Source organism: Marmota monax, unplaced genomic scaffold, assembly GCF_021218885.2.
Source record: "Marmota monax isolate L192 unplaced genomic scaffold, Marmota_monax_Labrador192_F-V1.1 WCK01_AAM20220418_F8-fsc00022, whole genome shotgun sequence".
NCBI classification, from domain to species: domain Eukaryota; kingdom Metazoa; phylum Chordata; class Mammalia; order Rodentia; family Sciuridae; genus Marmota; species Marmota monax.
The window spans coordinates 377728-500903 of record NW_026695215.1 but is presented as its reverse complement, the minus strand read 5'-3'; the positions used below and the strand labels follow the sequence as shown (position 1 = coordinate 500903).

At 45.7% G+C, this 123176-nt stretch overlaps 2 protein-coding genes across 4 annotated transcripts; one reads left to right on the top strand and one right to left on the bottom strand.

Annotated features, from left to right (window-relative positions):
* The first annotated feature begins 22264 nt into the window (after positions 1-22264).
* Erich6 (glutamate rich 6) lies at positions 22265-54829 on the top strand. The gene is made up of 12 exons (XM_058574915.1): positions 22265-22972; positions 31829-32147; positions 37245-37300; positions 37392-37508; positions 39804-39902; positions 41005-41162; positions 41527-41600; positions 42706-42851; positions 47824-47909; positions 50036-50191; positions 52001-52229; positions 54566-54829. The coding sequence occupies exons 1-12, from the start codon at positions 22265-22267 to the stop codon at positions 54827-54829; spliced, it is 2412 nt and encodes an 803-aa protein (XP_058430898.1).
* On the bottom strand, positions 46729-116039 carry Selenot (selenoprotein T). Of its 3 annotated transcripts, none has more exons than XM_046431325.2 (6): positions 115816-116039; positions 101555-101665; positions 100823-100949; positions 98710-98797; positions 96902-97055; positions 46729-52181 (listed from the first exon to the last, which is right to left on the bottom strand). In XM_046431325.2, exons 1-5 carry the CDS (start codon positions 115950-115952, stop codon positions 96931-96933), a joined length of 588 nt encoding a protein of 195 aa, XP_046287281.1. In that variant the 5' UTR covers positions 115953-116039; the 3' UTR covers positions 46729-52181; positions 96902-96930. The 3 variants fall into 3 exon arrangements, with proteins under 3 accessions (XP_046287281.1, XP_046287280.1, XP_046287279.1); XM_046431324.2 differs by lacking the exon at positions 46729-52181 and adding an exon at positions 69787-70421; XM_046431323.2 differs by lacking the exon at positions 46729-52181 and adding an exon at positions 94237-96407.
* Between the last annotated feature and the right edge of the window lie 7137 nt (positions 116040-123176).

Here is a 123176-nt window from a genome sequence, read left to right as displayed (position 1 = left end):
GTTTGAGTCTATTTTCTTATGGCCAGAGCACAGCGTTTCTTAATCTCTTCTATTATCTAAGTTTTCAAAAGAAGGAAGAGATAGGCCAAGCTATGTCACATTGCGTGTAGGAATACCAAGCAACAAACCAGAGTGATCTTAATGCCCCCAAAATACGGGATATAAAAGGAGGAAGGGGGATAATATGAAGAAACTGCATGAGGCCACTCTCAGGCACCCTCGTTGCCAACCTACACCGACACCTGCAGGTGGCTGTCTTGAAGTGCCGGGACCATGTCACCTCACCTGCACACATGTTAGTGCAGAATGTTTAGAGCACACACACAACCGCACTCTAACACCCTCTCCATCCATCAGTCCTGACGCCTCAGTGCAAGCAAACCCCGATAGCACTCACAGCCCTGCAAATGACACAGTCGGTTTGAACTGGGATCCCCTGAAGGTCCTTTGGGACCACTGGTGACAGGCAGGTCACTCTGAATCCACACACTCGCCCTCCATCTCCTTCCTTTTTGGAAACCACTGTGGAGGAACCCAGGTCTGCGATGGCTAGAGATCGCACGGCCCGGCTGCACACCAGTGTCACCTGGGATCCAGCTGCTTCTGTGGGTCACAGAGGACGGGAGTCGTCACAGAGGATGGGAGTCTTCCATCTCACTGGAGTGAGTGGCCATGCGTGCTCCCAACAAGGGACACGTGCCTCTCCGTCTCCCAGCTTCCCTCTCTCGGGGTGTCATCAGCCACTGACATCATCTACCAGGGCTGCAGAGAGATGTCTGCACGCTCTATTATCCGGAAACTTCCACAGTGAGAAACTTCCCCTTTCAGTTACTGAGTCACCCCAAGGGACGTCTCACGGGGGAAAGGTGCGATAGACACTTCCTTATTTCCCTTTTTGGTTTTCAAAATAATGAGGACCCAGCAAAGTAACCAGTAAGGTAGCATTTGTTAAAATATCATTATGAGTCTGGTGCAGGGGTGCACGCCTGTAATCCCAGTGGCTGAGCTGTAATCCCAGTGACTGAGGAGGCTGAGGCAGGAGGATTCTGAGTTCAAGGCCAGCCAGGGCAATTTAGCAAGAGCCTAAGCAACCTGGCAAGACCCTGACTCAAAATAAAAAATCAAAAGGGCTGGGGATGTGGCTCAGTGGTAAAGTGCCCCTGGGTTCAGTTTCTGGTACAAAAAAAAAAAAAAACCAACCACAGTGTAGGTTTTGGGGTTCCCCTTATGCCCACCTGATCCAGTTGATTGGACTTTCCACCATCTAGTAATAGACTTTGACTAGAATTTTTGATGATTCTACCAAAATATATCAACAAGGAAGAAAATCTAACCACACAAATCTGATTTAAAATCCCCTCCCCCCCAAAAAAAAATCCACCCCCTTTTTTAGACAAGGGTTTCAACCAAGACAATTCAATAAGGAAAAAAAATTTGATTTTAAACAAATAGTGCTGGGGGAAAAAAATGGATACTTATATGCAAAAGAGTGAAGGTTGATCCCAACCTCACACCATGCATGAAGTTTTAAAAAGGGTCAAAGACAAATGTAAGAGGTAAAACTTAAACTCTTAAAAAGAAAACGTAGACATAAATCTTTGTGACCTTAGGTTAGGTACTTATTTCTGAGATATAACAACAAAAGCACAAACAGCAAAGAAAAAAATGAAGTAAATGTGGCCACATTGAAATCAAAAGCTTGTGTGCTTCAAAGGACACCATTAAGAAAGAAAGGATTCAGGAATGAGAAAAAAAAAAGAAAGAAAGAAAGGGAAAACATTCTCAAAACGTTTTTGCAGGGGCTGAGGCTGGGGCTCAGGGGTAGAGCGCTCGCCTAGCATGCATGGGGCACTGGGTTCAATCATCAGCACCACATAAAAATGAAATAAAGATACTGTGTCCACCTACAACTAAAAAATAAATATTAAAAAAAAAACTAGTACAATCATCCTTTGAATGCCTAGAATAAACTTTGTATAAAAAAACAACACATTTTTATAAACAAAATATCTTATACGGGTCTAGTTTCAGAATATATACAGAACTCTTCAATGCAACAAAGACTCACAAACCCAAACTTAAAAATTGGCAAAAGGTCTAAGAGATATTACTCCAAAGAAGAAATGCATGTGCCAATAAGCACTCGGAAGACGTCCATCATGAGTCCTCAGAGAAACACAAACCAATTCACAGGGAGAGAAGGCTCACTGCATGCCCACCGGTGCTGCACCAGAGGGCAGATACCAATAGGACTGGCTAGAGGTGGGGAGGCCTGGCCTCGGGCTTCTCTTTTGGGGAACCGCCAGACTGTTCTCAGAAGCAGCTGCACCAGTTCATATCCCACCACAAGCCTAACCCTAACCCTAAGGTCACAAAGATTTATGCCTACATTTTCTTTTTAAGAATATACGTTTTACCTCTTACATTTGTCTTTGACCCTCTTTAAAACTTCACGCATAGTGAAGGTTGATCCCAGCCATTGTGCACCAAGGGAGAGACTGAGGCACACAAAACCCGTATGTCATGTTCTTATCAGCATTATTCACAATGGTCAAAAGTAGCAATAGCCCAGATTTTCACCAGTTGAGGAACCAATAACACGTGCTATGTCCTTATAATGGAATCTCATTACCATTAAATGAGATTCCATTATAATGGAATGGAACAGGCTGCCACAGAGACGAACCTTGAAACGGTTATGTTAGTTGAAGGAAGCCAGGTGGGGACTGCTGGCTCTTCTACGGCTACATTCCCATGAGCTTTGGGGAATAAGCAAGTCTCCGGGGCAGGAAGGGAGTTAAGGAGCCCCTAGAGCAGCCAGACTGCAGGGCTGGAGTAACGCTGTGGGCACAGGGTTCTTTTGAGTGGTACAAATGATTTTAGTGATGACGGCACAATTCTGAATATTCCAGAAACCACGGAGACATACACTTCAAAGTGATGAGTTCCATGTATATGAATTATATCTTATGTATAGGTCAAAGGAAATCTCACCAAAGTAACCCGGTGCCTCCAGCACTTGAGGCAAAATTTCACTCATCCGTTGGTTCATTCAACACACACGCATTAGGCTTCTGCTATTTCATCTTTCAGTTTATTCAACACTGTGTCCTGACTACCTGTGGTGTGCCAGGCACTTTCTATACCTCGAAGGTCCAGCAAAACAGATCCCAAAATGTAAGCTTTGTGTTGCTTACAGTCTCAGAAGGGAGACAGGTAATAAAAAAATAATCAAAAGTATTCTACACAGGGTAGTATACACTGAGGATAATCAACACTATGGAGAAAAATAAAACAGGGAAGAGGGATGGTCAGTGGGGGAACAGAGGAGAAGAGGGTAGCAGCTATGAGTAGGGTGGTTGGGAAGGCCTCACAAGAAGGTGCCATTGGAGCAAAGACCTAAAGAAGGTGAGGCATCAGCCATGTAGGGAAATCGCATGTTCAAAGGCCCTGAGGTGACATGTGTGGTGTGTTCAAGGAGTATGTAGGGAGCAGAGTTAGCAAGAAGGAAAGGAGGAGAGGAGGAGGGGAAGAGGGCACAGCCTAAGAGAGATAAGCTGTCTCTGTTTTAGTGAAGCACAGCAGAGTGGAGCACGCACATCTCGGGGTAGCAGACATGATTCTGCATATGGCACAAGCAGCTTGCCTGGTCTCAGATAAGGGCTGTAATCAGTGGTATCCCAACCTGCAAGAACCACATTCACAGGAACCTGATAGCCGGCTGTAAACACCGCTGGTATTGGCTAGTATTGAAAAAGGAATTATATAGATTTATAACTTAGTGGCCGTGTGCAACAAGGGCTCCGTGGCAGCTGGCACCAGCCGGGGACATGGCAACTGAGGCTTGGCTTCTGTTTTATTTTTGTTTTTTTGGTGGTGTCTAGACTTCACAAAGACCAGGAGAAACTGTTAATAGTAGAGCTTTAACTTAAAAGTGTGTCAGACTTTGAATCAATCATTGCAAATAGAGGGGGGAAAACTGAGGAAATATTTTTCCAGTAGTCAAAAGTATCACCCAATTCAGAAGAAAAGAAAAAGCCACTCACATCATTGATGGCATCAATGACGTAGTGAAATTCTTTTTTTTTTTTTTAATTTTTCTTAGTTCTACATGGACACAATTTCTTTATTTTGTTTATTTATTTTATGTGGTGCTGAGGATGGAACCCAGTGCCTCACACGTGCCAGGCAAGCGCTCTGCCATTGAGCCCCAGACCAGCCCCAGGTAGTGAGCGTCTGACAAACTCCTCCAGGTTGAAGTTGCCTCACTTTAATTTTCCTGGAGAAGTCAACATTCAGGACCTGGAGACTCCTGCTTGTCAATTCAGCCTCAGGCTGGCTGGCAACACCAGGTTCAGTAAAAAGCCCTGAAAACATTCTGCAGGAACTACGTGGCTACATAGACCTTACAACAAATAATAGCACTTATCTTACTATTACTTGTAATCATGTGCCACTGTTCCTTTATAGCCATATAATTTTTCTAGAAATTTTATGTGTGTGCATGCATGTGTGTGTGCACGTGTGTGTGTGCACATGTGTGTGTAGAGGGAGAAAATACACCTATTCGTGTTTGGAAGAGCTGATAGCAAAGTGGTCACCAGCACCCCTCTAACTGTGTCCCATTTCAAATCCAACTCTCCAGACCTGAAGCCCAGATGACAGAAGGCAAGCAGTTCAGGGCTGGAGTTATTCAGTACCATCCTGCTCTAGGGTCCAGAGCCAGCTGCAGCCAGGGACTTCCTTTTATTTGTATCGATGGCACCTCTATCTGCAATAGGTGAATCTAGGTATCATGTGTGGTGGAAAGAGCTTCCTTTTCAAGTAGAATTGTGTAAAATACAAAAGGGCAATTTCAAGAAAAATATCAGGTAAATAATAAGTCAGGAAGTAACAGAAGGGACACAAATTCTAATGGTGGCCGGGAAGACGAAAATGCCAACTCAGGTAAGATCTCAGGCTCTGGAACCTGCACCTGGGCTCAAACCCAGATGCTGCCAGTGACTTGTGCAGACTTAGTGGCCTGCTCTGGGGGTTGCCACAAGAGCCAAGGAGACTCAGGGAAGCCCAAAGCTTGGCTTAAATGGGGACTAAGGAAAGAGGGGCTCTGGGCCAGGCATCTCCTGACCCAAAACACAATGCCCTCTGCTCCCGGCTGCCAACAAGTGACACGCAGTTTGCCCTGTGACCACTCAGAGCCCAGCACCTCTCAAGGCAGCAGTTCTCCAAGGTCCCAGTGCAGCTCCACTCTTGTATGCTGCAGGAGCTGGCTCTCCTAGGCGCTGGCACCCCTCAGGGGTTCCTCCAGCTACAGACCCAAGGAGCCCTAGTTGGCAAGGCCCTGGTCCTGCTGGGCACTCAGCATGCACAGAAGCCCCTGTCGTGGCCTGTAAGGAGCCTTCGCAGCCGCAGGAATAGCTGCAAGCAATGCAGCTCCCCGGGGTTACCTGATAGGCCACCTAGGTGACCCCCTTGTTCTTCTCTGTGCTGGGCTGTTTTGTTTGCAAGGAATGAGACTCAGTCAAGGGCTAAAATGACAGTTCTTGTCATAGAACCATGACCTCAGTACCGAGGGTCATCTGTGTTGGACAAGCCTCGCTGGCTCCCCGCCTCGGCCTTGCTCTGCCACCTCTCCATGCCCTGCAGACTGCTTGGTCTCCACCTAATCGCCTTGCCCTTTGGCCTCTGGTTGGATTGACCTCAGGGGGACATGGGCAAGAGTTAGGAGCCTGAAAGGGAGGGGGCTTAAGGGTAGCTGCCCAGTCCACCCCTTCCCGTGGGGCCAGCCTAACCCAGCTGCACTTCTGAGCCCTGCACTTCTGGCCTGCCACCCTCTCCTGGGTGCTGGGCATCCAGCAACTGCTCTCTTCCCCAGGCCATGGGGCTAGGACGGCCGACCAGGGTCCCACCATCTGTTGCTAGTGCATGGTCAGCTCCCACCCATGTAGATCCCTCCGTGGCCATCCTCCATCTCCATGGTTGAGCATCACCTGGACTCCCCCTACCTACCTGCCCCAGCCACAGCACCAGGCCTCCTCCCATTCTATACACTTTCCTCATTCGGGCATCCAGACAGCCCATGAAGGAGGCCCAGGACCAGCCTGGTGTACAAACAGGGAAACGGAGGCACAGTGAGACAATGCCCTGCCCGATCCATGCAGCAATGGGTGATGCCCTGCCCTGAGGGTCTGCAGCAAGGGGCAATGCCCTGACCGCCTGGCGATGCCCTGGCCGCCTGGCGCCTCTCAGGGGTTCCTCCAGCTATAGCCCCAAGGAGCCCTCGATGGCAAGGCCCTGGTCCTGCTGGGCACTCAGCATGCACAGAAGCCCCTGTGGTGGCCTTCACAGCCACAGGAACAGCTGCAAGCAGTCCAGTTATTATATATGCCCTGCCGGTCCACACAGCAGGAGCAATGCCTTGCCCTGAGGGTCCGCACAGCGGGTCGATGTCCGCAATGCCCTGCCCAGGTCCTCGCGGCGACAGTCAACAGTCGGGTCATGAAGCTGCCCCTGACCCCACCCCCAGGCAAGTGTGCATGGGCCTGGGGAAGGGTGCGCCCATTTTCGCCTCCAGAAAGTACAACCCCAAGCCCTCTGGACGGTCTGGAAGGGTCTGGAAGGTGGTCAGAAACGAAGGGCCTTCAAGCCTGGCCACGTGGAGCCCACCGTCCATGCTGCAACCCTGCCTGTGACCCAGCCACATTCCCTGCTTCCCCAGCCGCCGCAGCACCAGCTTCTCTCACCTCTCCTCTCCTGGCCACTGCAGCCTGGTCCTCTGAGTGACCTTTAATTTTAAACCTTCACCAATGGCTGGGGATGTAAGTCCCCCGAGGAAGAGCCGCACAGTCGCCCAACACGGGGGTCGGTGGAGGGACAGACCCACTACAGGGTGCTTCCTGCAAAGAGCCAGGTGAGTGCCAGCAGGAGAGGCACCTGCTCGCAGGCCTGGAGGGCACCCTCCTGTGGGTGACATGCCCCCCAGGCCACCAAACTAATCTGTTTTTTTTTTTTTTAAGAAGAAAAAGAAAGAAATAGGAGCTTGGAAAGCTTTAAGACAACTGTGGAGAGGGCCCTCATGTCATAACCCCCAACGGGTCTTCAGATGTTCAACTCTAATTTCCAAAAAGGCTTAGAAAAATAGGCAGGAGGAAAAGAGAAGTCCCTTCAAATCATGAAAGAATCACGAGCAGAACCCTGAGAGTCCAGGGGACTAGGGTGTCACATTTTACACATTCTATCAGGACACAAGCAACTGGAGCTGACCCTCAGGTCACCTGATGCTTCTTGCTGTATCCCTGTTCCAAACAGAACAGTGCTTCTCTCCTACCTCCAGAGAAGCGGCATCTTTATATGAATATTCTCCATGTTGCTTTCTTCACCTTTTAGTGGTAAGTGAGATTTCTCTGAGCAAAGATCAAAGACACTATGTGAGATTAAGGTTTATTTTCTTGGTGAGTCATAGCCTGGATCACCAAACACAGAGTTCACCAAATGTTTTGAGCTGGGATGACAGTACAGAGACAAAATTATAGAGCTCTGGTGTGATGTTTAATTAAAACTTATCATCTGATCAAGGGCACTGTCACTGTTAGTGACAAAGTAAATTACCCATCACCCAGAAGTTCTGCGATTTATCCTAAGGCACTCTTACTGAGTGTGGGCTAAGACCTAGCTACAAGGGTTTTCACCAGACTGTTTTTTAAAAGAGAAAAAAAAAAAAATAGAAATAGGGCTGGGGTTGTGGCTCAGTGGTAAAGAGCTTGCCTACCATGTGTGAAGCACTGGATTCTATCCTCAGCACCACAGAAAAAAACTAATTAATTAATTAAAGATACTGTGTCCATCTACAACTAAAAATATTTTTTTAAAAAATTTAGAAATAGGGTCTGGGATTGTGGCTCAGTGGTAGCACACTTGCCTGGCATGTGTGAGGTACTGGGTTCCATTCTCAGCACTGCATATAAATAAATAAAATAAAATAAATCTATCAACAACTAAAAATTTTTTTTTAAAAAAAACATCCAGACTTTAACCATTTTTCTTTTTTAAAAAATATTTATTTATTTTTTAGTTTTCAGCGCACACAACATCTTTGTTTGTATGTGGTGCTGAGGATCGAACACGGGCCATACGCATGCCAGGCGAGCACGCTACCACTTGAGCCACATCCCCAGCCCCTAAAAAAATTCATTAAAAATTTAGAAATAGGGGGCTGGGTTGTGGCTCAAGTGGTAGAGCGTTCACCTAGCACACATGAGACACACATGAGTTCCATCCTCAGCACCACATAAAAATATTGTGTCCACCTAAAACTAAAAAAAAAAACTTAGAAATAGCCTAAATTCACAAAAGAGGGAGATTAGCTACATAAAGATAGTATCATCGTATACTGGAATACTGTGCCCCATGTTGCCATAAAGGTAAACACACAATGACATATTTGGTATTCCCCTAGTTAATATTGGATAGGTGGGATTATAAGTATTTTAAGTATTCTGGACTTTTATATATTTCTACTTTTTTTTTATAAATACAAGTAAAAGTGGAATGTCTATAAAAAGTGAAAAGGGATATGGAAGGTAATTTTTTAAACTTTTTTTTATTGGTTGTTCAAAACATTACAAAGCTCATGACATATCATCTTTCATGCATTTGATTCAAGTGGGTTATGAACTCCCATTTTTACCCCAAATACAAGTTGCAGAATCACATCGGTTAGTGTAGAAAAATAATAAGGACAATCCACTAGGAGGTCCTGATTGTGAAGCCCCGTCCCAGTTCTCAGGCTTCAGCTTAGCCCAGCACAGGCCAGTCCACTTCACCAGGGCGCGCCCAGGGACTGCAGGGGCGCAGGGGATGTGGGGTGGTCTCTGCCCTTGCGCTCCGCCGGCGGACACTAGAGCTCCTCGGGCCACTCTAGGCTCCCAGGGCCGCTACCTGTGAAAACGCAGGTGCGGAGGAAGGCTTGTAAACACCTCCCATCAGGGCTGTCGCCGCAGAAACTCACGCAGCAGCTACGTGTCCCCCAGGGAACCGGCATGCAGCGCGAGCAGCGCAGAGAGACGGCCCTGCGGGCTCCTTTCTGCGGTGCGTGCGGGGAGAAGCCCAGGACGCTGCAGCCGTGCTTGCAGAAGCAACGCCCTCTCAGCTCGCTTCCTACAGGAGAGTGCCCGAGACCCCGCGCTAAGGGAAGGCGACCCAAGGTCTCACGCTCACGCCTTCTGGCCTGGATTTCCAATGTGCTGGGTTTTCTCTCTTGCAATTCCGTGCTGCCCCCTAGTGTTGACCTACATTGTCACACTCTGTTGTGCAGGGTGGAGTGGAGGGAGGTCCCAGTCCACAAAGGGAAAGGAAAGGGATTGGACATGTGGTGGAACTGTCAAAAGTAGTAGCGACTTACATAACAAAAATAGTCCATAGCTCTTATTGTTTTCCTGAAACAAACAAATAAAAAAAGATAGTTGATTTTTGGTCAGGACAGTTGCTAACACTTCCTTACCATGCGCCAGGCACGATGCTAAGTGCATTACATGGGCTAAATCCCTTAATCCTCCCAGCAGTCCTGAGCCGGGAACTGTCAGTTCCAGCTCGTGCATGCCTGACCATTCAAGGAGGGGCAGAAGTTAAAAAAAAAAAAAAAGGTCACATCAGAACAAAGCAAATTCAAGGGGCACTGTGCTCTACAGAGAAGATCATTGAAAGCAAGAACACCTGCTGAGGAGGGTCCGAGCAGCCTGTTAGTTGTCAGGATTGCCTCGTGGTCTGTCTTCGGTGTGCCCTCACAAGTAAACCACTGCCTGTTTTAAAAACAGCTTTATTGATGTATAATTCATACCATGGAGTCCTCTGGGACTGGCCGCCTCCGTGTGGCTCGATGCTTTCAAGTTTCCGCATGATGCAGCATGTGTGAGAGCTTACTTTTTATTGCCAAATGACATCCCACTGAATGACATGCCCCATTCCGGGTAGCCATCAGTCGGTGGAGGACAGCTGAGTCGTGGTACATTCTCACCATCACGATGGACGCTGGTGGATGCTCACGCACAGGTTTTGTGTGGACCTGCATCTTCATTTTTCTCGGGTAGGACTGCAGTGGCATTGCTGGGTCCCGTGGTGACTCGGTCTTTAATACAGAGGGACCGCCACCATGATCCAAAGCCACCGCAGTGCTCTTTCCTGGCTCCTCGCCTGTCTTTTTTCCCCGCAGCCATCTTAACATGAAGGAGCCTTTCCCAGTGTTTATGTTCAGTGCCTCCTTGGCAGTTACTGACACTAAGAACCTCATGGTGTAAGATCACTTCTTTCTGATGCTGGTGACACAGAGCCACGCAGGCCACATTAGCATCAACAACTCTAAAACTACTCTCCTTTTATTAGCATTCTGAATGCCTCAGATGAAATCAGAGGGAGGCAAATCAGAAGAGATGGCATTGGAGGTTTTGAGGGACAGCAGGACATTAGTTCTTTCACTCAAGCATCTGTTAGAGCCAAGAGACTGCTCATGCTGGGACAGGCAGAGCCACATAGGGGCAGTCTCCGTCCTCAGGAGACTAAGCTTCTGTCCGTAGAATGACTTTAAGCAACTGTTGACATAGTTGAATAGTAGAATCATGTGAAGGAGCCGCAACACAGGCTCTGAGACAAACAGTCCTGGCTTTGCCGGGGGGGGGGGGGGGGGGGGCTCAGGAAGTCTTTTCAGGGGAAGCAAAGTCCAAGGGGAGAGGGACAGGCTGTGTCCATGGTCAGGGGGTGGGGTGCCATAGGCGCTGGTGTGTAGGGATCAGGTGACATAGGAAGCTGGGCAGGTGCGAGGGACAGTCAGCTGGCCAGTGTGGCTGCAGCGTGTAGACCAGGGAAGGGAGGCTGGAGGAGCAGGAGCAGGCCAGAGGGTGCAGGGACCACAACCTGGACCGCCCAGGGCAGGACAATGGCACTGTTCGGGTCTTGGGTCAGGAGGTGAAATGGCAGGGGTCAGATTGGCGCTGTCTTCTTTTGCTTATTTTGCAATGCTGCAGAAACCTGGTCCAGGGAGGTGGTGCCCCTGAGTTCCAGCACCTCAGCCTCTCCCCCACTGAGTGGCCACAGACAGGAGTGTGGCCTCAAGAGAAGACTGGCAAGCATCTTGCTGCCACAGTCAGCCAGGCCACTCCAGTAGTTCTGTCGAAAGTACAGATGGTAAATGGGTGGCAGTGAGCTTACTTAGGGAAAAGGTATGGAATCAGGAGAGAAGGGACCTGGAGAGAGGAGGATCAGCCAGCAGACAGTGGAGAGGCAGGAGGAGAGAGGGAGCAGTCTCCAAGCCAGAGGAGGAATTCCTAGCAGGTGTGAGCCCCACTACTGGAAGTGCCAAGAGGTCATCTGTGACATGTTGGCTAAGAAATGCCCATGCGGTTAAGCAACAGAGGCGTCAGGGGACCTTAGTCAGAGAGGACGTGCTGAGGAGTGGGCTGCAGTCAGACTGCAGTGAGAGCGCACTGGGTGGGGTGGGGGAGTGAGGAACAGCGGTGGAGCGAGCATCCCTGCAACAGCGGCAGGGGGCGTGGCTGGGGGCGGTCATGCGCAAGGTGAGGCCTTCCACGTGGGCGTGGGCAGGAAGGGGCCACTCTCAGGCAGGACCTTCGAGAGAAGGAGTTCGGCTTCCGGGTGGGAACACTTGGATTCAATCCGGCTCCTCCTCCTGCTGGTGAGCGGTTTCAGGGCATTGGCCTCCCTAGGCCTCCGTTTCTTGGTCTGTAAAATGGAGAAAAATGGAACTCCTGCCAGAGGGTGAAGTGAAAGGGTGCAGGAGGGGCGGAGGCTGAGGCCACTTGGCTGGCGGCATTCCAGAGCCTCATGGGTGGTGGCTGCTGCCCACCTGAGCTTGCCCTTGACACACAGCTTTGTATTTACTTTTCAATTCCTTACAGCAGCAAACAGTTCCTAACTCAAAGGGGACTGCCATGGGCTGGATGTCTGTGTCTCCTCCCCAAATGCGTGTGTTAAAACTCTGACCCTCCATGTGATACTAGGAGGCCAGGCCTTTGGGAGACAGGTCACAGGGTCAAGTCCTGGTGAATAGAATCAGTGCCCTTATAAAAGGGAGCCCAGAGAGCTCTCTTGGCCTCTTCTTTCCATGTGAGATACAAAAAGACTATGGTCTGCAACCCGGAGGAGGGTCCTTGCCAGAACCAGACCATGCTGGCACCTAATCTCAGACTTGAGCCTCCAGAACAGTGAGAAATTAAATTTCCGTGGTTTGTAAGCGGCCCTGCCTGTGGCACTTTGCTATAGCAGCCCAAAGGGACTGAGGTGGGGCATTCAATTATTTCTATAACTAAAAATAACATACAACAGAGTGCATGATGTGGTCACCAAAGGTCATGCCCTGGGAGGCTTCACAAGGGCATGACTCAGAAAAGCCCCAAATTTAAAGCCACCTTAATGCCCATGAGAAAAGAAGGGGTCCCTGGGGGCAGAGCCAGGATGAGTGCCTCAGCAGCAAGAGAGCCCAATCCACAGCCAACACAGCAGTCAGGAAGTGCCTGTTTTCTGACTCAGTTCCTATGAAAGATAAAGCCAGACAAACTGATAAACTCAGTCTAAGTCCATCTTAAGATTGGGAGCCGAAGTCATGAAGTCATGAAAAGTTAATTTCTGTTTTGCTATAAATTACTGCGATTTCTAAACTTGTTTGGAATTCCTGCCCAAGCCTTGAACTCACCCATGCCTGGCTCCCCCTAACCAGATAACAATCCTCTCTGAAACCTCAGCAGTGCCTCATAAATTCTGTTGTTGGGATCTGAATTTACTTCCTACTTTGAAATGTTAAGCCATGTAGGTCACTGACCTACTATCTGCCTTTGTATTGTGCTTGTCAAAATCTGTTGGCTGTAAGTTCACAAGATACCCCCCCCCACTTTGCAACTTTTGTGCTATGAAACCTTGTTCCTAAGGACTGGGGGGTGGTCTCTAGCACATGTTGGGAGAGACAGCCACTGATCAGCTATCTTTGTGTACACAAATACAAGTTTGCTTTAATTTGATTTCAAATTGAAGTTAGTGGTCTTTTCTTGGGGACACCTGGGTGTCAGGGACAGTCACTCTGCTGGCCCATACAGGGCTCCCACTTGCTTGAAACAGCATCTTCCTGCTGGGAAGCCGCCCTCAGCCTGTCTAAACATGTCCACCCAGAAAAGGATAGGACCCTGGACAGCAGTGACTTCTCTTCTGAGAGCTAATTCCCTGTGGGTTTCAAGGACAACGCTGGTGCTGGCCACTGTCATACCTGTCCTCCTGCCTGGGTACCGTGAATTATTTTTTCATCTGGTTTCTTTGCCTGAACCTTCGACAGAATGACCAGAGTGGCCTGGCTCTGATTGTGGCAGCAAGATGCTTGCCAGTCTTCTCTTGAAGCCACACCTCTGGGTTGTGACCACTCAGTGGCATTCCCTGTGATGGGGGAGAGGCTGAGACACGCTGGACTCAGGGGCACCACCTCCCTGGACCGGCTTCTGCTCTGGTGCCCACATGTCCTGCCCTAGCTTGGCTTGGGCTCCTTCCTGTTTCCCAGTTATTCCCCAGTCACTCCACTGGGGCCCAAACTCCACATTAGGGTTAAGATCTTCCCTGCGGCTGCTACACCAACTTGGTATTGGAAATAAAAGAGGGGACCGCTGTTAAATTGCAGATGCTGATAATTAAAAATGTAGCCTGTAAATAGACTCCACCCAGCAATTTCCTCAGGAAACGTGATTATTCCCAAATTGATCTGCCTTGTTTTCCATTCCATTCTATAACTAATATACAAGAATTCAGTTACCTTACTTAGTACATTCAATATCTTTCCTAAAATTAGAAAAAAGGAAGAAACTAAATAAACCCTCCTCCATCTTGTTCTAAAGAACCAAGACTTGAATTCATAAAATTCTCACTAAATTTATGACTAAAAACCAATGAAAATAATATGACACTGGGGCTGGGGCTAGGGCTGGGGCTGGGGCTCAGAGGCAGAGTGCTTGCCTAGCGTGTGTGAGGCACTGGGTTCAATTCTCAGCCCCACATGTAAATTAATAAAGTAAAGGCCTATTGACAACTAAAGAATATTTTTTTTAAAGTGATGCTCCACACATCTTGGTGAAGCAAACACAGTGAGGTCTGCTTATGAGAAATGTAGTAAGTGAAGATTACTTACAGTAGGCCCTGAATGGGTCCCCACCCCAGCGCTCATGTAGACCCAACCCCAGTCTCTCCAGAATTGGCGAAGGAGAGAGAAACTGGGCGCGAGAACCCTGCAGCAAGTGGTGTTGCTCGTCTACGGAGGACACTGGCCTGCCCGGATGGTGAGAGCCCCTGCTCATCAGCCTGCAGGGCTGGCCATCTGTGGCTGCGAATGGGACGATGACCTCCCCATTATCCCACACACCCCTTACCATCAGCTCTTAGAAGCAAAACCAACACAGGCTGATACTCCTTCGGCCAAAGAAAATCCCTGACTAGACCTGATTCAGGGAGTGGAGAGTGGATCCATCTCCTGATGGAACAGGTGGCAAAGCTCCAATGCAGAGGAGAAGTCTGTGGCCATGTATCCAACCCACTAGACTCCTGAGAGCACATGCCGGGCACCTGGGCATCCTCAGGGGTGTCTCTCTGAGAAGCCCTATCACCTATTCAGGGGACCACGCAGCTCTGACATCTAGGAGAAAAGCATACCCCTCCTTCAGGCCCTTTGTGCCCTGAGTGTCTAGGGGGACACCTACCTGCCTCAACTGCCAGCCCCCAAGGGCAGGGGACAGTGTTCTGGGGCTGTGAGGTGGTGGGTGCCTCCAGGACTGATCCAGCCAGCTGAGCAGCTTGCAGTGGAAACAGAAGAGGCCAGCGGCTGCAGTGAGGGCCACCTGCAAGCCCTCGGCAGGCTCAGCCTCTGACAGTCTCAGAGTAGCAGCCTGTGTGGGTGAGTCTGCACCAACCAGCGGCTGAGGGTGGTGGTGACTGGGGAAAAGACAGCAATGGTGACCCTGTCGTCAGTCACACAAGTCTATGTGAACTACACATATTTTAGCAAGAAGATGGCAAGGGGGAGGCCAGCCTGGGCAATTTAGTGAGACTCTGTATCAAAATTAAAAATCAAAAGGGCTGGGGAAGTGGCTCAGCGGTGGGCTGTTCACCTAGCATGTGCGGGCTCTAGGTTCAACCCCAGCACTGAAGAAAAATTATCCTAATGTGTTTATTTTATGAAATTTGCCAAGCTGCCCACTCATTATCGGTGTGCTTCTCTGCAGTACAGTTTACTAAACAGCTTTCATCAAAAAACAAACAAACAAAAAAAAAAACTGCTCCAGCTGAACATAGCAGGGCCGGGCACACGGAGCCCTTGCGGTGTGGTGACAACCTCGGGAACCAGGTACTTCAGTCCTGTCTTTCTGCCGCCACTAACTAGTTTCTCGGGCTGAGACAGGCTGTCAAGCCCCTGGGCCATGTCACCTGTGGCACACAGGGTTATATTAAGTCATGCCTAAAGCCATTTGCTTTTGATGTGATCCATCTCATCCTGTGAAGTACCAACTGGGCCCTGGAGACATGAGGGGGACAAGACTCACATTTCCTGTCCTCGCAGGACTTCCAACATAATCAGTATCCATGGACAACAGAACTGTGATCTGTGCTCGCAGGAGTGGCAGGGGGACAATGGCAGTGTCCTGACAGATGGAGGGAGGATCCGAAGGTGCCCCCCACAGGCTGGAGCTCCGAAGAATGACAGAGCTGAGTCACAGCCGCTGCCTGGCTGGCCCGTTCCCAGTTGCGAACCAGGGAGGAGTGGAGGTGCCACACTCCTGAAACCCTTGGCTCGCTACACCTACACCAGGATGGGCACAACATGGCAGGCTACTCCAGGGTGTCCTGAGCATTAGCAGCACTCGGATCAAAGGATGAAAATCAAGACGACTGGAGTAATTATACTCCAGAAAACAAGGTCAAAAGAACACCTGTGCCCTTAGCACTACTCACAGGTAGGGCTAAACTTTTCCTAAATTTCCCCTAAAATTTTCCTGCCCATAACATTCATAAAGGGCCAGTTGCCATTTATGACTTTGCTCAGTGGCTAAAGACTGCAGGGACAGTAACGCACTAACGGGGTGGAGAAGGAGCTTCCTTCTCAGCTGCGAGCACACTTGAGATCCGTGCCCTATAGCTATTCCGTCCTTTCTTGGCCCTCTTACTTATTTTTCTTACCAATGACAAGTGTCTAATGAGGCACCTATATGGGTGGTCTGCAAGCAGTGTGCTGCGATCTAACGGCAAGACAATTAACTACACATCAATAGTGCAATGTTTAGTAGGTACCAGGTGCTGTTAAGTGGTCACACACACTAACTCATTAAACCCCCATAACCAGCCCAGAAAACCGGTGCGAAGACTAGTAGTGCTCATTTCATGGAAGGTTAAACATGTCTCCCAGGGTACAGACAGGGGAGCCTGGGGATTGTAGCAGCCATGCCTTAGGACAGTCCACGCTGAAGCCAGGCCCTAAGCCCAGGTGGTCTTCCCCTCCATCAGTGCCTCTCAGTAGCACTGGCTGCAGAGTGTTCCAACAGAGTGACAGAGTGTCTGTGAAGGCCGAGAAGACGATGCCCTCATCCTGGGCTGAATCCCGTCATGGTCACCATGAGGCCACGCTTCCCACAGGCAGCTCCAGCCAAGGACAGGCACAGCAGGGACCCCAGGTGTTATGGTTTGGATGTGAGGTGTCCCCAGAAGCTCATGTATGAGACAGTGCAAGGAGGCTCGGAGGAGAGAGGATCGGGTTGAGTGTCCTGACTATCAGAGCATCCACGGTGAGGGTGAGCTGGGTGGTGACTGAAGGCAAGCAGGCGTGGCTGGAGGAGGGGGTCCCAGGGGCGTGCTTCAGGGGTTATATTTCTAGTGCTCTCGGCCTCATGGCTGCTGTGTCCTGAGCAGCTTTCCTCCTCCACATCCTCTGCCCCACCTCTCAGGTCCAGTGCATCTGTGGACTGAGACCTCTGGAACCGTGGGCCCCCACATAAACTTTTCCTCCTGTAAAATTGATCTTTCAGGTCTTCTGGTCGCAGTGATGAAACAGAAGGCTGGTACCCACAGAGCAGGACTCCTCCAAAAGAGATTTGACTTGAAGCTTCCAGGGCTATTCAGCCAACCTCGGGCACCTGCCATGGCGGGGAGAGCAGCCTCCCACCTGTCTCCCTTGCTTCTGTCTCTCCCACAGGGCTCAGCCTGCACTGCATCAGTGATTCCCCCTGCCTCCCCACCTCCACCCTCACAGGTGTGGTTTCTTGGAGGACCCAAAACAACACAAACATCTCAAAGTCAGCTTCCACTGTGTCACTGAAACTGCTCCTGCATCCACAGCCTAGTCACCAAGACCCAACAGCCCTCCCTCAGGCCTCAGCTGTCCCCATTTAGCACAGGGTGCACTTGAAACCCTGACTCCTGTGTCTTGGGCTGAATGCTTTTTAGCCCCTCCAAAACTTTCATATTGAAGCTCCAGCTTCTGGTGTGGCTGTATTATTTCTAAGGAAGGAATTGAGATTCAATGGGATCCTTAGGGCCCTGATCTAAATCCAAATTTGCTGGCTCCTTGACCATGGACTTGTAGCCTCCAGAACTGAGAGGAAATCAATGTTCTTTAAGCCATACAGTCTGTGGCATTTTGTTATAGCAGCCTGAGGTGACTAATACACTCCCTTGACAGTTCCCCTTTCTATGGTCAGAAATCTGAGTCTTCTGAGGCTAAGGTCAGCTTGTCAGCAACACTGATTCCTCTTGGAGCTCTGAAGGGGCATTGGAGAAAAACTGAAAAACTGCAGGTGACGTGGTGGAGAGCTGAAGGCAGCTTCCTAGGAAGAGGTGACGTTTGTGTTGAGCTCCGCCTGAGGAGGAACCCTCCCAGCGGAATCTGCACAGCTCTGAGGTATGGCCAGAGCCCCAGACCTGAGGTGGGGACAGGCTGGGCTCCTGCTACTGCTTTAACACACTGCTACAGTGAAACGTGAGGCCAAACTCAGGGGCTCCAACAGCACCTCCATCGTCGTGAAGACTAACCCCTTCCTGGAGCTCCTTCCAAAATAGAGAAGATAAGCCTTGTTGGCCTCATTCTTGGAATCTCCCCAAGTCTAAAACATGGAAGCAATCATTTGTTGAAGAACTTTTTAACCAAATGAAAAATTAACATAACTTAAGTGAGTCTGTGTTACTGCTTAATGACAGGGACTCTGGGCTGGAAGTGATCTCACCAGGTAATACTGGTAACAGCTAAGTCCTTCCTGGTGTCTTCTGACTCTCCTTTTCTCATTCCCCACCGGCTGTCATATCACCAAGCTCCAGTTCATCTCCTGGTGGTTACTGGTCCTCTCTCCCTTCCCCTCTGCTCCCCAGGGCAGGGGCCTACCTTCTCAGTCTCTGTACTCCCAAGAGCCCTGGGGGCTGCACTTTGGACATGTGTGCCCAGAACCGTCTACCAGGCCCCTCACTGTGAAGCCTTTGCTCCCACCCTCTCCTGAGGGGCTTGCTGCAGGCAGGAGTCTCACAGGCCAGCTGAAGCTGGCAGAGGCCAGCTGAGGGTCACACCAGCCTTCCCCAGGGCTGTCTCAGGAGGAGTCTCAGCCCACTGCACTGAGCACTGCCCCTGGGTCAGCGCAGGCTCCTCTGTCCAAGGACACTCCGCCAGCACTTTGAAGCCAGCTCCCCCTTCCTTCAGGGCTGGCTCTCAAGTTAGCCTCCTAGGGAGGTCTGCAGCGGCCCCCTACAGAACCCCTCTGCCCAGGGCTCTGCACCTTCTCTCACCCTCATCTCTTTCCTCCTTAGCTCTTAGGACCTTCTGACCCCACAAGGCAGGGACCTGGTTTTCTGCTGTCTCCCCGGAGCCAGGAACAGTGCCTGCTGGACAGCACTCGCTCAGGGGTCATCTTTCAGGTGAACAAACTCCATGTGCTGAATCCAATGAATGCAAAGTCCTGGGGGGAGGGTGAAGAGTCCTGCAGTGTGGATCTCCTCCAGAATAAAGGACATCACCTGTGTGACTGCAGAACCATCCAGAGGTGACACACAGGGCTGGGCTTAGAGATGGAAAGGGGTTGGCCAAAGGGGCAAGGGAGAGGCTGTGAAGTCAGGGAGCGGGAGCAGGAAGACCAGGGCCTTGGCCTTGAGGAAGGAGACTGTGCCCCACCACCTTTCCCCACCAACCCTCTGACAGTCTCACAAAAAGTTTTGAGGACGAAGATAAAGTGGATGTCACTGCTAACTAAGAGGCATAAATGGGTTTTGGAAAGCAACCTCTGCAAGGAGCTAGTGAGGAGGGGGTCCTGACTTTAGGAAGATGCCCCCCACAGCTGGCCCAGCCAGGCACAGCCTTAATTAGCGATCATCGAGGCCACGGAGCTCCGCTGATGGTCTTCCGCGGTGCATCAGAGCAAGGCTTAACGAAAGTACTCGGAGGACACACTGTGCTTCCTGCAGGGACAAGCCTCAGGCACCTGCCAGAAAGCTTCCAGAACATCCTGCAAATGTAAGACATTTACACTGAACAAAAATTCACCCTCTTACTTTGCCAAAGCAGTGGGATCGTGGGAACCTTAAGGGAGCATGGTAAACAGCACATGATGCAGTAGAGACCATTACATAATGCTTTATGCTTACAGTAGGAAAACTGTCTTTAAAAAAAAATCCAGCTCTCTCCTTTCCTTCAGGAAATGTCTGAAGCACCCAAGACAATATTTTACAGATTATAGAAGCTGTGTAATGCCAGATTCATGGGACCCCAATAGACCTCCAGGAGCCGAATCCTATGCAGTCACACAAGAGTCTTTATTGCAAGCTCGAGCCTGGACTCACAACTGTTTCCGACGCAGCGGTCCCAAGGAGTGAGTCCCAGTCCTTTGTCCAGTGAGATTTTATAGGTTTGGGGGGGATACTCTATGTGTCACAACATCACACAGCAAATCATTCCATACCCTGAGAAAGTCAAACAAAACTCTTAACATTGATTAGCACATTCACTGGCGGGAACAAGTTGGGTAGGGGTGATTGGTTAGTACAAGAACTGATTGGTTTAGGCCACGAGGGGTGTACGTGCTAAACTACATGGTTTCCCAACATGTTATCAAACCACCATAAACTACTGCGGGGTCATCTGGCATCCCAGGTATTTTCCCTGTCTCATGCTGATTGGTGGTTGCTAGGGGGTTGTAATGGGTCTTCACCTAGCCTAACTGAGTCAGGGACACCTGGCGCCACAGACCTCTCCTTATTTGCAGACAAACAACTCAGCAGGGTGGTTATCTGCCTAGAAAGGCTCTGTGGGGTTTTCCAAGGACAAGGGTCACGCCTCCTTCCTTGGACAGGCTTTGCTCTGAGGTAGAAGCTGGTTTCTCAGCTGATGGTATTTTCTAAACAGAATTAAGTGTTCCTAAAAAATACATGATCAGTTCTCAAAAAGAAACTTAAAATACTAATTAAATTTTATCTCAAAATATCCCTGTGGAATAAATGGAAAGGTGATGACTGATACTTCATTTTACATATCAAGGAGCTGAGATTTAATAATCTCAGTGATATTGGGAGTCAAAGGGTGGGTCTGGCTCTCAAATCCTGGGGGAATACAAAGTGGCCCTGCTTTGCACAGCACTGTCTCAGAAAGGCCAAAACAGGAGAGCACCGCCTCCTATGGGGAAATAAGACAGTTCTTTGTGGATTATGTGGGCCCAAGGGAAAAAGATCCCCTAAGACTTTAAAGATCTGAACAACAGCTCTAAACAAGGAGTACTTGAAAAATTCAATGCACCATGCAATCAAGAAAATGCTGTGGCAGTTACAGGGCCCAGCCAGGGAGGGCAGCTGACACTACCCTCGCTCTCTCCGGGCCCCCTCCCACGCCTGACCCCCAGCCTGCTCTCGGGGCACCCAGGGAACAGAAACACGTGCCTTCTCCTGAGCAAGTCACTTGCTCTGTGTGAAAGGGGTGGCTGCACTTCGTGACCTTGAAGATCTGCCAACACCAGGTGCTGTGGGGGGAGGCAGGTTGGGGGGGGGCAGAGGCAGGCTTTGCCTTTCTGTCTCTCAACTCCCACCTGCCCCCCCTGCACCCTGGGCACCCTGCTCCCTGGGGGTCCCACTCTGCAGTCACCCAGGTTCCCCTCCTTCCCAAACGTCCCAACTGCCCCACTAGCTGAAAGGCCTCTTCTTTCACAAATATTGTGTGTTTTCTCTCTGCCCTTGGAGCACAGGGCAGCTGGTGCCCCTCACCTGCCTCCTGCCCTGCAGCTGATGGCTTTCTGGGCTCCTACCAGATGCTCAGGTGCCCGCCCTTAGTGGGGACAGGGGTGGCTCTCCGGGCCATGCATGCCAAGGACCTGGAGGCCTGGATCAGGGCAGGGCCTGGTAAGGCTTGACATTGCTCAGAGCGCCAGACACCTGACGTCCCTATCCCTCAATAGCTTTCTTAGCGCCCCATCCCCTGGGTGGGAAGGCCCTGGCTGGAAGCCCCACGTGTTGTCACAGCTGGGGCTCAGTGTCATGGCGTCATGGCAGACTGCTGCATTCCGCAAGCAGCCCATTTGTTCTGTGGCACAGGAGCCTGCTCAAGGAGTCACAGCACAGATAAGGCTACCCTTATGCCATGATAAAAGGGAACAAAACACAGACCCTTTGTAGTTTTGCCTACATACAAACTGTGCCCACTAAATGGATGCGCCTGCTTTGGGGCAGAGTCCTGCAGCCTTAGAGGACTCCCAAACCTTCGCACAAAGCCTAAGTCCTCCGCACAAAGCCTAAGTCCTCCCACAGGGTCTCCAGCACCCGCAGGGCTGCACCTGTGTTCCCGGGGCTCGGGCGGAAAGGCTGAAGGTCACAGACCACTCTGCATCCCTTAATAGCCACAGGCATCCTGGGCACATCAGTGTTCCCAGTTTACACCTGGGGACGCAGAGGCCGAGGTGGTGCTGGCTGTCCAGCCGCCTGGGGCCTTCTCCACCGCCAGGATGGATAGGCACCGGCCGTAAGCACGAGAAGTTCTCTGCAAAATATAAGGGACGCCAAAAATCTCACCAATCAACCTAATATTTCAGGCACTATTTTAAAATATCCAATGCGCAAACTGCAGCCCGAGGGCCGGTCCCTGTCTTGTGAGCAGGGTTTCACTGGACTTTCCCCCCTGCATCTGGCTACGGGGCAACCCACGCAGCGGGCGACACCCGGGGCCTCACGCGCGCCCCCGGCGGACGCCACCTCCGCCACCCTCCGCAAAATAAAATGAAGTATGGAGGCCGCCGCGGCGGGCGCGAAGGACCGCGCGGGGTCACCGCCGTGTCACCGCCGCGCCACCACCGCGCTGCGGTCCTGCCACTTCCAGCCGCGGGCTCGCGGACAGCGCGGCCGTTGCCCGGGCGACGCGCACAGCAACGCCACCCGCCCGAGGCGGCCACCGCGGTCCCATCCCCAACGCGACATGGCCGACTTGCGCTCGCGTCGCGGACAGCGAAAGACGAAGAAGGATCCGGGGTCCAAGAGGGCCTCGGCGGAGGAGAAGCAGCCGGAGGAGGAGGAGCAGGGGGAGGAGGAATGGGAGGAGGAGGAGGAGGAGGAGGAGGAGGAGGAGCGGGAGGAGGGGGAGGAGGGGGAAGAGGAGCAGCGGGGAGACAAGGGCAAGTCCTCCGAGTTCTGCGACGAGGACCTCTGGAAGGTCGTGCACCTCCTTGACAGCGATGACGGCTTCCTGGCCTCGCGCCCCCGTCTGGCCAGCGTGGTCAGCCCCAGCCTGGACTCCACGTCCACTCTCACCCAGCAGTCGAGCACCTCTGAGAGCCCGCGGTCCCCCCACACCCCGACGCCGCCCAGCGAGGTCCGGACGCCGAGCCAGATCACGCTCTCCAGTGCCTCCTCCAGGAAAAGTAACGCCCGGGCCGCCCTGCCCTGCCCCTGTCCAGTCCTGCCCCGACCCTGCCCCAAACCCCTGGCCCTGGCCCTGGCCCTGCCCCAGCCCTAGCACTGCCCTGGTCCTGCCCGGACCCTTGGCCCTAACCCTGTCCCAACCCCGGCCCTACCCTGGCCCTGTCCTGGCCCTGCCCAGGCCCTGGACCGCCCCTGCCTCTGTTCCTGGGCCGCCCCTGGCCCTGGCCCTGGCCCTGGCCCTGGCCCTGACCCAGCCCTAGCCCTAGCCCCCGCATTAGCCTGGCCCTGCCCCAGCCTCTGTCCCTAAGCCACCCCTGGCCTTGCCCTGCCCCTGCCTCTGCCCCTAGCCCTGGGCCACTCCTGCACCTGGCCCTAGTCCTGCCCCTGGGTGGTTCCTGCCCTTGGCCCTGGCCCTGTTCCAGCCCCTGCCTCTGTCCCTAGCCTCCCCCTGGTCGGGCCCTTGTCCCTAGCCCTGGGCCTCCCTTGCCCTTGTCCCTGGCTCTGCCACTGCCCCTGGCTCACGGGGGCCTCAGCCTCCTCCCCAACCACTCTGCTTTCAAGTCCAAGCAGCGGTCCACACAGCCAGCCGGCTCACCCTGGGCCACAGACGCAGCGGTGGGGACTGTAGCTCAGGATGAATAGCCCTGGGGCCTCTCTTCCTGAACCCGAGCCCCTCCAGGCATTGCCTTTGACAGAAGCAAAGCAGTTAGAGCAGGGTTTGCAAACCCCAAACTTGGCCTTTGGCCTGGGGTGCTTTGCTGGACCAGTCCAGAGTTCCCGGATGTTCCTGGTCCACCCCTGCCCTTGCTTGGAAGGGCCCAGATACTGCCACCTCCCCACCTCCGAGGGGGAGAGTAAAATTGCCCTTTCAAGAACCACTGATTTAGAGAATGGCTAAATTTTTAAGTGTTTCGTTCAACAGGTTTTCCTAAAATATTTGAAACATTTAAGAAAGAGACGAGTGAAAGAAATATAGATAGGTAAGAAAATGTTTTCAATTTTCATATTTTTTAAGTCAATAATGTTTACCTTTTGGATAAACAGGTTAAGTAGAATAAAATAATCCAAGACACTTACAACTTATTTATTCAAAACTTCTTTCTTTTAATCTGTAATATTAGACACTTTTAAAGAGAGAGAGACAGTCCCCGCCTATCTGCAGCCTATTACCTATCCCTAGAGATGCCATGTTCATTTGCCATTGTCAACAAAGTAAATATGTCATATGTTCAAGAGTAAGTACTTTGAAACTTAGAACATCCATAGATCGATCCCCCCCACCCCTCTCTCTTAGAGGCAAGAGTGACCAGGGACATCTTTGGTGGAAGAAAGTGGAGTTTATGGCCTCGCTTGTTCTCTTTCTCTCTTAGACTCACAGTGATTTAACTATAATAGGAACACAGGGAAACATCTTTGGGACATCTAAATCCTAAATCCATAAAATGCGGCACTGAGGCCAAAGTCTTCAACTACTGCTCACCTGAGCTTCACTTTCATTAAGCAGCCTTGAAATTCTTAAGTGTAAGGAGAATTGTTCTGTCCCACTATGTGTTTTTACTTATCCTTTTAGTTCAGTTTTTAAATGAAAGATAATATGTGCCTGGTTAAGAAATTAAAGCATAAACTGGGTCCCATGGTGTACTTCTGTAATCCCACTGACTCAGAAGGCTGAGGCAGGAGGATCACAAGTTTGAGGCCAGTCTCAGCAACTCTGGAAGGTGCTAAGCAACTTACTGAGATCCTGTCTCAAAATAAAACATTAAAAGGGCTGGGATATGGCTCAGTTGTTAAGCACCTGTGGGTTCAATCCCTAGTACCATACCAAAAAAAAAAGTACACAAAGAAACAAAATTGAGCCTCTCGACACCCTTTCCACCCCAGTTCCACTCCTCAGAGTTAACATACTATTAACAGTTGCAGTTTTGTTTCAGTTACAATTTTGAATAACATTTTTATTCCTTAATTTATCAATTTATTTTTTTGGTGGTGGTGGTGGGGATAACCAGGTATTAAACTCAGGAGCACTTGACCACTGAACGACAGACATCTCCAGCCCTGTTTTGTATTTTATTTAGAGATAGGGTCTTACTGAGTTGCTTAGCACCTCATTTTTACTGAGGCTGGCTTTGAACTTGCAATCCTCATGCCTCAGCCTCCCAAGATGCTGGGATTATAGGTGTGCACCAATGTGCCCAGCTGATTTATCAATTTCTGATATAACTATTGGCTTCCTCCCTCTCCATGTTCAGCACTTATATTATTTTTAGTTTTTTAGCACTTAGGACTTTTAAGTATTTAAATTTCTATTATTTAATCAGTTTCATATCTATTGACTATTATAAAAATTAGATCATTAATGAATTTCTGTTTCCCTCCCATCTCTCACTTCTTTTCTTCTAATTAACAAGTTAAATATTATATAACAGATTATATTAAATTACAAATTTATATAAAATTATATTACTTTGAAATTGTATTGCTTTATTATGTTTTGTTAATTACAATTAACCCTTAGAGTTTTGGGGAACACCTTTATTCAAAAATTGAAAACCAATGAATAACTAGGCTTGGTGGCACACACCTGTAATCCCAGTGACCAGTGATCCCAGGATCACAAGTTTGGGGCTCACCTCAGCAATTTCATGAGATCCTGTCTCAAAAAAAAATAAATAAATAAATAAAGGGCTTGGGATGGAGCTCAACAGTAGAGTACCTCTGGGTTCAATCCCCAGTACCAATAAATAAATAATAAGTGAAAAGAAAAAAAGAAATGAACAATATTCAATTTCATATTTAGAAAGCAAAGTGATTATAACCGTGCACAAGGAAATGTGATCCTATGTCTATGCAACTTGTCTCCTAAAAAGGGAAGATTTCTTTCTCTTTTCTTTGTTAGTGCATTGCAGTAGTACATAATGGTGGAATCTGCTGTGACGTGTTCATGCATGCACACAACATAACAAGATAATCTGGCCAATATCACTCCTTGCACTTGCCCCTCCCTCCTCTCCTCTTACCCCAAAGCGGGGATAGGGGTGTCCTTTCCTCCATTCTACTGATTTCCCTTTATAATAATAAATATTTCATGAAACTTTCCCCACGACCATTTTTCTTTTCCTTTTTCTTCTCTAGCTTCCACATATGAGAGAAAATACACAACCTTGACCCTTTGAGTTTGGCTTTTTCAACATAATGTCTCAAGTTCCATCCATTTTCCTGCAAATGACATAGTTTCATTTTTCTTTATGGCTGAGTAAAACTCCATTGCGTATATACATATTTTCTTCATCCATTCATCCACTGATGGGCACCTGGGCTGGTTTCATGTTTTGGCTGCTGTGCATGTGGGTGTGCGTTGGTGTGCGTGTGTCACTGTAGCACGATGACATTAATCTTTTAGGATAAACTCCAAGGGATGCTATAGCTGAGTCATATGGGGGTTCCATGCTTAGTCTTTGGAGGAACCTCCATGTTGATTTCCACAGTGGTTGTACTAATTTATAATCCCACCAACCAGTGTAAAGGTCTTCCTTTTTCTCCTCATCTTCTGCAGCATTTATTATTATTTATTTTTTAAGTATTATATGATTTTTTATACTTTTATTTTATTTTTTATGTGGTGCTGAGGATCGAACCCAGTGCTTCACGCATGCCAGGCAAGTGCTGTACCATTGAGCCCCAGCCCAGCCCTGTTATTTGTATTCTTGATGACTGCCATTCTGACTGTGGTGAGATGAGCTCTCAGTGTAGTGTTGATCTGTATTTCCCTAATTGTTAACTGATGTTGAACACCTTTTCATATATTTTTTGGCCATCTGTATTTTTTTCTTTTGAGAAGTGTCTGTTTAATTCCTATGTCCATGTGTTAAGTTGGGTTTTTTTAATTCCTTATATATTTCAGATAATAGCCCTCTGTCAGCAGAGTCCCTAGCAAGGCATTCTGCTATTTTGTAAGGCTCTCTCTTCACATCTTTGTTTTCTTTGCTGTGTACCAACTTGAAAAGTGAAATTCTCAACTCAGTTGTTTCCAGTTTATCTTTGTTTTGCTGTTTTCTTTTGGATGCTGTTGATTGAGCCTGAGGGCACTTAACCACTGAGCCATATTCCCAGCCCTTTTTAATTTTTTTATTTAAGATAGGGTCTTGCTAAGTTGCTGAGGCTGGCCTTGAACTTGGGATCCTCCTGCTTCAGCCTCCTAAGGCATGCTCCTGCATGTAATGAAGTTATTTACCTTCAGTTTTTCTGTGTTGGGCTCAACTGCCACCTTTTCTTGATTCCCATCTTACTTTCTTTCTTTTACTCCATTTCCTTTGCTGGAGAGATTTCTCAGGTGACTTTTTTGTGTAGGTCTCCTGGGTAGTCGAATTTCTGAGTTCCTGCCTGCCTGGAAGTGTCTTCATTTTGCCCTTTTACTTTATTTACTAATGATACATCTTAGCAGAAAAGAATCGCTTTAAACTGCTCTCCCTCAGAGCTGAGGATACTGCCTCCTTCCCTCTTGGTACAGAGTTGCTGATTCTCAAACCCTGCTGACCGTCCGTGATCTGCTCCCCGTCTGTCTTCTTCCCCTCAGAGCTCCTGCAGGATGTCGACCATAGCTCCTCCATCTTCCCTGCCTTTCCTTCACATTTTCAAGATTTTTGATGTTTACATGCTACTATATAGCCCTTGTGCAGAATTTTTTAATTTTGTGATTCATATTTTTCATTTCTGAGAACCAGTTGTTCTCTGATTGTTGGCATTCACGATAGTTTTTTTGATCTCTCAAAGGGCGCTATTGCAGTGTAGTAAAGTGCTCCTTTATTCTGTGCATTTCCCCTGTCTTCTCAGGGTCAGTTGTCCTTCACCTCATGGCTAGTCCTTGAATCACTGGCAATCCTGATTATCTGTGTACTGGAATGACTGGGAGGTGGCTGAAAGGACTCCTCCTGCAGCTGGGCGGTTCTGTCCCCTCACAGGAGCCCCTGGGCAGCTGGGTGGAGCACGTCAGAGCCCCATTCAGGGTGGAGTGTCTGGGAAGAAAGCAGTCAGGCTGAGGAGCCCCACCATTGCTAGAGTTAGGACAAGAACGCTCACTTTCTGGTTGAAGTCCTTCTTTCCCTGAGCCTGTGGGGCATGTCCTGCATGACCTTCTCTTCCAGGGCTAACACCTCCCCAGGAGACTGCTCAGTATTTCAGAAAGTTGCTCTTGGGTTCCTCTGAAAATAAGGGCTGCCAGCTGCCCTGCTGCAGAGGGAGGAAGGGGCCTGCCTGGACAGGGGCTCCAGGGTCACTCCTTAGACTGCTCTGATGGCTGCCAGACCCCTCTGCTCTGGTTTGGTTGAGTTGAGCTGGAGGCTTCCTATTGCCTCTGGAAAGACCCTTCATCACTAGTCTTGAGCTGCAGGATTCTCTGTTGTGGTTTCCGTCACTCTGTAGCCACTTACTGCCTTTCTCTTAAGTACTTCTTCCATATTAGTTATCTACCAAAAATACCTTGTTTTTCCAGGGAGGGGGGTTGTTTGAAGTATCTGTTATTTTGGTAAAATCTTGGGAGGGAACGAGAAGTGTGTCCTCAGCTGTCATCTTGACTTGGGAGTCCTGTGACATCATTTCAAGTCCATGAGCATCTCTCTTTCCTAGGTCAGAATTTCAATTTCTCCTCATAAATTGCATGACCTTCTCTTCCAGATGCTTTAAAATATTTTTTCCAGAAGAAATCAAACTATCTCTGTTTGCTGATGACATGATTCTATATCTAGAAGACCAAAAAAAAAAAAAAAAAAAAACTTCACCAGAAGATGCCTAGAGCTTATAAATGAATTCAGCAAAATAGCAGAATATAAGATCAATAGCTTTCTTATACTCTAACAGTGATTCAGCTGAGGAAGAAATCAGAAAAGTCATCCCATTCACAATAACCTAAACAAAACAATTTAATCTAACCAAGGAGGAAAAGTGCTTTACAATGAAGACCTTAGAAGACAAAAAGTCACTCCATGTTCTTGGATAGGCAGAATCAAATATTGTCAAAATGGCCATGCTACCAAAAGCAATATACAGATTCAAAGCAATCCCCATCAAAATACCAATGGCATACTTAACAGAACTGGAATAAAAGCAATTCTTAAATTCATATGGAAAAATAAGAAACCCAGAATAGACAAAGCAATGTTAAGCAAGAAAAGTAAAGCCAGAGGCATCGCAATACCTGATCTGAAATGATACTGCAGACCTGTAGCAACTGAACAGAAGGGTGTTGTTACCAAAACAGACAAGAAGACAAATGGAATGGGATAAAAGACACAGAGACAAACCCACAAACCTATAGCCACCTGACATTTGACAAAGGTGCCAAAAATATATCTTGGAGAAAAGATGGCCTTTTAACAAATGGTTCTGGGAAAACTAGATAGCTATAGGTAGAAAAATAAAACTAGACTCCTATCTCTCACCCTTCATAAAACTCAAATTAAAATAGATCAAAGACAGGAATTAGACCAGAAATTTTGCAACTGCCAGAAGAAAACGTAGGGTCAACACTCCATCACATAGGTGCAGGCACAGACTTCCTTAACAAGACACCCAAAGTGCAAGAAATAAAACCAAGAATCAAGATATGGGATGCCATCAAACTAAAAACTCCTGCACAGCAAAGGAAATAATTAAGAGCATGAAGAGAGAGCCTACAGAATGGGAGACAATCTTAGCCAGTTATTACTCAGGGGATTGATATCCAGAATATATAAAGAACTCAAAACACTGAACACCCAAAAGAAATAACCCAATCAAGAAATGGGCTAAAGAACTAAATAGAAACTTCAGAAAAGAAGAAACAGGAATGGCCAAACAAATATATGAAAAAAATGTCCCACATCCCTAGCAATCAGGGAAATGCAGGTGGACACTACACTGAGATGTCATCTCACTCCAGTCAGAAGGACAGCCTTCAAGAACACAGATAACAGTAAATGCTGGTGAGGTTGGGGGTGGGGACAGCTGCACTTGTACCTGGTTGGTGGGACTGCAGACTAGTGCAACCCGCCTGGGGAAAAACCTGGGGATGGAACCACCATATGACCCAGTTGTCCCTTCCCAAAAGACCTAAAATCAGCATACTACAACAGCCCAGCCACCTCGATGCTTATAGCAGCTCAGCTTACAATAGCTAAATCATGGAATCAACCCAGACGCCTGTCAGCAGAGGAATGGATTAAGAAATTGTGATTATATATATCTTCTACTCAGCCATTAAAAAATAAAAAAATTGCTGGTAAAGGATGAAAGCAGAGAGTATCATGCTACATGAAATAAGCCAAACTCAGAAATTCGAAGGTCGAATGTTTCGTCTCATGTGGAAGGCAGCTAGAGTAAAATAAAGGAGAGGAGGAGGAAGGAGGCGGCATCATAAAGGGAAGGTCCCTGACGGGCCAAGAGAGAGGCTGAGGGTGGATTGGGGAGGCACCAGGAGGCACATGGAGTCTTAAAAATCATGTCATGTGCATCTATAAATACACCACAGGGAACCTCACCCTGTGTACAAGTGAAAAGAACCACTCGGATATAAATAAACAGATGAGAAAGGGAGTGTAGCAGGAGGGAACAGGCATCTTGTGAATGATGTCACGCGCGGGCTTGTCGGGAGGAACCTGCTACTAAGTGGCACCATCAAGCTCTGATTTTAAAATCACATGTTTCCAAAGTATTCTCTGGAGAATTTGATGAGATTATGAGTGTTTTGTTGTTTTTTCTTTTGTTTTTTTAAAGAAACGTATCTTAAAAGAGCAACCTCTGAGGCTCAACCCCTATTTCAGCAGCCCTCTCTCTATTGGGGTTGGAAATGGGGCCACACTCAGGAGGCAGATGCCTGTGGAGAAACAGGTTCTGGGTGAGGGAAGTTCTCTCGCTGCCACGAGCCTCAATGTCCATGTCTCACAAAGCAAGGACAAGCAGCTGCTTGGGTTCTGTGATCGTGAGAATCCTGAGTGGTGCTGCCATCGTCCTCTGTCCCCCATCTTCAGCAGAGCTCCAGGGACAATCTGGGGAGCTGGCTTACTGAAGGGGAAGAGCTCTGGGTGGATGATTGTTGCTGTTGCTGACTGTTGGGCTGGAAGGTGACTGAGACTCCACGCTCACTGCCGTCTGGGGACTCTGTCCACTGCGGCTGTCACGTCCCCGGAGCCTGTTGCTCAGGGAGGCTAGGTAAACAGGATGCCCCCAGAGACTGCGCAGGTGGCCTCCACAGAGGAGGGCTTTGCCTGGCTTTGCACAGTCAGCTCAGAAGTGAACAACAGAACTCCTCTGGATGCCCGTGCCCTGGAGCAAGCCACCAAAAGGAAGCCAGAAACAGACACTTGGCTTGGAAAGGTACACAGGCCACACACCAAACCTGGCTGAGTTATCTGGGAAAATGTTGTCTGAGTACTTACAAAGACCCAGCAAGTTATCTTGTAAAACTGAAAGTCAGAGACCAAGGAACCCAAACGGAGTATTGACAGTAGTCCCCAGTAAGAGTCACTGTAGGGAGCGCAAGGCCTCCCTGCCTCCCTCCCATGGGGCTCAACCGCAGACCCCACTACACGCACACCTGCCTCCCTGCCTCCATCCTGTGGGGCTCAACCTTGGACCCCACTACATGGAAGCAGAGCCTGCTCCTTACAGCTCATGGGTCAACATCAGCCCTGCAAGAGGAGCCTGGGCAGTTTTGAAGCTACTGAAAATGAACACTCTGTGCTCACTTAAATCTGAGTGAGTGTTCCATGCCCACAGCGGCCGCACAGTGACACAGTGCCATGCTCCTGCAGCGCAGTGCTGGTGTCCACGGGGACGAGGCAGCTCTTGAAGCTTGCAGGGTTAGGAAGGAAGACGCTCCAGAGAGTGGGCCCAATGACTCTGCGCCTGGCTCTGTGGAAGAGACTGGGAATGGAGGGAAGTATTTCAAATAAAATGAGAGTCAGGCTCCAGGGATGCGAGGAGGGCCACAGTGGACAGCGTCTCCCAGCGGCTTCCAAGTGACCAGGTAGGTCTGCTTATACCTGACGTCTTATCTGATTTCAGAAGTATCTATAAAGGGTTGTACCCAGGAGTTCCAACGTCGGTACAAACAGAAGAGAGCTGGCTTCAGGACATGTTTGGTGACAAGGACACAGGTGAGCAGCTGGGTCTCTTTGCGACTGCTGGGAGGTGGGACTCAGTGGGAGAAGCTGCAGGTGAGGATGGCCCACAGCTGGCCTTGAATCCCCTCTGCAGCAAGGACTCACACTGCAACATTGGCAAGTGACTCCACCTCAGAGTCTGTTCTTCATCTCTTAGTGACCATAACACCGTCACCCGATTGTTTCCTTGACCAAAGTGAGGTTAGGTATTCAGACACCTTGGCACTTACATTCAGTAAATGGTTGCATCTGTTCACCAAGAGACAGTCTGTCACCATGGTTTGGATGCATGCCTTCATCTTATCATAGAAATGACACACCTATGGGGAAATAGACCATGTAAACCCTGAAGTCCTGACTCGCCTCGGGAGGACCCTGGGGGCTCTCCCTTCACCTTCATGTCCAAATCTCTTGTTGGGTCACTTACTCATCCAAGGCCCCTGAGCAGCTGCCTATGGCTGAGCCCCCACCACAGGGAAATGGCTACGAGCAGGATGACCCAATCCCCGATCCCCAGCTCCTGCCAAAGTGCTGGAGGCGGAGGTGATGCTGAGGTAAAGAATTCACAAACACGCAAGGACACAGCCCACTAGGAAGACCAGGTGGAGAGGGACGGGAGAGGCAGGTGGGAGCCCATGTGCAGGGCACTCAGGGAGCCTCCTGTGGAAATAGGGGCTGAGACATCTGCACAAAAACCTGAAGGAGGTGAAAAGGCCCCGTGTCCCTCTCTGAGGGAAGATGTTCCAGGTGGAAGGAACAACAGGCGCCTCCTTTTGGGAGAGGGAGGCTGCATAGAGAGAGCCAGGAGGACCCCAGGGCGGGAGGCAGGGAGCGTGAGCACACTGTCCCCTTGTCTTACACAGTTAATTCTGATAGGCTTTGAAAGTGAGCTCGTAGGGAAAGCCTCGTTCTTCTAAGTGGTCACAATAGGTGTCATTGGACAATGAAGGAAAAGCCACCCTTGTTAAAAAGTGGAAAGAACTTGCCTGAGCTGGGCTTGTGTCCAAGTGTTCTGTGAAGGTCGAACTCGAGCTCAAGAAATCTCCAAGCCTGGTGCTAAAAGAGCCGCTGGCCTCTTGGGGGGCTTCCATTAAAGGGTGAGAAGGGTGGACGAACGTGGGCAGAATTGTTAACGGGAAAGCAGAATGTAAAATTCAGGAAAATCTCAGCTTATCCATGTTGAGAAAAAAAAAATGAGAAACCTTGTTCAAGAGAGAACGAGGGTGGCCAAATTTGACAGGGGACAGCTTGGCTGGGGCCTCCCACCCAAGCGTGGAGCTTCTCAACAGCAGAGCCCAGACCTGTCCTGAGGCCTTCTGGAGACAGCCCAGAGTGAGTGGGTGCTTGGCCCAGGCTTGCCCTCCACACCCTGCTGCCTGCCCTTCAGCCACCCTGGAGTGTCTTTGGTGGCAGGGGTGGTGCAGGTCCCAGTGGCTGACCTCTGGAGGCATAGGTAGAACCTTCAGTGCTGTCCTCATGAACACCAGCTTGCAGGGCGCAGAGGCAGTGGGGGTGGCTACTCCACCTGGGCCTCAGAGGCCGCAGCTATGGGAACCTCGGCTTCCTGACCCTAGCCAAGAACTGTGGGAGGCAAGGCACTCCCACAGAGAGTCTGGAAGGTGGAAGCTCCGTCTCAGTGGGCCTAGGAGGCACCTGCCCCCCGCAGGGTGGTTTCTTGTGTACTCCATCCAAGGGGACAAGACTCCTGAGACTACGAGCTGAGGCAGAAGGGAGACAACTGGCCCTGGACGGGAAGAGAGCTCTGTTGGGAAGGGGCTGCCTGCAGGGACGGGCTGGATTCTAGGGCTTTCAGTTGGCTCCTGGTCCTCTCTAAAGCGTTCTCTTTGGGTCCAGTGTGGGTGCCTCAACCTCGAGGGAGGGGCCTGGGTCTGGGACCACCTGCCCAGTTCTGCCTGCTGAGAAGGTGAGCAGCTGCCTGTTGAGAGCCCACAGGTGGGCATACACCCTGCAATGGCAGGTCGAGGCCAGACCTGCTGTTTCCCTAACTGTCGTTTGTCGTGAAGAGTCCTGGTGGGGTGTCCCAGCTTTAATAGCTCCCTAGTTTCTGAGGCTGAGAGAGTGAGTGGGTGAGGGGTAGGAAGGCCCCTGTGCTCTCAGTAGCTGACCAGCTTGCATCAAGGCCCCTGGAGTACATGAGGTGGAGAGGGGCTGCCTGTCTCATGTCCAGCCAGAGATGATTGCTCCTAAGCCTGACCCTAGTGTTGGCCCTGGTGGGCATCCATCTTACAGGGGACCTGTCACTCTTTATTCCTTCCCAATTCTCCCTTTTGGACTGGGGACATCCTTCCAATGCCAGCCCACTGTCATGTTTGGAAACATGCATATCTGACTTCCCAGGTGCCCAGCTGGCAAGCAGGCGGCCACTGCAGGGGTTGTATTCAGGTAGCACTCAGGTGAGACTCTGCGCCTAGACTGTGACATCCATGCAGCGGAGTCAAGGCCGGCCAGGCTGTGGGCTGGATTGTCTTTATTCTGCATGTGAGGGCATGAGCATTAGGGTCAGGGGAAGAGGCCGGTTATTATATCCTCCCCAAATCCATATGTGCAAGCCAGTGTGGTGGTGTTTGGAGATCAGGCCTTTGGGAAGCCACTTAGTTCTCCTGAATGGGATTAGTGCTCTTATAGAAGAGGCCCCGAGGGTCGGGGTGTGACTCAGTGAAGCACTTGCTTAACACACGTGGGACCCTGGATTTGATCTCCAGCATGGTTGGGAGGGAAGCCAAAGAGCTTCCTTCCCTCCTGTACCATGTGAGCAGGCAGCTGGGGGGCACCAACCAGCAACCAAGAAACAGGCCCGCAGCAAGCACTGACTCTGCTGGCCCTTGACCTTGGACTTCCCGACCTCCAAAACCAACAGTGACACATTTCTGTGTCATGTGCTTTGCTATGGCAGCCCAGATGGCCTAAGATGGGAGTGCAGCCGGAACACCTCTCCACTTCAGGGCACAGCATTCCTCGAATACTGCTGTTTGTTACTTAGGCGATAAACCTTGTTGCTAGACTTTTCTTTCCTTCCAGTACTGAGGATGGAACCCAGAGGCACTCTACAACTGAGCTGCATCCCCAGTCCTTTTATTTTGAGACAAACTTTTGCTAAATTGCCTCAAATTCATGATCCCCCTGCCTCAGCCTCCAGAGTCACTGGGATTTCAGGCATGTACCACCACACCCAGCAGGTTGCTGGATATTTTAAGGCTGGGTTTTGTTGTTTTATTGTGTGTGTGTGCTTGTTGTTTAGTTCTTCCCTGTGGCAAGCTATGCTCTAGTGGGAATCTCTGTGCATGAATATCTTACACTGTGTGGCGTTTCTGTGGGACAAAGTGCCTCAGAACATAGGTAACCTTGGCTCAGATACTCCCCCTCGCCCCAACCCAGATAGATCAACGCTGAGCCCTCTCCCTCTGTCAGCGTCCCTCTGTGTGGACTGCTGGGACAGGGGTCTTCACACCCCATGCCCCCCCCATGCCTCTCTACCCCCATCCTGGCTGCACCCCATCCTGGCTGCACCTCTGTGCCTCTCTACCCCCATCCTGGCTGCACCCCATCCTGGCTGCACCTCTGTGCCTCTCTACCCGCATCCTGGCTGCACCCTGTCCTGGCCACACCCCCGTCCTGGCTGCTCCCCTGTGCCTCTGCACCCCATTCTGGCTGCACCCCTGTGCCTCTGCACCCCATCCTGGCTGCACCCCCATCCTGGCTGCACCCCCGTCCTGGCTGCACCCCCGTCCTGGCTGCGCCCCTAACCCTCTGCACCCCCGTCCTGGCTGCACCCCCGTGCTGGCCACCCTAGACCTTCGAGACACTTGCTCACATTGCAGGCAGGTTGGCACCTTCCCTCCCTCCCTGGGTGCTGCTCTCGGGTCCGCAGAGGGCCCTGGTGGTCGAGCTCACTGTATGGACTGCACGTCCCCCAGCTCCCTCCTACCTGGAAAGGCCTCATAGGGACAGGCTAATGAGACTGGTGGCATTCCGGGAAGCAAGAAGCAGAAGGACGTGCCACACCTGCTAAAAAATAGGAACACATTACTCCTGCAGTGTCCCAGGACTAGAAAGCAGGGAGTGTCCGAGTGTGCCACACAGGGGTGAGCCCTCTCTGTCGTCCCTACTAGACACGGTTACCTGGGAAGACCAGAGAAAGGACAAAACATAAGCAGCGCAGGTCACTGGCTTGTGGTCCCCCAAGGAGCCTGTTCTCTGTTACGTTCTGCTGTTCCCACCCTGGGGGCTGATGGTAACCGTGCTCTCTTTTGAAGGGACAATGACAGGCCTTACAGCACAGGAAGTGGCCTTTGGGCTTCTGGCTTCCAGGATTAGAGGTAATGGACATTTAGGTCACCCCTGCTGACAAGGTAGGTCACCAGGAGGGTTGGCCTTACCTGCACAGTGCCTGCCCCTTAGAAAGCACCCCCGGAGAGATGCAGGAAGGCAGGAGAAGGAAGGGCGTGTGAGAGTGTGTGTGTGTGACTATGGATGTGTGTGTGTGACTGTGTGTGAGGGTGTATGGGTGTGAGGGTGTGTGTGACTATGGGTGTGTATGTGACTGTGTGTGAGGGTGTGTGACTGTGTGTGTGGGTATATGACTATGGGTGTGAGGGTGTGGGTGTGACTATGGGTGTGTGTGTGACTGTGAGGGTCTATGGGTGTGAGGGTGTGTGTGTGTGAGGTTGTGTGTGTGTGTGTGTGACTATGGGTTTGAGGGTGTGTGACTGTGGGTTTGTGTGTGACTGTGTATGAGGGTATGTGACTATGGGTGTGAGGTGTGTGTGAGGGTGTGTGTGACTATGGGTGTGAGGGGTGTGTGACTATGGGTGTGAGGGTGTGTGACTGAGTGTGAGGGGTGTGTGACTATGGGTGTGAGGGTGTGTGTGACTGTGGGTGTGAGGGATGTGTGACTGGGTGTGAGGGTGTGTGGTGACTGAGTGTGACAGTGTGACTATGGATGTGAAGGTGTTTGTATGACTATGGGTGTAAGGGGTGTGTGACTATGGGTGTGAGGGGATGTGTGACTATGAGTGTGAGGGTGTGTGTATGTGACTATAGGTGTGAGGGTGTGGGTATGACTAAGGGTGTGAAGGTGTGTGTGTGAGGGTGTGTGTGCAAACATGGAAGCAGTGGCCCGGGAGGATGGGTGCGGGGTCCCCTGGAGTCCCCTGCGCAGGCCCGGCCCGCCCTCCTGACTCTCCGCTCCTGCAGACAGATGGGTGATCAATCCCGAGGAGCCCAAACTCAGCGTGCTGTGTGAGCTGGAGGTAAGAAGTGGCCTCACACCAACCAGCGCACTGTTCTCCCTGGAAAAACAGCTTACTGAGTCTCCCTTTGTTCTCTCTTCTTAAAATTCAGTTTAAAGAAGACTTCATACAGCTCTTTGAGCCTTCCCTGACAACACTGCCCAGCGTTGGGCCGCCGTCCATTCTGGCATACAAAAAAGATCATTCCGACTTAGACATTTACTTCAAGGTAATTCCAACTTGTATTTTAAGACTATTACTGTTAAAAGTGACGTAAACAGCCACACTATCATCTGCACAATTGGCAGTGAGCACACTAAAAGTGAAGAAAGGCAGGAGCTTGTCCCTGGAACGGTGCCCAGGAAGGCTCCTTCACCCCCAGGGCTGCTGCCACAGCGCACCAGGAACTGAGCAGCTGGACTTTGTTTTTTTGGTGCCAGGGGTTGAACCCACTTAACCCCTGAACCACATCCCCAGTCTTTTTATTTTTTGAGACAGGGTCTCACAGAGTTGCTTAAGGCCTCACTAAGTTGCTGAGGCTGGCTTTGAACCCAAGATTCTCGTGTCTCAGCCTCCTGAGCCCCTGGGATTACAGGTGTGTGCCACCCCACCTGGCAAAAGGGAGTGACTTCCAACGAAAGAAGCACGGCCTCACAGTTCTGGAGGCCAGGGTCTAAGACCGGGATCTGGCCGGGGTCAGCACTTCAGGAAGATCCTTCCTCGATCCTCCTGCTTGGGACGGTGGCATTGGAGGAGCAGCACCTGGCCGCTTCCTGCCTCCTCGCTGGGTTCTCTGTGGGCCTGCACCCTACTCCAGCAACCCCACCTTCACCTCCGGGAAGACAGATGAGCCCTGTGCACAGGCACCAGGTGTGGGGACTTCAACACACTTTTGGGAGGACACGATCTCACCCACAGCAGTGGCCTCAGAGCCTGGAAATAGAAGTGAATACCACTGTGTTTGTCTGTGAAGTGCCTGATTGTGGGGCAGACACAGGCCACCCCAGTGATCCACCAGGCCAGCGCACCACCCTCCACCAGAGCAGTGAAGGAAGGGCCAGGAAGCAGGACTCTTCTGGAGCCACAGAGCTGCAGACTGTCTCACTGACGAGAAGAGAGACCACTCCTGCACAGTGACCCACAGAGAGATGGATGGACAGACCCTCTGTGAGCGCCTAGGGGGTTCTCACAGCCATCTGGACAACGCACTGAATTTCACACCAACAAGGGGATGCCACACTGTCACCCAGCAGTGACATCCGTGAGCACTGGCTGCGTGATCTACCCAGGCTCCTAAACCCCTGTCACCCCACACTGTCTGGGGTTGAGATTCTCCACCTAACAGAGCACCTTTTTATTTGGAACCAGTCTTGTACCCAGAGTCACTTGAGCTGAGGTCACCCTGAAATCCCTGAATGTGAGGACAGCTGTGGCCTCTCTTCCAGGGGCACCTGGACAGGGCCGCCTCCTGGGCTCCTCCTCCACTCCTCAGGCAGCCCTGCAAGGTCTGGCCTCGACCCTGGGAAGTTCAGGGGCCTGGTCCCCTGCCACAGCCGCCTTGGGTGTGATTCTGTCCCACTCCTGGTCTTTGTAAGCACCGCACCCTGCTTCACACACAGCCGAAGGGGTGAGGGGTGGTGGACTGAGGAGGTCCCCAGCCAGCCCCTGCTGTGGAACAGGTCATCACGGGGCCGCCCGCATGGCTGTCCTGCTCCTGGCTGGCGGTGCCACCGTCCCTGTTGCAAGCCCTGGCTCTGAGAGCTGCCTGCAGCAGCCGTGGTGCTCACTGTGGGCAGTGCTGTGGCTGGGGGTATGGACGTTTCTCTGGGCGGTGGAGAGTCCCCTGCGGCCCTGGTGACCTCCCTCACCGCCCGGCCTGCCTGGGCATTCTTGCCAGTCTCAGAGGATGGCCCCCATGGCCCACGAGACGACTGCCCCGGAGCCTCTGGGAGCCGACTGGCCACAGTGCACACACCCCTCGCAGAGCCGCCCGAGCCCCTAATCCATCTCTCAAGTGCGTCCTCATCTCCCTAACCCCTCACGGCTGGGCAGTGGCAGACCATCCCAGGCTCCTTGGAGAGAGCGTGACCAGGCGTGCATGGCGAGCTTTTCTTACCCAGCACTGAGTGGAAAAGTTCATGTTGTTCAAGTGCCTGAAACCATCGCCCGGCATGGTGTGTGTACTCAGGTCATACTCTGTGAATCCCCTGCCTGCAAGGGACTCAACGCCCAAGGCACCGCGCACGCGGCCCAAGTCCTCATCAGCCCTTCTGTAGATGTCACTCTTTTAGAACACACAGACCTCGCTGGCCCCGTCCCACTGGTGTGGGATCTCAGCCCCTGGGAAGTCCCCCACCAAGTCTTCCTGGGAGCCCCAGGTGTCTGGCTGGAGTTCCCAGGTAAGTGTGCACACCCGTGTTCTCTGCTGGCCCCTGGACACCCGCTGGGCTGCGCAGGGCTCCGCTGCCGCTGCTCTGAGCCCCAGGTTTCCTGCACACACTTCCTCTTCTCCCTCTCTCTGCAGGAGGAAGAGGAAGATCTTGCCCCCAAGTGTGAATTCTGTGACAGTGACCTCCACTCATTCCTCTCCAACGTGGACATTTCCTCTAACATGGAAGGATCTGTAAGTCCTGAGGCAGGCGTGCTGAGGAAGTGGTGTCAGCTTAAGCCTGTTTTTAGAATATGTGGTCCTTTCTTCTGCCTTTTTCCTCCGCGTTGTCCCCTGTGCAGGGATGTTAGCTGCTGGGGAAGTGCAGGTCTCAGCACTTCACAGGACAGCTGAGTAGAAAGACCCAGGGTAGCAAGCGTTGGCCAAGACACAGAGAAACCAGAACCCACATACGCTGCTGGGGGGCCAGGCGGCAGGAAACAGTGCAGCCCCTTCAGAACGAGGTCTGGCCAGTCCTCGAGAGGTTGAACCCACAGTCACCACAGGACAGTGATTCTGTTCCTGGTTATACCTAAGAAAATGGGCAACTAGGTTCACACTAAAACATGCACATAGACATTCACAGCAATCCCTTGTGTGTGTGTGTGTGTGGTGCTGGAGAGTGAACCCAGGCTTTCACACATGCTAGACACATGCTCTACCACTAAGCCACATCCAAGCCCTTCTCATTTTTTATTTTGAGACAAGGCCTGCTAAGTTGTGGAGGCTGGCCTCAAACTTGAGATTCTCCTGACTCAGCCTCCTAAGTAGCTGGGGTCACACTGCACCTAGTTGGCATGCTTCTTAATAGTCAAAAAGTAGAAACAACCCAACGGTCCATCAACTGGTGATTGAATACATGACATATGGTATATCCATCCAATGAAATGTTATTTAGCCAGAAATAGAAATAGGAAATCCTGAAACATGCTTCAACACAGACAGGCCCTGACAACATGGTGGCAAGTGGAAGAAGTACCAGTAAGGCCTCACGGGCCAGACGGTTCCTCATACCAACAGTGAAAAACAGGGGAGTAGAGATAGCAAGAAGAGTGGCTGCTGGCTTTGGGAGGAAGGGGTGACTGTGGTGATGGGTGCTCCACTCTGAGGACATTGAAAGCCAGCTGGGCTGTGCCTTTTGGGGGACGGGGGTGGGATGTGCATTATATCCTGAGAAGTTGTTAACAGGAAGGAAAACCTGCAAGGCTGCCATGTCCGCCCGGTGGCTCTGCTTTCCTCCTCCCTGATCACCGTCATCAAGGGCTCAGGAGAAGAGAATGACCTCTTTGCTTTCCAGGCCCCCTGTTGCCATCATTTCCAAAACCTCATCGACTTCATCTATGAGGAAAACCAGAAATCCCAACGTGCTGCGTCGGAGCTGATCAGGATTGCCCCTCACGCGGCCCACGGCAGCGAGGCGGAGCGGCTCAAGGCCAAGGAGAGGGCCCAGAGGAGGTAATGGGAGCCCAGGGGCCAGAGCTCAGGCGGAACAGCTGCTTTGATTTTTAAAATGTGTAAGTTTGAAGATGTGCTTCTTGAGAAGAACTAAAAATTGGCCAAAGAAAACCTATTATAATTATTCCTGATGGACATCAGGGGTTCAGAAGCTCCCAGAGGCGCAGTGAGCTCACTGGTTGAAGTTGGACTTACCAGCCCTACATGACTGGGCGACTCAGAGCTGCTCTGCGGGAGGAATCTGCCCGGGGACAGGGCGGAGGCCAGGTCAGCGTGAGGAGGGACCTGGGCAGCTGACAGTTCCAGTGCGCGCTGGAGCCCCAGCCCCCCCTCCTATTCACACAGCACGGTTTTGATTTTGTAGGAAACAGGAGCGGCTGGCCGCCAGGCATCTTGCAATACTGGCCAACACCGAGCAAACTAGTTCCATACCAGAAGGTGAGTTGAGACCTCCAAGTTTTAAACCTGCTCACAACATCAGAAAGCTCTGAGGCTGGGCCGAGTCCTAAAACTGGTGTATTTAAAGGTAATATAGAGATTTTTTCATTTTTGAGTACTGTAAAGCCTTCACCCATCAAAATCACTCAGGAAATCTGAGGTTTGGGCCATCTGGCTTTTGGAGTTCTTGGTCTCCATCTCATTGTTGTTATTGATTAAAATAAATTAGCGACATCTGCGGAGCCTTTGTACAGGCTGCAGAGAGATCCAGGACCTCCTGGTGTCTTAGGCAGCACACAGTCAGGTCTTGTTTTCAAGCTCAGGCAGGAACAGACTGTCACCTACCTGGGCTCTGTCAGAGGCTGTTGGATGGAGGAGGGCGCCGTTGGCAGAACCCAAGCCCCGAGTTTACACCCTGCCTTCTCCCTACAAGCCATCTGGTTTGGGGTGCATTTCTGTCTTTCTTTTTTTTTTTTAAAGAGAGAGTGAGAGAGAGGGAGAATTTTAATATTTATATTTTAGTATTTGGCGGACACAACATCTTTGTTTGTATGTGGTGCTGAGGATCGAACCCGGGCGGCACGCATGCCAGGCGAGCGCACTACCGCTTGAGCCACATCCCCAGCCCATCTTTCTTTCTTTCTTTTGAAAGTTTTTGTTTTATGCATTTGCATGTGGTGCTAAGAATGGAACCCAGTGCCTCCCACATGCTAGGCAAGCCGCTACCGCTGAGCCACAGTCCAGCAGCATCAAGCAACTTCTCTATCACTCAGAGCTATTTAAAAGGCACCCTGAGAAGACATATCTTATTTATGTTTTTGTAATTAAATTCTTAATACTGTATAAAGTTTCTTCATATTCAACTGTTTCTTACTAAAATAAGGACCAGAAAATTCCACTTCATGTTTTTCTTTTTTTAACACAGAAACATTCTTTTTTTTTTTTTTAAACAAAAGTGCCCCCTCACTGAGCCTCATTTTTCTTCTTGAAAAAAATGTTCAATAAATCAGTGTATCTGTAATGGGACTGGGAACTTTATTTTAGAAGAATGGTCTTAGAAAATTTAAAATATATAATTACTCTCATGTGATTCTTTTCCCATTAGACCCAAGGCGCTTAAAAACAATTACATATCAACTTTCGGTGGATGTTCCAAAACCAAAGCCAATTGTAGAAAGGCTATCTGACTTTTATCTGAAGTACACTAATATATCCATCCTTTGTTGTGATTCCAGGAGAGCATGTGGAAAGGTAATCGTCTTTTTTTTTTCTATTTAAATATATTACTATAATTTTAGTTTTACCTAAAATTATAAAAGCTCTCCTAAAGCTTGGCCACATTGACACATTTAACTGTTTGTCAAGAAGAATTGGTTCAAATTTGGCATTTCAGCTTCTACTAGACTTTAAAAAACACTGTCTTCAAAATGTTTCAGACAAAGCCTTTTATCTTAAATCATGATGGTTCCACATTAATAAAACTGGAGCCCTTAGAAAATTAAAATGAGAGGGAGAAAATCCCCAAACTTCCAGACCACGTCTCCAAAACACTATTACTATCTCAATGTTTTCTAGACTTGTGCTGCACAGGTGAACCAACTAGATAAAATCAGGCACAATTAAAATAAAATTCGAAGTCACTGGAGCCAGATCTCCTGTCCCAGGAGCCTGGAGATAGCGCTGCCTCTCCGAAGGACAGAGGCAGAATGTCTTCGCTCTGCTCAAAAGTTCTCTTGGCAACATTCCAGACTTTTCTTTCCTTGCATAGGTTTTTGTTAATGTGATTGTAATTGTATCATATATTCAATTTTTATCTTAGACATAGATGTTATTAACATTTTTTTGCTATTATAAATAGCATTTTTGGAATAGTTTTGTATGTATTTGTATATCAGTATAGTTCCTCAGAATAAATTCTCAGAGATTAAATTACTGAGAGCAAGTTTGTTTCTCTTGAATGATATGGAATTTAAGAGGTGCCAGTGAGCTGACAAAAAGCACATCCAAATCCTGTCTGGAGGAAGGTCACTCCTTCAACCCTCAGATAGTTTTCAAGTTCAGTTACTAGAAGACAGTGAAAAATAACAAAGAACAAAAGAAACCTGATACCACAGCCCAAAATGCAGAGGAACAGCCTTCAATAATAGAACTGCAAAGATCTCCAAAACGGAAGTAACTTCATATGTTTATGACAATGAAAGGTCAGGTCAAAGACCTGGAGGGAATAGAGAACTACACGGCAGGTTTGAAATACAAAAAAAAAAAAGAAAATATGACTGAAATAGAGCGTTAAGAGATAAGAGTTAAATAAAAAACAGGTTATACACAACTGAAGAAAGAATTATTAAAAGAAAGGTAAAAAAGAAAAAAATCAAAATTCACCATGAAAAAAAAGGTAAGAGATACAAAAGAGAGTATAGGATGCAATATCTAAAACGGAAGGCCCAAATTATGCTTATCAAAATGCCTTAGGGTGTAAGAAAAATATAATTATGCAGAGGTAATAGTTAAAGAAATGATGAATGATAATTTTTCAGAACTGATTAAAAAAAAGAGACCAATCCATAGATTAAGAAGCTCAGTGAATCCCAAGCAGTGTGTATGTGTGTGTGTGTATGTGTGTGTGTATATATATATATATATATATATATATATATATATATATATATATATCCCAGACACATTATAGTAAAACTGCACAAAACCAAAGACAAAAAGGAAATCCTAAAATCAGCAGAAGAAAAAATAAGTTCAGTTTACAGTAGTTAAGGAAGAACAGACTAGCAGATGACCTCCCAGAAGCAATCATGGAAGTTAGAAGATGGTGGAATGGTTTCATTATGTGAAAGAAAACAACAGCCAATCTAGAATTTTATATCCAGCTAAAATATTTCTCAATACAGCGTACCAGAAGCACATTTTCTGGAAAAACCAGAATTGAGTAGCTCCTCATTAAAGGAATTCTAAAGAATGTTCTGTGGTAGTGAGACAGCCTGAGATTCAATGAAGAGCAAAGAAAGTGGGACATGGTATGTATGGATAAATGTAAAAGTTGGCTGATACAGCAATAATGAAGGCAGTGCAGAATTAACACGCAAGACAATAGAATGTGAACTGGGAGGAAGGTCAAATGCAGTTACAGATGTTTCTCAATGTCTAGGGGAAGACATTCCAGGATTCCCTGCAGATGGCAAAATCTGGAGATACTGGAGTCCCCTACCACACAGTTCAGGTTAAATGTCCCTTATCTGAAATGTTTGAGGCTAGAAGTGTTTCAGATTTGGGATTTTTAAAAAGTTTTTGGAATATTTTCATATATATAATGAGATACCTTGGGGATTGGACCACATAGAAACATGAAATTCTTTTGTTTTTATATATACTTTACCACAATAGCCTAAAGGTAATTTTCTATCATATTTCTAGTGGACCTGCATTTTGACATAACCCACCACCTGAGGTCACTATGGAAGTTTCCTCTTGTGGCATAATATTGGTGCTCAAAAAGCTTCAAACTGTGGAGCGTTTCAGATTTCAAATCAGAGGTGCTCAGCTGGGTCTGCCTAGAACCCACACCCCCTCCTTGAACCTTACACACAGCTGGGTTGCTTGTCATACCTAACACAATGTAAAGCTGTTTCCATGGTTTCATGCTACATTGGTCAGCAAATCATGACAAGGAAAAAAGTCTACATGTGTTAAGTATGGTCACAATTTCCCCCCAAATAATTTGATTCTGTACTTGGGTGACTGCAGGGATGTGGGAGCCACAGAGGCAAAGGGCCAACTGTGCAGTGTCCTGAAGCCTTGTTCAGAAGTCAAGCTACAGAATACTTGACTGGTACATCTAACAGGTCAGACCTCACGTTCATGGGTTGGAACAGGAAATAGTTTAAAGATGGCAGTCTTCCCTCAGTGATGCAATGCAACTCCATCAAATTCTAATGGGATTGCATATTTGTGGATGGGGGAAAGGGCAGTCTTGGTAACTTGACGGTAAAATTTGTGTGGAAATATGGAAAGGCTAGAGTTGCCAGGACACTCTTCAGGAAGATGGAGGGGAGGAGAACACTCTCTACCTGATATTAAGATCCATTACAAAATGGCAATTAGCACAGTGTGGTGTTGGGGCAGAAGGTAGGGTCTAAAACCAGACTCACATATGCACAGACACCTGACTTAGGAGAGCCATGGCACTGCCCAACGATGGGGAAAGGGTCATCTTTCATTCTATGGTTCTGGAACAATTTAGTATCCATGTGTTTTACTAAGGAAATTAGAACCACTTATCTCACCCCACATGTAAAAACCAGTTTCAGGAGGATTCAAGACCTATATTGAAGTGCAAAGCTACAAGGAATTTTTTAAATATTGAAGAACAACCCTCTGACCTAAAAGCAGGATATAAAAGGATTCAACACATTAAAACTGAAAGACAAACCCAGAACGGAGAAATATTTGAAGTACATAGGACAAGCAAAAGGTCTTCTATCCTAAATGTATAAAGAATTTTTGTAAATCAACATGAAAAAGGTCAATCTTAACAGAAAAATGGGCTAAAAATACCCAACCTTGAACACTTTTTAGAGGAGAAAATCCAACCAATTAGCATATAAAAAGGTGCTCAACCTCATTTGTGACCGGAGAAATGGAAATTGAAACCACAATGAGAGATCAGCACATGCAAATCATATTAGCAAAAGTGTAAAATCTTTTTTTTGGAAAAGATACAGAACAACGGTGGCTGTTATTTGCCTCTAATGGAATCGGGAAATCATTTTGACGTTATCTAGTGAAGTAGAAGATTGGTATACCTTGGGATCCGTCAGTTTTACCTTTGGGTATCAAAATACATGCATAATAAAGCTGGGCACAGTGACACATGCCTGTAAGCCCATCTGACTTGGGAGGCTGAGGCACAAGGATTGAGAGTTCAAAGCCAACCCCAGCAACTTAGTGAGGTCCTAAGTATCAGTGAGACCCTGTCTCAAAATAATAATAATAATAACAACAATAATAATAATGAGTGGGGAATGTAGCTTGGTGGAAAGCGCCCCTGGGTTCAATCCCTGATACCAAAAAAAAAAAAAAAAAAACCAACAACAACAACAAACAAACAAACAAAATGTGTAAGAATATCCCTAGGACCCTTGTTTGTAATAACCAATAACTGAGAATAACCTATATTTCTTTTAACAACAGAACAAATGAACAGTGATAAATTCATACAGTGGAATACTATACCTAGATTATAGTCATTGCACTACACCTGAACACTGGGATGAGTATGAATCTTAGAAACAATTTTGACAGAAGCAAGACAGTACAAATAAACAATATATGATCCCATTTATGTAAAATTCAAAAATGGGGAAAAATAAACTTCTGTATAGATAAAATGATAACAATCACATCCTGGAAAAAAGTGTTGCTCTGGAGGACACTGAGGTGGGCTGTCTGGGGCAGCAGATCTGTGCTCTCTGTCCCCTGACCTGGGTGGCCACTGGGGGTGATTGCTTTGTAATGACTCGTTAATGCACGGCTTGCCTGGGTGCATTCCATGTCTCATTATGTTAAAAAGTGAAAACATGGACTTTAGTTCCAGATGGGATAACTCTTTCTTAAAATAAATGGCAACGTTGATGCAAAAACAAGTTGTTTCGTGGCTTAGCTCTAGGAATTCCTCCATCCATTTTGGTAAGATTCAAGGTTAGGAATAGATGGAGTTAAACCAAACCTTCGCTGTATGGTGAAATGTGGGTTCGACCACTGCACGTGGAGTGTGACCTACAATAGCGGATGGAGCTTGGGACTGTTGCTGGGCTCCGTCAGAAGGCCACTCTCCACCAGTGGTGCCTGCAGCTTGGGACACCTGGCTGCAGTCGCTTTCTCAGAACTGCTCTCCCCTGATGAAGTCAAATGTCATAGTGACACTCACCCTTTTTAAGTGTGCAGCCAACACACGATCAGGGTGTGGAAGGATGTCGTGGGGGACTGGTTTTGCCTTCTTTGGTTTTGTGTAGGACGTAACAAGAAAGAACCTCATATAGACACGTGACGTCAGAGTCCCCCAGAGAGCTCTCCTCAAGTTGCACTGTGGGGTTAGGGACATACTCTGAATGGCCATTGGGGTGGCCCCTGTGGGTAGAGCAGGCCAACATGGCCGTGAGGAAGTGGCCTGTCACCAGGGCTGCGCTGCCTGGCACCCTCTCTCCCAGTGCAGGTGGTGACCAGCGAGCTCCTAGAGAGGCACTACAAGAACGGCCGCAAGTTCCTGACCTCGTTCCCAGACGGGACCACACAGATCTTGTATCCTTTCCATCAACAAGAGATTGCCAATTCATTCTCAAAGAAAGAAAGATGAAGAAAATACTGGGAAGTATGAAGAAAAAAATATCACCCCCCAAATTTCACTTCCCAGAGAAAAACTGGTGACATAAAATACATCTTCTTATACTTTTTTCTATCTATAAGCACCTATACAGTTCTTTAAAATAAGTTCCTCAACTGCTTATTGTAGTTTGTAACTGGGATAAGTATGAATCTGCTGAAACTGTAGATCAATAACGTCCTGAATAGTGACATGCGAGGACGTGGAGAGGCGAGGCCATTGCTGTTACCATGCAACCTCATGGCATGGACCTACTGTGCTTCCTCTAGCCTACTTCCTGCTCCCCGGGGGAGGTGGGTGCCACTTTGTAGTCATGCTCCACAGCTGCGGGGACAACTCTGGTGCACACCTGCCACTTACTTCCTTGAATTTAGTTCCTAGGAAATGAAATGCCTCACCACATCTCTTGCCCTCTTACTTTATAGTGTTGATGGGTCTTGCTCCCCAGAACATGTGTGCTGCTTACACACCCATGAGCAGCAGGTTACTTTTTAATGCCCAAATCCTCTATCCGTTCCCTGGAACACTAAAGTCACCGACCACTTAGGCTGGTGCCTGACTGCCAGGCCACTGGATATTCTGACATAAAAGCCTCTTAATACCTCTTGCTATCTCTAGGAAGGTTTTCTTTTGTGTGTGTGTGGGGGGGGGGCACCAGGGATTGAACTCAGGGCCACTCCACCACTGAGCCACATCCCTGCCCTATTTTGTGGTTTATTTAGAGACAGGGTCTCACTGAGTTGCTTAATACCTCACCATTGCTGAGGCTGGCTTTGAACTCGCGATCCTCTTGTCTCAGCCTCCTGAGCTGCTGAGAGAAAGTTTTCTTTTTCATGAGGACTTTTCATGAACTAAGGAGTCTCCCTTTATAAAAGATAATCATTTTTAGTCATAATTTCCCAAACGTTTAGCCGAACCCTAATGACAAACCAGAACTTTCAAGACTTTCACAGCAGAGGAGTCCTAATGCAGTCTTAGTTCCCTAGGTTCTATGAGAAAAAGAGCAGGTTTCATTTCAATTACATCAGTACATATAACCTATCCAACTTTTATTATTGTCATTTAATGTCCTGATTTTAATTCTTCTTAGCCCTCTTGAAGGCTGTGTCTGATTTTCAAAACGATTCAGCCTCCATCCAGTGTCTTCTTGGTCTTATGACTGGCCTTCGTGTGGACCCAGCATTGACATTAAGTGAATTTTCCTCAGCATACCTTATCCTTTTTGATGCTATCTAAATGGAATGGGTTTCTTTATTTCACTTTCAGAATGTTCACTGCTAACATACAGCAGTGCAGTTATTTTTGTGTATTGAGCTGGCAGCCTGTGACCCGGCTGACCTTGTTCATCAGTGCTGACCCTTCCACTGTGTGGATTCCTTGGGTTCTCTGTACACAACATCATGTCATCTGCAAACACAGCTTTACTTCCCTTTCTAATCTAGGGGCCTTCATTTCTTTTCCTTTCCAAACTCTCCATGGCCAGACCCTCTGGTACCACCAAGTGGAGCAGAGCAACAGGGTCCGTGTTAGTTCTGACCGTAGGGAAAGCAAGCAGCATCTCATGGTGAAGCACGACTTCAGCTGCAGTGTTTCTATAGGTGCCTTTATCAGGTGGAAGGTGTTCCCTTCTATTTGAAGACTGTTGAGTCTTGCTATCATGAAAAGGTGTTGAAGTTCATTGAAGGTATTTTCCTGTCCTCTGTGAGATGCTCATGTGTTTCTTGCTTTTTTCTGTTAATGCAGTGTATATTACATTGATTGATTTTTTTGGATGTTAAACCAACCTTGCCTTCCTGGGATAAGCTCCATTTTATCATGGTGCATAAATTTTACATATATAAATTCTGTTTGCTATGGTTTTGTTGAGGAATTTTACATCTCATAAATATATTTTGATCCACATAAAAGACATAAAATCATTTGGTATTAACAGCAACTCCCATGCCAGAATGCTTTATAATTTTAAACAGCTCTCTCATAAATTGAACTTATTCCCAGTATAGTCACAGACCATTAGAACAACTCAGACCTTATCTGATCTCAGCTATCCATCTGGAAACCTAGCCATCATCCAAGTGCCCAACAAGATAAATGGCTTCACGTGTATAGTCCAAGAAGACGTGCCCACGAACCCTGCCATCCTGGCGCTGCTGGACTCCTCGGGCAGAAGCTCCTGCTACCACCCCAATGGAAATGTCTGGTAGGCCTCTGTGTTCCTTTTGCTGTAGTTTGGCTGTTTGATTTTGTGACTTTTTTAAAAGGACAGGAATGGCTTTAGGATGATCTCAGTTAGTGGTCTTTAGGTGACGATGCCCAGCACAGAGCTGTTTTTGGTGTATATTATTCCGTAAGCTTTTTAGCAGGAAAATTCCACCAACTATATAAAACCAAGCTTGTCACATTCTTTCTACCCGCAGTAAGAACATGTGAACCACACAGTGTGGTCCCTCTAGGGACTGGGGACCGGAGCCCGGGCAGTCTCAGGAGCCTGTGCTTCATGGTGGGGTGATGCCCATCTGTGGAAGCAGCTGTTCAGGGACAGTCACTGCGGGCACTGCCACAGCTCACCAGGAGCATCTGATGGCACAACCAGAAGAGGAGCGTGCCAGCAGTCCCCTGAAGGACCAGGACCCTGACCCTGCGCTGACCTACTGAGCACGCAGTTCATGACATCCTTGTACTTCATTTAGCCTGACAAAGTGAAATCTGGCTTCTAACTTCAGATACAAGTTTAACATCCCGAGCTTTTCAGAAAGAAATATTTCTCTTTAAGTTATTTCTAGGCATAACGATCTCACCTGGGAAACTTGGAGACTGCCCGTTCTTGAGGAAGCTCGAACAGGATGAGTTACTTGTGTTTTCAGTCCAAAGCAGCCAATCCATTACCACCATGCACACTGGATGTGATTGGCAGTCATTCTGTGTCACCTCTAGCGGGGTGCTTTAGTAACGCACACCACAGTGGCTGCTTCCTTCTGGCTGTGTGAACCCCTAGCCTGAGAGTGGGCTCCCGTGGGTGCGGCGGTCCTGGGTGCTCCCAGAGCCCCTTCTGTGCAAGTGGCTTGCTGGAAGTTCCTCGAGGCACACTCTGAATCTTTGCCATTATATAGCAACATATCTGTTCAGGGTAAAGACTCAAAGAATGTTTGCTAAAAAGTAAAAGGGCTAATTTATCTAGGGATTTTCAGCTAGATATTATTTTCACTCACATTTCAAGGTAAAACTAAATCTCCCCCTTTCCATATCAAACAAGAGAATCACCTTAGTTTTTAATTAGTGCTTGGTTAGATGACTACCAGCTATAAATCCTGGGAATATGAGACATTAGCTACCTTGCCTTGGGAGACCTCATGGGCAGTTCATAATAGTTTTGAAAAAAAATAATTCATTATCAATTAAGCCAACTTTCTCAGTGCCCAGATGCTCTCTAGTTTGGATGGTGATCCTGGTTGGAAGAAGGTGACTGAGTAGGACAGATGGTAACTAGTGCCACCAGATCTGAGGCAGCACAGGGAAGCTGACATGTAACATGGTAAAACGTGAGGCGCTCAGAGACTGGAGAGGTGAAGCCCACCTCTGCCTTCTCCACTGCAGAGACCTCTGGGTGTTCCCTGAGCCTCTCCTGTCCACTCAGGCAAGAATCAGTCCCAGAGGGGCACCTGGCTCTTAGTTGTTGGGCACTGTGAGACCAGTTGGGGCTACCCAGAATCTCCCCACTGGTCTTCATTTTGACCTGGTGGAGATCAGGTGCTGGTCTGTGCTCCTTCAGGATCGGCCTTCTCTCCTGTAGCCGCTCTCTCTAGACCAAACCTCCCTGCTCCATCTTCACCCCTCCAGCCCCCCTTTGGACCCACCATCAGACCACAACTGGTGATTAGTAGGCAAGTCATTCAGAGTGGGACAGCTCCCGGGATGACCTGAGGTCCCATCACCCGTGCTCTGGCCAGGACAAGCAAATTCCAGCCCTGCACAGTGGTGTCACTATCTGTGGTTTCTGATTTCCTTCCAGGGTGTTCATCAATCTCCTGGGAGGTCAATATTCAGATCAAGCTGGCAATAGAATAAGAGTCTGGAATTGGTCCCGTTCCGTGAAGTCCTCGCCCTTGGTTTCGTTCAAGCCTGTCTTCCTGGCTCTGAACCATCACGTTGGAATTCGCATCTTAGAGCAGGACAAGGTTTCCATCACTTTCCTAGCAATGGGACAACAGGCAAGAATCAGCATTGGGACCAAAGTGAAGGTAGGCACATCTCTAAAATGGGCTAAGCGTTTCAGCTTCCAAGAGTAAAGCAACGTGCTAGGTGCCATTACTGTGGGCTGCACTGTGCCTGATCCCCCAGGGGCCAGGGAGCTCAGTGACAGCCACAGCAAGTGTCTCAGGTGGACTGAGGCAGCCTCACTGTGTCTCCTGAACCCCTCCGTCAGACCTGGTCCAGGGAGCACAGCTGGAGCCTTGTGACTGTCCTGCTGCTGGAGCCTGGGCTTTAGGGTTCCTGTCTGCTTCTCGCCCTGTTATGGCATAAGCCCTGAGCTTGGCCAGGGGACTTGGTCTGGCTGCACTCAAGACCAAGCACCTCCTGGAGACACACACCAGACCTCCTGGGCCTTCACCCGCACTGAGCACATCCTTCTTGGGGCTTTCTGTGGCCTTGCCTCTGCCCACCCATGCTGATCGGGCTGCCCTTCCCCTTGGATGGTGGGCTTCTTGAGGTGGACCTCCACACTATTCTCCTCTTGCCCTGCTGCCTTGCTCAGGGCACAGCCCAGGGTGCACCCCTGGATGGCAGTGGTGCCTGTGGTTAAGGACACAGACTGTAAGTTCCACAGTCTCGAGTTCCAAACCCCAGTGCTGCTGCTTGGCTGAGTGAACTTCACGCTCTCTTCCATAAGCTAGGTGACCCTATCCACAGCCACTGCGAGGATTAGGATGCAGAGTGCCAGGGATGGTGCTTGGCATCCACCAGCCCTCAGTCCTATTTTGTATTTATTTAGAGACGGGGTCTCACTGAGTTGCTTAGGGCCTTGCCATTACTGGGCCTGGCTTTGAACTCACGATCCTCCTGCCTCAGCCTGCTGAGATTACAGGCCTGAGCCACTGTGCCTGGTTTCATAGAATTTGTGCCTTTCTTTGACGATAATATTCTCTCAAATCCCTGGGGAATTACATATTTTATATATATGCTTATATACATTAGATAAGAGCTTGGCGTAAAGGAGACTGTGCTGTCCTTGGCTCCTGTGCAACATGCCCACTGCCACCTTTCCTTGGCACGGTGGGTCCATGCACACATGCGCACTGTGCCCATCGTAGACAGACACAAGCTGTGTGCACATCTCCGCCACTGCCTGCAAGCCCTTCTCTGTGGATATTCCCTGAGCCTCTCCTGTCCACTCAGGCAAGAATCAGTCCCCAGAGGGGCATCTGGTTCTTAGTTGTTGGACACTGTGAGACCAGTTGGGGCTTCCCCAGAATCTCCCCACTGGTCTTCATTTTGACCTGGTGGAGATCAGGTGCTGGTCTGTGCTCCTTCAGAATCAGCCTTCTCTCCTGTAGCTGCTCTCTCTAGACCAGCGCCCTTCGTACTGGCTGACTCTCAGTTGCAGGCTCCTTTTTGCCTTTGAAACCTGTTTTTCTGCGTGCTCTGCCACCGGCTGCAATCTGAGCAGGGGGCTGCTGTTGGGGGCAGGAGACCTGCACAGAGCCTGGTGCAGCGTGAGCCATGGCCACCAGCGGCCCGCACGAGGGGCACGGAGAGGGCCGCCTCCCATGACCATCCCAGGGTCCCCATCCTTGAGGGTCCCCATCCTCAAGGGTCCCCCTGCCTCTTACTCGGCAGAGCTCAGGGCGTGTGTGTGCTGGGTTAGGGTCTCCAGCCATGAATCCCTACAGAGAGTCGCCTCTGTGTTTTGATTTTCAGTAATTCCTTAAAATCGTCTCTGGGGACGAGATCTCATCAGAACCATCCCCAACGTGACCTCTGAGTGGCCTTCCTGGTTTGGGGGTTGGACAGTGGACAGGAGGTTGGGACCTCTCCATTCCCCTTTGTCCGGTCGTCCTCTCCTCCCTGCTTTCCTTTCTGTGGAGGGAGGGCCAATGCAGAAAGATGCCACAGTCCTGCCTTCTGCAGGTAAGCAGTCCCTCTGCTCACGGTGACAAGCTTCTGCCCGCATTTAGAGTCCCCGCTGAGGCCCCAGAGTGGGAGAGCAGAGGCCACACAGGCTAAAGAGAGGTTCACTTGTCCCCGCCTGCAGAGATGGGGACACATTACGAGAAGGCAGGGAGGCTGGGCAGTCCCAGGTCGGCCTTCTCTGGGGCAGGACCCCCCTCTGCCCCCAGGCCGGCCTGGCACAGCCCCGGGGCGCTCCCCAAGCAGGTCTGCCCCAGCACCTCTGCGCTCCCTTCTCTGTGACCTGGTTAAGATGCTCGAGTAACTGGTAAGCGCTGGTTGCCCTCCAGCCCCAAGCGGGTCCCAAAAGGGCATTCCGCCCTTTCCTAGGGACACCACTGTCCGGCTCAGGGGTGACCACGGCGCCACTCCGCACTCTGACCCTCCTTCTCTCCCTGCTGCTCGGAAGGTGGCCCTGCCTGAGGAGATCCCAGTACTGTGGTACGTGAGTGGAGAGGACCTCTTCCTGCTGGCCAGCTTAATCAAGATCCGCAGGCTGTTCCACAGGCTGCAAGGTGGCGCAGCCTTCCCCTCGAGCCAGGTCTGGGGAAGACTGAAGCAGCCTTCCTACCTTTCTTCACTCTGTCTAAAACTACTTGCCCTCTGTCACAACTCAGGGGCAAAGAAAGATATCCTGACGACAGTCAGAGACAGAATAAAGGAAAACATTTAAACAAGGGGGAGATGCTCTCCTTTGTTTGCTATTTTCATATTTTTACTTTGCATTTACTTATGTATTTTCTTTTTTCCGTATCATTGTTTTGTTAAGGGTTTTTTGGTGGGGGGTCTCATTGGGAAGTCTCAAAGTCAGGGTACTACATGACTAGGAAATCCCAAGGTCCACACTCTTCTCTGCACTCTGAGTCCAGACACCTCCTGGTAGGGACCACTCACTGCCCAGCACCAGACAGCAGCAGAGCACCCTGGGGTCAGAGCGGCCAGGAAGGTGGGGACGGGGAGGGGCGCTGGGGAGGGGACTGCTCGCTACCTTGGGGAAATCCAGAGGTGACTCCCGCCACCCGCCATGCGAGAGAGGCTGCAGGACGTCTCCAGGAGGCCGTCACAGCATCACACCAGGCGTAGGAGCCACAGGAGCCACAGGAGCAACCTGACATGCTCCTCTCCTGCACCCTCAGGCAGGGGCGCTGGGTGTCACAACACTTAGGCAAAGTGGCAGGAATCCCGAGGGGCCTGCTGAACCTGCAGTGGCCATCTGGCAGTGCCCTCAGCTGTCAGCGAGACGAGAGCTGGATGTGGGGGAGCCTGATGGCCTGCTAGTGGCACCTGGACCCCACTGCGCCTGGACTCCCCCAATTTGGTGCTCTGGTCTTCAAGGGAGGGAGGAATGCAGCTGGGGGGCCCACCGCTCAATTCCGAATTTGGCATTAATGTGTGACGTGAGGGACTCAGCAAAACACCAAACTCTTCCCCCAATAGCCAACAGAAGGGGAAGGATAAATGGGAGCAGGGACTGCTGCAGCCCTGAGCGAGGGCTGGGTTCACTTGTCTCCATTTACCGCCTCGGGTTTCCCTTGCTGTCCGGGAACTTGGCTAACACTGAGGATTGTTATATTATTTCTTAATTTCTACTCTTGGAATCCCCATTGCTGCCTTTATGAAAAATAAGTTCCTAGATTCATCTCTTAATCGATGCTAAGTGTCCTTTTTATTTTTGCTTCAGCCTCTTCCTTTTGATTGCTGAGTGAACTTTTAATTTACGTGAAGTGAAACAGAAATATTAATTAAGCTGGAATGTATTGCGTAGCTCTAAAAAATAGCGTATCATATCAAAGCCCTCACTGAAATTGGATTTTGCACATCATTAAAAACTACTTTAGGTGTGGTGCAAGGACCATAGAAGGTGTTATGAGTCTTGATTGATTGAGATTAGCAGAATAATGGACAACATCTTTCACCAAGTTACTTCACGTCAATGCCAGAATGTTATTTTAAATTACTTTTAATAAGTTATAACACTGCAAATAATAAATGTTGCTTCTTTAAAATTCACTAAAAATGAAAAGGTTCCCTGGGTGAAAAGCACTCTCAGGTAGTCCCAACGTTCGGTCTCTTGTCCTAGGAAGACAGGAAAGCCACACATACTCTGTAGAAGCTGCCCTTCACCTTTGGGGTTGCTCTTTCCCTGGGCTGCAGCAAGCAGCAGGATACCCTCCCGGGGTGCCAGTCAGCTGACCTCGAGGGAGACAGCAGATGGTCTGCCACTGCCTTTTGGCAGGTCCCGTCAGGCCTGTGAAATGCCCACCCGTGTGCACACGCAACTGTAAAATAGGCCTTGCCCAGACAATTTTGCCCAAGTAGTCTGACGTGTGTCCAGAGCACAGGTCACGGCTGAGCGAGTGAGTTAGAGGCATTTTGACTTATGGTGGTGTTTCCGGCTCAGGGTATCTTTAATTTACCATGGGCTCACTGAGATATAATATCATCATAAATCAAAAAGTCTCATGTATCTACATATGCCAATTAGTGTCATATTTCAAGACAGTTCTATTTATTTGAGGGCTTAATTATTAAAAATAAGGATAAATCTTATACTGAACATCTATCTATACCAAAAATGTATTGGGTATGCCTTAAATTTTATATAGAATATCTGCTTTTCTGTGTGTCTGTTTTAGGTAATCTATGGCTGTAAAGTTGCCATATGGTAATATTGTATTAATTGAGGGAAAAGAAAACACTTTAGCTGGGTGGATTTTTCCAGATGTCATGTTAAATGTGGGAGCTGCTCTGAAGAAACGCGCCTTCCAGTCCTGACACAGGGGGCTCTGACCCACTACTGCACTTCATAGTGACTTGGGCATTGTCCCAGCTCTGATACCAAGGCATGGCTTCAGGTACCTGTCCCTTGTAATCCTTCCCCTTCTGCCTTATTTGGGTAGAACTTTCTAAGAAACAGCAACCCCCGCCCCCGCCCAGATAAAAGCCCACTTCTGACTTGTGAGTGTCCGTCCGTGTCTGTCTCTCTCTCTCTCTCTCTCTCTCTCTCTCTCTTCAGCCTCTTTGACTTGCTCTTGCTCTCCCCTTTTGGGAGGATTGAGTTACTGATGTTCTTCCAGCTTAAAGTAGTGACAGGAACCACCGCCTCCTTTGAGTCCTGATCTCAGGATTATGATTTCGTTATTACTTTGTTCATATATGTTAGATCTAATTTGTGCTTTTTTTGTACAGACAAAATGATGATCTTTTGAGCATAGATGCCCTTCAATGTAACCTTTCGGTAAAGCTATAAAAACTTTTTGCTTCAGGTAGGTATGGCAGCCAAGTGTGTTTGCAAAGCCCTGTGGGGACTGAGACTTGGCAAAAGTCTCCAGTTTATTAGCCCATGCAACTCCCTCAGAACAGATGAGCAAAATGTTTTAGACGACACGCTGTCAGTAGCTTTTCCTACTAACAACAGTACTGCCGGCTCACTGTAGAAAAGGTGGACATTTCTACTTTCAAGCAGGAGAATTAGTCATGGCCAATAAGAATTTTGAAAGATAAAATGTAGGGCTGGGGCTGCGGCTCAGTAGCACACTTGCCTGGCATGTGTGAGGCACTGGTTAAATTCTCAGCATCACACATAAATAAATAAAATAAAAGTCTATCAACAACTGTGTACACACACACACACACACACACACACACACACACACATATATATATATTTTAAATTTAAAAAGAAGATCAAAAGTAAACTGAATTTCTGCTCCTCCCCCCCCAAGAAAAAAGCCAAAGAAAATTAAACTATTATAGAACCACAAGACAGGCCAACTGAATGAAAGCCCATTGTTTGTTAGTAAACTAGGAATGTATTGTGAAATTGTTAGGATTTCCATTTTCACTGATAAACTTACTACTAGTTTATTAAAAATGAATGAAAAAGTTAATTAAGAAAAGGCTTTAAGGGATACAGCGCTGCAGTTTCTGCCAGCCGTGCAAGCACCGTACTCAGTGCTGAATTTTGGGTTCGAGACGGGGAAAGGAAGAGGTCCATTTCGGTTCTCCACACCGGTCAGACCACAGAGGAGGCCAGCGGCCACCTTATTGGAGAGCTGACGTCACCATCCCTGTTTTCGACTGACCGCAGCTCATTCAGCCATAGAACAGGTAATTTCAGGCTGCCATTCTCCTGCAGCTTGCAGACAGATTACTCAGGCTCAGGGCCTGAGTGCTTCTTGGAGCCTGCTCTTATCAGAGCATACACCGAGCACGGAGCGGCCGAGTTCCGGCTCCCGGAACTGCCCTGGCCCAGGGCTAAGGAGCCCAAGGAAACTGCTTCTAGGTCCGGGTCCTGCTGAGGGCCGGTCAGGACTCACCCGTTGCTTTGGTTACCCGGCAAAGGGAACGAAATGCTGCCATTCGCATAGGATACCAACATGGCAGAGATCTGATGTCATCAGAAAGCGGCGGAAGAGAGAACTTCATCAATACCAGCAGCGACAGAAACAGTTGGTCTCCTGGTAGGGAGGGTGAGGCACAGACACCCGAGTCTCTCTCGATTTGTCGTCGAGCCAGAGGAGAGGAGCCAGGCAGCCCCCCGCGCCCGGAGCAAGCCCAGTGGCTCGCCGGCGTGGTGATCGCGTGACCCCAATTGGAGAGGGGGCGGAGCGGAGCCGCCACCCGCGCCCGCAAGGTGGGCAGACCCGCGACCCAGTGGTACACGGGCGTGGTAGGAGGGGCAGGGCAGAGCCGCCGCCCGCGCCTGCAAGGTAAGCAGACCTGCGACAGACTGGTGGGTCAGGCCCAGCGGCCTGCCAGCGTGGTACACACATCACCCCAACTGGAGTAGGGGCAGAGCAGGGCCTTCGCCCGTGCCCGGATCCGGCCCCGCCGTTGTGGTGGTCACGTGACCCCAATTGGAGTGGGGGCGGAGCGGAACCGCCACCTGTGCCCGCAGGGTGAGCAGACCAGTGATCAACCTGCAGATCAGGCCCAGGGGTCCGCAGGCGTGGTAGGAGGGGCAGGGCAGATCCGCCGCCCGCGCCTTCAAGGTAGGCAGACCTACAAAAGACCGGCGGATCAGGCCCAGGAGCCTGCTGGCGTGGTACAAACACCACCCTAATTGGAGTAGTGACAGAGCAGAGTCGCCTCCCTTGCCAGGAACAGGCCCAGCGTCCTGCAGGCGGGGTAGTCACGACACGCCAATTGGAGTAGGGGCAGAGCAGAGCCTCCACCCGTGCCCGAAAGGTGGGCAGATCTGCGACCGACCAGCGGGACAGGCCCTGTGGCCTGCTGGTACGACAGACACATCACCCCATTTGGAGTAGGGGCAGAGTAGAGCTGCCGCCCACGCCTGCAGGGTAGGCAAACCTGCAACCGACCGGCGGATCAGGCCCGGTGGCCTGCCGGCGTGGTACACTCGTCACCCCAATTGGAGTAGGGGCAGAACAGAGCCGCCACCAGCTCCCAGAACAGGCCCAGTGACCTGCTGGCGTGGTAGCCACGACACCCCAATTGGAATAAGGAGAGAGCAGAGCCGCCGCCCGCACCTACAGGAAAGGTACGCAAGCAGTATGAAAAGACAAGGAAAGAAAGGACCACAAGCAATGCAGGTCAACGCAACTTTAGAAGAGGTAACAGCTGCAGCAGATGGAATGTCAGATAAAGAATTCAGGATATACATGCTTCAGATGATCTGGAGTATCAAGGAAGACATTAAACAGCAAAATCAGTCAATGAAAGATCACTTCGACAACGAATTACGCAAACAAATCCAGGAAGCAAAGGATCAACTATACAGGGAGATAGAGGTTATAAAAAAGAAGCAATCAGAAATCCTAGAAATGCAGGAAGCAATAAACCAACTTAAAAACTCAATGGAGAATACTACCAGCAGAGTAGAACACTTAGAAGATAGAACATCAGACAATGAAGACAAAGTATTTCAACTGGAAAAGAACATAGACAGCTCAGCAAGACTGCTAAGAAACCATGAGCAGAACATCCAAGAAATATGGGATAACATTAAGAGACCAAACTTAAGAGTCATTGGGATACAGGAAGGTACAGAGCTCCAAACCAAAGGAATGAGCAGTCTATTCAATGAAATAATACAAGAAAACTTCCCAGACTTGAAGAATGAGACAGAATCCCAAATCCTAGAAGCCTACAGGACGCCGAATGTGCAAAATCATAAGAGATCCACACCTAGACACATTATAATGAAGATGCCCAACATACAGAATAAGGAGAGAATTTTAAAAGCTACAAGAGAAAGGAAGCAGATTACATTTAGGGGTAAGCCAATCAGGATAACAACTGATCTTTCAACACAGACTCTGAAAGCTAGAAGATCCTGGAATAACATATTTCAAACACTGAAAGAAAATGGGTTCCAACCAAGAATTGTGTATCCAGCGAAATTAAGCTTCAGGATGGAGAATGAAATTAAAACCTTCCACGATAAACAAAAGTTAAAAGAATTTGCAGCTAGAAAACCATCTCTTCAAAACATCCTCGCCAAAGCATTACAGGAAGAGGAAATGGAAAATAACAATGAAAACCAACAGTGGGAGGTAGGACAGTAAAGGGGGGGGGGAAATAATCAAAGAGGAAAACAAACAATGTTTAGTAACAGAAATAAACAAATATGTCTGGAAGAACAACCCATATCTCAATAATAACCCTAAATGTTAATGGCTTAAACTCACCAATTAAGAGACACAGGCTAGTAGAATGGATCACAAAACAAGACCCAACAATATGCTGCCTACAGGAGACGCATTTGATAGGAAAAGACATACATAGGCTGAAGGTGAAAGGTTGGGAAAAATCATATCACTCATATGGACTTCGGAAACAAGCAGGCGTGTCCATACTCATATCAAATAAAATAGATTTCAAGCCAAAGTTAATCAAAAGAGATAAAGAGGGACACTACATACTGCTTAAGGGAACCATACACCAACAAGACATAACAATCATAAATATTTATGCCCCAAACAATGGTGCAGCTATGTTCGTCAAACAAACTCTTCTCAAGTTCAAGAGTCTAATAGACCACCACACCATAATCATGGGAGACTTCAACACACCTCTCTCACCACTGGACAGATCTTCCAAACAAAAGTTGAATAAGGAAACTATAGAACTCAATAACACTATTAATAACCTAGACTTAATTGACATATATAGAATATACCACCCAACATCAAGCAGTTACACTTTTTTCTCAGCAGCACATGGATCCTTCTCAAAAATAGATCATATATTATGTCACAGGGCAACTCTTAGACAATATAAAGGAGTAGAGATAATACCATGCATCTTATCTGATCATAATGGAATGAAACTGAAAATCAACGATAAAAGAAGGAAGGAAAAAGCATACATCACTTGGAGAATGAACAATAGGTTACTGAATGATCAATGGGTTATAGAAGACATCAAGGAGGAAATTAAAAAATTCTTAGAGATAAATGAAAACACAGACACAACATATCGGAATCTATGGGACACATTGAAAGCAGTTCTAAGAGGAAAATTCATTGCTTGGAGCTCATTCCTTAAAAAAAGAAAAAACCAACAAATAAATGATCTCATACTTCATCTCAAAATCCTTGAAAAAGAAGAGCAAAACAACAGCAAAAGAAGTAGAAGGCAAGAAATAATTAAAATCAGAGCTGAAATTAATGAAATCGAAACAAAAGAAACAATTGAAAAAATTGACAAAACTAAAAGTTGGTTCTTTTAAAAAATAAACAAAATCGACAGACCCTTAGGCATGCTAGCAAAGAGAAGAAGAGAGAGAACTCAAATTACTAGCATACGGGATGAAAAAGGCAATATCACAACAGACACTTCAGAAATACAGAAGATAATCAAAAATTATTTTGAATCCTTATACTCCAATAAATTAGAAGATAGTGAAGGCATAGATAAATTTCTTAAGTCATATGATCTGCCCAGATTGAGTCAGAGGATATAGACAACCTAAACAGACCAATATCAATTGAGGAAATAGAAGAAACCATCAAAAGACTACCAACTAAGAAAAGCCCAGGACCAGATGGGTATACAGCAGAGTTTTACAAAACCTTTAAAGAGGAACTAATACCAATACTTTTCAAGCTACTTCAGGAAATAGAAAAAGAGGGAGAACTTCCAAATTCATTCTATGAGGCCAACATCACCCTGATACCTAAGCCAGACAAAGACACTTCAAAGAAAGAAAACTACAGACCAATATCTCTAATGAACCTAGATGCAAAAATCCTCAATAAAATTCTGGCGAATCGGATACAAAAACATATCAAAAAAATTGTGCACCATGATCAAGTAGGATTCATCCCTGGGATGCAAGGCTGGTTCAATATACGGAAATCAATAAATGTTATTCACCACATCAATAGACTTAAAAATAAGAACCATATGATCATCTCGATAGATGCAGAAAAAGCATTCGACAAAGTACAGCATCCCTTTATGTTCAAAACTCTAGAAAAACTAGGGATAACAGGAACATACCTCAATATTGTAAAAGCAATCTATGCTAAGCCTCAGGCTAGCATCATGCTGAATGGAGAAAAATTGAAGGCATTCCCTCTAAAATCTGGAACAAGACAGGGATGCCTCTCTCTCCACTTCTGTTCAACATAGTTCTCGAAACACTGGCCAGAGCAATTAGACAGACGAAAGAAATTAAAGGCATAAAAATAGGAAAAGAAGAACTTAAATTATCACTATTTGCAGCTAACATGATTCTATACCTAGCAGACCCAAAAGGGTCTACAAAGAAACTATTAGAGCTAATAAATGAATTCAGCAAAGTGTCAGGATATAAAATCAACATGCATAAATCAAAGGCATTCCTGTATATCAGCAACAAATCCTCTGAAATGGAAGTGAGGACAACCACTCCATTCACAATATCTTCAAAAAAAATAAAATACTTGGGAATCAACCTAACAAAAGAGGTGAAAGACTTATACAATGAAAACTACAGAACCCTAAAGAGAGAAATAGAAGAAGATCTTAGAAGATGGAAAAATATACCCTGTTCATGGATAGGCAGAACTAACATCATCAAAATGGCGATATTACCAAAAGTTCTCTATAGGTTTAATGCAATGCCAATCAAAATCCCAACGGCATTTCTTGTAGAAATAGAGAAAGCAATCATGAAATTCATATGGAAAAATAAAAGACCCAGAATAGCAAAAACAATGCTAAGCAGGAAGTGTGAATCAGGCGGTATAGCGATACCAGACTTCAAACTATACTACAGAGCAATAGTAACAAAAACAGCATGGTACTGGTACCAAAACAGGCGGGTGGACCAATGGTACAGAATAGAGGACACAGAAACCAATCCACAAAACTACAACTATCTTATATTTGATAAAGGGGCTAAAAGCATGCAATGGAGGAAGGATAGCATCTTCAACAAATGGTGCTGGGAAAACTGGAAATCCATATGCAACAAAATGAAACTGAATCCCTTTCTCTCGCCATGCACAAAAGTGAATTAAAAATGGATCAAGGAGCTTGATATCAAATCAGAGACGCGCCGTCTGATAGAAGAAAAAGTTGGCTACGATCTACAGTCGGTGGGGTCGGGCTCCAAATTCCTCAATAGGACACCCATAGCACAAAAGTTAATAACTAGAATCAACAAATGGGACTTACTCAAACTAAAAAGTTTTTTCTCAGCAAAAGAAACAATAAGAGAGGTAAATAGGGAGCCTACACCCTGGGAACAAATCTTTACTCCTCACACTTCAGATAGAGCCCTAATATCCAGAGTATACAAAGAACTCAAAAAATTAGACAATAAGAAAACAAACAACCCAATCAACAAATGGGCCAAGGACCTGAACAGACACTTCTCAGAGGAGGACATACAGTCAATCAACAAGTACATGAAAAAATGCTCACCATCTCTAGCTGTCAGAGAAATGCAAATCAAAACCACCCTAAGATACCACCTCACTCCAGTAAGATTGGCAGCCATTATGAAGTCAAACAATAAGTGCTGGTGAGGATGTGGGGAAAAGGGTACACTTGTACATTGCTGGTGGGACTGCAAATTGGTGCAGCCAATTTGGAAAGCAGTATGGAGATTCCTGGGAAAGCTGGAAATGGAGCCACCATTTGACCCAGCTATTCCCCTTCTCGGTCTATTCCCTAAAGACCTAAAAAGAGCATGCTACAGGGACACTGCTACATTGATGTTCATAGCAGCACAATTCACAATAGCAAGACTGTGGAACCAACCTAGATGCCCTTCAATAGATGAATGGATAAAAAAAAATGTGGCATTTATACACAATGGAGTATTACTCTGCATTAAAAAATGACAAAATCATAGAATTTGCAGGGAAATGGCATTAAAGCAGATTATGCTAAGTGAAGCTAGCCAATCCCTAAAAAACAAATGCCAAATGTCTTCTTTGATATAAGGAGAGTAACTAAGAACAGAGTAGGGACGAAGAGCAGGAGAAGAAGATTAACATTAAACAGGGATGAGAGGTGGGAGGGAAAGGGAGAGAGAAGGGAAATTGCATGGAAATGGAAGGAGACCCTCAGGGTTATACTAAAGTACATACAAGAGGAAGTGAGAGGAAAGGGAAAAATAATACAAGGGGGAGAAATGAATGACAGTAGAGGGGGTAGTGAGAGAAGAGGGGAGGGGAGGGGAGGGGAGGGGGGATAGTAGAGGATAGGAAAGGCAGCAGAACACAACAGACACTAGTATGGCAATATGTAAATCAATGGATGTGTAACTGATGTAATTCTGCAATCTGTATATGGGGTAAAAATGGGAGTTCATAACCCACTTGAATCAAAGTATGAAATATGATATATCAAGAAATTTGTAATGTTTTGAACAACCAACAATAAAAAACTAAAAAAAAAAGAAAAGGCTTTAAAAGTCTAAGTTGTTTTAATATTTATATAACATTGATAGATTTGGAATGCCAATTACAAATTCAGAAGCAAGTGTTATACTTTAATAATAATTTTTTAAAACATGAAATGTACTACATTTTTCTCCAGTTATTTTAGAAAGTACTTTAAGAGCAACTAAAAAGTAGATTTTACTTCAAAGTAATTTTATCCTGATCATTCTTTGTTTCATTTTCTTGCCATATAGTAAATACTTGTTTATTTTTCTTTCCTGATGCTCTCTGCCTTACTCTAGAACTGACAGAAGATACCTTTTAGGATTATATCCAACAATAAAATAATTAAAGAATACTTAAATATAAATAAAACATTAAAGAAAATACTGTGAAATGAGGAGTAAGATTGTTTCCAAAATACACCCCACAGACACTAATATCCTGGCCGATGTGGGGGTAAGATAATCTGTAGTGAAAAGATGGCGAACCAGCAACACTCGTCCACAGGCTAGAGTCTCCTTCAGCCTTCGCTGGTGACAGTGAGATTGGGGATGAGGACTCTGGCTGGGCCTTCGAGGGAGTGGGTATGGTTCGCTCTCTCTAGGGAACACATGTCGGAGTTTGATCCCCGAGTGAGGTACCAGGTGGGTGGAACTTGGTTGTTTGAATTGGGCCTTTGGGCGGTCACTAGGACCAGGGAAGATCACCTGTGTGGAGCCTCTGATTGGATACTTGTGAGCAGATGAGCCCCCTCACAACATGTGTGCACACCCCGTCTCCAGCCCTGGGACACACTGAGCTGCCCCAGACCCTGCCAGGGAGAAGGCCATGTGGCTCCTGGACCTCAGACTGGAGGATAGCCACAATAGACCTCCTTCTTGGTAACAGGCCAGTCTGTGGTGCTGTCATTAGCACACAGCCGGCCCGCAGTCTGGAGCAGGCCAGGGAAAGGGTGTGTGTCTAGGCCACGTGGAGAACCCCTGAGGGTCCCTACTGCTCCTGGAGCTGCGGTCCAGCAGCAGGCCGCTTGCAGAGGCAAGGGAGAGGAAGTCTCTGTTCACTCCGCTCCTCATATCCCAGCTCTTAGGTGTGGCACTGGAAAAGGAATGACGGGCTGACATCCACCAGACTCTTCAGCAGTGGCACCCTGAGGTGCCATTTCCAACAGGTCTCTGTTAAGAAGAGGGACAACACACCAGAAAAATCTCGGCCTCTCTATCTCCTGTTCACAAGGAAACAGTGCAGCACCTGCCAGACTCTGAATGGAGCAACGCTGGGCATGTGTGCAACAGCGTGGGCTGCAGGTAGACCACCTGGATCTGCCTGGAGCACCTGGCTCTCTGGAGTGGAGCAGGCACTCCATAGGACCAGGAGGTCCCCACATGCCAGGTTTTCACTCCAGGTCTGGATTCCATCCCATGCGTCCATGTGTCTGTTTAATGGTCATTTACTCAGTGGTAACTTTGTACCAAGGACTAGTGAAACAAGCTAGAAACCACAGATCCTCGACCTCGGAGAAAGAGAGACTCAAAAAAAGCCATAACAAAATAGTCAAATAAGTCACAGAAAGAAGTACTGAGACAGCACTTGCCCAACTGGGACAGAAGTCATGTGGGGGCCAAGGGGGGAGAGTCAAAGAAGGCCACAAGTCCTGATTTTAGAAGAACCTTAGGCCCTGCCCGGGAACAGCGGCTGACCCTGGGGCATGCTGGCATTGTGCAGGACACCAGCGCCTGCGACAACCCATCAGCACCCAGGGGCTGTCCTTGACTGGGCCTCGGGAGGAGGAGAGAAGGCCTGGAGGCCCAGGCCAACGAGGCTGGGGGAGGGGGCACCTGGCCTTAGCCAGAGAGCAGGGGTCAGCTAAGGGCGAGCCAAGGTGGGCGCTCCTGGGCCCCTCAGGACACGACCCCGCCGAGGCTCTGCTCAGGATGCTCTGGGGTCCTCTGCTCTCCCCCGTGTTTTCACGCAAGCTGGCAGCCCAGCACTGGGCTCTGACTCTTTGACACTCAGAGAAGCCTCCTAGGGCAGCAGCCTCGCATGCATGCGAGGGCAGGCAAGGAGCAATTCGGAGGAGCAGGCTGCACAAGTCATGGAGGCGGGAAGCAAGTGGGAGGCTGCGCTGGGAAGAGAAGCCAGGTGGAGGTGGGCATGAGTTCACCACGCGGGGACAGAGGAGGGCCTCTAGGTGGGAGGAAGCAGACAAGCAGCATGTGCTCACAGTAGGGAGATGATTACCTGAAAATCCTCCACCCACATCCATCACCCTGCAAAGGCTCCACGCTCCACCCACGGCCCATTTCAGACACCGCAGGGTGGCCCTGTCCTAACCATCGCATGCAGCCTGGAGCAGGGACAGCAGTCACGGGAACGCCCACATACCTTTGCAGCAGGTGCACGTGGGCGTTGCTTCAGAGAACGCGGCACTATCTAGGAAGGGGTGTGCACAGCCAGCACAAGAGGCTCCGCCCTGCAGATGTGTCTACAGCAGCCCTGACCGTCCACCACAGGAAGAGGAGCCTCGTGTGCTCACACGTGGGATTCTGTACAGGGAAGGCGACTGGACCAGAGCTGCCGGGGCCACCCCAGCCTCTGGGCACCCTCCATTCAGTGCAAAGAAGCCAAGGCTGCAATTGGTTAATTTATGTAGTTTTAAAACATGCAAAATGACCCCACAGATCTTTCAATAGACACATTTGCATAAGAAAAGTGTAAAGAAATTCACACTGAGCCAGGCACGGTGTTGCGGTGTTGCAGGCCTGTAATCCCAGCGGCTCAGGATGCTGAGGCCGAAGGATTGCAAGTTCAAAACCAGCCTCAGCAACAGCGAGGTGCTAGTCAACTCAATGAGACCCTGTGTCTCTAAATAAATACAAAACAGGGCTGGGGATGTGGCTCAGTAGTCGAGTGCCTCTGGGTTCAATCCCCCATATCAAAAAGAAAAAGAAAAAAATACATGAGTGGACGCACACATCTGTAATTCAAGCGACTCAGGAGGTTGAGGCAAGCAGATCACGAAGTCAAGGCCAGCTGCAACAACTTAGTGAGACCCCATCTCAAACAAAATTTTAAAAAGGGGGGGATTGGAAGATAGCTCAGTGGTAGAGCACAACTAAATTTAATCCCCAGACACACACACACACACACACACACACAGGAAAAAAAAAAGGAAAAGGAAGACACACACAGGAGGGACGGTGTCTGTCAAGTTGCACTGGAGTTCCACGTGACGAGGAGAGGCACAAAGGGCCTTATTTCTTAAGGAAGGTGGTAAGTTAAGGGACCTTCATTATGTATGCTTTGTATATATACATATACTTAAATATGTGTGTGTCCATATATGTGAACATATGTGTTTGTGTGTCTATATGTGTGTCTCTATATGTGTGACTGTGCATATATGTATATTTGCATACATAAAATCTGTTCCCCCCCCACCACCACCACTGGTACAAGAGATCAAACCCAGCAGTGCTCTGTCACTGAACTATATTTCCAGCCCAAGACATGATCATGCTAAGTTGTCAAGACTGGCCTCAAATTTGTGATCCTTCTGTCTCAGCCTCCTGCATAGCTGGGATTACAGGTGAGCACCACCGTGCCTGGTTCTTTTTAATATCTGAAAGTGTTGTTCTTTCCTTTTTAAAAAGAATATCTAGAAGGAAGCAATCAGACATACAAAAGACACTGGAAGCAGTTGTTGGGGAGAAGTAAGTAAGTCCATGAAATAGCAGAGGCTTTAGCTCAATTCTTGGAAGAGTAGGGAATCAGGCCACCAAGGTTGTAATTTAAGATTTCTTTTCTCTTTAAAGAAAAAGTAAATGTCATTTAATACAAAATGCATTCATATTTTTAAAAAATTTACTCTGTCAGAATTTCCCAGACAGAGCCATATTCAGAACTTAACGATTACCTGAAAATCCTCCACCCACATCCATCAAGTGCACAGGTTGCCTGGAATGCGCACACGGGCAGCGACACACCATTGCTGTGCTTCCAGGTTGTGCACACTGGCCGCTTTGCCCGGGGCTAACTCAGGCCAGACCCACACACCTCCATTCTGCGTGGCATTCAGCGGGGAGAGAGCATAACCCAACCCCACCTGCACAAAATCAGATGACGCTTTGGGACTACTCCATGACCACAAAGTAGTGTCAGGATTTTCTGCAGATCTGTAACAAAATAAGAGCCAGGAGGTAGGAAAAAAATAACCCTCCTTCATCCGCACCATGCTTCCAGCCGAGTCTCACCAAAACCCTGCTCATTTCCAACAAATACGCCAAGCCTGGAAGAGGGCAGCTGCAGGTAGCTCTGTGCTAGGGTGCGTGCCCAGCACTGGTGAGGCCCTGGACTTCATCCCAGCAAGGCACACAATTATGGGAAGTGCCTGAGGTCTCCCCTTTAACCAGGAAAGGGAGTCAGTGAGCCCAGGTCTCAAAGGTCCTTCCCTCGGTTCTTTGCCCAGGGCCTAGGCCCAGAGGGCAGTGTGCCCCCGAGGCCCTCCACCACCCGCTGTGTGCCCTATGGCAAGCCAACCTCCAGGAGCCCTAGTGCCTTCACTTCTCCTGGTTGCAGCACCTGACTTAGTTGGAGCTGCTCTAGTGAACCACCATGAGTGGTCGTGATCATTTCTAGTCCTGGAGACTGCAACTCAGGTCAGAGGGCAGCAGGCACAGGCTCCGGGCTTTTCTGAGCCACAGACTGCCACCTTCCCACTGCGTCCTCACAAACTGGCTTTGTAAGATGCACTGCACTACGAATGGAAGATACTACACGACACAAATCACTGGAGAGGTTCTGCTTTATTACAAAAGGCTGTGGGTTTATATAGACCTAAGAAGAAGTGGCAGGGCTGAGGTAGATAACGGGTCACCCGTTTATTAGCAAGCTCTTCCATATGTCAGTTCCGGAGCCCAAGAAGTTAATTCTTATTGGGGCTAAGGTTTCCCACCCGCAGGATTTGAACATTGGCGCCGGCGGGAACGTTTCGCGCCAGTGAAAGAAAAAAGAGGAGAAAGAGGGTCGTTAGGCGCCATGTTGGGGTTTTTCTCTGGGGTGCTGCTTCCGTTATATGTTTTCCCAACATTCCTCCCTTTTTGTTTTCTTAGGAATTGGGGCGTCGTTGGTCAGATCTGGCTTTTTCTGGCTGTGCGGGGGCGGCCTAGGGCCTAGAAGGGGAAGTGGAGGAATGTTCGGGGGGCAGGTCTGGGGATATCATGGCAACCAGAAATAAAACCCAGTGGCTATAGACAGCTACTTCCGTAGGGGTGAAGTCTATGAAAGTTTCCTGAAACCACAAGTCGTCGATGGCATCGAACCAGTCCTGGATGGAGGAGATTGTTGGTGTCAGCCACTGGTCTTGTAGCAGAGACTCTAGAAAATACTGGAAGCGTTGCCTTGACATGGCGTCACCAGCACCTGAAGAAGATCAGAGCGAACAAAAACAGGATGAAGATAAAAATTAAAGCAAAGGTTAGTTTGGGGCAGAAGTTTCATGTTGGAGGACTGACAGAGAAGAGACCAAGGGCCATGAGGAGGCTTAAAAGGACATAAAGACTCAAGAATCCAGGATGGCAGACTAAGAGGTTCTCCGGGCTTATTGTCTCCCAATGTCCGATGTCCGTTGCATTCCATCGCACCTGGTAGTGAGCTTCAGCAATGAGTGAGCTGTTCTCTTGAAGATGTTGGGGGTTCATCGGTCATCAGAGGCTGGTAGTACCTAAGCAGAAGCTGGTTGAAAGTTTGGTTAGAGATCTTCCGTAATTGGCCCTGTAGGAAGCGAAGCAGACAGGGCAGGAACAGACACATCAGGAAAAGGAGACATATGGGCCTAAAAGAGGCAACAGCCACAATTGGAAGTGGGCTAAAAAGAAGGTGGCAAATGGGTTTTGGTTTGGTGGATTTTTCAAAGAGGTAGCCAAGTCTGTGAGCTTGACTACATTAGTTTCCACAAGGCCCGATTCATTGATGTAGTAACAGCATTCTTCCCTCAAGAAGAGACACTTCCACCTTTTTCGGCTGTAAGTCTATAGCTCGTCGATTTTAAAGAGTAACTTGAGCCAAGGATGTGACCTGCCTTTGTGAAGATGCTAGAGATTCTGCCGTAGAAGTGAGTGCTTGTTCAAGTTTAGAACTTAAGTCCTGTACAGCCCATAAGGAGTGTCCTAGAGCTCCACCAGAAATTCCTGCTCCCGCTGCAGATGCAGCCAGTGAGAGACCCACCAGTATTGGAAGGAAAGCAGCCCGCTTATTCCACACTGGGGGAGACAGGAGGGCCTGCACTTCAGCTGGGGTATAGAGAGTCAATTGCGGGACAAGCGTCACCAGTACACATGGGGTAGAGGTGTTGGTGAATAAGATAGTGATGAGAGAACCATTACACCAGAAGAATGAGCCAAGTGGTGCATAGAGGGTGAAGTTAAAGGTGATGTTAGAGTGGCAAAACTCTAACTGGGAGACACCCAAGCCCAGGAGGCAGAGAATGGGAATCACAGTATGGTTAGACTCCTCAGGCTCCCATAATGGAGCGTCGGGTGAAAGGGTTCGGAGAGAACGGCGAGCAGATGGAGTGGAGAAATTTGAGAGGTCAGAAGCCGAGAAGTTCAAGGGAACCGCTGCAAGCAAAGGTCGAGTCAGAGAGGTGCATAAGTAGAAATCAGTTGGTGTAATGGCGGGGAGGGTTAGATTGAAGAAGGTTACAGTTTCAGTAAGTAGTCGTAGCCCTGAATACTGTGGTGAACTCCCGACATTAGGCTCATATGGATCCTGTATGGAGTCTAACAACTGCTGTTCAGAATGCTTTATGTCAGTAGAGATTATAGCTACTGAGGGCTGGGAGGGTTGAAGCTCTCCGGAGATGGAGATGGAGCCACAGGGGGTGGAAGAGGATATGTCACAGAAGAAGGAAGCATTTACCCTAGAGGTCCAGCGTGGATGGTTAGGGTCAGTGATAATCAATTGATAGCCCCCCGAGATCAATCTGAAATTTCCAACACAGAAATCCCCGATGCATGCACATGGGTTATGAATACTGCATGACCAGTAGGGGCACCATTTGCAGTAATCCTCTGTCTGATCATATAAGAAGCAAAGGTAAGGCCTAATGGCTGTTTTTAAAAGTTCAGAATTCTGGGAGGAGAGGGGAAGGAAGATAGATGCATTACATCCCATAGGGGCGCAATCAACCAAAGAAACTAGGCGAGTGTAACAAGTGCTGCCTTGGACATATGTCTGACTTTGAATCTCCAAGTATAAGAGGAGGACGATGATGTCCCCGGGAGAAGGGTGATGACTGTGAAAATACCAATTAGAAGAGTGGGAGTCATGGTAGAGTATGAGCAGTTACGTGAGACAGGCAAAGCTTTAGAGGATAGTTAGGATGTGGAGAGCAGGAGTAAAGGGGAGGTCTAGGAGGTGACTCTTGAGGTTCCTCTGGGGTAGTCTTGTCGTCAGCAGATGGGGCCTCCTGGTAATATGGCTTCAACCTAGAAATGTGAATCCAGTGGGTGCGACTGTTGCCTGGTAAGGAAAGTTTGGCGGCGGTGGGGGTACAGAGAATGATAGGATAGGGGCCTTCCCATTTTGGGGCAAGAGGCCCTTTATCCTCTGGGGTGTTATAATAGACTAAACTCCCAGGTGTTAAGGGAGGGGTGTTTGGAGAGGAGTCTGGGTCCGGAAGAAGCCAGTCTTGATATTTCCAGAGTTCCGAGCGGAGATGAAACAAGAGAGGTAAAGACAAATTTCGTGTGAGAGGTCCTTGTGAAATGACCAACCCAGGGGGTATAAGAGGTCTTCCATACATTATCTCAAAGGGAGACAGTAAAGATGGTTTCTTAGGGAGAGCTCTGATCTGAAGCAAAGCAAAGGGAAGAAGTTTGACCCAGTCTAAGTTTAATTCCATTGTTAATTTGGTAAGGACTTCCTTTAGAGTACGATTTACCCTTTCCACTTTCCCTGAAGCCAGGGGGCGATATGGACAGTGGAAATGCCACTTGAAGGAGAGGGCTTGAGAGACCTTTTGTGTGATCCTAGAAATAAACTCAGGACCATTGTCAGATTGTAGGGAAGTGGTCATACCAAACCTGGGGATGATGTCTGTCAGTAAGATTGAAGCTACAGTGGAAGCCTTTTTATTAGAAGTGGGAAATGCCTCAACCCAACCAGAGAAAGTGTCCACAAAGACAAGGAGGTATTTAGTGTGCCGTGCTGCAGGCATATTGGTGAAGTCTACCTGCCAGTCAGCAGCAGGAATATGTCCCCGGGCTTGGTGGGAGGGAAACAGTTTAGGCCTTAAAGGAGTATGAGAGTTGGTCTGCTGATAGATCTGACAATTAGAGGCTATATTCTGTAGCATGGCTTTGTCAGAGGGGGTGAGGGAGAAGAAGCTCTGTAAAAAGAGGGTCAAAGACTGAGAATTGGAATGGAATAGAGTATGGAGGAACTCAAAAAGATCCTTGTTCTTACTGGAAGAAGTAGGGGCTTCAGATGGACAGTTTAAAGCGGCCATTATAGATCCCCCAGGGGGGTCATAATTGGAAGTGGTAGCAGCTATTTGTGCAGCCTGGTCAGATTTGGCGTTGCCCTCAGTGATAAGAGAGCCGTCCTTCTGATGGGACCTACAATGGACAACTCCCAACTGGGTGGGTAAGTGTGAGGCCTCTATCAAATTGGTTATAAGAGCCGAATTAGTGATCGCATTACCTTTACCTTTAGTGGTAAGTAGGCCTCGCCATACTGCAGCATGGGATAATAGAATATGGAACACATATTTTGAGTCAGTATAAAGGGTGAGGGATTTGCTCCGTGCTAGGAGGCAGGCACGAGTGGCTGCTACAAGTTTGGCCTGCTGGTTGGTAGTTCCTGAAGGCAGAGCTTTGGCCTCTATAATCTCAGTGGCCGAAACTACGGCATATCCAGAATAATGAGTGCCATTCTGCCTAAAGGAACTGCAGTCAGTGAACCAGATAAGGTCAGGATTGGTGAGTGGTCCCTCAGAAATGGAAGAATGACAGGGGAGGAAATCATCAAAGGTTTCCAAGCAATTATGAGCTGGTGTGTCAGATGTGGGGGTCGTTGGGAGCAGTGAGGCAGTGTTCAAAGCAGAGCAGGGGAGGAACGTAATATTAGGGTTTTCCGGAAAGGAAGTTAGGAGCGACAGGACTCTGGATGGAGGAAGGGTTTGAAGGCCCCTATAAGCTAAAAGATCCTTCAAGTGATGTGGGGAGTGGATAGTTAAAGGGGCCCCGAAAGACAGCTTAGAGGCTTGTTTGTGTAAAATTTGTCCAGCAGCCAGAGCTCTTAAGCAAGGGGCCCACCCACAGATGGTAGGGTCTAATTGTTTGGACAAATATGCCACAGGTGCAAATGTAGGCCCATAATTTTGACCCAAGACCCCAAGTGCTTGCCCCCCTTTTTCATGGACATATAGATGAAATGGTCTTGAAAGATCAGAAAGGTGAAGGGCGGGTGCCTTTAAGAGAAATTGCTGAAGTCTGTGAAAGTGGTAGCGGGGGGAGGAGGCAAGAGATTCACCAGGGGGTCCCTTTACTGGGTCATACAGGGGTTTGGCTAGAAGAGAGTAATTTGGGATCCAGACCCTAAAATAACCTGCTAGTCCTAGGAATGATAGTATTTTGGCTTTCGTATGAGGCACCAGAAGATTAGAGAGGAGTTGCCTCCTATCCAGTGGTATTTCCTTTTTTGCCTGGTGTAAAACGAAAACCAAGGTAGGTGACAGAAGACTGGGAAACCTGGGCCTTGTGGGGAGACACCCTATATCCCTTATCTGCTAGGAAATTGAGAAGCTGGGCGGTGTGGGATTAAGAGTGTTCACAAGAGGGACTACATAGAAGAAGGTCATTGACATATTGAAGGAGAGTAGAGTCAGGGCAAGTAGGGTGAAAGGATGTGAGGTCCTGGGCAAGAACCTGGCCAAAGAGATGGGGGCTATCCCTGAATCCCTGTGGGAGGACAGTCCGGGTAAGCTGACGAGAATGGTGGGTGTGAGGGTCAGTCCACGTAAAAGCAAAGATATCCTGAGATTCTGAGGACAAGGGAATAGAAAAGAAGGCATCTTTTAAATCTAGGACCAAGAAGTGGGTGGTAGTAGCAGGGATTTGAGAGAGGAGGGTGTAGGGGTTGGGCACTAGCAGGTGGATGGGGACCACAGAGGAGTTGACGAGGCGAAGGTCTTGAACCACCCTGTAGGACCCGTTAGGTTTCTTAACTGCCAGAATGGGGGTGTTGAAAGGAGAGTGTGTAGGCCTAAGATACCCCTTCCGTAATAAATCCTGGATGATGGGTTCTAATCCGAGGAGGGCTGTGGTTGTGAGTGGATATTGTGGTTGACTAATATATCTTGAAGGGTCCCGTAAGACAATATGAATAGGACTGCATTTAGCCATAGAGGGTGTGGTTGTGTCCCAAACCTCAGGATTAACTGTGGGAGAGTGTATGATGGAGGTGTATCTGTCCCTAGGATCATCATGTGGAAATGAGAGGCGGGGGAGATGGAGGGTGATATGTGGATGGTGACCTTCAATAATGAGAGTATGTCCCTTCCCAGAAGGGGAATGGGGCAATGGCTCATAATGAGAAAGGAGTGTGTGAAGGACAAAGGGATCCCTGCATATAACATGATAAGGGGGGTGTTTTTCAAGGGAAAATCTGTTTACCTCCTACCCTGACAATAGGAGTTTTTGAGGGTGTGGTAGGACCCCAATATTCCCTCAAGACCGAAAATGTGGCACCAGTATCTAAGAGGAAGGTAATGAAGCGTCCATCCACTAGAAATGTGACCCTAGGCTCTTGCTTCTTGACGGTAATAGTCGGGAGGGAAGGCCCAGGGCTCAGTCAATCCTCCTTTGCCAAGCCCAGAAGAGGCTGGGGTTGTGGGGCGGCTGACCAACCTCCCCTCCAGGTTATTGGGCAGTCTACCCCCCAGTGTCCCCTTTTGTGGCATTTTGGGCAGGGGGTGGAAGGTATCCTTGGCGAAGGACAATCCCTGGCCCAATGTCCCTCCTTACCACATTTGAAGCAAGCTCCAGGGGGTGTCTTATTGGGACGGCGTGATGACCTTCTCTGAATGACCTGGGCCAACATTTGGAATTCGGCATTTTCAGCCCTCTGCCTACAACGTTCGCTTTCATCCTCTCTACTATGGAACGCCTTGAAAGCGACCCTGGGGATTTCGGTCTGAGGAGTAGCAGGGCCCTGTTCAAACTTCTTAAGCTTGGCTTTAATGTCAGGGTAGCTTTGGGCCAGGAAATATGTCATTAAGACATGACGACCATCAGGGCTTTCTGGGTCGAGGTTTGTGTGCTGCTGGAGGGCCTTGCTTAGTCTATCCAGGAATTCTGAAGGTGTTTCTTCCTTCTTTTGAATGACCTCCTGCACCTTTTGAAAATTAACGGCCTTGCGGGTGGCCTTTTTTAGGCCCGCCAAGAGGCAGGATGCAAAAAGGTCATGAGACTGTAAGCCTCTAGGGGTATTGTAATCCCATAGAGGATCCTGCTCTGGGACAGCATGAGGGCCTGTGGGGTGGTTGGGATTGGTCCTATGATTTTCATCAGCATGGGCTTGGGCTAGCTCCCAGACCCGTCGCCTTCCCCAGGAAGAAGTGTATTGGCCAGGAGCATGTAGATGTCGTGATGGGTAAGGCTGTATGCCTGCAGGACCCATTGGAACTCCTAAATGTAAGTGGTGGGATCAGTGGTAAATGAGCCTAACTTCCTCTCTAACTGAGTAATGTCCGACATGGAGAAGGGCACATGTACTCTAATAACAACCTCAGGACCAGCTACCTCACGAAGGGTTGCAATCGTCATGGGAGTAGGAGGGGGTCCCTTAGACCTGGTGACAGGAGGACTGAAAGAGGTAGTTGGCGGGGGACAGGAAGTAGAGGGAGGGGAAGGGGATGTCTCAGTGGAGGAGGAGGTGGGACCAGTGGAAGAGAGCGGGGGGGGAGGGGGATGAAACGGAAGGCTGAGGATCGGTGGAATCAGGCGGAAGAAGTGGAGGGTGTAGCGGGAGAGGAGGGACGGATGGGGCTGGGGGATAAGGTGGGGGTTCATCTTCTGGGTCAAATGAGGAAGAATCTGCGAAGTCAGGGGAAGAAGTAGGGCAAGGGAGGGGTTTACAAGCAAGGAGGACCTGAGAGGAAGAGCAGGAAGTGCAGAGGGCGGGGTGTTGGGCGAGAAGGCTAAAACCTTCAAAGTATGGGACCTCTCTCCATTTTTTTTGTTGGCTCAGGCAGTAGTTAAGATCCCGAAGAAGGTTTGGATCTAACAAGCCTTCTGGAGGCCAATGATTGTCATTATCTAATGGATATGTGGGCCAATCTTGGGTTCAGAATCTGATAAGAATTTTGGGCTTGAGGTCCTGGGAGAGAGAGAGTAGCCAAATTCTTAAGAAGACACTTGAGTGGTGAGGTTTCAGGTATAGACGAGGAGGCGCCCATAGTTAAAGAGTGGAGGAAGGGACAGCAAAGGGAGAAAAAGAATTATCCCGGGCCGTAGGGGCTTCCTGGAAGCATAGAGCAGATGGAGGGTCATGTGGGTGTCCCCGAAGTGACCAGCCCACTGCGAGTAGGCACAGAGGGCACAGCTCGGTCGTCACCGATGAAGTGCAGTCTGTGTGACCCTGTAGGGTCGAGGCTGCGGGCAACCTGACGTCAGGAAAGTTTTTCGACCAGAATGAGACAGTCAAGGAAAGAAGGGACAGAGCTCCAGCAGAACCTGCAGCTCCGGGCTGGAAGTTCAGCTCTGGGCTGAACACAGATCCGGCGGGGCAAGTTCCTTTGGGAAGTGGCTTCCGCGGAGGAGGAAGAGACCAGGGAGCCTCTCGTGTAAACCCAGAAGCCTCACACCCCAAAGGGAAGCAGGTCGCCAGAGGGTCCACTGCGACCAGTGAAGGTCTTAGTGGGGTGCGTTCCCTCCTCCCTACTGGGCCTCAGGAGCGTTGCGGACGATCACGGTAGCGTTTCCTGCTGCTAGCCCAAAGGGAGTTGGCGAGCCAGGGAGGGGGAACTTACCTAAACCTGATCAGTGGTGAGTGCAGGGAGCCAGCGCCCAAGAAGACAGACAAGGGCGAAATGTGTCGTTGGTGACGGCGGTGGTGGAGACGGGGCTCGGTTTGTCGAGCACACCGTCTCCCAGGTTTCGGCACCACTGTAAGACGCCGCACCGCACTACAAATTGAAGACACCACACGACACAAATCACTGGAGAGGTTCTGCTTTATTACAAAAGGCTGTGGGTTTATATAGACCTAAGGAGAGGTGGCATGGCTGAGGTAGATAACGGGTCACCCATTTATTGGCAAGCTCTTCCATATGTCAGTTCCGGAGCCCAAGAAGTTAATTCTTATTGGGGCTAAGGTTTCCCACCCGCAGGATTTGAACATTGGCGCCAGCGGGAACATTTAGCGCCAGTGAAAGAAAAAAGAGGAGAAAGAGGGTCGTTAGGCACCATGTTGGGGTTTTTCTCTGGGGTGCTGCTTCCATTATATGTTTTCCCAACAGGCTTCCTTCCACAAACCCACCAATCTCCAGGGACCACTGGCCCCCTAGGCCCCACCTCCAAATACCACCATATCAGGGACTAGGATTTCAACTTATGAATTTGGGGGATGCAAATGCTCCAGCCACAGCATGGAGTGCCCTCTAGAGAGGACATGGTGCGGTGCCTGGCCTGATGTCACTGAGCTCAGGGACAGGACAACTCACCAGCAGGCACAGTCCTCAACAAAGCAGGGGATGACCCTGCCCCTCCTGAGGGTTACTAGAAGCAGAGGTAGATGACTGAGTGAGGTTGGATAATTAGATGAAAGGGTTAATTGAAACTAAAAAGTGACATCAGAATGGAATGATTTAATTACTTGTATTAAAAGTATTAAGAATAGTAGAGGTAACTCTTCCTGACTAGGACATTGGCTTCCCTTTACCAACAGAGATCGGATAGCAAACACAGTGGCACAACTGCTGTAAGCACAGGTAAATGTCTGCAGTGTACATCAATCTCAAAAACATGAAGTTGCAAAGTATGGGTCAATTTCTGCTTTTCTTATTACAGATGCCCAGGAAAACAGAGACTTAGGTTAAAACAAGTTACATGACAGGGGATGGTCCTTGCCCCCCACCCCCCAAGGAACCAAAACTGCCCATCCGGACCAGTGACCTGCAAACTATGTCCTTCTCCTGTCCTTCCCTCTGTTAAAAAAAAAAAAAAAACTGATGGGTGCTGCCCTCCCTCACCCATTCTTCAGTTTATCTGCAACTCATCATGGGGGGGGGGGGGTGGCGCCTGTGTGCCTAGCTCTGTTCAGTGAGTCCCCATGGAGGAGGGTTCACCTTCTCTCTGCAATGTGGAGATGAGCCCCTGGGCAGAGAAGGCATGCTCAGTCTCGGCTGGCTTTTAGAGAACCCACAGCAATCTATCATGAGGACCCAGTGCCCAGGGCTTCACGCCCGAGGCTCCTGTGACCCAGAAAGATCACTAAATGAGAACCTCCTCAGGGGCAGCTTTAGCTGAACCTCCAGGGTGAAGTTAGTGCCCAAATACGATGGCAGGCCTGACACCCCACACAGTGAGGGGCTCCAAGGGAGTTCTTTTTGATCAGGGAGCAGGTACCAGGACTCATTCTCTCTCTCTCTCTCTCTCTCTCTCTTTCACACACACACACACACACACACACAGATAGCCCAGCTTCACCACTGGGATGGAAACAGACTTCCTTGCTATTTTGGGCCCCAGGCTTTCTGAGCTGACACTAAAAAACTGCGTGCATGTAAGAGTACAAAGCATCACGTAGACACACACAGTGAAAGAGCTATGATCTACAACAAACACATCTGTCCTCTCAGAGTTACAGTGGTGTGTGAGAACACAGCAACTCTCCCCAGGCTGCAGCATTCGCAGTCTTGCTCACTAGCCACCTCATACCTGAGCGTCAGCAGGCTCGGGGCACATCTCCCATTCCACCAGCCCCAGAACACTGGCAATCACCAGTCCACTCCGTTTCCATCGGTTGGACTTTTTTGGGCTCTGCAAGTAATACAAAGCATACACTATTTGTCTTTTCTGAGTTGTTTCACTTAGCAGAAGACCCTTAAGTTTCACCCATGTTGTTGGAAATGGCAGAACCCCTTTCTTCTTCGTGGCTGAATAATATCTGATTTCATTTTCTCTATCCTCTTGCCTTTGAAGATGTACTATTTCTGTGTCTTGGTTATTGCAATACTGCAATGAACATTCCTCTTTGGGATTTTTTAAATTTTTAAATATTTTTGGGGTACGGGGAATTGAACTCAGGGGCACTTGGGGCACTCAACTACTGAAACACATCCCCAGGTATATTTTGTATTTTACTTAGAGACAGAGTCTCACTGAGTTGCTTAGCACCTAACCATTGCTGAGGCTGGCTTTGAACTTGCGATCCTCCTGCCTCAGACTCCCAAGCCACTGGGATTACAGGCATGCACCACCACGCCCAGCCCTCTTTGGGATACTTATTTCATTTTGAAGCCATATTTACAGATAGGTAATTAGTGTAGTTAGGTAAATTTGGTCTAATATCGAGTAAAAATCAAGAATGAAGTCCAGGAAAAGAGGAATTGAAAAAATCCCCAAGGCACAGAGCCCATCCCAAGGAAATGTTAATGAAGCAGCTCCCAGCAAAAAAGAGATGCTAATCTAAAAGCCCTTCCTGCCCTGATTACTCCTTCAGCCCATCAGTCCCCCACCTTTTGGGCCTTCCCACCTACATTTCATCACTGCAAGATAACAGAACAAAGGACAGGAATGCAAGCAAAAGGAATGTGGGAAATCTGAAAGTAAACCTTAGCTATAAACAAGGGAAGACCTCCCCCCTTCCATGGATTCCACAACTTGGGTCCCCTTCTTCCTCCGGGGAGAAGTCTTTTCTATTGTCCTTTAATAAAGCTTCAACTTACCACTCTAAACTTGCCTCAGCGCGCTTCTCTGGTGTTATACTTCAGCATCGGGGAAGTAAGGACTTGTCACCAGTAAACAGAGATGCTAATTTCTCTCAGATATATTCTCTGATTCTGGGTTACCGGATCAAATGGTAGTTCTATTTAAAAAAATTTAAGGAATCCCAATACTGTTGGCTAAAATAGGTACACCTTTCCATTCTCATCAGTAGTGCATAGGGGTTCCTCTTCCAGACCCACTCCAACACTTAGCTCATCTCTTTGTTGCTAAACCATCCAAGATTAGTGACACTGAGTAACTGTTCATGTAGCTGTTGGTCATTTGTATATCTTTGCAAAAAAATCCCCCAAAATTTATTCAAGTCCTTTGCAAATTTTATTTTTCAAGTGCTGGGGATCAAACCCAGGGCCTCACACATGGTAGGCAAGCACTCGACCACTGAGCCACATCCCCAGCTCTGTTTTGTATTTTTATTTAGAGACAGGGTCTCACTGGTTGCTTAGCACCTCGCCATTGCTGAGGCTAACTTTGAATTCGTGATCCTCCTGCCTCAGCCTCCTGAGCCGCTGGGACTACAGGCGTGCACTGACTCTTTGACACGTGTATAGTTTGCAGATACTTCCCACGGCTTGTCTTTTCCTAAGGTTGGCTGTTCCCTTTGCTGTGCGGAAGCCTTTTAGTTTCATGAGGTGTTGCTGGGTTCCTCCACTGCCCCGTAGATTTGTGGTTGTGGGCCCCGGAGCATTGGGCCCCCCTGTCCGTTTTTTGGCAATGGAGCCTGATGCCTTTCTCCACGATATCCGTTTTTTGATAAGGGAGTACCCTCTATGGTGGTTTGAGAACGGCATTCATTAGCCCAATGTCTCCCTCTACGGCATTGTGGGCAAATACCCAGTATTCTATTCCTTTGATACCTACTTTTGTTAAACCCTCCTCCTATGGGGCAATTCCTTTTAAAATGTCCTGTTTGTTCACAATTGTAGCATGTTTTTGGCCTGTCATCTAAAGCCTGTTGTACTGCAGCTGCCAAGACTTGCCCTTGTTCATTAATATCTCTACATAATTTAATATATGTGTTTAAATCTTCATGTCTCCATGGTCTAATAACCTCTCTGCAGCAACGATTTGCTTGGACATAAGCCAGTTGTTTTATTAATGGCATTGCTTGTTCTGTATCCCCCCAAATTTTGGCAGCCGTTTGAATTAGCCTATCTACAAAGTCAGCATAAGGTTCATTAGCTCTCTGTATTACCTTAGATAGCTGACCTTGTAAATCTCCATGTCCTTGTAAAGTCTTCCATGCCCTAACTGCGTCTGCAGCAATTTGTGCATATATAGCAGTATCATATTCAATTTGTTGCCGTTGACCCTCATAAGGTCCTTTTCCTAACAACATATCTAGATTTCTTTGAGGGTAACCGGCTGCTGCATTTCGCCTAGCTGTCTCCGCGCAAAATTCCTCATTGGCAACCTTCCATAACAAATATTGTCCTCCATTTAGTACAGATTTACACATGCTAGCCCAATCTGCTGGTGTCATGTCCAAGTTAGTAATGGACTCGACCATGCTTACCATGAAGGGAGCTTGGGGACCATAGGTTGTTACAGCCTCCTTTAACTGCTTCACTGTTTTAAAATCTAAAGCACGGTGAATTCGCTGCCCTCCTACCTGTTCAAGTACAGGGCATGCTAATCTTTGAGGTCCTGTCTCAGGATCCCATTTATCAACTACGGGGTTTGAGGGCCACTCAGCTGTCTCCATCGGTGGGGCTGTTGGTTGAATTACGCCCTCTTGTGATAAAACGGAGTTAGTAACAGCCTCCTGTTGTGGCCTTTTTCCTAACAACCCCTTTTCCTTTAAATTTTCTTCCTCTGTCTGACTAGCTCGAGAGACCTTCTCTTTTGCTTGATCTAAAATGTCTTTCTCCATGGTCTGAACCTCTAACAATTTACTTAACATCTTTTCGGTTTGTTTTTTACTAATTTCTAATCTACTATAAAGATAACGCAACCCAATAAGATAACACAAAACAAAACTGAAACTGAATGAAACAAAAACGGAATAAAAAATCGTTGTATCAATTTTCTCTTCCTCAGGGCCGACAAACTTCAAACCTTTAGCCAACCATTTTTCCCAGTTTGCCTGAGAAATTTCTAGGGATAGGCAGCTTGAAACAAAAACAAAATAAATCAAAACAGGAACACATTGTTTTTTGAATTGATCACCCATTCTCTCACCTTCCCTCAGGGGCGAGCAATTTCACTTACTTCCAAGTTTCAGACGTTCCCCGTACGAGCCGCCAAATGCCGCAGTCTGGCTGGGCACAAAATCACGAGCCACCATACACCTTGTAGATTCAAACAGCAACTCTTTATTCCCGAAATCACACCAGCACTCTACAATCACGTTCTGGGGAAATCCACGTTTTCTGCCCAAATTCACCCCCACTGGGCTTCTGTCTCCCAAAAAATACTGTCTGAATCCCGTGAGAACTCAAGGGGAACTCAGGCAGCAGGATACGCCCTACTCCCAGCAGGAATAATCTTAAACCTGGAACCATCCTAAACCCGGATAGTCCTAAACCGGGAACGCCCTAAACCCAGATTATCCTAAACCGGGAATACCCTAAACCCGGATCCGCCTTGGTCCTTGAGCAAGGTTACCTACACGCAATGTCACTGCAAAATGTCCTATTTCCATGAGTCCTTCCACTAAGCAACATGGGGTATGCTGGCAAGGAAATTGTCATACCTACTTGGCTAATGGCTCCCAGCAGGTGACTACAATGATCCAGGGACACACTGTGATCTCAAAGGCATGGCCCAGTGACCTCCCTCCTGCAGCCACACCCTACCTGAGACCCACTTAAATCATGATCCACTAATAAGGTCACCACCCTCATTATCTGATCTGATCCCTTCCACTCTGAAGACTCCTGAATCTTCCAACACGCAGCCTTTCAGAGACACCTCATACCCGAACCGAACTGGAACACACCTGTTTATTTTTGTTGTCTTTGCTTTCTGTGTCAATCAAAAATGTCACTTTCAACACCAACATCTTGGAGCTTCTTCCCTCAGTTTCTGGGTTTTGCATCCAGGTCTTCAGTGCGTCTCAAGTTAATGTTGTGGATGGTCTAAGACAGGAGCTGATTTTCCTTCCTTCGCATGTGGCTCTCAGCTCTTGCCAGCAGTGGTCACTGAAGAGCCTCTTTCCCACTATGAACTCTGGGTGCCACCAAACCCTAGTTGACCACGTGTGTGTTCACTTCCGGCCCAGGTCTGTCACTGGTCTCTCTGTGTGCTTTCACCCAGCACCGCACTGTTCCCTTTGTGGAAGTCAGGAAAGGTGCTACCTGCAGCTTTGTTCTCCTTTTTCATGATTGCTTTGGGCCTCTGGACTCTTTTATGGCTCCATATATATTTGAGGATTGTTTGTTTTCTATTTCCTTGAAAAACGCCAATAAAATTTTGCCAAGAACTTTTGGTAATATTGTATCTACAGGTCTTTGTAGACATTTTAAGACTATTAATTCTTTCAGCCCAGCATGAGGGCACACGCCTGTAATCCCAGCAGCTTGGCAGGCTGACAGGAGGATTACAAGTTCAAGGCTAGCCTCAGCAACTTAGCAAGACCCTAAACAACTTAGCAAAACCCTGTCTCAAAATGAAAATAAAAAAGGGCTTGGGATTGGCTCAGTGGTTAAGTACCCCTGGGAAACCTTTCCATATCTTGCATTTTCCTTAATTTCTTTCCTTAAAGTCTTCTAGTCTTTAGATCTTTCGCTTTCATTGTTTATTCCTACTTTATGAGTTTTGATACTATTATGAGGGATTGGTATCTTAATTTCTTTTTCAAATAGTTTGTTGTATGCGTACAGAAAGGCTACTGATTTTTGCATGTTGATTTCTTTATACTGCAACTTCACTGAATTTATTAGTTTTCAGTTTTTTGGTGGAGTATTAAGGGTTTCTACATATAAAATTGTTATGGCTTACATAGGAGGTATTCCCCGAAAGTTCATGTGTGAAACAATTCAATAATTTCCAGAAGTTCTCTTACATGATTAGACTATGGAGAGCTGTGACCTGATCAGTGGATCAATCTACTGATATGGATTAATTGGGCAGTAAGTGTATTGCTAGAGTATGGGGGTCACTGGGGGTGTGCCACTGGGGTTTGTATTTTGTCCCTGGCAAGCAGAGCTTGCCCTCTGCTTCCTGGTGCAATGCCCTGAGCTGCTTTCTTCAGCCACACCCCTTCACCATGCTGTTCTGCTTCACCTTGGACTCAAGAGTCAGCCAAGCACGGACTGAGCCTCTGAAACTGAGTCAAAATAAACTTCCTCCTCTGCATTCCTCTTGTAGCTCTTTTGGTCACAGGGATGAAAAAGCTGACTAAAACAGAAATGATACCATCTGGAAACAGAGACAATTTGACTTATTCCTTACTAGTGTCTTTTTTCTTTTCCTTGCCTAATTGTTGTGACTGGGAATACTGTGTTGTTTAGAATGGTGCGAGTGGTCTTGTCCATGAAATCAGAGGAAAGCTTTCAGTTTTTCATCACTGAGAACGATGTTCCTATGGTCTTGTCATATATGTGTGGCCTTCATTATGTCACAGTGCATTCCTTGTGCACCCAAATTAGTGAAAGAAAGCGTTTACCTTGAAAGGATGTCGAATTCGGTCAAATGCTTCTTCTTCATCTACTGAGATTATTTTATGATTTCTTAAACCTTCTTTCTATTAAAGTAGTACATCATATTTATTGATATGCATGTTGAACCAATCTGGCATCCCAGAGAATCTCACTTGATCATGATGAAGAGCCATTTTAATTGGCTATTGAATTTGGCTTGCTCCCCTCCCCCTCCCCTCCCCCACCCCTGCAGGACTTTTTAATCATGTTCCATTAGGGATATTAGTTTAGAACGTGTTTTGGTTTGTTTTTTCCTTGTAGCATTCTTGGTTTTGGTAAGTGAGTAATGTTGGCCTTTGAAAATATTCCCTCATCTTCATTTTTTTGTAAGAGTTTTAGAAGGATCAGTGTTGATTCTTTGAATGTTTGGCTAAATTCACCAATAGAGCCCTCCGGACTTTTCCTAGACAGCTGCTGGTTCCAGAGTCAGTCTCCCACATGAGTTGAATTGTTTGGGTATTCCATTTTGTTATGACTTGGCCCTGACAGAGTATGTTTCTAGGAATTTGTTTCTTCCAGGTAATCCAATTTGTTGGCAGGTGATTGTTCAGAGTAATCCTTCATTGATCCTTTGTATTTCTGTAGTATTATGTCTTCTCTCACTTCTGATTTTCTTAGGTCTTGCTAAAGATTTGTCAATTTTTTAAAACTTTTTTTTTTTAAATCAACTCTTAATCTTTTGTATTTTTCCCAGCTTATTTCACAGCTTTATTAGGTTTTTCTATTTCCTTCCTTCTACCAACTTTGGGCTTTCATGGTGCTTCTCCTAGGCACTTGAGTTGTTTGAGATCTTTTTGTTAGGCAGGTGTTATTGTCTGAATATCATCCCCAAGCCCCAAATTCATGTGTTGAAACCTAGTCAGCAATGGGATGCTGTTGGGAGACCTTTGGGAAGTGATGAGGTCCCCAGGACTAGTATCTTTATGAAAGTGACCCCAGAGAGCTGTCCCACCACTCCCACCATGTGAGGACACAGAACAAAGCTGTCATCCATGAATCCGAAAGTGGGTTTTGGAGTCACCAGACACCAAACTTGCTGGCTTCCACACTTTGGACTTCCCTGCCTCAGAACTATGAGAAATACCAGTCTATGATGTTTCATTGTAGTAAACCAAACAGACTAAGACAGTAGGCACTTACCACTACAAATTCCCTCTTGGAATTGCTTTCCCTACAACCCACAAGGTTTTGGTATGTTGTATTTAAATTTTCATTTGTTGTGAGATTTTCTAAAATGTCCTCTTTGATCCACTGGTTGTTCAGGAGGAGGAGGTTGTTTAATATCTACATAATTGTGAATTTTCCAGTTTTCTTTTATTACTGACTTGTAGTTTCATACCATGTGGTCTAAAAAGGTACTTGATATGATTTCAACCTTCTTTAATTTGTTAAGATTGTTTTGTGGCCTTATATAATCTATCCTGGAGAAAGTTCCAATACACATGAAAAGAATGTGTTTCTGTTGTTGCTGGAGGTGGGGTTGTATATATTGGTCAGCTCCAAGTATAGTTCAAGTCCAATGTTTCCCTTCTGATTTTCTATCTGGATCCATTAATGAAAATGAGGGTATTTAAGTTCCCTATTATTACTATACACACCTCCAAACTGAACTAGAGAGTCAACACAAGCCCTTTCAAAATTATGTATAGTATTTTTACAGAAACTGACAAGCTGATATTAAAGTTCATACAGAAATATAAGGAACCAGAATAAATCAATCTTAAAAAGGAGGAACAAAGTCGAGGGTGTATACTGACTACAAAGTTACAGTTCTCAAGGACAGTGTCATACTGGCATAAAACTAGGCATATAGAAAAATAGAATAAGGTTAAGAAACCAGAGCAGGGGATGTAGCTCAATAATACAGTGCTTGCCTAGCATGCATGAGGTCCTAGGTCAATCCCCAGCACAGAAAACATAACTTAAAGAAAAATAAATCTTAAACTTATTTTGTTTTTATTTTTTAATTTTTTGGTACCAGAAGATTGAACCCAGGGGTTCTTAACCACTGAGCCACATCCCTAGCCCTTTTTAATATTTTGTTTGGAGACAGGGTCTCAATGAGTTGTCTCACTGAGTTGCTTAGGATCTTACTAAGTTATTGAGTCTGGCTTTCAATTTGTGATCCTCCTGCCTCAGCCCTCCAAGTTACTGGTACAGGTATACAACACTGTGCCAAGCAGAAAAAATTTTTTTCAAAAATTCCAGATATAAATCCTTATTACACTTATAGCAGTTAAGTTTTTGTAAGGGTGACAGGATAATTCAATTGGGGGAAACAATAGTATTTTCAACAAATGTTGCTGGTACAACTGGATATTTATACGCAAAAAAATGAAATTGGACCCTCCTCATTACATATTCCAAAAGTAATATAAATGGGTCAAAGATGTAACTTTTAGAGCAAAATCCATGAAACGCTTAGAAAGGACACTGGCATAAATCTCTGCAACCCTGTCTCAGATAAGTTACACATAAAAGACAAACTGGACTTCATCAAAGTTAGAAACTTCGCGGATGGGAGTGCAACTCAGTGGTAGAGTACTTGCCTAGCACATACAAGGTCCTGGGTGCGATGTCCCACTCTGGGGGAAAAAAAAAAGAAAAAAAAAAAACTTCTGTGCTTCGAAGGATACCACTAAGAAAGTGAAAAGAACCCACAGAATAGGAGAAAATTGCTGAGAGCCATAGCCAAGTAGGAATGACATGGCATTTTTGGTTAAGGTGACCCTGCTCAGGGATTAGGGTGGCTCCAGGTTTAGGGTGGATCCTGCTGGGAATAGGGCGTATCCTGCTGCCTCAGGTGCCCACTCCTTGAGTTCTCGCGGGTTCTGAGAGAATGGGTACGCAGAGCCCGGTGAATGGAGTGTATTTTTCCGAGAACGTGTGTGCAGAGTGCCGGTGAGAGTTCGGGAATAAAGAGTTGCTGTTTGAATCTACAAGGCTTTTGTGGTGGCTCGGTTATTTTGTGCCCAGCCAGACTGCAGCAGAAAATATCTGCAAGTCACACAGTTGATAAAAACAGTCTACTGTCCTTAGGGTTTAAAGTCTGGAGTCACTGGGTCAAAGGGCAAGGATGATTTCTCAGAAAAAGCAAGAAATCACTGGGCATTTTAATTGCAGTGAATTTCAGGTTCTCAGACCAAGAAGGCAGGCTCCTTAGCTAATGAGCAGAAAATAGACAACAAGAGGAATTTCAATGACACTCAAGATACAAGCTAACTTGCAGGCATGAGACTTCAGATCTGAGGGGGACAATTCTAAGGGAGTGTACACTTGAGTATGACACTGAAGCCTAGGGTAAAAGAAACCTCAAGGAGAATACGAAGGAAATATGAGACCACAAAAGCTAATACTGATCAGTAAAAACCAAGCCAAAACAAAAACAGCAACAACAAAATCTGCCTTAATAAACAACTTGTGAATCACACACCTGAGGCCTGCGATGTCCTGAACAGAGCTTCTGCAGGGAACTGTGGTCCCTGGAGGAGGGCGCACCCTGTTTCCTAGCAACCTTCTGAACGCAGGAACTGCTACCCCATCACTCCCACTGTATTCAGCACACAGAAATCCCTCCGAAAATGCTAAGTGTTTCTGAAGTTGGAAAATTCAGAGGATTGACTCTCAAGTTGTGCAACTACTTGGCCCCCAGTGCAGATTCCAAAGCTTCCTCCACCTGCCCTAGACGGCCTCAGAACAGGAAAGGGACCACAGCTGCTCTGAACTCTGGAATGTCACCACCTCTTTTGCCATCCAACTCACTAATACAAATGCCTTAGACAACAATCTTTTCCCATTGTTAGCCTGTCATCCTTACAGTCTCTCCCACTAACATGACTGTCACCTCCAGTTAGTCTCTTATTTCACTACTGGAATGAACAGCTTCCTTTTAAACTAGTATGAAGCACAAATATGGAAAAACTACTTGGGAGGCAAAGGAGACCCTTTGAAAGTACACTGACATTCCTTAATACCCAATCCCTGTCAAGCCAGGGAGCTGCCCTCCCCTCCCCACCCTGGGACTGATCAGGCCAAGGTCATTCCACTCCAGCTCCCAGCTAGAGGATGCAGTTTAGAGGATCCAATGCAGGACATGAAGCCACACCACCAAACTTAACTGGCCTGTCTCCATCTTTTCCTTTTCCTTTTCCAGCCCTGTCCAGTACCTCTCCAGACCTTAACCGGTGGGTTCTCTATGGCAGCCGCACAGATTCTGGAATGCTGTCTTGTGCTCTACTTGCCACAAACCTCCTGCAGTCACTGCCAGTGAACCAGCTGAGAACCACTGCCCCACAGGGAATTCCAGACCACGCTGTTGGCATTACTCAAGGCCCTTAGAAGCCTGTCTGTAGCGAGCTTGTCATGACTTTTCCTTATGCTTTACACCTCATACCTGAGCCTCCCAGATGGCCTTCCGCTGCACATCTGGATACGCCATTGCTGGAACACAAAATTCCCTTCTGGTGCTACAGAGGATTGAACCTGGAGAGGAGTGTTCTATCACCTATCTTTTCACTTTTTGAGACAGGGTCTCACTAAGTTGCCCAGGCAGGTCGAGAACGGTGGTACTCCTGCCTCAGGCCCCTGCCCCAGGTGCTGAACTGACTGCCTGAGGCTACTGGCAGATTAGGTAGAAAGTCCATGTCCACACACAGCAAGCAACTGCAATGGGGCAGGGATTGTGGAGCCTCACGAGAAACACGTTACCCAGAGGATCAATTTTTCTTATTTAAGGACTTAAGAACAGTAAAACAAATTCTAATGTTAAAACCAACAACGGACATTCGAAGTGAAAAAATTTTTGAACTTACTTAAAATTAAGACATGAACAAAATGATGTTCTGCCTCGATCCCAGGCAGACCAGTCCTGCAGCAGCAACACTGCGAAGTCCCAGTTGAACAGAGCATTTCCACAGAGCCAAGGCTGCCAGAAGTCTAAGGGGACACAAGAGCCAGCCTCCTGCTCAGAGGCAGGTTCTACCCTCCTTGTTTGTGAGGTAAGACTTTGAGAACCTGGCCTACAGCACACAGCTGGTCATCTCAGAATGTCCTTGCAGTTGTCATCATAAGAAGATCTGTCAGTGCACTTTTGGGGGAGGATCTTTCCAGGTGGGGAAAAAGGCCCAGACAGCCTGTAACAGCTGTAGCAGGAACTTAGTTACATTAGGTCAACAAATTGTCATGTTAACTTTCCTTCTCTTCCTCTGGTGCCCCATTTGTGCCCTTCCCTTTAATATAGTTAAGTTGATGTTAAAAAATCCAGGTCATTTTAGAAAATAGTAAGTGTAAAATGAAATTAGACCATAGTTCTAAGACTGCTCTGTTACGTCTCCTCTCTCTCCTCCTAGTGTAACTTCTGACAAAGTCCTCTAGGCTTTTACTCTGCCTCTCCCAAGCCCCACCAAGGGTGGGCTTTCCTTTTTGTCATAAACTATATAACTAGGGTAAAATGCTTAATCTTTCTTATTCAAAATTGGAGTACTGAAGTAGAACTCAAAGTCTTTCATAATGCCATTATACAGAATTTTACTGGAAGAATACTTGTAAGTAACCTATAGCTTATATAATTACATATTTTAATATCACAAAACCACTTCTTATCCCCAGATTTTACAGGGGATAAGAGTATCTTGGATTAAAAGATAAAATTCTGCAACACTAATTTTTTAAGCACTTAGGGGAAAATATACAGCATAATTTCCTGCAAACACACTTGCTCTTAGTAACTCAAGTGTGATAAACAGAGGAACTTGGTTGTTTTTAATTGGCTAATAAGAGTTGCTAGCACACAGAGCAGCTGTGTACAGCCAGCGGCCCAAGGGAGTGTTGGCAGCAACCTGCCTGCCAGGCTCTAATTCCTTCTTTCTTAACCGAGCAATTGGGCGGGCTTTCCCCATTCTAGACACGGCCCAGTCAGGTCAGCTCATATCTATCCACAAACATCATGACCCTGAAAAGGAAGTCTGCTAGGAGGGATAATCAGTAATGAGAGGAAAAGAAGGATCAACAGATGTCAAAATAATTGGGGAGTGACTACCCAGTGAGGCAGAGAAAGAACCCCAAGATAGGAAGCGTTGGGGCTCAGAATAGAGCCCAGTGGTACAGCTGGTGCTCAGCATGCGTGAGGCCCTGGGTCCCATCCCTAGCATTGAAAAACAATCTAAACCCACTAAGACAGAAAATGAGACACAAACTGGACCCTAACGCACGTCTGAGACTTCACCTACTGTCCCTCCTTGCTGTTCCCCAGCCATGGTGGTGGTTCATGCACAGAATAAGCCCAACTCCCAGGAGCACCTGACAATCCCATCTGAACCCCTGGGGCCAAGGCCAAGTCTAGATGGAACTTTTCTGTTCCTTTGTTTTGAGGGTTATAAAATAGTTCCGCTTGGGTTTCCCTAGCAATTCAAAAAGTGCTGTATTACAGTTACTCTAATAAAACTAAAAGTACACATTTTCTCTAGTCATAAATTTAAGAATCATTCTTGTTTAATGTGAAAATCAAGGTCTGATGCCACTGTAAAGTGAGTGGAACATGGTCATACTGTCACCTGCTTTGCTCTAAGAAAACCTAGCTACTCAAACCAGTTACTGTAAATTATACTCAGAGATTTAATATTTCCTTTAAAAACATTCTGAAAGTTTTAAAATACCAACCCAGCAAGAGAGGACAAGAGATTAATAGGGACAATTATGCTGTTCTCTTAGAAACGCCCCCATCATTGCGTTCATCTCCTGAGTTTCCACTGTACAGAATTTGTGTTCTTATGAGGTCATTCTGTAACCATGAAGCAAATGAGCAAACTTCTCTAGGCTGAGTCTGAGTCTTGCATTCTGCTGTGGTACAATGCTGCTCAGGGTGGCCCTAAGACAGACAGTACTGGCATTATGCAAAGTATCACGTTCTATTTTAGACTGTCTGAATCAGAACCTCTAAGGATGGGGCCCAAAAATTTGTCCCCGTGATTCTTAGGCACATTCAAGTTTTAAACTCCCTGATGCAGCATGTTTGCATCATTACCTTGTGGCATGAATGACATCACAGTCTTCCCACTGATTCTGGAACTGATTCATATTTTTCTTCAAGGTACAGTTTGAAGCTGGGTACAGTGGTACATACCTGTGAATCCAGCAACTCAGGAGGCTGAGGCAGGAGGATCACAAGTTCAAAGCCAGCCTACGCAATTTAGTGAGGCCCTAAGCAACTTAGCAAGACTCTCAAAATTTTAAAAAGGGCTGTGGTTCAAAATTTAAAAAAATTTTAAGGGATGTGGCTCAGTGGTTAAGCACCCCTGGATTTAAGAAAAAGATACAGTTTGAAGGTAGGTCAATGTATTTATAAAGTAAATGTTTATTTATTGATTACTATTTGCTTTTCTGAAGCCTGGGGGGCTGAGACAGGGATTGTCACAATTCCTGGAAAAGACTCAGCTAAATTTTTTAAAAAGTATCTAGTTCTTGTTCTTTCTTCTGAAATTGTCAAACTGGTCATACTGGAAACATAGGAAAAGGACTTTTCTGTTTCTCCCCAGATCTGGGGAAGTCAGTGTGAATTTCTCAAGAACTCTGGAGGATGGGAGCAACACTGGACAGAGCCACAGATGACACCACAGAGTCGCGCAGGACTGAGCAGCATGGAGGCACCAGTGGGCCAGGGTGTGAGGAGTCTGTCCCAGCACTGGAGAGACCTGAGCGATGGCTGGAGCGTGGGATTGCCTGTGAACACTGGTTGGGTTAAGAAGCCACCATTAAAAAGCAAACATTGGGGCTGGGGTTGTGGCTCAGTGGTAGAGTGCTCACCTTGCATGTGCAAGGCCCTGGGTTCAATCCTAAGCACCTCATAAAAATAAGTTATTGTGTACAACTACAAAAAAAATTAATAATAAATTAAATAAATAAATAAATAAAAGCAAACATTGCAGCACAACAACTTTTACAATGCAAAATTTACTAAATATAGTTACCAAATAATTTCTCTACTTTAGATTTACTTCCACAAAATATGGGTCCCTTTCACACTGCTTGATTATTTTCACAACACCAGAGATAATTCCCAAACTTTACAGTTCTTTACCTGTTTCTCTCAAGAGACTTGTCTTTATTTTGGGGGTTGCAGGAGGGCAACTGGGGATTGAACTCAGGGGCACTCGACCACTGAGCCACATCCCCAGCCCTATTGTGCATTTTATTTAGAGACAGGCTATCACTGAGTTGCTTAGCACCTCGATGTTGCTGAGGCTGGCTTTGAACTCGGGATACTCCTGCCTCGGCCTCATGAGCCGCTGGGATTACAGGCGTGTGCTACAGCGCCTGGCAGATTTTTCTTTTTAAAATATCAAACCATGTTTAAAAATCCTGTAGACTTTTTAAAAATCTGAATTATTTTACATGATGACAAAAGTATCTTGCCAACCATCAGGGCAAGCTGGCTAACACTGAAAGTAGGAAACAACTATCACTGGGAACCCATTAGGTTTAACAGTTGTACAGGCTGATCAACTGCTACCATCCATAATGCTAGTGCTGCAAGCAAATAAGGCCATTTATATTCTGAAAGCTCATTTGTCTGTACATCTTACACAGTGAGGTATAAAGTCACGTTTTATTAACTTTTTTTTATTATTAATGTAACAAATAATTTCTTCCACAATGGCAACTGTGGTAAAAAATGCCAACATCAGCCAACCTGCCAACATATCCTATGGTCTTTTAATTAATATAGTGCATAGACAGTTATAAACTACACAACCATACCAATTTATAAGCAATAATTTTGAAATGTTAGAATATAATAAAGTTACACTGCAAATAGTTTATTTTCCTCACATTTTTTCATATTCACATGACCCACATTTTTTTTTAATCAGACTCCATTAAATTCTAGATTTAAATAGAACTAAGCATAAAACAAAATAGCTCTTATCAGTGTCTAAGCCACTTAAAGCTATTCTCTAAAAAATAAGTTATTCAACCCAAGGCAAACATGGAGAAAGTTGGAGCTGAAGCTTTGGTTCCCCATAGTTTGATCTGTTAAACCCATGGGAACTTTCAAGATTCAGTTTTTTAGTAGCTTCATGCCATAAAGGTAACTGTCACTAGTGGAATGTCCATTAGCCAAAGAAAGACCCCCAGACACATTCGACAGGGTGTTCAACCTGCAGAAAATGGGGAGTTTGGAGTGGTATGCAATCAGATTAACACGTTTTTAATCCTTAGTCAAACATAAATATTATACCTAAATAACAATCTCGAAGGAGCTTGAAACTTAAATCATGAACTAACTAACCCTGAAGAACGTAAAGGTTCTATTCGGAATGGAAATGATAACCACTTGGCCAGTTTTCTGCAGTGAATCACAGACTGACATCATGCAGTCAGTTCAGAGACTGCAGTGCTCCTCCCTGAGGCTGTAACAGTTAGGCCATTACCTGACATGTGCTTCAGGACACCCAGTGATAACAAAACAGGTCAGTCCTATGACACACAGGGTTAGGTCTTGTAACTCTGAAGTGTTAGGTAAAACCAATGTTGGGTTTTCCTCATAACTTTTCCTTAAATCCTTTTATTTTCATGAGTAAATCCAGGCCTACTTTGGGCTCTCCATGTTAAGCCTGTGGAAGCTGAAGCTGCGGCTGCTGCTCCATGGCTCTTTTTCTACATTATGGTCCTATTTCTGCTAAATTGTCCTTCAAGTCTTAGTCAATTTTAGTTTTCTAAAAACTCTTATTTTTAGAATACTGAGACTATCAGTAAATTTAAATTAAAAAATTTTTCAATCTTATTTTTCAAATACAACACAATTCTGATATCTGATGCTGGGTGATTTCTGTTCACTTAGTATCAATGTTGTAAAGAGGGTCAACTGAACTTTTATTTAATGAGGTGAGTTTCAACTCTAAAAATGGTAAATTAACCTTTTTTTTTTTTGTGGGAATCTAAAGTGTAACCCTTAGGAGATTATCTTTAAGTTAAAAACACAAAATTAGGCCGATGATGATTAAATACAATGTTAACAAGTACATTGAGCAATAAACTGAAACTTTTTCATTTAACTGACATCTGCTAGTTTTTTATTAAGTATAAAGGCCAGTTAATCAATTCATTAGATTGGTCAAGGCAAGACACCTGAACTACACAACAGAATTTAAAAAGCAGTTGGTTTTGTAGTAGTTCTCTGGTAATCACACACACACACACACACATACAAACAAATTGGTAGAGTACTCTGGATATTAGATTCCCCCATAATCTTGTATAATGCACTGTTCACAATCTGCAGTTTTTTGATAACGATATAAATTGGACATGACCAAATTAGAGATGACTGATAAACTCTTTTGGGAACTTTAGCTGTATTCCCCCAAAGATTGACTTTAAACTAAAAAAAAAAAAAAATCATATAAAAACACAAGATTTAACAGACACTTTGAAAAAAATCAAATTATAACTCAACTGTCTACTTTTTAAATATGACTAAGAAAAAAGTTTTAAGTAGTAATGTCTACATTTAAAAAAATGACAAACTATTAACTGGGTGAATCTGGGTTGGGGGAAAGCTATACAGTATTATTGCACTCCACGAATGTGCAGAATTCCAGAACGTGCCAGCACAGAAAAACTATTTTGCATTGAGGTTTTCCAAGAGGTACAACGAGCCTGCCAAAAAAGCATCTGGTCTGTACTAACAGCTGGCTGTCTTCAGTACAGGCCTTCATAGTGTCAGTCACGCTGCTCTTGCAAAGATCCCTTAATGTCTGAAAGATATACAGAAAGGAATACTCCAATTACCACCCTGCAAAAACTCTTATTAGAAAGTCAACTAACTGATCAGAAAAGAACCGAGAACAACTCTGCTGAGAAAAAGTTAATCAAAACTCCTCTTTCCATATTCACACATTTGGTTATAAGTTTCCTATCTTGAACATGCTAAAAAATTTGTGTACTCTTAGAAACTAATTAGCTGAAGGTATGGAGAGGGTATGTATACTCTACTGTATCAATTCTGGCTATCCACAGTTCAGAGTTTAAAGAATTATATTAAAAGGCCTTCAAGATAAAATTATTAACACAACCTTACTTAACTTTGGCAGGTTCAAACTCTATTGATATATAAATCTTAATGAAGGACACATCCATCTGTTTAACCTTAAATTGAAAACTTAAGTGATAATATGTGTAATATCTACTAACATTCATGATAAGAATTAACAGAAACCCATACATAACTAGTATATTTTTAAGTACTTACAAAAGAGTTTTCAGTGCTGATAGGTGGGGCTATGATCGATGATGCGGAATTGAATCCATGTGCACATTGAGTTTCATTTCATTGTCAAGAATTTGAACAAGTTGTTGCATGGATGGAAGATGACCAGATTCCAGCTTAGACCATACAGGCACGTCTGTAAAACATAAATAGTACCCCCATGCCAAATTAAAGATAGTTCTATAAGAGACATTCATTCCACAAATATTTATCAAGTGTCTATATACTCAACTGGGAATACAAAGGTGAGCAGAAGCTCCTGTTCTTAGGGAGTTTACACTCTAGAAGAGGAAATACCAAGAACTACATAAATAGCTACACCATTAAAATTGTGTACTAAAAGTAAAACTAGAAAGTGCTCTAGTGCTCCACTGCTGACTAGTCAGAGAAGCAATATCATTTAAACTGAGATCTGAAAAGTTACCAAGATAAGAGTGAGGCTTGGGGCTGGGGCTCAGTGGTAGAGCACTTGCATGGCATTTGTGAGGCACTGGGTTCAATTCTCAGCACCACATATAAATAAATAAAAATAAAGGTCTATTGACAACTAAAAAATATTTTAAAAAGGAGTGAGGCTTCATGAAAGCAGGAAACCTCTAAGACAGAGAAGTATAAAAACTAGATGGAAACCCTGCGCAGTGAGTGATCCAAAGGGTAGCTGGAATGAGGTGGAGGGAGACAGAGGGGTGGGGAGAGTTAGACTGGGGTTAACAAACTGCAGCGAAACAAGAAACAAACATTTTTCTAGGAATACAGTTTCTGTCACAGCCATTCAACTCTCATGGCAGCCTGAAGAATGTGCACACTGTGTTTGGGCGAAACTTTATTTATAACACCGGCAGCAAAAACATAGGACACAGTTTACAGACCCTTAACTAGATCTCGCACAGCCTTTTGGCCATATTAAATATTCTGGTCTTTATCTTGGAAAAAGTAGTAAAGCCATTTAATGGATTTGACATACTCAAGTGACAAGATGAAATCTGCATTAAAAAAAACAAACAAAAAAACCCTCTTTTAGAGCAGATATTGGCAATTTTTTTCTGTAAAAAGCCAGATAGAAAATATTTTAGCTTTATGGATCAAGAAATAATATCAAGGGTATTACAGAGGTATAATTATGTAACTAGAAAGAAAAATTTCCATGATTTTTCATTGATGAAACTAAGACCATCAGTTATGAACACAGCTTTGAATTTCATATGATTTCTATATGTCATATTCTTTTGTTGTTGCTTTTTAACTATTTAATTATGTAAACATGGTTGTTAGCTAATGGCCCCTATCTGCAGAGGGCAACAAGTTAACTGCAGCACGAACTAGCATGATGGCAGTGAAGTGAACAGAAGGAGATTTCTGAGCCATTTAGAGGACAGAACTGAGAAGACCTGGTGATTGACCAAACATGGGTAGTAAAGGAGAAGTTGAAAGAATCAAATATGCCAGAGGAGAAGCAAATTAACAGCATAAAGGAATTGTAGGGAGCAAAAGTAATCAAGAGTTTACTTTGGAACAGGTTATGTTTAAGGTTCCTGAGTACTACACCGAGAAAAGATAAGGACCAGACAGATAATGTAACACAAGAAGAGGGCTAACCCTTCAAGAAATTCTAAAAATTCAAGTAGAGGTAAAGACAAGAGAATAAGTTAAAATTTTCTAAATTCTGTTTCCGGATCTTTGATTTTTATCAAATAAACCTCCATATCAACATTAAAGAAAAACAGAAAAGGCTTTTGCTCACTAGAAATCACTTAAAATGTATCACAACATGCAAACTATTCAAAACCTACCATTTAAAGTTATCTCAAATGCACCTGTTGACATACACTGGTTCTCAATCATGTTGCTTAAGAAGAAAACCATCATACATGCATAGACCTAAAAGAAAATATAATGAAGCACAACAGGCAACAAAGTCATTTCAAAGTTAAAACATGACAACTTAAGACCCAGTAATTTTTTAAATAAATTGTATCATTCTTTATTCGTTCAATACTCTTTTAAAATCTGCTTTAAAAGTTTCCACACGACTACTTCTGTTATTCCATAGGTTCAGACAACACCCACAGAGCAAGGAAACTGCAGCACCAATTTATAGCTCTACAGATGTTAAAGAACTTACAGAGGATGCTCACACTATACATAGAATTTCTATGAGACAGCATAATAACCAGTTTACAAAAGAATGCCAGTATAAGTAGGGTTCATTTTACCGTTTTTATAATGCAATATATGAATTCACAAGAGACTAGTGACGTAATAATCAGTAACTTCAAGCATCCAATACAATCTTTTATGTTTCAAACAAATCATTTTAAGTCAAAATAAAAAAGAGGTGGGTGAGAGAGCACTGGCATATTAGTCATTCACTGTGAGAAGGCAAGTGTATGCTCTCCCCAAAGAGGCTAGAAGCTCTTCCCTATGCACAAAAAGGTTTTTTTCTTTTTCTTTTTTAGTTGTAGTTTTTATTTTTATGTAGTGGCCTCATGCACACTAGGCAAGTGCTCTACCACTGAACCACAACCCTGGCTCCCACAGAAGAGTTTTCATTTAGCAAAATTACCAAACTAAAAGTTGGATATAGTGAGAAAGCCAATTCACAGCAAGTTATTTCAGAAAAATGTCTACAGCAGACAAGAAAGAGCTTTCCCTGTGCCCCACTTGAGTTAGGTGGATTTTGATTTCCTAACATCTGGGAACATGAGTCTACTTTCATGGAAATAAAACACAAGGAACTGTCATAAAAGTTACAGCTTGTCGCCGGGCACAGTGGTGCACACCTGTAATCATAGCAGCTTGGGAGGCTGAGGCAGGAGAATCACGAGTTCAAAGCCAACCTCAGCAAAAGCGAGGCGCTGGACTGGGGTTGTGGCTAGTGCTTGCCCAGCATGCATGAGGCACTGGGTTTGATCCTTAGCACCACATAAAAATAAAATTGGGTCCACCTACAACTAAAACAAATATTAAAAAAAAAAAAAAAAGTGAGTGCTTAACAACTCAGTGAAACCCTGCTCTAAAGAAAATACAAACTAGGGCTGGAGATGTGGCTAAGTGGTTGCAGGCCTCTGAGTTCAATCCCCAGAACCAAAAAGAGCTACAGCTTGTAAGAATATTTTTCATAGCAGAACAACAATGGTATACACATCTACAGAGGTAAAATGTACAAAGGACAATTTGGAATCAATTAAGTATATCACAAAATATTATCAGCAGTAAGTGCTCAGCTTCCATTCTTAATCCTTTGAAAATTAACATTTTGTTAATGACAGGGCAGACATACTTCCAACTAGAGACAACAAACACTTGAGGAGTTTATGCCAAGAGTCTTGCCTATTCCTGGAACCAAGTGGTTCCCTAGGAGAAGTACAACTGTGTCAGGAGTCTGGTAAAGGAATTAAGCCTAGAGCTAAAGAACAAACTGGACAGAGGGCTCCACAAGAGAACCTGCCCGGGGGGAAAGCATCTAAGTGATTCCCCACACAGAGATACATAAAATTAGATCCATTTCTGATAATGGTAGAAAATTCAGGGAAACAATGACTTTAAGTAAAATAGATGAAAATAAACATACTCTAGAAAGAATATATACTGTAAGACTCTATATCAAAATCAGGTTATAAATTATTTTGTGTCCAGGTTCTTCTAAAACAATATCTCCCTTTATGCCCCCTAAATAAAAGGGTAAGACCATTACCCTTAAATATATTATTTTTAAGGCACAATGGAAACTGAAGCCAAGCGAAGTTAAGTCTTTGCCCAGAAATAAAGTGACAAAGCTGAAATAACGCACATTTACTAATGTAAATCAGTGACAAGCACCCCATGCCCCAAAGAAAAATCCATTACAGCCTTGTAACTGACAACCTAAGAACCTACAGTAGCCACAGTTATTGAGTCACATACCTTATTCTCCTGGCCCCACTGCCATATGCTAGGAGCTTGCATGCCAAAGAAAGCAAAAGGGTCCTTGCCAACAATGATCAAGCCTATTAATACGAGTTTGAAGATTGACAGGAAAGAGGCTATGTGTCTATCAAAAGAAAAAAAAAAAGAAGCCATAATTTCTCTTTAAAGTTTAATATTCAAGTACATGTATATAAACATTTTCTACAAATCTAAGTTACTAATCATTAAAAAGCAACTAAAGTTTATTGTACAGTTTTAAAACAAAATGTTTAATCTTTTAAGTTAATCTAAAAATAAAATTGAAAGTTATATAAATTGGCCTTTAAAAACATTATCATTTTAAGACAGTACAGAACTTTATATCACTGATCCTCTATAAAATTTTGGGAAGGTGGGGGTATAATTCAGTATTAAAGAATATGCTTAGCATGTGTGAAGTCCTGGGTTCAACCTCTAGTATCAGTAAAAGAGGGGATTCTTAGCCTATTTCCACATTAAAACTACATAAGCAAACACTTCTTTTAAAGGGTTGTCATCTCTGAAACAACCTCAATTCCTTCTTGCAGAAAAAGTCTATATAAGCTTGCTACTTATAAAGTAGCATTCTCTGCATACTACTGTAACCAATTAAGAAATTACAATAATCAAAGAAAAGTGATTGAAACAATTCACAAACGCTTGTAAAGTCAACTAAATTGTTTCCCTTTTAAGTTACTGAAGTTTACTTACCTATAAATTGGTTGAGGGAGGTAATTCTCTCCTTCGATTCGGATGTCTGGGTACCGCTGACTAATAACCCGCATGTACTCCTCAAACACCCGCCTGTAACCTCAGGAAACACTGCAGAAAAATAAGTGTTTCCATTAGGGTTGAGAATACACCTAGATTTATTCTGCAGTCAGAAAAAGGCTAAAAAGTATTACTAAGATTAAATTTCTTTCTCAAGATCCATCATAAATTAATGACTGAACCCATATGATGAATACAGGGAGTTTTCTTCCTTTTTACAAATTTAAGTTACTTTACCTTCAAATAACTGCTCCCCCATTATAAAAATCAAAACTTTTATAACTTTGGACTATTGTTAGACAACAGCAAATACCTATTCTCTCTCTCTCTCACACACACACACATACACACACATATTCAGTATAACTCACATATCACTTTGGCCTTTAAAAAAAAATCAGTTATATGAAAACAACTCTCATTCATCTGAAATAGAACTTTTAAATATGGGTTGCAAAAGTTTATAAAGAACATCAAGGTATGAGACATGAAACTGGCTTTCATTCCACTCTGCCCCAACTTGGGTAAGTTAGTTTTGCACAATCATAAGAGAAACTTAGGCTGGACTATTAGATCCCTTCTTATGCTAAAATTTAAATCTACTTTGTGAAGGAAAACAAAGACTGGGAAGGTAATTCTCAGCAACATGAAATGACTCTGGAAATTAAGCCAACAGCATCTAATCTTCTCCATGACAAAAGTCTCTAAGCAATTTACTTTCAGATGCAAGCTGCCCCAGCAAGAATAGGAAAAGATGCTACCAAGAGCATATCTGGAGAAAAGGAGAAAAAGAGCTTGCAAATTCAGGCAAACTGTCAAGCACTTAAGTTTACTAGGTTCTCAATTAAGGAATACATAAATACCATAAAGTGACAAAGTCACCACTTGGTACAGAGGAAGCAGGGTCAGTAAGTTACAGTGGAGTAAAACCTAAGAAAAAAACCCCAATGACCACCATTACCAACCCAAGTTGGAAAAGCAGAGTTTATACTGTGATAGGGTGAAACAATGTAAATGTTAGTAGATCCCATGTAAGAAAACCTGCTTTTTAAAAAAAGCTACACATGGTGGTGCACACCTGTTAATTCCAAATCCCAGCTACTTGGAGGCTAAGGCAAGATGATAGCAAGTCTGAGGCCAGCCTTGGCGACTCAGTGACACCTTGTCTCAAAATAAAACAAAAAAAAGTGAGGTTGGGGATGTAGCTCAGTGGCAGAGTGCTGGCTTACCATGTCCAAAACCCTGGGTTGATTCCTAGCACTTCCAAAAGAACAAAACAAGGCGGGGTGGGGGTGGGGGGCGCTCAGTGGTAGAGGGCCTCTCAGTTCAATCCCCAGCATCAAAAAAGAGTGAAAGAGGACTGGGGTTATAGATCAGCAGTAGAATGCTCACCTAGCATGTGGGAGGCCCTGGGATCGATCCCCAGTACCACATAAAAATAAATAAATAAAGGTATTATGTCCAAATACAACTAAAAAATAAGTATTAAAAAAAAAGAGGGTAAGACAAATTTGACTGTCATTCTTTAGAGAAAATATTTCCTTTATTGTTAGAATGAAATTTTTTCAAGAGTAAATCTCTAAAAACATATGAATTTTTTTCAGAGATAAACCTGGCGTACACAACATCTTTGTTTGTATGTGGTGCTGAGGATGGAACCTGGGCCACAGGCATACCAGGTGAGCGCACTGCCGCTTGAGCCACATCCCCAGCCCTCCAGATGCCTTTTCTAACATCCACCTAGCCTAATATTATTATTACATTATATTTTTTATTCTTTTTAATCAATATCCTGAGCTTTTTTTCTGAGTTCATATTACTAATCTGATGTAATTCCAAATTTATAGAGTAAGAATGGTGCAAAGATCCTAGGTAAATCCTATACCAGATCACCAGGTATTAGTATTCTGCCATAAGTTTCTATAATAAAAGTTTAATATTTCTTTTGTTCTGAAGCTATTACAAAAATAACCTAGACAACCTTAAGCCTAACCATCTTAAAAACCAAGAAATGCCACCTGATTTCAATGCCCAAATTGGCACTGGTGTGCTGATTATCTAAAATAATAGTATTTAACTTTTTTTTTGTACCAGGGATTGAATCCAGAGGCAGCTTAACTACTGAGCCCCATTCCCAGACCCTTTTTCAATTTTAAATTTTGATTCAGGGTCTCACTAATTTGCTTTGGGCCTCACTAAGTTGTTGAACTTGTAACCCTCCTACCTCAGCCTCCCGAGCCCCTGCAATTACAGGTGTACACCAAAGTATTTAACTTTTAATGCAATATTTGAGAATGAGAGACTTGGTTAATTTAGTTGAAACTTCTTTTTCATAGATGAAAGGGGAGAAAATGAAGCCCAGAGAGATCAAGTAACTTTTCCAAGTATACATTCATCTAAGATTTCACTTGTTCAGTTATCTATGGAACGCCTATCACACATCAAGCACTGTAATTAGGCAGTGGTTTTTAGCAGTTGACACTGATAGATGCTGCCCTTAGTATCAGGACTGAAATATAGCCGGATTTTATGATTCGGGATCCTGGGCCTTTTCTACCTGACACCAAATACAACAGCTACATGAAGAAGAGCCATCCTTTCCTGTATCTGGGAAGTCTGCTCCCCTTCCCCACAGTGCCAGCACTGGGTACCCACAGAGCTGGACTCTGGACTGCAGAGATCTTTGAGGCTCCTTCATGATGACAATACAAAGACTCTCCACATAGGAAAGTCAATCTTGTGGGCTCCCAGCAGTACCTAAAGGAAAGAGGCCCAGCTGGAGAGGCGTGTCTGAGTGCAGGAAACACTGCTGGTCAGACTCCTCCCAGTGACCCACTTTCTCAGCTATGTGCTTAAAAGCCTAAATCGACCCTTTGTTCTTCTAATTTCAAGTCTTCAGTTAAGTTTCAGACCTTGCATGAAATTCCAAATAGAAATGGCCTGTAATCTCACAGTCCAAAAAAAGATTTTAGGCTAATACTTTTCTATTTCTGAAGAATGAAGTGTTTCTGAGGCTGCCACACATGGTTTGACATGTTGCTTGTGCAATTCCTCTTTGTATTTGCCTTCAGACTAGTGAAGAAAAACCAAAGAACTTTTTTCCAGTACAGTTGTTTTCCCCCCAAATAATTTTCCCATCTTAAAAGCACTAATCATGACTACAAACAGATGTTTTCCAAGATGAAACATACCTAGGGCTTGCTGAGGTGGCCATCGCTAAATTTTTTACAGTCACAGATGGTAAAGAGCTAGTAACCATTTCACCTCTGGCATCAAACCCAGCTCTAATTACTCCACTCACTCTGGCTCAAGGAGTACATCTAATCCCATACATGTGAACATAATAAAAATGCAGCAATGGCTGTCTATTCCTGCTGCCACCAAAGGTTCTTGAAAAATAAGTCTAATTCTTGAAAAGAAATCTTAAAGTCTCACCACTTTGCAAAACCCTTTCTAGTAATAGAGACAACTTACTATAAAGGACTCAAATATTGCTACTGTTTGAGTTAAAATAGTTTTCCCACAGTACTTTCCCTAAAGATTTTGCAAATATATTAGATGTAATGTAATGATCAGAAAGGAAGTTTGAGGAACAGAGAAAAAACTCTTGTCCATGATATTTCAAACAGATACTGTGCTTTTAAAGTCCATCATGTCTCCTCATTCACAGTACCAATAATTTCACTTCTCTCTACTACATCTGCTGCTAACTGAAGTCAAATATCTACTTTCATCAAACCCAAACCTGTCCCACACTCCTACCTTTCACAGCCCCCATATTAAAAGAAAGACTGGGGCTGGGTCTGTGGCAAAGTGGTAGAATGTGGTAGAATGCGTGCCCCACATCACAAGGATCTGGTTTCGATTCCCAACATTACAAAAAAAGAAAGAAAAAGAAAAGAAGATACCATTAACAAAATCGTAGACACTGATTGCTATGAAGTAAATACTTGTGATTTTCTGTTTTCGTTATCTCTTCTACTCACCCTTCCCCTTTTATTAGCAATATCCACCCCACCGCCTGACCTGCTACAGGATTGGGTCCTATTTACATGAGACCAAAACCTAGCACATGTTCCAGAAATGCAACCTTCAGGAGAAGGTCCACAGCTTCTTTTCTAGAAAAGAAGAATGTTGATTTTAAAATGTGACTAATAAGTGACATTTAACACTAGTCCTGCTGGATGGAGGAAAGTCAATCTTTCAATAGGACTGAGAAGAGAAGATAAGCCAAACTTCAGAGAAAAAGTGTACATTTTACTGAGTAAAGTACAGATATGAATCAGAAATGTGAACAAAGCCTTCTCAGGTTTTTGAGTTCCCCATTTCAGTCTTTGATGCCCTGTGGCTTCTGCCTTTGGGCTCAAGACCATTCTTTTAGAAATCTTTAAATGCATTCCCAATCACTGTCTATCCTCATTCAAATAGGTTTCTACTACTTGCATCCCAAAGTTTTCAACTAATATTTTCTGCACACCTCTAAGAAAATCATAAAGATGTTTTACAAATACTAGTTTCTGTCTACAGCACTAATCATCCCTAGCAGCTCTTTGATTATTGAAAACTGACTGCTACATTTTTAGATGTCTCCTTGTTGTGTTTGGTATAAGGTAGTAACAGACATCATGTGGAGCACATCACTTGCTCTAAGTGTTTTAAGCAATAAAATATGAACAAGGTGCTCCATAAATCACACAAGAAACAAGATGCTCAAGGAGCAAATAAGAAGCTAATCTGATAAATTACTTTTTTAAAAGATGCAAGCAGCTGGAGAGGATTAGGAGAGAGAGTAGAATTAACTGGTCATAACTTTCCTAGCCTTGTGTTTATATACATGACCAGGGTGACTCCACTTCATGTATGACCACAAGAGTGGGAACCTAACAGAATAAGTTATACTTACGTATATTCTGCCAAAATACATTCTACTGTCATGTATAACTAGGAAAAAAAAGGATGCAAGCAGAATTTCTCATACACTTCAGACTAAGATTAAAAAACATAAATCAGAACATGTTCCTTTTTCAATTTTTTTTTATTATTATTTTTTTTAGTTGTAGTTGCACCCAATACCTTTATTTACATGTGGTGCTGAGGATGGAATCCAGGGCCTCGCATGTGCTAGGCGAGCGTTCTACCACTCAGCCCCAGCCCCTTCTTTCTTTCTTTTTTTTTTTTTTTAAGAATTGCAAAAACAACACTAAAGAGGTAACAGCTTATCAGATTAAGAAACTGTGTGATGAGACAGCTGACTTCCTTTCCAGTGCCCACCATAAGAACAAACACAAATCCTGAAGTGGCTTTGGAGTAGTTCCAACTCCTGGCTGCTACAGTGAGTGTGCTCAACTGGCACCTGAAATGAGCCTGCAGGTGAAATTACAAAAGGGGGAGAAGACAATTTAAAAAAGCACCCAAAAGAGCTTCCTAGTTTGGGCAATAAATTAAAACAGAACACAATATATGTTATTTTCTTATTAGTATAATGACTTACTAAAATGCAATAAGGGCGAATTTTATGGCATATGAATTATATCTAAATTTTTAAATGTATAAAAAAAGATAAAAACTAAATAATAAATGTAGGACTTTGACAAAGAGACAATTCCTTCAAAATAAAGATAAATCAGGGGCTGGGATTGTGTCTCAGTGGTAGAGCACTCGCCTACCATGTATGAGGCACTGGGTTTGATACTCAGTACCACATAAATGTAAAATAAAGATATTGTGTCCACCTAAAACTAAAAAAATAAAAAAAATTTAAAAAGCAGATAAATCACTATTTATCAAATATCTTTATTGAGTCACTTTGAATGGCTGCATACAATATAACTGTTAATAAAAAAAAAAATACTTTCCAAGTAAAGTGATCAAATTCCTTCCCCAGCAAGAACTTAAGCAATTTATAAATTGGGGAGGAGAGGTTGCCACAGGGCCAACCACGGTAGCCTACAAAATACTGTACCCCCCTTTTTTTAAAGCAAATATTGACTGTTGACAGATATTCTAAGCTCCAAAGATAAGCATCAAGCAAAACACAAAAATTTATGCATCTTTGCCACTGGTAATGTTCTAATAGCAAATAATGCTATAGTTTGTTAGTTGATAATATCTGAAGCTGTTTCTCTTGTCTTGCTTGAGAATAGAGAAGGAAAAAAACCTGAGGGATTATTAAAAAAGTCACAAAATTAAAGAGCAGAAAAGTAACCAAAAGATTAAAAATAAGAGCAACTTCAAAAACAATCTGCAATAAGCAGAAAAAGAGATGTGGAGGATTGCAGGAAAACTCAAAATCAAAAAGCAGAATTAAAACATATTTTGAGGATCCAGCAGATCAAAACCACAATGAACTGTGAACTTACATGTACTAGGATGGCTACCATCAGAAGAATAGAACACAGCAAGTATTGGTGAGGGTGCAGTGACTGGGATCCCTGTGCATGGCTGGGGCAAATGTAAAGTGGTGTAGCCATTAAGGAAAACAGAATGGAGGTGCCTAAAATTTTAAAAATTAAGAGTTACCATATGATCCAGCCACTATGGTTTGAATAGAATCTGTTGCCTTCAAATGGCATGCTAAGATGTGACTGCCAGTGTTGGGAGGGGAACCTTCAGAGGGGTCCAGACTTGAGAGGAGTTAATTCTGGGAGAAGAGCTAGTTGTGATAAAGCAAGTCTGCCTGCTGTGCCTTCTCTCTTTCTGGCTCACTCCCTTTTGCCACTGGTGAAGTAGCATGGGCTTCGCCAATTTCGGAGCCAGGCTTTTAAGACTTCCAACTTCTAAAACCTTCAGCCAAAATAAACTTCTTTCCTTTGTTAATGACAGGTTTCAAGTATTCTGGTTCTGTAATGTTAAAAAAAAAAAAAAGAAGAAGACACAGGTTGCTGGGAGCCATTAGCCAAGTAAGTATGACAATTTCCTTGCCAGCGTACCCCATGTTGCAGTGACATTGAATGTACTTAACCTTGCTCAAGGACCAAGGCAGATTAGGATGTTCCCGGTTTTAAGATAATCTTGTTTAGGGCGTTCCCAGTTTAGGTTCCAGGTTTAAGGTTTAAGATTATTCCTGCTGGGAATAGGGCGTATCTTGCTGCCTGAGTTCCCCTTGAGTTCTCACGGGATTCAGACAGTATATTTTGGAGATAGAAGCCCAGTGGAGGTGAATTTGGGAGAGAAGGAGGATTTGGGAAGAGAACGTGGATTTCCCCAGAACGTGATTGTAGACGGCTGGTGTGAGTTCGGGAATAAAGAGTTGCTGTTTGAATCTACAAGCTGTGTGGTGGCTCGTGATTGTGTGCCCAGCCAGACTGCGGCATTTGTGCCCAGCCAGACTGCGGCAACAGGTGATCCTACTTGTAGGTGTATATTATACAAAAGAATTCAAAGCAGGATCTTTTTTTTTCCCCCTTTTTTGTGGTGCTGGGGATTGAACCAAGGGCCTTGTGCATGCAAATCAAGCACTCTACCAACTGAGCTATATATCCCCACCCCTCAAAGCAGAATCTTGAAGATATATTTGTATACCATGTTGATCATAGCATTGTTGACTACTGTGAAATAAAATGTCTATCAGCTGATAAATAAAGAAAATGGCTGGATTTATTTATCTACATACAATGGAATACTATGCTGACTTAAAAACGGGGAAATCCTGTCATCTGCTACAACATGGATGAAATTTGAGAGCAAAACACTTAAAAAAAAAAAAAAAAAACTGTATGATTCCATACACCAATAAAGTATCTAAAGTGGTCACAACCAGGGAAGAAAAGAGAGGGGAGTTAGTGCTCAGTAGGGATAGAGTCTCAGTGCTGCAAGATGAAAAAGTTCTAAATCTCCTGCACAACAAAACGTGAATATACTCAACGATAATGAACAGCGCCCTTCAAAAAGGTTAATACGATAAATTGGATGTTATACATTTTTACCACAATAAAAAATTTTTTTTTCAAAAACATATCTTGAAGTCCTAAGGGGAAAATGATGTGGTAGAAAATTGAAACTGGTATAGAAGGCCAATAAACAAAAATTACAAAAAAATCTGAATAGTATCCATAATGAATTGATCAGATTTTGTTTCCTATTAAAAAAAACAAGAAGAAAGAAAAGAAAACCTTTCTGAGAGCCCACCAAACATTTACAACTACTGAGCATCATTAGGTCACAGAGAAAACCCAATAAGCAAAAAAAAGCAAATATCATTTTGGGATAAAATAGAAAAATTTAAAAATCCACTTTATGATGTTCCAGAAGTTTTAACTAATTCAAGTATATCAAAATTTAAAATGTGATACCTTTGACATAATCACATTATGCTTCTATGGGTTTGTTTTATGGAAACAATGGAGTGAATATGCAAAGGTATTTAAGAATATTTATCTCAACAAGTAACTTTATGAACAATTCAGGAAGGCCCTGGTTAAATAAGGGCACACTCACTCTATGCAATGTTATGCCTATGGATGGAGAGCTATATTTACAGACATGAAAAGTGTGGGGTACGCTTTTAAAAAGCATACAATTATGAGCTTACTCATGTAAAATTACATCACACCGTGTCATTCTGAAGGAATGCTGCACAGTATAAAGGGTACCTTACTTTCCATTTCCATTTTTGGTCCCCTCCTCCTGCTGTATGCTAAGTCAGCTTCGTTTGTATAGTTCTAGCTTGTGCAGCCCTTTCTCTCGATCTCCTGGAGTTCCCTACACCCTTCAAGACTTGATCTCCATCTGCTCCTCTGCAAAGCCTCCCAGCTCCAGGAATAAGGGAGCCTTCTTTCCTCTAACCCTCATTTACACATCTCATTGAGAACACTTATTCTTTTTACTATAAATACTGGTATATCTGTCTCTCCTATTTATTGTAAAAAAAAGAAAAAAAATCACATCTTCCTAAGAATTGAAAAAAAGGGGGTAAACAAGTGGCATGGGAAAAGGAAGCATAAGCAAAAAAGTTTAGTGTATGTCACTATCACTAAGAGAACCGATTATCAGTGGTTCGAAGCAAAACCGACATAACAAGAAGTCTTCCTCAGCAATTCCAAGCTGCACCTGTCATGAAGAGGAATGTGAAAACAAGACTGCCCTTTTAGGAAAACAGGGAAAGTGACCATCAGAGAAGCCAGAGGGCTCCAACTACACTCTTAACTGGCAAAGAGAGAAAAGAAGATAAACAAATATATGCGCTTTCACTTTCTTCCTTTAAGTCTTCTAACAGTACAACATAGAATATCAGAGGTAAATGGAAAGCAACCAACATTCTCTCATTATACATATGAACAAGCTGAGTGCTGATGAGATGACTCATTTACCAAACATTACTCAGAGCATAAGGGTTAGACAGAATAAGAACCTGGTCTCCAAACTGCTAGTCCAGAAAATGAGCGGTTCCTGTTCAAGACAGTCAAAATTTATAGGGATATCCTGGATTAAAAAAAATATATTTTTAGTTGTAGATGGACACAGTAACTTTATTTTGCTTATTTTTTTTTTTATTGGTGCTGAGGATCCAACCCAGTGCCTCATATGTGTGAGGCAAGTGCTCTACCACTGAGCCACAACCCCAGCCCTATCCTGAATTTTTACATGATACATTTGACTTGATTTTCTAACCGTCATCTAATGGCAAACTGTAAGAAAATGATGTTTCAATTTTCTGTAATAGAATATGAAACTTTAAAATCATTCAGTCATATTTTACCTACATCTAAAAGCTTTGAACTAAGCACTTCATTCATTATTAAGGAGAGACAACTATTATGTGCACAATGTTCAATTAGATGTTGCAGCTTTCTGTTCTGTAAAAAAAAAAAAAAAGGCAAAAAATTCAAAGCAAACAAAATTATAAATTCCATATAAACTTTATAAAATTTTAAAAATCTAAACCATCAATAGGTGTAGCCATTACCATTTTTTTCCTCTGACATTCTACCACAAATAATAGTCTGCTGTTATTTGATTCCAATATGCATATTTAGTTACCATCATAAAAAAAAAAAAGAAACAAAATTAAAACCCACAGGATTTATCTTATGACCATTACTGTGACATAAATGGTAGTATATTTTCTTTCTAAATGATATATAAAATAATAGTGCATCCAACAATCCATTGTATCTTTGGTTTGGCGAAATACAGCATCTGCTAACTTAACTTTTCTAGTTTGTTACTACAGGTATTCTGGAATGATTAACATTTCTTTATGGAGTTTTTGTTCTGACTATTACGTTTTCAAAGTTCAGGATTCCAAACCCAGGTACAGCGGAGCACAGCTATAATCCCAGCTACTAGGGAGGCTAAGGCAAGGGGGATTCAATCTTGAGGCCAACCTGAGCTACTGAGCAAGACCCTCTCTTAAAATAAAACAATTATAAAAAGGACTGGGAATGTGAGACTTGTCTACTAGGTGCAATCCTCAGCACGTTAAGAAATAAGTAGATAAAAATAAATCAAGACTCCTTCTCTTCCTTCTCACCAAAAAACTTTTGTCTTCATTCTGGGGAATGGCATAGCATCATCGCCAAAGAAATCATCTTGGACAGTTCTCACTTCAGGACATCTCTCCAATATCCTTGGGGGGTGGGGGGGATTGGTTCCAAGACTTGCCCCCCAATACCAAAAATCTGCATATGTGCAAGTCTCTTATATAAAACAGTGTAGTATTTGCATACAACTACCCACAACCCCCTGTATACTTTGAGTCACCTCTAGATGACTTACAGTACCTAAAAGTATCAATGCTGTTAATAGTTGTGCTGTAGGGCATGATGACAAGAAAAACTTGTGTTTGTGTTCAGTACACATGCCACTTTCCCCCCTCAGATATTTTTGATCCAAGGTTGGCTGAATCCATAGATATGCAGCCCACAGTTACAGAGGACCAATTGTAATTCATCACCCACAGCTGCTAAATTTCTCTCTCAGAGAGCTCTCAAACCTCTATGCATTCCCCCGACCAGCTCCCTAACCCAAGCTCCATCATCTCTTCCATGGACAACTCCAGAAGCCCCACTCCGTGCCTTCCCATAATGAAGCTAGCTGGTCTCTCTCACACAGGGCCTGACAGACACTCAAAGTCCTATGCCTCTTGCTCTTTGAAGTCGGCTGGGCTTCTCATGTAAACTCTGTTCTTTCCTGCCACTGTCCATTATTCCCATTACCTATAAAGCTCATTCCAAATAAATCTTATCACTTGAATCCCAGTTTAAAATTTGCTTCCTGATCCCAACTAGATTACTCTCATACCACCTAAACTGCAGCTAGAACTTGGATGTCCTACAATTACAGCAGTGGGTAATTAACAAAATTTGACAATTCTGCCATATTCTGCTTATGTTTTGAAATCTTAACTTCATTTAACCTACTTTTCTCAGTAGTAATCCAACTGTCAAATGTTCAAGTAAACATCAACTGTAAAGGTTGTAGTCAGTAATCTTTTTAAACTGCAGCAACTACAGATTTGATTACATGTTAAATCATATACATGGAAAAAAATAAACATATGCCAAATATCATCTCTTTGAATACACACATAAAATGCAAAGCAAACAAAGTTAACAAGGGAACTGTAAGCTCCATTAGAGAAGGTTTTTATGCAAGTGTGGTGCTTCGGTGGGCCTCCCACATGCAAGGCATGTGCATGACCACTGAGCTACATCCCTAGCCCTTTTTATTTTATTTTGGGATAGGATTGCCCAAGCTGGCCTTAAATTTGCAATCCTCCTGAGACAGCCTTCTAAGTAGCTGAGATTACAGGTGACCACTGTGCAGGGCAAGAACTTCCTTTCAATGCTTAGTAACCTAAATAACCAGAACAAATTTTTCACAAATATAAAATCAATGTCTTCAAAATTACCAAATTCTATCGTTCAAACAACCAACAAAAAAGCCAAAGACTCAGATACAAAGAATAATACTGAACCATTTTTGCAAACTTTATGAGGTATCACACCTGTCTCATTCACCAGGAAATCTTTGAGTACTAATAAATTTATTCAAAAAGTATACATGAACACAGAGTAGGAAATGCTGTCACAAGCCTGACCTCTCCCCAATTTGATTCCATTGTGTGCTGTACTGCTATTTCATTCTAACAATTATAAAAATGGTGTAATTACCAGATATGTTGAACTATAGTTATTTAGCAAAAACTACATCTAATAAATTCAAAACACAGAGCAAAGTAAATCAATTGAAAGTAAAAGTAGTGCTTTCATAAATGTTAAGAAAAACCTCATTTCATAGCATTGAGATTTCAAACAAAATTTCATTTTTCATGCATTTTATCCTGAACGACATTAGCTTCCTCTCCTTTCCCAAACTTGCAAATGAATGTTCAAGAATCTAACAAAACCAGAAACTTAATATTCACTTTATTACAAACAGATTAATCTCTGCAGGGGAAAAGCAACACACAAGCAGCTAAATTTATCTCTATTTAGTAGGACATAATACAAGTTACTTCCCATGTGCATATTTAAAAAAAAAAAAAAATGGAAGCAGGGCATAGGGGCACACGCCTGTAATCTGTGGCTCAGGAGGCTGAGGCAGGAGGATCAGAGTTCAAAGTCGGCCTCAGCAAAAAAAAAAAAAAAGTAGGACGCTAAGCAACTCAGTGAGATCCAGTCTGGAAATAAAATACAAAACAGGGTTGGGGATGTGGCTCAGTGGAGCACCCTGAGTTCAATCTCCACTACCCCTCCTCCCCCCCCAAAAAATGAAAGCACTTTTGTTATGTAACATATTCAGAATGACTGCAAATGAAACTCTGTAGACTTCAGAAACAAGTCATATTTAAAACAAAATTTTTAAAAAGTTAAGCATCTAGATATCAAGTTATGAATTTTTTAAAAAGCTCAATGAGCACCCCTTCATGGTTATACACATACTCAGAAGGCTGAGGAAAGGAGAAAAACAAGTCCAAGGCCATCCGGAGCCATTGAAGGAGACCACCTATTAAACTGAAAAAGGGCTGGGCATGTAGCTCAGTGGTATAGTTTGCCTAGCATGTACAAGGCCCTGGGTTCAATCCTTAGTACGACAAAAATAACCAACCAAAAAAACCTCATATGAAGTCCTGTGTGCCCTGCCCTATATTTTGCTTACATATTTTGAAAACCTTGTTATGAATAACTTCAGTAGAAGGTACACCTTAAACTGTAACAAGAATTCCAGTGCATGAAAATCTAAAAGAGTATTTTGAAAAGGCAAAAGCACAAGCAAGAAATAGGACAGTAGAATATAGAAAAATATAACTAGAAAAGAGCACTCTTTTTAAAACCACTTTCACACTTAATCCTTAACAATCTTTTAGGTTGTTAAAATGATCACCACTTTGTAATTTAAAAAAAAAACAAAAAAACAGTAGAGTGTGTGCTCCGCATGACTAGGTCCTGGTTGGCTCTCCAGGACGCGCACACACCCTCAGACCCTACTGTCATTTCTTAGTTATTATATGAAACATGACATATTCCAGACACACAAATACCATAAAGTTCTTTTCTGTGATTCTTGTAACCAGAAATAAATAACAGTTTTCATTCCAAAAATAGTTTCACCATCTTATTTTGACTCTGGTTCAAATGTCACAAACTTAAAAAAAAAAAAAAAAAAAAATCCTTGGTTTTCAATGATGAGGCCAAACGCAGGTGGAAGGCGCGGCACCGGACTCGGGGGCCGACCCAAGGGGCTGGGAAGCGATTTGGGACGAACCGGGGCAACGCCGACATTCCAAAGGCTAGGGCTCCGCGGGCGCGTGGCGGTCCCCACCTTGCGACCCAGCCGCCGCCCGCAACCCGGGCACCGCCGGTGTACCACCGCGGCAGGGCGAACAGTCCCGCCGCTCGAGCAACGGCTCCCACCCAGGGCCGCCGCGGTTACTGAGGCCCGGCGCTCCGGGTCGGCCCCGGCGGGCGACGAGCCGCACCCGCTGCGCTGAGCGCCGGCGTGGGCTCCGCGTGACGCCGCCAGCGGCCCTCGTCCGCGCCCGCAGCGTCCACCCTTCTAGCGCCCTCCCGCCCCGTCCCGCCTTCCCAGCCGGCAGAAGGCAAGCGAGCGGTTGTACCCGAGACCCGAGCGCGGCCGCGGCGGCCCACCAGGGGCCCACTGCGGAGGGGCGCCGGGAAGACGCAGCGGAGACGCGGCGTCTAGGCCGCGAAGCCGGGGCCTCGCGTAAAACGCGACGTCAGGGCCGGAGCACCACTCACCAAATCTGGAACTTGAGCAGCGGCCCCGTAGCGTACTGCATCTTTAACCTCTTGCTGGGCACGCCGCCCAGGTTGGCCGAGGCCTCGCTCCGGGCCACCGCCGACGCCGCCACCAGGAGAAGCAGCAGAAGCCTCATCTTACTCGAGACTGCCGCTGCGGCCGCCTTCAGACTGAGACTGCGGCCGCCCAGAGCCTTGCCGCTGGCGGCTCCCCACGGCGCAGGCGCGGTCCGCAGAGGGCGGGAGGGAGGTCGCGCCGCGCCTGCGCGCCCTCGCCCGCGCGGCTCGGGGAGGGAGCCCGGAGCTGTGCGGCTGCTTCACCCGGCACCATCTTGGATGTGTGCAGAGGAAGGCGAGGGGCGGCAGGTGCAGCGGGGCTTGCAATTACTGCCTGCTGCAGGCTGGGGTCTGCGTGCAGCTGCCCGAGAAAGGAGTGCCTTCTCTGCCCAGTTCATTCATTGCCTTTTACTCCCTACTTCCTTTCTCGACCTTCTCCCTTCGTTTTTTGCTCAGTGATCTTGGGAGAATCTCTTTGCCTTGCTTTTCTTCTCATTTGTAAACACCTGATGACCTCACTCATTGTTACGTTTGAGAACAGTGAAAATTCATATCAAGGAAAAAAGATGACCAATAATCTATTCTTATAATAAGGAACCGGTATCTAAAAACACAAATGCATCCTTAGAAATCTTCTAAAATTTATTTTCTATTTTTTCTTTCATTTAGATCTGGTTTTTCTAAAAAACAAAAACAAAACCTAGCAAACTTTCAAAAATAATTCTTATTCGATTTGCTTATTCTGCCGTTGATTTTTAAACTTTAGACTTTTCTCCCCAGCAGTTCCAGGTTCACAACAAAATCGAGCTCCAGGCACACGTAGCCTATGTGCCCCATTATCAACAGCCCTTTCTAAGGTGGTAGGTAGTTATAAAGGACAAGCCCACATCGGCACATCATTATTCCCCTAAGGTGGGATAGAAGAAGTAAAAAACAGAAAGAAATCCTAAAGAAAGGGCAAGGAAGCCGGGTGCAGTGGCGCATTCCTGTAATGCCAGTGGCTCTGGAGGCTGAGGCAGGAGAATTGCGAGTTTTCAAAGCCAGCCTCCGCAATGGGGAGGCACTGAGCAACTCAGTGAGACCCTGTCTCTAAATAAAATACAAAATAAGGCTGGGGATGTGGCTTAGTGGTTGAGTGCCCCTGAGAAAGAAAGAAAGGGAGGGAGGGAGGGAAAAGCAAAGAAATTTGTTTTTTTGTTGTGGTGCTGGGGATTGAATCCAGGGCCTTGTATATGGCAGGTAAGCATGCTACCAACTGAGCTATTTCCCAAGCCCGGAAATCTAGTTTTAACCTGAGGTTTCTGCCTACCTTTCCAAGCCTGTCACTCCTAAAGCCAAGCTCTAGCCCAGATCTGTCACTCCCAAATTTCTGGGACATCTGAACATCTTGCAGGTAACCATAAATTCCCTTACTTATAATTACCTTATGCACTGTTAATTAGCCCACTAATATATTAAGCAAACGGCAGATATTTTAAGAAAACCTAAAATTTAGGGGACTTTCCAGTGTTAATTGATCAGATAATGGAGACCATATCAGCCTAAGAATTCTAAGAATGATCAAACCATAAACAATCTTGTGATCACCAGACTGAGATGATTCTTACATTCCTTCCCATACACAGTGCTCACCAAGTTTCCTTTAAAAAAGGAAGTGGGAACCCCAAAATTTGTCTCAATCTTTAGATGGCCCACATTCTCTTCTTTAATGTGTATTTCTTGGTTTATCCTAAGACATCTTTCTCTTGAAATAGCCCACGTTCTCCCTTGAACGTGCATCTGATTTCCTAATGAATCACTGTCCGTGCCTTTACTGATACACCCTGGAAATCAATATTGGCCACGTAGGTCAAGGACTTCACTTTTCCTAAGTTGAGCTCGAGTCTCACTTCTGGTGATTTCTCTGTTGACAACCCAAAATTCAAAGTTTATATTTGGCTTCATTTTTGATGTAGTATATTCTATGGGTTTTGGCAAATGTATAATGACATGTATTTACTATTATAGTACCATACAAAATATTTTCACCATGCTAAAAATCCTTTATGCTCCTTGTCTCCTGTGTAATCCCTGGAAACAGCTGATCTTTTCATTGTTCTGGCTTTGCATTTTCCAGAAGAGTATATATATAGTTGGAATCATAGTATGTGACCGTTTCAGCTTGGCTTCTTTAACTTTCTGGTATGTATTAAGTTTCTTCTATGTCTTTACATGGCTTGATGCTCATTTCTTTTTAGCACTGAATACTATTCCATCATCTGGACATTTATCTATTCATTCACTGAAGGACATCCTGATTGCCTCCAGGTTTTGGCAATTATAAATAAAGCTGCTATGAATATTCATACACAGGTTTTTGTGTGGAACTAGGTTTTTACCTCCTTTGGATAAATACCAGAAAGCCCATTCTGGATTATATGGTATGTCTACTTTTGTTAAGTGCCAAACTGGCTGGGCACAGTGGTACATGCGTGTAATCTCACAGTGACTCAGAAGACTGAGGCAGTAGGATTGCAAGTTTGAGACTAGCCTCAGTAACTCAGTGAGATCCTCAGCAACTTGGCAAGACCCTGCTCAAAATAAAAATAAATAAATAAAAAGAACTGGGGATGTGATTCAGTGATGAAACATCCTTCGGTTCAATCCTCAGTACAAAAAAAAAAAAAAAATTTGCCCCATAGTCTTCCAAAGTAGTTATAAGGTTTTGCAGTCCTGCCAGCTATCAACCAGTTTCTGTTGCTCCCCTTCTTGTCTGCATGTGACATGTGACAGTAATGTTCTGGTTTGGGCCATTTGAATGGGGTATGGTGGTGGGTACTGCATTGTTTGAATCCTCATTCCTCTGATGACATGATGTGGAATATCTTTCCATGTGTTTGCCCTCTATCTTCTTTAGGGAGATGTGGTCAAGTCTTTGCTCTCCCCTCATCTTTTTGTTTTTTTTTTTTTTTTTGGTACTAGAGATTGAATCAGGGGTGCTTAACCACAGAGCCATATCCCTAGCCCCTTTTTTTGTTTATTTAGTTTTGGTTTTTTAATGTGGTACTGGCAATTGAACCCAGTGCCTCACAGATGCTAGGCAAGTGCTCTACCACTGAGCCACAACTCCAGCCCTTTATATATTTTATTTAGAGACAGGGTCTCACTGAGTTGCTTAGGGTTTTGCTAAGTTGCTAAGGGTAGCTTTGAACTTGCGATCCTCCTGCCCCAGCCTTCCACTTTGGCCCATTTTTTAATGAGGCTTTTTTTCTTACTATTGAGTGTTAAGAGTTATTTATTTTGGAGAACAATCCTTCATCAGCTCCAACTTGTACAAATATTTTTATATCTTTTCATTTTCTTAAGATGAATTTTTAAAGTGCACCTATTTAAGGTTTTCAAGATTCTTCCTCAATACCAGGGACCAGTGATATTACTCCCTCTGTAGGAGAACACATTTCATTTTGTAAATGCTTGACTTAAAAATTCTTGGAATATGATTCATTTGCAGCCAACCAGGTATCACTGATAGAGAACAAGCTTAGGGGAAGTATGGCAGGGGACGAGAGGCTAATGCAAGGAGTCTGACAAACAGGAAACCAAGGTGAGTAGCCCAGGGTGCTAAGACAGCAAGTTTTAAGTGAATAAACACATTTTCCATATATGTTCTACAATTTCTAATCCCTCATTGATTTCCCTTTACTACAATCTTTGGAACCCTCTAGTGGCCATATGAAGACATGTGAATAAATGCTTTTCATTTTCAAATTCATAAAAAGATTAAAAAATCTTTAGGAATATTTTTTTTTTACTTCCAATTTAAGATAAATTTAAGGTTAAAAACAAAAACAAAACAATAGCACATACCTCTCTCTCTTCTCAGATCTCAGTGACATTGACATGACAGAAAAGTGCCATGCAAGGTATCCATGACCTCAAAGAAAAGGACCAGTGGTCCAGAGACTGTAAAAAAACATAACCAAAAAAAAAAAAAAAAAAAAAAAAAAGCTCTAAAAAATAGAAAGTAATGGATCCAAAACAATTGGTTTTCCTGTCAGTTCCATGTCCTACCAAAGGTGCAGTGCACACGGAGAGGCTCCAGGGCCCTGAGGCTAGGCCCCCAGTGGGCATGAGAAGCATCACTAGGGGTGGACCCTCTCCTCTGCAGATTCCTGAGCCCTGCAAGGTGCTTTGTACAGACAGTACTGAGCCTCAGACGCCAGACTTCCTCACAGTTCTAAAGAGAAAAAGAAGCTTCCCAGAGGAAGAAGGAAACCTTTAGGTTGGAAATGTGAGGGTCCTGTGCCATCCCAGCATGTTGACAGGAGCCCTGCCTGTCCTGGGACCAGCCACAAGCCCCTTGGTGCCAACAGATCTCACTGAGTTGCTAAGCACCTCGCTAAATTCCTGAGACAGCCTTTGAATTCAGGATCCTCCTGCCTCCGCCTCCTGAGCCACTGGGATTACAGGAGGGAGGGAGGAAGGAAGGAAGGAAGGATGGACCAAGAGCCAGTAATCCCAGCAGCTGGGAAGGCTGAGACAGGAGGATCAAGAATTGAAAGCCAGGGCTGGGGCTGTAGCTCAGTGGTAGAACACTTGCCTGGCATGGGAGGCACTGGGTTTGATCCTCAGCACCACATTTAAAAAAATAAAATAAAGGTATTTTGTCCATCTACAACTAAAGGCATTGTTTTTTTTTTCCTTTTTAATACCTTTATTTTTAAGTGGTGCTGAGGATCGAACCCAGAGTCTTGCACGTGCAAGGCGAACGCTCTACCGCTGAGCCACAACCCCAGCCCCAACTAAAGACATTTAAAAAAGTTCAAAGCCAGCCTCAGCAACAGCAAGGCACTAAGCAATTCAGTGAGACCCAGACTCTAACATTAGTAAGTGACATTAAGTAACTTAATCATGCCTCCATTAAATAAAGACAATGGCCTCAGAGTGGTGGCAGTACCAAAGATGGAAACAGACCGAGAATAAACACAAAGGTGACATGACCCAGCAATCTCACTTCTGGTTTACCTGGTAGAGATCACAAGGGGTGCAACACCTGCATAAGGATGATTATTTTCGTGTTATTTTGTATTCTACAACAAGGTGAGTAAATTTTTCTGTAAAGGTACAGAGAGTCACTGTGTCAGGTTTTGCAAGAACACAATTTGTTGCAACCATGCAACTCTGCAGCAGTGGCAGGAGCAGTGTGGACAGTGTGTTAAGGGGTGTGCATGGCTGTGTTGGCCCCAATGTCACGGCAGAGACTGAAATCTGAATCTCACTAAGTGATTCTGATTTCTCAACCACCTGAAATAGAAATCTACTCTGTGTTGGGCAGGATTTAGCTTAAGGGCTGTAGTTTGCCAAGCCCTGTCTTCCAGCATTGTGTTGCAAAGGCTGCATAGTACTCCATTTTATCATGAGCTTGAGCTTGATACCACGGAACAATGAGCATCCTACTGAGTGTGTTTAGACTGGCAGAATCCAAACTGTGGTGACATACAGAGGGAAAACAGCAGGACTGCAAAATCTCCACCCCTGTTTATGTGGGGAGGGTCTGAATAGTAGATTCTTTCTAGGTGCCAATCATGACAACATGGTAAACCTTAAACAAAAAGCAATTTTTTTCTACATAGGGCACCCATAACAGATACATGTCATATCTCAGTTTCTCACATCAGGTTGGAAAGGTGTGGACGACGAAAGCAACTCAGGACATGACAGGAAGCAGGGAACCCCACTCACTAGGGCAAAATATAAGCCCCAAAGCACACTTCAAGGACCCACCTCCATCAGCCTACCCTCCCTGCCTATAGTTACCACTCAGTTATCCCTGTCCACAGATAGTGTGTTGGGGAGGTTAAGACTCATATAACCCAAACACTTAATCTCTATACTCTTTTGCATTGTCTCACAACAAGCTTTTGGGGAACAAAGCATATCTAATAGGCCCCAAATCCAAATATCATCAGATTGGGGGTTGGGCTTTAACATAGGAATTTGGGGAGGATACATTGCATCCATAACACATCCCAATGTCTTTCTTATGCCAACTTAATATTCAAGTGTCCTACGGACAAATCAACATGTTGAACTACAAATGGCGCTACTCTCTGGCAACCAGCCCAGTCCTGGGTCCATTCCGCAGTCGTGCACTCATCAATTACTCCGATCGAATGTCCATCACATTCTACACAAATGATGGGAGGATGCTTATACCTGACAAAAGAGGGAACTAATTAGGTTAGTCAAAAGTAGAAAACATGTAGTCCTAGATGCACCACAGGATTGATGTTTTCTGATGTAAACCAAGAATAAACCTCATAAGAAACAGTGATACATATGTACCTTGACTTAAGATTGGGCCACATCCTGATAAATATTTTAAATGGAAAATAAGTTCAAAATATGTTTATATCCCAATAAAACCCATCATGAAGTTGAAAATAAGTTGAGCCCAGGGACCATCTGTACAGTGAATATTATATCCCTAAGGCAGGCTGTAATACATGTATATTTGACACTTTCTAGGGATGAACATACCCAACAGAAACAACTTCACTTGACTCTTCCCTGTCTTCAGGATGACCCACACCGTGGGCGTCTGAATATCACAGGCTCCATCCAGGGTTCTCAAACTTTGCTAGCACACTGGAATCCACTGGGGAACCTTAGAAAAACATGGATCTCTATCTCTAACAGAATATATTCTTATTTAGTTGGTAAGGGGGATTCAGGCATTAGAAATTGTGAAAGCTCCTGAGTAACTGTAATGTGCAGCAAAATTTGGGAACCACTGGGCCTAATCTTACTGGCCTAAAAATAAAAAATATATTTCTCATTCACACGACAAGTCCAACATGAGTCTCAAGGAGACTGCTTACTAGAGTCACTCAAGACCACTATTTATGACACTGTCTTTTCAACCCCAGGCCTCAGGGACCAACACAGCTGGAGAGAAGGCATGAAGAGCCACGGCTCACAAATGCTTTTGCTTAGAAACAAGACACCATACTTCTGCCTACCATTCCATGTGCTTACTACGTACTTACCTGTGCCTAACTGTGGGGAACTGTGGTTCTCCACATGCCCAGGAGAGAACAGGAAACATCAGAGAGCATGGGTATCTCCTACATTTTCACATCACCATACACTTGAATGCTTGCCTTTATGATGTTCCCTGGCCACATCATTTTGTTCCAAGTCTTGAATCTTGTCTTCTATTTCATGTCATGAACTAATTTATAAATCTACAAATAAATATATCTACAAATAATCTGATATTTCTAAATGATACATATTTCTAAATGATATACTGCATTCCTTTG

Coding starts and splice junctions, on each gene's coding strand:
- Erich6 (XM_058574915.1), top strand. CDS start 22,265: ATGGAGGCCGCCGCGGCGGGCGCGAAGGACCGCGCGGGGTCACCGCCG. Junction 41,601..42,705: donor AACTAGTTCCATACCAGAAG/GTGAGTTGAGAC, acceptor TTTTCCCATTAG/ACCCAAGGCGCTTAAAAACA. Junction 52,230..54,565: donor GCATTGGGACCAAAGTGAAG/GTAGGCACATCT, acceptor GCTGCTCGGAAG/GTGGCCCTGCCTGAGGAGAT.